The sequence below is a fragment of the Leptosomus discolor genome, chromosome 12 (genome assembly GCF_034619465.1).
Source record: "Leptosomus discolor isolate bLepDis1 chromosome 12, bLepDis1.hap2, whole genome shotgun sequence".
Taxonomy (NCBI): Eukaryota; Metazoa; Chordata; class Aves; order Leptosomiformes; family Leptosomidae; genus Leptosomus; species Leptosomus discolor.
In genome coordinates this window covers 9,298,529-9,442,707 of record NC_141402.1, presented here as the reverse complement: position 1 = coordinate 9,442,707, position 144,179 = coordinate 9,298,529, and the positions used below count along the sequence as shown (strand labels likewise).

At 41.4% G+C, this 144,179-nt stretch overlaps 2 protein-coding genes across 4 annotated transcripts; one reads left to right on the top strand and one right to left on the bottom strand.

Moving 5' to 3' along the window:
- The first annotated feature begins 55,296 nt into the window (after nt 1-55,296).
- Nucleotides 55,297-77,173, top strand: BTBD10 (BTB domain containing 10). 2 transcript variants are annotated; one of them, XM_009949213.2, is made up of 8 exons: nt 55,297-55,397; nt 67,776-67,969; nt 68,630-68,915; nt 71,176-71,278; nt 72,020-72,140; nt 73,257-73,454; nt 74,849-74,959; nt 76,439-77,173. In XM_009949213.2, the coding sequence occupies exons 1-8, from the start codon at nt 55,297-55,299 to the stop codon at nt 76,747-76,749; spliced, it is 1,425 nt and encodes a 474-aa protein (XP_009947515.1). In that variant the 3' UTR covers nt 76,750-77,173. The 2 variants fall into 2 exon arrangements, with proteins under 2 accessions (XP_009947515.1, XP_009947514.1); XM_009949212.2 differs by lacking the exon at nt 55,297-55,397 and adding an exon at nt 61,978-62,102.
- An 834-nt stretch (nt 77,174-78,007) lies between these two features.
- BMAL1 (basic helix-loop-helix ARNT like 1) lies at nt 78,008-104,288 on the bottom strand. Of its 2 annotated transcripts, XM_009949209.2 has the most exons (18): nt 104,259-104,288; nt 103,391-103,538; nt 100,345-100,365; nt 99,292-99,330; nt 98,912-98,953; nt 97,807-97,964; nt 96,315-96,394; nt 95,036-95,128; nt 94,132-94,249; nt 91,843-91,992; nt 90,245-90,491; nt 85,953-86,059; nt 85,448-85,598; nt 84,755-84,843; nt 82,782-82,890; nt 80,897-80,990; nt 79,153-79,255; nt 78,008-78,561 (listed from the first exon to the last, which is right to left on the bottom strand). In XM_009949209.2, the coding sequence occupies exons 2-18, from the start codon at nt 103,528-103,530 to the stop codon at nt 78,401-78,403; spliced, it is 1,902 nt and encodes a 633-aa protein (XP_009947511.1). In that variant the 5' UTR covers nt 103,531-103,538; nt 104,259-104,288; the 3' UTR covers nt 78,008-78,400. The 2 variants fall into 2 exon arrangements, with proteins under 2 accessions (XP_009947511.1, XP_086328272.1); XM_086472146.1 differs by lacking the exons at nt 97,807-97,964; nt 98,912-98,953; nt 99,292-99,330; ... (1 more) ...; nt 103,391-103,538; nt 104,259-104,288 and having other exon boundaries at nt 95,041-95,128; nt 96,315-96,348.
- Nucleotides 104,289-144,179: the final 39,891 nt, after the last annotated feature.

The following is a 144,179-nucleotide window of genomic DNA, read 5'->3' as shown; positions in this document are numbered from 1 at the left end:
CTTCGCTTGGGCTTTCTATCGCTTGGGCTTTACCTCGAGATGTTGGTCTTTCCATCGCTTGGGCTTTTCCTCTAGATGTTGGGCTTTCCCGTCTAGATGTTGGAGTTTCCATCGCTTGGGCTTTTCCTCTAGATGTTGGGCTTTATTTCTATGGAATGTGCTTTACCTCGCTTGGTCTTTACTTCACTTGGGCTTTATATCGCTAGAACTTTACCTATGGATTTTGGGCTTTCCATCGCTTGGGTTTTTAACTCTGGATGTTGGGTTTTACCTCTTGATCTTGGGCTTTACCTCTGGATGTTGGGCTTTACCTCTAGATGTTGGTTATATCACTAGATGTTTGTCTTCAGATCTTGATATTGGGCTTTACGTCTACAAGTTGGGCTTTACCTAGAGATATAGCCCAATATCTAGAAGTAAAGCCCAACGTCTAGAGGCAAAACGAAATCAATGGAAAGCGCAGCATCTAGAGGTAAACCCCAAGCGATGTAATGCCTAACACCTAGAGGAAAAGCCCAAGTGATGTATGCCCAACATCTATATGTAAAGGGCAATATTTTGAGCTAAATCCCAAACGATGTAAAGTCCTTCATCTAGAGGTAAAGCTCCGTAGAAGTAAAGCCCAATATCGAGAGGTAAAGTCCAAGCGATATAAAGCCAAAGCAATGTAAAGCCCAAGCAATGCAAAGCACAACATCTGGAGGTAAAGCCAACATGCAAATGTAAATCCCAACACCTAGTGGTAAAGCCCAAGCAATCTATGCCCAACATCTAGAGGTAAAGCCCACTATTTAGAGGTAAATCCCAAGCGATGGAAAGCCCAAGATCTAGAGGTAAAGCCCAACAGCTTGAGGTGAAGCCCAAGCGCTGTGTGCCCTACAGCTATATGAAAAGCCTAATATTTAGCGGTAAATACCAAAAAATGTAAAGCCCGACATCTAGAGGTAAAGCTCAAGCGATATAAAGGCAAAGCAATGTTAAGAACAAGCGATGTAAAGCACCACACCTAGAAATAAAGCCCAACATCTGGAGGTAAAGCCAGACATCCCAATGAAAGCTTAACTCCTAGACCTAAATCCCAACATCTAGAGGTAAAGCCAAAGAGCTAGAGGTAAAGCTCAAGGTCTAGAAGGAAAGCCCAAACGATATCTAGGCCAACATCTAGAGGTAAAGTCCAAAAGATGGAAAGCCCAACATCTCGAGGTAATGCATAAGCGATGCAAACACCGACACCTGCGTTTAGTTGGGTTTTACCTCTACATGTTCGGCTTTAACTCTACGTGTTGGGCTGTACATCGCATTGGCTTTACGTCTAGATGTGGGCTTTACCTCTAGATCTTGGGCTTTCTCTCTAGATCTTGGACTTTACCTCTAGCTGTTGCTCTATATCGCTTGGGCTTTATCTCGAGATGTTTTTCTTTAGCTCTAGATCTTGGGCTTTACGTCTACAAGTCGGGCTTTACCTAGAGATATAGCCCAAGATCTAGAGGTAAAGGCCAAGCGATGGAAAGGCCAACATCCAGAGGTAAAGCCCAACATCTAGAGATAAAGCCCAACATCATCTGGAGGTAAAGCCCACGCGATGTAAAGCCCAATATCTAGAGGTAAAGCCCAAGGGATGTAAGGACCAACATGTAGAGGTAAAGCCCAAAATCGAAATGTCAAGCCCAACAGCTAGACCTAAATTCCAACATCTAGAGGTAAAGCCCAAGCGATATATAGGCTAACATCTACAGATAAAGCCCAAGCGATGTAAAGCTCAACGTCTAGAGGTAAAGACCAAGCGATGGAAAGACCAACATCTAGGGGTAAAGCCCAACATCTCGAGGTAAAACCAAATCAATGGAAAGCCCAGCATCTAGAGGTAAAGTCCAAAAGATGTGAAGCCCAACATCTCGAGGTAATGCATAAGCGATGCAAACACCGACACCTGCAGTTGGGTTTTTACCTCTACATGTTGGCTTGTACATCGCATTGGCTTTAGCTCTAGATGTTGGGCTTATCATCGCTTGGGCTTTACCTCTGGATGTTGGGCTTTACCTCTAAATGTTGGGATATAGCTCTAGCTGTTGGGCTTTACATTTGGATGTTGGGCTTTCCTCTAGGTTTTGGGCTTTCCCTAGAGATGTTGGACTTAACATCAGTTGGGATTTCCCTCTAGATGGTGGTCTTTATTTCAAGGTGATGTGCTTTACTTCGCTTGGGCTTTCTATCGCTTGGGCTTTACCTCGAGATGTTTGTCTTTCCATCGCTTGGGCTTTTCCTCTAGATGTTGGGCTTTCCCGTCTAGATGTTGGAGTTTCCATCGCTTGGGCTTTTCCTCTAGATGTTGGGCTTTATTTCTATGGAATGTGCTTTACCTCGTTTGGTCTTTACTTCACTTGGGCTTTATATCGCTAGAACTTTACCTATGGATTTTGGGCTTTCCATCGCTTGGGTTTTTAACTCTGGATGTTGGGTTTTACCTCTTGATCTTGGGCTTTACCTCTGGATGTTGGGCTTTACCTCTAGATGTTGGTTATATCACTAGATGTTTGTCTTCAGATCTTGATATTGGGCTTTACGTCTACAAGTTGGGCTTTACCTAGAGATATAGCCCAATATCTAGAAGTAAAGCCCAACGTCTAGAGGCAAAACGAAATCAATGGAAAGCGCAGCATCTAGAGGTAAACCCCAAGCGATGTAATGCCTAACACCTAGAGGAAAAGCCCAAGTGATGTATGCCCAACATCTATATGTAAAGGTCAATATTTTGAGCTAAATCCCAAACGATGTAAAGTCCTTCATCTAGAGGTAAAGCTCCGTAGAAGTAAAGCCCAATATCGAGAGGTAAAGTCCAAGCGATATAAAGCCAAAGCAATGTAAAGCCCAAGCAATGCAAAGCACAACATCTGGAAGTAAAGCCAACATGCAAATGTAAATCCCAACACCTAGTGGTAAAGCCCAAGCAATCTATGCCCAACATCTAGAGGTAAAGCCCACTATTTAGAGGTAAATCCCAAGCGATGGAAAGCCCAAGATCTAGAGGTAAAGCCCAACAGCTTGAGGTGAAGCCCAAGCGCTGTGTGCCCTACAGCTATATGAAAAGCCTAATATTTAGCGGTAAATACCAAAAAATGTAAAGCCCGACATCTAGAGGTAAAGCTCAAGCGATATAAAGGCAAAGCAATGTTAAGAACAAGCGATGTAAAGCACCACACCTAGAAATAAAGCCCAACATCTGGAGGTAAAGCCAGACATCCCAATGAAAGCTTAACTCCTAGACCTAAATCCCAACATCTAGAGGTAAAGCCAAAGAGCTAGAGGTAAAGCTCAAGGTCTAGAAGGAAAGCCCAAACGATATCTAGGCCAACATCTAGAGGTAAAGTCCAAAAGATGGAAAGCCCAACATCTCGAGGTAATGCATAAGCGATGCAAACACCGACACCTGCGTTTAGTTGGGTTTTACCTCTACATGTTCGGCTTTAACTCTACGTGTTGGGCTGTACATCGCATTGGCTTTACGTCTAGATGTGGGCTTTACCTCTAGATCTTGGGCTTTCTCTCTAGATCTTGGACTTTACCTCTAGCTGTTGCTCTATATCGCTTGGGCTTTATCTCGAGATGTTTTTCTTTAGCTCTAGATCTTGGGCTTTACGTCTACAAGTCGGGCTTTACCTAGAGATATAGCCCAAGATCTAGAGGTAAAGGCCAAGCGATGGAAAGGCCAACATCCAGAGGTAAAGCCCAACATCTAGAGATAAAGCCCAACATCATCTGGAGGTAAAGCCCACGCGATGTAAAGCCCAATATCTAGAGGTAAAGCCCAAGGGATGTAAGGACCAACATGTAGAGGTAAAGCCCAAAATCGAAATGTCAAGCCCAACAGCTAGACCTAAATTCCAACATCTAGAGGTAAAGCCCAAGCGATATATAGGCTAACATCTACAGATAAAGCCCAAGCGATGTAAAGCTCAACGTCTAGAGGTAAAGACCAAGCGATGGAAAGACCAACATCTAGGGGTAAAGCCCAACATCTCGAGGTAAAACCAAATCAATGGAAAGCCCAGCATCTAGAGGTAAAGTCCAAAAGATGTGAAGCCCAACATCTCGAGGTAATGCATAAGCGATGCAAACACCGACACCTGCAGTTGGGTTTTTACCTCTACATGTTGGCTTGTACATCGCATTGGCTTTAGCTCTAGATGTTGGGCTTATCATCGCTTGGGCTTTACCTCTGGATGTTGGGCTTTACCTCTAAATGTTGGGATATAGCTCCAGCTGTTGGGCTTTACATTTGGATGTTGGGCTTTCCTCTAGGTTTTGGGCTTTCCCTAGAGATGTTGGACTTAACATCAGTTGGGATTTCCCTCTAGATGGTGGTCTTTATTTCAAGGTGATGTGCTTTACTTCGCTTGGGCTTTCTATCGCTTGGGCTTTACCTCGAGATGTTGGTCTTTCCATCGCTTGGGCTTTTCCTCTAGATGTTGGGCTTTCCCGTCTAGATGTTGGAGTTTCCATCGCTTGGGCTTTTCCTCTAGATGTTGGGCTTTATTTCTATGGAATGTGCTTTACCTCGCTTGGTCTTTACTTCACTTGGGCTTTATATCGCTAGAACTTTACCTATGGATTTTGGGCTTTCCATCGCTTGGGTTTTTAACTCTGGATGTTGGGTTTTACCTCTTGATCTTGGGCTTTACCTCTGGATGTTGGGCTTTACCTCTAGATGTTGGTTATATCACTAGATGTTTGTCTTCAGATCTTGATATTGGGCTTTACGTCTACAAGTTGGGCTTTACCTAGAGATATAGCCCAATATCTAGAAGTAAAGCCCAACGTCTAGAGGCAAAACGAAATCAATGGAAAGCGCAGCATCTAGAGGTAAACCCCAAGCGATGTAATGCCTAACACCTAGAGGAAAAGCCCAAGTGATGTATGCCCAACATCTATATGTAAAGGCCAATATTTTGAGCTAAATCCCAAACGATGTAAAGTCCTTCATCTAGAGGTAAAGCTCCGTAGAAGTAAAGCCCAATATCGAGAGGTAAAGTCCAAGCGATATAAAGCCAAAGCAATGTAAAGCCCAAGTGATGTATGCCCAACATCTATATGTAAAGGCCAATATTTTGAGCTAAATCCCAAACGATGTAAAGTCCTTCATCTAGAGGTAAAGCTCCGTAGAAGTTAAGCCCAATATCGAGAGGTAAAGTCCAAGCGATATAAAGCCAAAGCAATGTAAAGCCCAAGCAATGCAAAGCACAACATCTGGAGGTAAAGCCAACATGCAAATGTAAATCCCAACACCTAGTGGTAAAGCCCAAGCAATCTATGCCCAACATCTAGAGGTAAAGCCCACTATTTAGAGGTAAAACCCAAGCGATGGAAAGCCCAAGATCTAGATGTAAAGCCCAACAGCTTGAGGTGAAGCCCAAGCGCTGTGTGCCCTACAGCTATATGAAAAGCCTAATATTTAGCGGTAAATACCAAAAAATGTAAAGCCCGACATCTAGAGGTAAAGCTCAAGCGCAGTAAAGCCCGACATCTAGAGGTAAAGCCCAAGCGATATAAAGGCAAAGCAATGTTAAGAACAAGCGATGTAAAGCACCACACCTAGAAATAAAGCCCAACATCTGGAGGTAAAGCCAGCCATCCCAATGAAAGCTTAACTCCTAGACCTAAATCCCAACATCTAGAGGTAAAGCCAAAGAGCTAGAGGTAAAGCTCAAGGTCTAGAAGGAAAGCCCAAACGATATCTAGGCCAACATCGAGAGGTAAAGTCCAAAAGATGGAAAGCCCAACATCTCGAGGTAATGCATAAGCGATGCAAACACCGACACCTGCATTTAGTTGGGTTTTACCTCTACATGTTCGGCTTTAACTCTACGTGTTGGGCTGTACATCGCATTGGCTTTACGTCTAGATGTGGGCTTTACCTCTAGATCTTGGGCTTTATCTCTAGATCTTGGACTTTACCTCTAGCTGTTGCTCTATATCGCTTGGGCTTTATCTCGAGATGTTTTTCTTTAGCTCTAGATCTTGGGCTTTACGTCTACAAGTCGGGCTTTACCTAGAGATATAGCCCAAGATCTAGAGGTAAAGGCCAAGCGATGGAAAAGCCAACATCCAGAGGTAAAGCCCAACATCTAGAGATAAAGCCCAACATCATCTGGAGGTAAAGCCCACGCGATGTAAAGCCCAATATCTAGAGGTAAAGCCCAAGGGATGTAAGGACCAACATGTAGAGGTAAAGCCCAAAATCGAAATGTCAAGCCCAACAGCTAGACCTAAATTCCAACATCTAGAGGTAAAGCCCAAGCGATATATAGGCTAACATCTACAGATAAAGCCCAAGCGATGTAAAGCTCAACGTCTAGAGGTAAAGACCAAGCGATGGAAAGACCAACATCTAGGGGTAAAGCCCAACATCTCGAGGTAAAACCAAATCAATGGAAAGCCCAGCATCTAGAGGTAAAGTCCAAAAGATGTGAAGCCCAACAACTCGAGGTAATGCATAAGCGATGCAAAGACTAACATCTGCAGTTGGGTTTTTACCTCTACATGTTGGCTTGTACATCGCATCGGCTTTAGCTCTAGATGTTGGGCTTATCATCGCTTGGGCTTTACCTCTGGATGTTGGGCTTTACCTCTAAATGTTGGGATATAGCTCTAGCTGTTGGGCTTTACATTTGGATGTTGGGCTTTCCTCTAGGTTTTGGGCTTTCCCTAGAGATGTTGGACTTAACATCAGTTGGGATTTCCCTCTAGATGGTGGTCTTTATTTCAAGGTGATGTGCTTTACTTCGCTTGGGCTTTCTATCGCTTGGGCTTTACCTCGAGATGTTGGTCTTTCCATCGCTTGGGCTTTTCCTCTAGATGTTGGGCTTTCCCGTCTAGATGTTGGAGTTTCCATCGCTTGGGCTTTTCCTCTAGATGTTGGGCTTTATTTCTATGGAATGTGCTTTACCTCGCTTGGTCTTTACTTCACTTGGGCTTTATATCGCTAGAACTTTACCTATGGATTTTGGGCTTTCCATCGCTTGGGTTTTTAACTCTGGATGTTGGGTTTTACCTCTTGATCTTGGGCTTTACCTCTGGATGTTGGGCTTTACCACTAGATGTTGGTTATATCACTAGATGTTTGTCTTCAGATCTTGATATTGGGCTTTACGTCTACAAGTTGGGCTTTACCTAGAGATATAGCCCAATATCTAGAAGTAAAGCCCAACGTCTAGAGGCAAAACGAAATCAATGGAAAGCGCAGCATCTAGAGGTAAACCCCAAGCGATGTAATGCCTAACACCTAGAGGAAAAGCCCAAGTGATGTATGCCCAACATCTATATGTAAAGGCCAGTATTTTGAGCTAAATCCCAAACGATGTAAAGTCCTTCATCTAGAGGTAAAGCTCCGTAGAAGTAAAGCCCAATATCGAGAGGTAAAGTCCAAGCGATATAAAGCCAAAGCAATGTAAAGCCCAAGCAATGCAAAGCACAACATCTGGAGGTAAAGCCAACATGCAAATGTAAATCCCAACACCTAGTGGTAAAGCCCAAGCAATCTATGCCCAACATCTAGAGGTAAAGCCCACTATTTAGAGGTAAATCCCAAGCGATGGAAAGCCCAAGATCTAGAGGTAAAGCCCAGCAGCTTGAGGTGAAGCCCAAGCGCTGTGTGCTCTACAGCTATATGAAAAGCCTAATATTTAGCGGTAAATACCAAAAAATGTAAAGCCCGACATCTAGAGGTAAAGCTCAAGCGCAGTAAAGCCCGACATCTAGAGGTAAAGCCCAAGCGATATAAAGGCAAAGCAATGTTAAGAACAAGCCATGTAAAGCACCACACCTAGAAATAAAGCCCAACATCTGGAGGTAAAGCCAGACATCCCAATGAAAGCTTAACTCCTAGACCTAAATCCCAACATCTAGAGGTAAAGCCAAAGAGCTAGAGGTAAAGCTCAAGGTCTAGAAGGAAAGCCCAAACGATATCTAGGCCAACATCTAGAGGTAAAGTCCAAAAGATGGAAAGCCCAACATCTCGAGGTAATGCATAAGCGATGCAAACACCGACACCTGCATTTAGTTGGGTTTTACCTCTACATGTTCGGCTTTAACTCTACGTGTTGGGCTGTACATCGCATTGGCTTTACGTCTAGATGTGGGCTTTACCTCTAGATCTTGGGCTTTATCTCTAGATCTTGGACTTTACCTCTAGCTGTTGCTCTATATCGCTTGGGCTTTATCTTGAGATGTTTTTCTTTAGCTCTAGATCTTGGGCTTTACGTCTACAAGTCGGGCTTTACCTAGAGATATAGCCCAAGATCTAGAGGTAAAGGCCAAGCGATGGAAAGGCCAACATCCAGAGGTAAAGCCCAACATCTAGAGATAAAGCCCAACATCATCTGGAGGTAAAGCCCACGCGATGTAAAGCCCAATATCTAGAGGTAAAGCCCAAGGGATGTAAGGACCAACATGTAGAGGTAAAGCCCAAAATCGAAATGTCAAGCCCAACAGCTAGACCTAAATTCCAACATCTAGAGGTAAAGCCCAAGCGATATATAGGCTAACATCTACAGATAAAGCCCAAGCGATGTAAAGCTCAACGTCTAGAGGTAAAGACCAAGCGACGGAAAGACCAACATCTAGGGGTAAAGCCCAACATCTCGAGGTAAAACCAAATCAATGGAAAGCCCAGCATCTAGAGGTAAAGTCCAAAAGATGTGAAGCCCAACATCTCGAGGTAATGCATAAGCGATGCAAAGACTAACATCTGCAGTTGGGTTTTTACCTCTACATGTTGGCTTGTACATCGCATTGGCTTTAGCTCTAGATGTTGGGCTTATCATCGCTTGGGCTTTACCTCTAAATGTTGGGATATAGCTCTAGCTGTTGGGCTTTACATTTGGATGTTGGGCTTTCCTCTAGGTTTTGGGCTTTCCCTAGAGATGTTGGACTTAACATCAGTTGGGATTTCCCTCTAGATGGTGGTCTTTATTTCAAGGTGATGTGCTTTACTTCGCTTGGGCTTTCTATCGCTTGGGCTTTACCTCGAGATGTTGGTCTTTCCATCGCTTGGGCTTTTCCTCTAGATGTTGGGCTTTCCCGTCTAGATGTTGGAGTTTCCATCGCTTGGGCTTTTCCTCTAGATGTTGGGCTTTATTTCTATGGAATGTGCTTTACCTCGCTTGGTCTTTACTTCACTTGGGCTTTATATCGCTAGGACTTTACCTATGGATTTTGGGCTTTCCATCGCTTGGGTTTTTAACTCTGGATGTTGGGTTTTACCTCTTGATCTTGGGCTTTACCTCTGGATGTTGGGCTTTACCTCTAGATGTTGGTTATATCACTAGATGTTTGTCTTCAGATCTTGATATTGGGCTTTACGTCTACAAGTTGGGCTTTACCTAGAGATATAGCCCAATATCTAGAAGTAAAGCCCAACGTCTAGAGGCAAAACGAAATCAATGGAAAGCGCAGCATCTAGAGGTAAACCCCAAGCGATGTAATGCCTAACACCTAGAGGAAAAGCCCAAGTGATGTATGCCCAACATCTATATGTAAAGGCCAGTATTTTGAGCTAAATCCCAAACGATGTAAAGTCCTTCATCTAGAGGTAAAGCTCCGTAGAAGTAAAGCCCAATATCGAGAGGTAAAGTCCAAGCGATATAAAGCCAAAGCAATGTAAAGCCCAAGCAATGCAAAGCACAACATCTGGAGGTAAAGCCAACATGCAAATGTAAATCCCAACACCTAGTGGTAAAGCCCAAGCAATCTATGCCCAACATCTAGAGGTAAAGCCCACTATTTAGAGGTAAATCCCAAGCGATGGAAAGCCCAAGATCTAGAGGTAAAGCCCAGCAGCTTGAGGTGAAGCCCAAGCGCTGTGTGCCCTACAGCTATATGAAAAGCCTAATATTTAGCGGTAAATACCAAAAAATGTAAAGCCCGACATCTAGAGGTAAAGCTCAAGCGCAGTAAAGCCCGACATCTAGAGGTAAAGCCCAAGCGATATAAAGGCAAAGCAATGTTAAGAACAAGCCATGTAAAGCACCACACCTAGAAATAAAGCCCAACATCTGGAGGTAAAGCCAGCCATCCCAATGAAAGCTTAACTCCTAGACCTAAATCCCAACATCTAGAGGTAAAGCCAAAGAGCTAGAGGTAAAGCTCAAGGTCTAGAAGGAAAGCCCAAACGATATCTAGGCCAACATCTAGAGGTAAAGTCCAAAAGATGGAAAGCCCAACATCTCGAGGTAATGCATAAGCGATGCAAACACCGACACCTGCGTTTAGTTGGGTTTTACCTCTACATGTTCGGCTTTAACTCTACGTGTTGGGCTGTACATCGCATTGGCTTTACGTCTAGATGTGGGCTTTACCTCTAGATCTTGGGCTTTCTCTCTAGATCTTGGACTTTACCTCTAGCTGTTGCTCTATATCGCTTGGGCTTTATCTCGAGATGTTTTTCTTTAGCTCTAGATCTTGGGCTTTACGTCTACAAGTCGGGCTTTACCTAGAGATATAGCCCAAGATCTAGAGGTAAAGGCCAAGCGATGGAAAGGCCAACATCCAGAGGTAAAGCCCAACATCTAGAGATAAAGCCCAACATCATCTGGAGGTAAAGCCCACGCGATGTAAAGCCCAAGATCTAGAGGTAAAGCCCAAGGGATGTAAGGACCAACATGTAGAGGTAAAGCCCAAAATCGAAATGTCAAGCCCAACAGCTAGACCTAAATTCCAACATCTAGAGGTAAAGCCCAAGCGATATATAGGCTAACATCTACAGATAAAGCCCAAGCGATGTAAAGCTCAACGTCTAGAGGTAAAGACCAAGCGATGGAAAGACCAACATCTAGGGGTAAAGCCCAACATCTCGAGGTAAAACCAAATCAATGGAAAGCCCAGCATCTAGAGGTAAAGTCCAAAAGATGTGAAGCCCAACATCTCGAGGTAATGCATAAGCGATGCAAACACCGACACCTGCAGTTGGGTTTTTACCTCTACATGTTGGCTTGTACATCGCATTGGCTTTAGCTCTAGATGTTGGGCTTATCATCGCTTGGGCTTTACCTCTGGATGTTGGGCTTTACCTCTAAATGTTGGGATATAGCTCTAGCTGTTGGGCTTTACATTTGGATGTTGGGCTTTCCTCTAGGTTTTGGGCTTTCCCTAGAGATGTTGGACTTAACATCAGTTGGGATTTCCCTCTAGATGGTGGTCTTTATTTCAAGGTGATGTGCTTTACTTCGCTTGGGCTTTCTATCGCTTGGGCTTTACCTCGAGATGTTGGTCTTTCCATCGCTTGGGCTTTTCCTCTAGATGTTGGGCTTTCCCGTCTAGATGTTGGAGTTTCCATCGCTTGGGCTTTTCCTCTAGATGTTGGGCTTTATTTCTATGGAATGTGCTTTACCTCGTTTGGTCTTTACTTCACTTGGGCTTTATATCGCTAGAACTTTACCTATGGATTTTGGGCTTTCCATCGCTTGGGTTTTTAACTCTGGATGTTGGGTTTTACCTCTTGATCTTGGGCTTTACCTCTGGATGTTGGGCTTTACCTCTAGATGTTGGTTATATCACTAGATGTTTGTCTTCAGATCTTGATATTGGGCTTTACGTCTACAAGTTGGGCTTTACCTAGAGATATAGCCCAATATCTAGAAGTAAAGCCCAACGTCTAGAGGCAAAACGAAATCAATGGAAAGCGCAGCATCTAGAGGTAAACCCCAAGCGATGTAATGCCTAACACCTAGAGGAAAAGCCCAAGTGATGTATGCCCAACATCTATATGTAAAGGTCAATATTTTGAGCTAAATCCCAAACGATGTAAAGTCCTTCATCTAGAGGTAAAGCTCCGTAGAAGTAAAGCCCAATATCGAGAGGTAAAGTCCAAGCGATATAAAGCCAAAGCAATGTAAAGCCCAAGCAATGCAAAGCACAACATCTGGAAGTAAAGCCAACATGCAAATGTAAATCCCAACACCTAGTGGTAAAGCCCAAGCAATCTATGCCCAACATCTAGAGGTAAAGCCCATTATTTAGAGGTAAATCCCAAGCGATGGAAAGCCCAAGATCTAGAGGTAAAGCCCAACAGCTTGAGGTGAAGCCCAAGCGCTGTGTGCCCTACAGCTATATGAAAAGCCTAATATTTAGCGGTAAATACCAAAAAATGTAAAGCCCGACATCTAGAGGTAAAGCTCAAGCGATATAAAGGCAAAGCAATGTTAAGAACAAGCGATGTAAAGCACCACACCTAGAAATAAAGCCCAACATCTGGAGGTAAAGCCAGACATCCCAATGAAAGCTTAACTCCTAGACCTAAATCCCAACATCTAGAGGTAAAGCCAAAGAGCTAGAGGTAAAGCTCAAGGTCTAGAAGGAAAGCCCAAACGATATCTAGGCCAACATCTAGAGGTAAAGTCCAAAAGATGGAAAGCCCAACATCTCGAGGTAATGCATAAGCGATGCAAACACCGACACCTGCGTTTAGTTGGGTTTTACCTCTACATGTTCGGCTTTAACTCTACGTGTTGGGCTGTACATCGCATTGGCTTTACGTCTAGATGTGGGCTTTACCTCTAGATCTTGGGCTTTATCTCTAGATCTTGGACTTTACCTCTAGCTGTTGCTCTATATCGCTTGGGCTTTATCTCGAGATGTTTTTCTTTAGCTCTAGATCTTGGGCTTTACGTCTACAAGTCGGGCTTTACCTAGAGATATAGCCCAAGATCTAGAGGTAAAGGCCAAGCGATGGAAAGGCCAACATCCAGAGGTAAAGCCCAACATCTAGAGATAAAGCCCAACATCATCTGGAGGTAAAGCCCACGCGATGTAAAGCCCAATATCTAGAGGTAAAGCCCAAGGGATGTAAGGACCAACATGTAGAGGTAAAGCCCAAAATCGAAATGTCAAGCCCAACAGCTAGACCTAAATTCCAACATCTAGAGGTAAAGCCCAAGCGATATATAGGCTAACATCTACAGATAAAGCCCAAGCGATGTAAAGCTCAACGTCTAGAGGTAAAGACCAAGCGATGGAAAGACCAACATCTAGGGGTAAAGCCCAACATCTCGAGGTAAAACCAAATCAATGGAAAGCCCAGCATCTAGAGGTAAAGTCCAAAAGATGTGAAGCCCAACATCTCGAGGTAATGCATAAGCGATGCAAACACCGACACCTGCAGTTGGGTTTTTACCTCTACATGTTGGCTTGTACATCGCATTGGCTTTAGCTCTAGATGTTGGGCTTATCATCGCTTGGGCTTTACCTCTGGATGTTGGGCTTTACCTCTAAATGTTGGGATATAGCTCCAGCTGTTGGGCTTTACATTTGGATGTTGGGCTTTCCTCTAGGTTTTGGGCTTTCCCTAGAGATGTTGGACTTAACATCAGTTGGGATTTCCCTCTAGATGGTGGTCTTTATTTCAAGGTGATGTGCTTTACTTCGCTTGGGCTTTCTATCGCTTGGGCTTTACCTCGAGATGTTGGTCTTTCCATCGCTTGGGCTTTTCCTCTAGATGTTGGGCTTTCCCGTCTAGATGTTGGAGTTTCCATCGCTTGGGCTTTTCCTCTAGATGTTGGGCTTTATTTCTATGGAATGTGCTTTACCTCGCTTGGTCTTTACTTCACTTGGGCTTTATATCGCTAGAACTTTACCTATGGATTTTGGGCTTTCCATCGCTTGGGTTTTTAACTCTGGATGTTGGGTTTTACCTCTTGATCTTGGGCTTTACCTCTGGATGTTGGGCTTTACCTCTAGATGTTGGTTATATCACTAGATGTTTGTCTTCAGATCTTGATATTGGGCTTTACGTCTACAAGTTGGGCTTTACCTAGAGATATAGCCCAATATCTAGAAGTAAAGCCCAACGTCTAGAGGCAAAACGAAATCAATGGAAAGCGCAGCATCTAGAGGTAAACCCCAAGCGATGTAATGCCTAACACCTAGAGGAAAAGCCCAAGTGATGTATGCCCAACATCTATATGTAAAGGCCAATATTTTGAGCTAAATCCCAAACGATGTAAAGTCCTTCATCTAGAGGTAAAGCTCCGTAGAAGTAAAGCCCAATATCGAGAGGTAAAGTCCAAGCGATATAAAGCCAAAGCAATGTAAAGCCCAAGTGATGTATGCCCAACATCTATATGTAAAGGCCAATATTTTGAGCTAAATCCCAAACGATGTAAAGTCCTTCATCTAGAGGTAAAGCTCCGTAGAAGTTAAGCCCAATATCGAGAGGTAAAGTCCAAGCGATATAAAGCCAAAGCAATGTAAAGCCCAAGCAATGCAAAGCACAACATCTGGAGGTAAAGCCAACATGCAAATGTAAATCCCAACACCTAGTGGTAAAGCCCAAGCAATCTATGCCCAACATCTAGAGGTAAAGCCCACTATTTAGAGGTAAAACCCAAGCGATGGAAAGCCCAAGATCTAGATGTAAAGCCCAACAGCTTGAGGTGAAGCCCAAGCGCTGTGTGCCCTACAGCTATATGAAAAGCCTAATATTTAGCGGTAAATACCAAAAAATGTAAAGCCCGACATCTAGAGGTAAAGCTCAAGCGCAGTAAAGCCCGACATCTAGAGGTAAAGCCCAAGCGATATAAAGGCAAAGCAATGTTAAGAACAAGCGATGTAAAGCACCACACCTAGAAATAAAGCCCAACATCTGGAGGTAAAGCCAGCCATCCCAATGAAAGCTTAACTCCTAGACCTAAATCCCAACATCTAGAGGTAAAGCCAAAGAGCTAGAGGTAAAGCTCAAGGTCTAGAAGGAAAGCCCAAACGATATCTAGGCCAACATCGAGAGGTAAAGTCCAAAAGATGGAAAGCCCAACATCTCGAGGTAATGCATAAGCGATGCAAACACCGACACCTGCATTTAGTTGGGTTTTACCTCTACATGTTCGGCTTTAACTCTACGTGTTGGGCTGTACATCGCATTGGCTTTACGTCTAGATGTGGGCTTTACCTCTAGATCTTGGGCTTTATCTCTAGATCTTGGACTTTACCTCTAGCTGTTGCTCTATATCGCTTGGGCTTTATCTCGAGATGTTTTTCTTTAGCTCTAGATCTTGGGCTTTACGTCTACAAGTCGGGCTTTACCTAGAGATATAGCCCAAGATCTAGAGGTAAAGGCCAAGCGATGGAAAAGCCAACATCCAGAGGTAAAGCCCAACATCTAGAGATAAAGCCCAACATCATCTGGAGGTAAAGCCCACGCGATGTAAAGCCCAATATCTAGAGGTAAAGCCCAAGGGATGTAAGGACCAACATGTAGAGGTAAAGCCCAAAATCGAAATGTCAAGCCCAACAGCTAGACCTAAATTCCAACATCTAGAGGTAAAGCCCAAGCGATATATAGGCTAACATCTACAGATAAAGCCCAAGCGATGTAAAGCTCAACGTCTAGAGGTAAAGACCAAGCGATGGAAAGACCAACATCTAGGGGTAAAGCCCAACATCTCGAGGTAAAACCAAATCAATGGAAAGCCCAGCATCTAGAGGTAAAGTCCAAAAGATGTGAAGCCCAACAACTCGAGGTAATGCATAAGCGATGCAAAGACTAACATCTGCAGTTGGGTTTTTACCTCTACATGTTGGCTTGTACATCGCATCGGCTTTAGCTCTAGATGTTGGGCTTATCATCGCTTGGGCTTTACCTCTGGATGTTGGGCTTTACCTCTAAATGTTGGGATATAGCTCTAGCTGTTGGGCTTTACATTTGGATGTTGGGCTTTCCTCTAGGTTTTGGGCTTTCCCTAGAGATGTTGGACTTAACATCAGTTGGGATTTCCCTCTAGATGGTGGTCTTTATTTCAAGGTGATGTGCTTTACTTCGCTTGGGCTTTCTATCGCTTGGGCTTTACCTCGAGATGTTGGTCTTTCCATCGCTTGGGCTTTTCCTCTAGATGTTGGGCTTTCCCGTCTAGATGTTGGAGTTTCCATCGCTTGGGCTTTTCCTCTAGATGTTGGGCTTTATTTCTATGGAATGTGCTTTACCTCGCTTGGTCTTTACTTCACTTGGGCTTTATATCGCTAGAACTTTACCTATGGATTTTGGGCTTTCCATCGCTTGGGTTTTTAACTCTGGATGTTGGGTTTTACCTCTTGATCTTGGGCTTTACCTCTGGATGTTGGGCTTTACCACTAGATGTTGGTTATATCACTAGATGTTTGTCTTCAGATCTTGATATTGGGCTTTACGTCTACAAGTTGGGCTTTACCTAGAGATATAGCCCAATATCTAGAAGTAAAGCCCAACGTCTAGAGGCAAAACGAAATCAATGGAAAGCGCAGCATCTAGAGGTAAACCCCAAGCGATGTAATGCCTAACACCTAGAGGAAAAGCCCAAGTGATGTATGCCCAACATCTATATGTAAAGGCCAGTATTTTGAGCTAAATCCCAAACGATGTAAAGTCCTTCATCTAGAGGTAAAGCTCCGTAGAAGTAAAGCCCAATATCGAGAGGTAAAGTCCAAGCGATATAAAGCCAAAGCAATGTAAAGCCCAAGCAATGCAAAGCACAACATCTGGAGGTAAAGCCAACATGCAAATGTAAATCCCAACACCTAGTGGTAAAGCCCAAGCAATCTATGCCCAACATCTAGAGGTAAAGCCCACTATTTAGAGGTAAATCCCAAGCGATGGAAAGCCCAAGATCTAGAGGTAAAGCCCAGCAGCTTGAGGTGAAGCCCAAGCGCTGTGTGCTCTACAGCTATATGAAAAGCCTAATATTTAGCGGTAAATACCAAAAAATGTAAAGCCCGACATCTAGAGGTAAAGCTCAAGCGCAGTAAAGCCCGACATCTAGAGGTAAAGCCCAAGCGATATAAAGGCAAAGCAATGTTAAGAACAAGCCATGTAAAGCACCACACCTAGAAATAAAGCCCAACATCTGGAGGTAAAGCCAGACATCCCAATGAAAGCTTAACTCCTAGACCTAAATCCCAACATCTAGAGGTAAAGCCAAAGAGCTAGAGGTAAAGCTCAAGGTCTAGAAGGAAAGCCCAAACGATATCTAGGTCAACATCTAGAGGTAAAGTCCAAAAGATGGAAAGCCCAACATCTCGAGGTAATGCATAAGCGATGCAAACACCGACACCTGCATTTAGTTGGGTTTTACCTCTACATGTTCGGCTTTAACTCTACGTGTTGGGCTGTACATCGCATTGGCTTTACGTCTAGATGTGGGCTTTACCTCTAGATCTTGGGCTTTCTCTCTAGATCTTGGACTTTACCTCTAGCTGTTGCTCTATATCGCTTGGGCTTTATCTCGAGATGTTTTTCTTTAGCTCTAGATCTTGGGCTTTACGTCTACAAGTCGGGCTTTACCTAGAGATATAGCCCAAGATCTAGAGGTAAAGGCCAAGCGATGGAAAGGCCAACATCCAGAGGTAAAGCCCAACATCTAGAGATAAAGCCCAACATCATCTGGAGGTAAAGCCCACGCGATGTAAAGCCCAAGATCTAGAGGTAAAGCCCAAGGGATGTAAGGACCAACATGTAGAGGTAAAGCCCAAAATCGAAATGTCAAGCCCAACAGCTAGACCTAAATTCCAACATCTAGAGGTAAAGCCCAAGCGATATATAGGCTAACATCTACAGATAAAGCCCAAGCGATGTAAAGCTCAACGTCTAGAGGTAAAGACCAAGCGATGGAAAGACCAACATCTAGGGGTAAAGCCCAACATCTCGAGGTAAAACCAAATCAATGGAAAGCCCAGCATCTAGAGGTAAAGTCCAAAAGATGTGAAGCCCAACATCTCGAGGTAATGCATAAGCGATGCAAAGACTAACATCTGCAGTTGGGATTTTACCTCTACATGTTGGGCTGTACATCGCATTGGCTTTAGCTCTAGATGTTGGGCTTATCATCGCTTGGGCTTTACCTCTGGATGTTGGGCTTTACCTCTAAATGTTGGGATATAGCTCTAGCTGTTGGGCTTTACATTTGGATGTTGGGCTTTCCTCTAGGTTTTGGGCTTTCCCTAGAGATGTTGGACTTAACATCAGTTGGGATTTCCCTCTAGATGGTGGTCTTTATTTCAAGGTGATGTGCTTTACTTCGCTTGGGCTTTCTATCGCTTGGGCTTTACCTCGAGATGTTGGTCTTTCCATCGCTTGGGCTTTTCCTCTAGATGTTGGGCTTTCCCGTCTAGATGTTGGAGTTTCCATCGCTTGGGCTTTTCCTCTAGATGTTGGGCTTTATTTCTATGGAATGTGCTTTACCTCGCTTGGTCTTTACTTCACTTGGGCTTTATATCGCTAGGACTTTACCTATGGATTTTGGGCTTTCCATCGCTTGGGTTTTTAACTCTGGATGTTGGGTTTTACCTCTTGATCTTGGGCTTTACCTCTGGATGTTGGGCTTTACCTCTAGATGTTGGTTATATCACTAGATGTTTGTCTTCAGATCTTGATATTGGGCTTTACGTCTACAAGTTGGGCTTTACCTAGAGATATAGCCCAATATCTAGAAGTAAAGCCCAACGTCTAGAGGCAAAACGAAATCAATGGAAAGCGCAGCATCTAGAGGTAAACCCCAAGCGATGTAATGCCTAACACCTAGAGGAAAAGCCCAAGTGATGTATGCCCAACATCTATATGTAAAGGCCAATATTTTGAGCTAAATCCCAAACGATGTAAAGTCCTTCATCTAGAGGTAAAGCTCTGTAGAAGTAAAGCCCAATATCGAGAGGTAAAGTCCAAGCGATATAAAGCCAAAGCAATGTAAAGCCCAAGTGATGTATGCCCAACATCTATATGTAAAGGCCAATATTTTGAGCTAAATCCCAAACGATGTAAAGTCCTTCATCTAGAGGTAAAGCTCCGTAGAAGTAAAGCCCAATATCGAGAGGTAAAGCCCAAGTGATATAAAGCCAAAGCAACGTAAAGCCCAAGCAATGCAAAGCACAACATCTGGAGGTAAAGCCAACATGCAAATGTAAATCCCAACACCTAGTGGTAAAGCCCAAGCAATCTATGCCCAACATCTAGAGGTAAAGCCCACTATTTAGAGGTAAATCCCAAGCGATGGAAAGCCCAAGATCTAGAGGTAAAGCCCAACAGCTTGAGGTGAAGCCCAAGCGCTGTGTGCCCTACAGCTATATGAAAAGCCTAATATTTAGCGGTAAATACCAAAAAATGTAAAGCCCGACATCTAGAGGTAAAGCTCAAGCGCAGTAAAGCCCGACATCTAGAGGTAAAGCCCAGCGATATAAAGGCAAAGCAATGTTAAGAACAAGCCATGTAAAGCACCACACCTAGAAATAAAGCCCAACATCTGGAGGTAAAGCCAGACATCCCAATGAAAGCTTAACTCCTAGACCTAAATCCCAACATCTAGAGGTAAAGCCAAAGAGCTAGAGGTAAAGCTCAAGGTCTAGAAGGAAAGCCCAAACGATATCTAGGCCAACATCTAGCGGTAAAGTCCAAAAGATGGAAAGCCCAACATCTCGAGGTAATGCATAAGCGATGCAAACACCGACACCTGCATTTAGTTGGGTTTTACCTCTACATGTTCGGCTTTAACTCTACGTGTTGGGCTGTACATCGCATTGGCTTTACGTCTAGATGTGGGCTTTACCTCTAGATCTTGGGCTTTATCTCTAGATCTTGGACTTTACCTCTAGCTGTTGCTCTATATCGCTTGGGCTTTATCTCGAGATGTTTTTCTTTAGCTCTAGATCTTGGGCTTTACGTCTACAAGTCGGGCTTTACCTAGAGATATAGCCCAAGATCTAGAGGTAAAGGCCAAGCGATGGAAAGGCCAACATCCAGAGGTAAAGCCCAACATCTAGAGATAAAGCCCAACATCATCTGGAGGTAAAGCCCACGCGATGTAAAGCCCAATATCTAGAGGTAATGCCCAAGGGATGTAAGGACCAACATGTAGAGGTAAAGCCCAAAATCGAAATGTCAAGCCCAACAGCTAGACCTAAATTCCAACATCTAGAGGTAAAGCCCAAGCGATATATAGGCTAACATCTACAGATAAAGCCCAAGCGATGTAAAGCTCAACGTCTAGAGGTAAAGACCAAGCGATGGAAAGACCAACATCTAGGGGTAAAGCCCAACATCTCGAGGTAAAACCAAATCAATGGAAAGCCCAGCATCTAGAGGTAAAGTCCAAAAGATGTGAAGCCCAACATCTCGAGGTAATGCATAAGCGATGCAAAGACTAACATCTGCAGTTGGGTTTTTACCTCTACATGTTGGCTTGTACATCGCATTGGCTTTAGCTCTAGATGTTGGGCTTATCATCGCTTGGGCTTTACCTCTGGATGTTGGGCTTTACCTCTAAATGTTGGGATATAGCTCTAGCTGTTGGGCTTTACATTTGGATGTTGGGCTTTCCTCTAGGTTTTGGGCTTTCCCTAGAGATGTTGGACTTAACATCAGTTGGGATTTCCCTCTAGATGGTGGTCTTTATTTCAAGGTGATGTGCTTTACTTTGCTTGGGCTTTCTATCACTTGGGCTTTACCTCGAGATGTTGGTCTTTCCATCGCTTGGGCTTTTCCTCTAGATGTTGGGCTTTCCCGTCTAGATGTTGGAGTTTCCATCGCTTGGGCTTTTCCTCTAGATGTTGGGCTTTATTTCTATGGAATGTGCTTTACCTCGCTTGGTCTTTACTTCACTTGGGCTTTATATCGCTAGGACTTTACCTATGGATTTTGGGCTTTCCATCGCTTGGGTTTTTAACTCTGGATGTTGGGTTTTACCTCTTGATCTTGGGCTTTACCTCTGGATGTTGGGCTTTACCTCTAGATGTTGGTTATATCACTAGATGTTTGTCTTCAGATCTTGATATTGGGCTTTACGTCTACAAGTTGGGCTTTACCTAGAGATATAGCCCAATATCTAGAAGTAAAGCCCAACGTCTAGAGGCAAAACGAAATCAATGGAAAGCGCAGCATCTAGAGGTAAACCCCAAGCGATGTAATGCCTAACACCTAGAGGAAAAGCCCAAGTGATGTATGCCCAACATCTATATGTAAAGGCCAATATTTTGAGCTAAATCCCAAACGATGTAAAGTCCTTCATCTAGAGGTAAAGCTCCGTAGAAGTAAAGCCCAATATCGAGAGGTAAAGTCCAAGCGATATAAAGCCAAAGCAATGTAAAGCCCAAGTGATGTATGCCCAACATCTATATGTAAAGGCCAATATTTTGAGCTAAATCCCAAACGATGTAAAGTCCTTCATCTAGAGGTAAAGCTCCGTAGAAGTAAAGCCCAATATCGAGAGGTAAAGCCCAAGTGATATAAAGCCAAAGCAATGTAAAGCCCAAGCAATGCAAAGCACAACATCTGGAGGTAAACCCAACATGCAAATGTAAATCCCAACACCTAGTGGTAAAGCCCAAGCAATCTATGCCCAACATCTAGAGGTAAAGCCCACTATTTAGAGGTAAATCCCAAGCGATGGAAAGCCCAAGATCTAGAGGTAAAGCCCAACAGCTTGAGGTGAAGCCCAAGCGATGTGTGCCCTACAGCTATATGAAAAGCCTAATATTTAGCGGTAAATACCAAAAAATATAAAGCCCGACATCTCGAGGTAAAGCCCAAGCGATATAAAGGCAAAGCAATGTTAAGAACAAGCGATGTAAAGCACCACACCTAGAAATAAAGCCCAGCATCTGGAGGTAAAGCCAGACATCCCAATGAAAGCTTGACTCCTAGACCTAAATCCCAACATCTAGAGGTAAAGCCAAAGAGCTAGAGGTAAAGCTCAAGGTCTAGAAGGAAAGCCCAAATGATATCTAGGCCAACATCCAGAGGTAAAGTCCAAAAGATGGAAAGCCCAACATCTCGAGGTAATGCATAAGCGATGCAAAGACTAACATCTGCAGTTAGTTGGGTTTTACCTCTACATGTTCGGCTTTAACTCTACGTGTTGGGCTGTACATCGCATTGGCTTTACGTCTAGATGTTGGGCTTTACCTCTAGATCTTGGGCTTTATCTCTAGATCTTGGGCTTTACCTCTAGCGGTTGCTCTCTATCGCTTGGGCGTTATCTCGAGATGTTGGGCTTTAGCTCTAGATCTTGGGCTTTACGTCTACAAGTCGGGCTTTACCTAGAGATATAGCCCAAGATCTAGAGGTAAAGGCCAAGCGATGGAAAGGCCAACATCCAGAGGTAAAGCCCAACATCTGGAGGTAAAGCCCACGCGATGTAAAGCCCAATATCTAGAGGTAAAGCCCAACATCCAGAGGTAAAGCCCAACAAGGGATGTAAGGACCAACATGTAGAGGTAAAGCCCAAAATCGAAATGTCAAGCCCAACAGCTAGACCTAAATTCCAACATCTAGAGGTAAAGCCCAAGCGATATATAGGCTAACATCTACAGATAAAGCCCAAGCGATGTAAAGCTCAACGTCTAGAGGTAAAGACCAAGCGACGGAAAGACCAACATCTAGGGGTAAAGCCCAACATCTCGAGGTAAAACCAAATCAATGGAAAGCCCAGCATCTAGAGGTAAACCCCACGCGATGTAATGCCCATCATCTCTATGTAAAGCCCAATGTTTTGACCTAAATCCCAAACGACGTAAAGTCCTTCATCTAGAGGGAAAACTCAAGCGAAGGAAAGCCCGACAGCTAGAGGTAAAGCCAAACATCCGAATGTAAAGCCCAACACCTAGACCTAAATCCCAACATCTATAGGTAAAGCCAAAGATCTAGAGGTAAAGCTCAAGGTCTAGAAGGAAAGCCCAAACGATATCTAGGCCAACATCTAGAGGTAAAGTCCAAAAGATGGAAAGCCCAACATCTCGAGGTAATGCATAAGCGATTGAAAGACTAACATCTGCAGTTAGTTGGGTTTTACCTTTACATGTTGGGCTGTACATCGCATTGGCTTTAGCTCTAGATGTTGGGCTTATCATCGCTTGGGCTTTACCCCTGGATGTTGGGATATAGCTCTAGCTGTTGGGCTTTACATTTGGATGTTGGGCTTTCCTCTAGGTTTTGGGCTTTCCCTAGAGATGTTGGACTTAACATCAGTTGGGATTTCCCTCTAGATGGTGGTCTTTATTTCAAGGTGATGTGCTTTACTTCGCTTGGGCTTTACCTCGAGATGTTGGTCTTTCCATCGCTTGGGCTTTTCCTCTAGATGTTGGGTTTTCCCGTCTACATGTTGGAGTTTCCATCGCTTGGGCTTTTCCTCTAGATGTTGGGCTTTATTTCTATGGAATGTGCTTTACCTCGCTTGGTCTTTACTTCACTTGGGCTTTATATCGCTAGGACTTTACCTATGGATTTTGGGCTTTACATCGCTTGGGTTTTTAACTCTGGATGTTGGGTTTTACCTTTGATCTTGGGCATTACCTCTGGATGTTGGGCTTTACCACTAGATGTTGGTCTATATCACTTGGGCTTTATCACTAGATGTTTGGCTTCAGATCTTGATATTGGGCTTTACATCTACAAGTTGGGCTTTACCTAGAGATATAGCCCAACATCTAGAGGTAAAGCCCACTATTTAGAGGTAAATCCCAAGCGATGGAAAGCCCAACATCTAGAGGTAAAGCCCAACAGCTTGAGGTGAAGCCCAAGCGATGTGTGCCCTACAGCGATATGAAAAGCCTAATATTTAGCGGTAAATACCAAAAAATATAAAGCCCGACATCTCGAGGTAAAGCCCAAGCGATATAAAGGCAAAGCAATGTTAAGAACAAGCGATGTAAAGCACCACACCTAGAAATAAAGCCCAGCATCTGGAGGTAAAGCCAGACATCCAAATGAAAGCTTGACTCCTAGACCTAAATCCCAACATCTAGAGGTAAAGCCAAAGATCTAGAGGTAAAGCTCAAGGTCTAGAAGGAAAGCCCAAACGATATCTAGGCCAACATCTAGCGGTAAAGTCCAAAAGATGTAAAGCCCAGCATCTCGAGGTAATGCATAAGGGATGCAAACACCAACATCTGCATTTAGTTGGGTTTTACCTCTACATGTTCGGCTTTAACTCTACATGTTGGGCTGTACATCGCATTGGCTTTACGTGTAGATGTTGGGCTTTACCTCTAGATCTTGGGCTTTATCTCTAGATCTTGGGCTTTATCTCTAGCGGTTGCTCTCTATCGCTTGGGCGTTATCTCGAGATGTTGGGCTTTAGCTCTAGATCTTGGGCTTTACGTCTACAAGTCCGGCTTTACCTAGAGATATAGCCCAAGATCTAGAGGTAAAGGCCAAGCGATGGAAAGGCCAACATCCAGAGGTAAAGCCCAACATCTGGAGGTAAAGCCCACGCGATGTAAAGCCCAATATCTAGAGGTAAAGCCCAACATCCAGAGGTAAAGCCCAACAAGGGATGTAAGGACCAACATGTAGAGGTAAAGCCCAAAATCGAAATGTCAAGCCCAACAGCTAGACCTAAATTCCAACATCTAGAGGTAAAGCCCAAGCGATATATAGGCTAACATCTACAGATAAAGCCCAAGCGATGTAAAGCTCAACGTCTAGAGGTAAAGACCAAGCGACGGAAAGACCAACATCTAGGGGTAAAGCCCAACATCTCGAGGTAAAACCAAATCAATGGAAAGCCCAGCATCTAGAGGTAAACCCCACGCGATGTAATGCCCATCATCTCTATGTAAAGCCCAATGTTTTGACCTAAATCCCAAACGACGTAAAGTCCTTCATCTAGAGGGAAAACTCAAGCGAAGGAAAGCCCGACACTAGAGGTAAAGCCAAACATCCGAATGTAAAGCCCAACACCTAGACCTAAATCCCAACATCTGTAGGTAAAGCCAAAGATCTAGAGGTAAAGCTCAAGGTCTAGAAGGAAAGCCCAAACGATATCTAGGCCAACATCCAGAGGTAAAGTCCAAAAGATGGAAAGCCCAACATCTCGAGGTAATGCATAAGCGATGCAAAGACTAACATCTGCAGTTAGTTGGGTTTTACCTCTACATGTTGGGCTGTACATCGCGTTGGCTTTAGCTCTAGATGTTGGGCTTATCATCGCTTGGGCTTTACCTCTGGATGTTGGGCTTTACCTCTAAATGTTGGGATATAGCTCTAGCTGTTGGGCTTTACATTGGATGTTGGGCTTTCCTCTAGGTTTTGGGCTTTCCCTAGAGATGTTGGACTTAACATCAGTTGGGATTTCCCTCTAGATGGTGGTCTTTATTTCAAGGTGATGTGCTTTACTTCGCTTGGGCTTTCTATCGCTTGGGCTTTACCTCGAGATGTTGCTCTTTCCATCGCTTGGGCTTTTCCTCTAGATGTTGGGTTTTCCCGTCTACATGTTGGAGTTTCCATCGCTTGGGCTTTTCCTCTAGATGTTGGGCTTTATTTCTATGGAATGTGCTTTACCTCGCTTGGTCTTTACTTCACTTGGGCTTTATATCGCTAGGACTTTACCTATGGATTTTGGGCTTTACATCGCTTGGGTTTTTAACTCTGGATGTTGGGTTTTACCTTTGATCTTGGGCATTACCTCTGGATGTTGGGCTTTACCACTAGATGTTGGTCTATATCACTTGGGCTTTATCACTAGATGTTTGGCTTCAGATCTTGATATTGGGCTTTACATCTACAAGTTGGGCTTTACCTAGAGATATAGCCCAACATCTAGAGGTAAAGCCCACTATTTAGAGGTAAATCCCAAGCGATGGAAAGCCCAACATCTAGAGGTAAAGCCCAACAGCTTGAGGTGAAGCCCAAGCGATGTGTGCCCTACAGCGATATGAAAAGCCTAATATTTAGCGGTAAATACCAAAAAATATAAAGCCCGACATCTCGAGGTAAAGCCCAAGCGATATAAAGGCAAAGCAATGTTAAGAACAAGCGATGTAAAGCACCACACCTAGAAATAAAGCCCAGCATCTGGAGGTAAAGCCAGACATCCAAATGAAAGCTTGACTCCTAGACCTAAATCCCAACATCTAGAGGTAAAGCCAAAGATCTAGAGGTAAAGCTCAAGGTCTAGAAGGAAAGCCCAAACGATATCTAGGCCAACATCTAGCGGTAAAGTCCAAAAGATGTAAAGCCCAGCATCTCGAGGTAATGCATAAGGGATGCAAACACCAACATCTGCATTTAGTTGGGTTTTACCTCTACATGTTCGGCTTTAACTCTACATGTTGGGCTGTACATCGCATTGGCTTTACGTGTAGATGTTGGGCTTTACCTCTAGATCTTGGGCTTTATCTCTAGATCTTGGGCTTTATCTCTAGCGGTTGCTCTCTATCGCTTGGGCGTTATCTCGAGATGTTGGGCTTTAGCTCTAGATCTTGGGCTTTACGTCTACAAGTCCGGCTTTACCTAGAGATATAGCCCAAGATCTAGAGGTAAAGGCCAAGCGATGGAAAGGCCAACATCCAGAGGTAAAGCCCAACATCTGGAGGTAAAGCCCACGCGATGTAAAGCCCAATATCTAGAGGTAAAGCCCAACATCCAGAGGTAAAGCCCAACAAGGGATGTAAGGACCAACATGTAGAGGTAAAGCCCAAAATCGAAATGTCAAGCCCAACAGCTAGACCTAAATTCCAACATCTAGAGGTAAAGCCCAAGCGATATATAGGCTAACATCTACAGATAAAGCCCAAGCGATGTAAAGCTCAACGTCTAGAGGTAAAGACCAAGCGACGGAAAGACCAACATCTAGGGGTAAAGCCCAACATCTCGAGGTAAAACCAAATCAATGGAAAGCCCAGCATCTAGAGGTAAACCCCACGCGATGTAATGCCCATCATCTCTATGTAAAGCCCAATGTTTTGACCTAAATCCCAAACGACGTAAAGTCCTTCATCTAGAGGGAAAACTCAAGCGAAGGAAAGCCCGACACTAGAGGTAAAGCCAAACATCCGAATGTAAAGCCCAACACCTAGACCTAAATCCCAACATCTATAGGTAAAGCCAAAGATCTAGAGGTAAAGCTCAAGGTCTAGAAGGAAAGCCCAAACGATATCTAGGCCAACATCTAGAGGTAAAGTCCAAAAGATGGAAAGCCCAACATCTCGAGGTAATGCATAAGCGATTGAAAGACTAACATCTGCAGTTAGTTGGGTTTTACCTTTACATGTTGGGCTGTACATCGCATTGGCTTTAGCTCTAGATGTTGGGCTTATCATCGCTTGGGCTTTACCCCTGGATGTTGGGATATAGCTCTAGCTGTTGGGCTTTACATTTGGATGTTGGGCTTTCCTCTAGGTTTTGGGCTTTCCCTAGAGATGTTGGACTTAACATCAGTTGGGATTTCCCTCTAGATGGTGGTCTTTATTTCAAGGTGATGTGCTTTACTTCGCTTGGGCTTTCTATCGCTTGGGCTTTACCTCGAGATGTTGGTCTTTCCATCGCTTGGGCTTTTCCTCTAGATGTTGGGTTTTCCCGTCTACATGTTGGAGTTTCCATCGCTTGGGCTTTTCCTCTAGATGTTGGGCTTTATTTCTATGGAATGTGCTTTACCTCGCTTGGTCTTTACTTCACTTGGGCTTTATATCGCTAGGACTTTACCTATGGATTTTGGGCTTTACATCGCTTGGGTTTTTAACTCTGGATGTTGGGTTTTACCTTTGATCTTGGGCATTACCTCTGGATGTTGGGCTTTACCACTAGATGTTGGTCTATATCACTTGGGCTTTATCACTAGATGTTTGGCTTCAGATCTTGATATTGGGCTTTACATCTACAAGTTGGGCTTTACCTAGAGATATAGCCCAACATCTAGAGGTAAAGCCCACTATTTAGAGGTAAATCCCAAGCGATGGAAAGCCCAACATCTAGAGGTAAAGCCCAACAGCTTGAGGTGAAGCCCAAGCGATGTGTGCCCTACAGCGATATGAAAAGCCTAATATTTAGCGGTAAATACCAAAAAATATAAAGCCCGACATCTCGAGGTAAAGCCCAAGCGATATAAAGGCAAAGCAATGTTAAGAACAAGCGATGTAAAGCACCACACCTAGAAATAAAGCCCAGCATCTGGAGGTAAAGCCAGACATCCAAATGAAAGCTTGACTCCTAGACCTAAATCCCAACATCTAGAGGTAAAGCCAAAGATCTAGAGGTAAAGCTCAAGGTCTAGAAGGAAAGCCCAAACGATATCTAGGCCAACATCTAGCGGTAAAGTCCAAAAGATGTAAAGCCCAGCATCTCGAGGTAATGCATAAGGGATGCAAACACCAACATCTGCATTTAGTTGGGTTTTACCTCTACATGTTCGGCTTTAACTCTACATGTTGGGCTGTACATCGCATTGGCTTTACGTGTAGATGTTGGGCTTTACCTCTAGATCTTGGGCTTTATCTCTAGATCTTGGGCTTTATCTCTAGCGGTTGCTCTCTATCGCTTGGGCGTTATCTCGAGATGTTGGGCTTTAGCTCTAGATCTTGGGCTTTACGTCTACAAGTCCGGCTTTACCTAGAGATATAGCCCAAGATCTAGAGGTAAAGGCCAAGCGATGGAAAGGCCAACATCCAGAGGTAAAGCCCAACATCTGGAGGTAAAGCCCACGCGATGTAAAGCCCAATATCTAGAGGTAAAGCCCAACATCCAGAGGTAAAGCCCAACAAGGGATGTAAGGACCAACATGTAGAGGTAAAGCCCAAAATCGAAATGTCAAGCCCAACAGCTAGACCTAAATTCCAACATCTAGAGGTAAAGCCCAAGCGATATATAGGCTAACATCTACAGATAAAGCCCAAGCGATGTAAAGCTCAACGTCTAGAGGTAAAGACCAAGCGACGGAAAGACCAACATCTAGGGGTAAAGCCCAACATCTCGAGGTAAAACCAAATCAATGGAAAGCCCAGCATCTAGAGGTAAACCCCACGCGATGTAATGCCCATCATCTCTATGTAAAGCCCAATGTTTTGACCTAAATCCCAAACGACGTAAAGTCCTTCATCTAGAGGGAAAACTCAAGCGAAGGAAAGCCCGACACTAGAGGTAAAGCCAAACATCCGAATGTAAAGCCCAACACCTAGACCTAAATCCCAACATCTGTAGGTAAAGCCAAAGATCTAGAGGTAAAGCTCAAGGTCTAGAAGGAAAGCCCAAACGATATCTAGGCCAACATCCAGAGGTAAAGTCCAAAAGATGGAAAGCCCAACATCTCGAGGTAATGCATAAGCGATGCAAAGACTAACATCTGCAGTTAGTTGGGTTTTACCTCTACATGTTGGGCTGTACATCGCGTTGGCTTTAGCTCTAGATGTTGGGCTTATCATCGCTTGGGCTTTACCTCTGGATGTTGGGCTTTACCTCTAAATGTTGGGATATAGCTCTAGCTGTTGGGCTTTACATTGGATGTTGGGCTTTCCTCTAGGTTTTGGGCTTTCCCTAGAGATGTTGGACTTAACATCAGTTGGGATTTCCCTCTAGATGGTGGTCTTTATTTCAAGGTGATGTGCTTTACTTCGCTTGGGCTTTCTATCGCTTGGGCTTTACCTCGAGATGTTGGTCTTTCCATCGCTTGGGCTTTTCCTCTAGATGTTGGGTTTTCCCGTCTACATGTTGGAGTTTCCATCGCTTGGGCTTTTCCTCTAGATGTTGGGCTTTATTTCTATGGAATGTGCTTTACCTCGCTTGGTCTTTACTTCACTTGGGCTTTATATCGCTAGGACTTTACCTATGGATTTTGGGCTTTACATCGCTTGGGTTTTTAACTCTGGATGTTGGGTTTTACCTTTGATCTTGGGCATTACCTCTGGATGTTGGGCTTTACCACTAGATGTTGGTCTATATCACTTGGGCTTTATCACTAGATGTTTGGCTTCAGATCTTGATATTGGGCTTTACATCTACAAGTTGGGCTTTACCTAGAGATATAGCCCAACATCTAGAGGTAAAGCCCACTATTTAGAGGTAAATCCCAAGCGATGGAAAGCCCAACATCTAGAGGTAAAGCCCAACAGCTTGAGGTGAAGCCCAAGCGATGTGTGCCCTACAGCGATATGAAAAGCCTAATATTTAGCGGTAAATACCAAAAAATATAAAGCCCGACATCTCGAGGTAAAGCCCAAGCGATATAAAGGCAAAGCAATGTTAAGAACAAGCGATGTAAAGCACCACACCTAGAAATAAAGCCCAGCATCTGGAGGTAAAGCCAGACATCCAAATGAAAGCTTGACTCCTAGACCTAAATCCCAACATCTAGAGGTAAAGCCAAAGATCTAGAGGTAAAGCTCAAGGTCTAGAAGGAAAGCCCAAACGATATCTAGGCCAACATCTAGCGGTAAAGTCCAAAAGATGTAAAGCCCAGCATCTCGAGGTAATGCATAAGGGATGCAAACACCAACATCTGCATTTAGTTGGGTTTTACCTCTACATGTTCGGCTTTAACTCTACATGTTGGGCTGTACATCGCATTGGCTTTACGTGTAGATGTTGGGCTTTACCTCTAGATCTTGGGCTTTATCTCTAGATCTTGGGCTTTATCTCTAGCGGTTGCTCTCTATCGCTTGGGCGTTATCTCGAGATGTTGGGCTTTAGCTCTAGATCTTGGGCTTTACGTCTACAAGTCCGGCTTTACCTAGAGATATAGCCCAAGATCTAGAGGTAAAGGCCAAGCGATGGAAAGGCCAACATCCAGAGGTAAAGCCCAACATCTGGAGGTAAAGCCCACGCGATGTAAAGCCCAATATCTAGAGGTAAAGCCCAACATCCAGAGGTAAAGCCCAACAAGGGATGTAAGGACCAACATGTAGAGGTAAAGCCCAAAATCGAAATGTCAAGCCCAACAGCTAGACCTAAATTCCAACATCTAGAGGTAAAGCCCAAGCGATATATAGGCTAACATCTACAGATAAAGCCCAAGCGATGTAAAGCTCAACGTCTAGAGGTAAAGACCAAGCGACGGAAAGACCAACATCTAGGGGTAAAGCCCAACATCTCGAGGTAAAACCAAATCAATGGAAAGCCCAGCATCTAGAGGTAAACCCCACGCGATGTAATGCCCATCATCTCTATGTAAAGCCCAATGTTTTGACCTAAATCCCAAACGACGTAAAGTCCTTCATCTAGAGGGAAAACTCAAGCGAAGGAAAGCCCGACAGCTAGAGGTAAAGCCAAACATCTGAATGTAAAGCCCAACACCTAGACCTAAATCCCAACATCTATAGGTAAAGCCAAAGATCTAGAGGTAAAGCTCAAGGTCTAGAAGGAAAGCCCAAACGATATCTAGGCCAACATCTAGAGGTAAAGTCCAAAAGATGGAAAGCCCAACATCTCGAGGTAATGCATAAGCGATTGAAAGACTAACATCTGCAGTTAGTTGGGTTTTACCTTTACATGTTGGGCTGTACATCGCATTGGCTTTAGCTCTAGATGTTGGGCTTATCATCGCTTGGGCTTTACCCCTGGATGTTGGGATATAGCTCTAGCTGTTGGGCTTTACATTTGGATGTTGGGCTTTCCTCTAGGTTTTGGGCTTTCCCTAGAGATGTTGGACTTAACATCAGTTGGGATTTCCCTCTAGATGGTGGTCTTTATTTCAAGGTGATGTGCTTTACTTCGCTTGGGCTTTCTATCGCTTGGGCTTTACCTCGAGATGTTGGTCTTTCCATCGCTTGGGCTTTTCCTCTAGATGTTGGGTTTTCCCGTCTACATGTTGGAGTTTCCATCGCTTGGGCTTTTCCTCTAGATGTTGGGCTTTATTTCTATGGAATGTGCTTTACCTCGCTTGGTCTTTACTTCACTTGGGCTTTATATCGCTAGGACTTTACCTATGGATTTTGGGCTTTCCATCGCTTGGGTTTTTAACTCTGGATGTTGGGTTTTACCTCTTGATCTTGGGCATTACCTCTGGATGTTGGGCTTTACCACTAGATGTTGGTCTATATCACTTGGGCTTTTATCACTAGATGTTTGGCTTCAGATCTTGATATTGGGCTTTACGTCTACAAGTTGGGCTTTACCTAGAGATATAGCCCAACATCTAGAGGTAAAGCCCACTATTTAGAGGTAAATCCCAAGCGATGGAAAGCCCAACATCTAGAGGTAAAGCCCAACAGCTTGAGGTGAAGCCCAAGCGATGTGTGCCGTACAGCTATATGAAAAGCCTAATATTTAGCGGTAAATACCAAAAAATATAAAGCCCGACATCTCGAGGTAAAGCCCAAGCGATATAAAGGCAAAGCAATGTTAAGAACAAGCGATGTAAAGCACCACACCTAGAAATAAAGCCCAGCATCTGGAGGTAAAGCCAGACATCCCAATGAAAGCTTGACTCCTAGACCTAAATCCCAACATCTAGAGGTAAAGCCAAAGATCTAGAGGTAAAGCTCAAGGTCTAGAAGGAAAGCCCAAACGATATCTAGGCCAACATCTAGCGGTAAAGTCCAGAAGATGTAAAGCACAACATCTCGAGGTAATGCATAAGCGATGCAAACACCAACATCTGCATTTAGTTGGGTTTTACCTCTACATGTTTGGCTTTAACTCTACATGTTGGGCTGTACATCGCATTGGCTTTATGTCTAGATCTTGGGCTTTATCTCTAGATATTTGGGCTTTATCTCTAGCGGTTGCTCTCTATCGCTTGGGCGTTATCTCGAGATGTTGGGCTTTAGCTCTAGATCTTGGGCTTTACGTCTACAAGTCGGGCTTTACCTAGAGATATAGCCCAAGATCTAGAGGTAAAGGCCAAGCGATGGAAAGGCCAACATCCAGAGGTAAAGCCCAACATCTGGAGGTAAAGCCCACGCGATGTAAAGCCCAATATCTAGAGGTAAAGCCCAACATCCAGAGGTAAAGCCCAAGGGATGTAAGGACCAACATGTAGAGGTAAAGCCCAAAATCGAAATGTCAAGCCCAACAGCTAGACCTAAATTCCAACATCTAGAGGTAAAGCCCAAGCGATATATAGGCTAACATCTACAGATAAAGCCCAAGCGATGTAAAGCTCAACGTCTAGAGGTAAAGACCAAGCGACAGAAAGACCAACATCTAGGGGTAAAGCCCAACATCTCGAGGTAAAACCAAATCAATGGAAAGCCCAGCATCTAGAGGTAAACCCCACGCGATGTAATGCCCATCATCTCTATGTAAAGCCCAATGTTTTGACCTAAATCCCAAACGACGTAAAGTCCTTCATCTAGAGGGAAAACTCAAGCGAAGGAAAGCCCGACACTAGAGGTAAAGCCAAACATCCGAATGTAAAGCCCAACACCTAGACCTAAATCCCAACATCTGTAGGTAAAGCCAAAGATCTAGAGGTAAAGCTCAAGGTCTAGAAGGAAAGCCCAAACGATATCTAGGCCAACATCTAGAGGTAATGTCCAAAAGATGGAAAGCCCAAAATCTCGAGGTAATGCATAAGCGATGCAAAGACTAACATCTGCAGTTAGTTGGGTTTTACCTCTACATGTTGGGCTGTACATCGCATTGGCTTTAGCTCTAGATGTTGGGCTTATAATCGCTTGGGCTTTACCCCTGGATGTTGGGATATAGCTCTAGCTGTTGGGCTTTACATTTGGATGTTGGGCTTTCCTCTAGGTTTTGGGCTTTCCCTAGAGATGTTGGACTTAACATCAGTTGGGATTTCCCTCTAGATGGTGGTCTTTATTTCAAGGTGATGTGCTTTACTTCGCTTGGGCTTTCTATCGCTTGGGCTTTACCTCGAGATGTTGGTCTTTCCATCGCTTGGGCTTTTCCTCTAGATGTTGGTCTTTCCCGTCTAGATTTTGGTGTTTCCATCGCTTGGGCTTTTCCTCTAGATGTTGGGCTTTATTTCTATGGAATGTGCTTTAGCTCGCTTGGTCTTTACTTCACTTGGGCTTTATATCGCTAGGAATTTACCTATGGATTTTGGGCTTTACATCGCTTGGGTTTTTAACTCTGGATGTTGGGTTTTACCTCTTGATCTTGGGCTTTACCTCTGGATGATGGGCTTTACCTCTAGATGTTGGTCTATATCACTTGGGCTTTATCACTAGATCTTTGGCTTCAGATTTTGATATTGGGCTTTACGTCTACAAGTTGGGCTTTACCTAGAGATATAGCCCAACATCTAGAGGTAAAGCCCACGCGATGTAAAGCCCAATATCTAGAGGTAAAGCCCAACGTCTAGAGGCAAAACGAAATCAATGGAAAGCGCAGCATCTAGAGGTAAACCCCAAGCGATGTAATGCCTAACACCTAGAGGAAAAGCCCAAGTGATGTATGCCCAACATCTATATGTAAAGGCCAATATTTTGAGCTAAATCCCGAACGATGTAAAGTCCTTCATCTAGAGGTAAAGCTCCGTAGAAGTAAAGACCAATATCGAGAGGTAAAGCCCAAGCGATATAAAGCCAAAGCAATGTAAAGCCCAAGCAATGTAAAGCACAACATCTGGAGGTAAAGCAAATATGCAAATGTAAATCCCAACACCTGGTGGTGAAGCCCAAGCAATCTATGCCCAACATCTAGAGGTAAAGCCCACTATTTAGAGGTAAATCCCAAGCGATGGAAAGCCCAACGTCGAGAGGTAAAGCCCAACAGCTTGAGGTGAAGCCCAAGCGATGTGTGCCCTACATCTATATGAAAAGCCTAATATTTAGCGGTAAATACCAAAAAATGTAAAGCCCGACATCTAGAGGTAAAGCTCAAGCGCAGTAACGCCCGACATCTAGAGGTAAAGCCCAAGCGATATAAAGGCAAAGCAATGTTAAGAACAAGCGATGTAAAGCACCACACCTAGAAATAAAGCCCAACATCTGGAGGTAAAGCCAGACATCCCAATGAAAGCTTAACTCCTAGACCTAAATCTCAACATCTAGAGGTAAAGCCAAAGACCTAGAGGTAAAGCTCGACGTCTAGAAGGAAAGCCCAAACGATATCTAGGCCAACATCTAGAGGTAAAGTCCAAAAGACGGAAAGCCCAACATCTCGAGGTAATGCATAAGCGATGCAAACACCAACACCTGCATTTAGTTGGGTTTTACCTCTACATGTTCATCTTTAACTCTACATGTTGGGCTGTACATCGCATTGGCTTTACGTCCAATTACCTATTCAGAGGTAAAGCCCAACATCCAGAGGTAAAGCCCACGTGATGTAAAGCCCAATATCTAGAGGTAAAGCCCAACATCCAGAGATAAAGCCCAAGGGATGTAAGGACCAACATGTAGAGGTAAAGCCCAAAATCGAAATGTCAAGCCCAACAGCTAGACCTAAATTCCAACATCTAGAGGTAAAGCCCAAGTGATATATAGGCTAACATCTACAGATAAAGCCCAAGCGATGTAAAGCTCAACGTCTAGAGGTAAAGACCAAGCGACGGAAAGACCAACATCTAGGGGTAAAGCCCAACATCTCGAGGTAAAACCAAATCAATGGAAAGCCCAGCATCTAGAGGTAAACCCCACGCGATGTAATGCCCATCATCTCTATGTAAAGCCCAATGTTTTGACCTAAATCCCAAACGACGTAAAGTCCTTCATCTAGAGGGAAAACTCAAGCGAAGGAAAGCCCGACACTAGAGGTAAAGCCAAACATCCGAATGTAAAGCCCAACACCTAGACCTAAATCCCAACATCTGTAGGTAAAGCCAAAGATCTAGAGGTAAAGCTCAAGGTCTAGAAGGAAAGCCCAAACGATATCTAGGCCAACATCCAGAGGTAAAGTCTAAACGATGCAAAGCTCAACATCTAGACGTAAAGCCCAACATCTTGAGGTAATAATGCCCAAGCAATGCAAAGAGCAACATCTGCAGTTAGTTGGGTTTTACCTCTACATGTTGGGCTGTACATCGCATTGGCTTTAGCTCTAGATGTTGGGCTTATCATCGCTTGGGCTTTACCTCTGGATGTTGGGCTTTACCTCTAAATGTTGGGATATAGCTCTAGCTGTTGGGCTTTACATTTGGATGTTGGGCTTTCCTCTAGGTTTTGGGCTTTCCCTAGAGATGTTGGACTTAACATCAGTTGGGATTTCCCTCTAGATGGTGGTCTTTATTTCAAGGTGATGTCCTTTACTTCGCTTGGGCTTTCTATCGCTTGGGCTTTACCTCGAGATGTTGGTCTTTCCATCGCTTGGGCTTTTCCTCTAGATGTTGGGCTTTCCCGTCTAGATGTTGGAGTTTCCATCGCTTGGGCTTTTCCTCTAGATGTTGGGCTTTATTTCTATGGAATGTGCTTTACCTCGCTTGGTCTTTACTTCACTTGGGCTTTATATTGCTAGGACTTTACCTATAGATTTCAGGCTTTACATCGCTTGGGTTTTTAACTCTGGATGTTGTGTTTTACCTCTTGATCTTGGGCTTTACCTCTGGATGTTGGGCTTTACCTCTAGATGTTGGTCTATATCACTTGGGCTTTATCACTAGATGTTTGGCTTCAGATCTTGATATTGGGCTTTACGTCTACAAGTTGGGCTTTACCTAGTGATATAGCCCAACATCTAGAGGTAAAGCCCACGCGATGTAACCCCCAATATCTAGAGGTAAAACCCACGCTATGTAAAGCCCAATATCTAGAGGTAAAGCCCAACGTCTAGAGGCAAAACGAAATCAATGGAAAGCGCAGCATCTAGAGGTAAACCCCAAGCGATGTAATGCCTAACACCTAGACGAAAAGCCCAAGTGATGTATGCCCAACATCTTGAGGTAAAGCCCACTATTTAGAGGTAAATCCCAAGCGATGGAAAGCCCAAGATCTAGAGGTAAAGCCCAACAGCTTGAGGTGAAGCCCAAGCGATGTGTGCCCTACAGCTATATGAAAAGCCTAATATTTAGCGGTAAATACCAAAAAATGTAAAGCCCGACATCTAGAGGTAAAGCTCAAGCGCAGTAAAGCCCGACATCTAGAGGTAAAGCCCAAGCGATATAAAGGCAAAGCAATGTTAAGAACAAGCGATGTAAAGCAACACACCTAGAAATAAAGCCCAACATCTGGAGGTAAAGCCAGACATCCCAATGAAAGCTTAACTCCTAGACCTAAATCCCAACATCTAGAGGTAAAGCCAAAGATCTAGAGGTAAAGCTCGACGTCTAGAAGTAAAGCCCAACTGATATATAGGCCAACATCTAGAGGTAAAGTCTAAACGATGCAAAGCTCAACATCTAGACGTAAAGCCCAACATCTTGAGGTAATAATGCTCAAGCGATGCAAAGACCAACATCTGCAGTTAGTTGGGTTTTACCTCTACATGTTGGGCTGTACATCGCCTTGGCTTTACGTCTAGATGGTGGCCTTTACCTCTAGATTTTGTGTTTTACATCGCTTGGGGTTTACTTCTAGATGTTGGGCTTTTCCTCTAGATATTAGGCTTTATCTTTAGATGTTGGGCTTTATATCGCTTGGGCTTTACCTCTGGATTATGGGCTTTACATCTAGATGTTGGTCTTTACTTCGATTGGTTTTTAACTCTAGATTTTGGGCTTTACATTGCTTGATATTTATCTCTAGATGTTCGGATTTACCTCTTGATGTTGAGCTTTACCTCTAGTTGTTTTGCTTTACATCGCTTCGGATTTACCACTAGATGTTGAGCTTTACCTCTAGATGTTTATATTTTCATCGCTTGGGCTTTACTCAGGATGTTTAGTTTTACTTCTAGATGTTGGTGTTTACCTCTAAATCTTGACATTTACATCGCTTGGTCTTTACCTCTAGATGTTCAGCTTTACCTCTAGCTGTTGCGCTATTCCTCTAGATGTTGGGCTTTACCTCTAGTTATTAGGCTTTACATTGCTTGGGCTTTACATCTAGATGTTGGGCTTTACCTCTAGATGTTGGGCTTTACCTCTAATTATTAGGCTTTACATCGCTTGGGCTTTACATCTAGATTTTGGGCTTTACCTCGAGATGTTGGGCTTTACCTCTAGATTTTCTGCTTTACATCACTTGGGATTTACTTCTAGATGTTGGGCTTTACCTCTAGGTGTTGGGCTTTATCTTTAGATATTAGGCTTTACATCACTTGGGCTTTAAATCTACATGTTGGGCTTTACATACAAATGTTGGCCTTTTCATATAGTTGTAGGGCACACATCGCTTGGGCTTTACCTCTAGATGTTGGGCTTTACCTCTAAATGTTGGGCTTTACCTCTAGATGTTCGGCTGTACATCGCTTGGGCTTTACCTCCTGATGTTGGCTTTATATTGCTTCCGCTTTACCTCTAGATGCTGGGTTTTACCTCTAGATGTTTGGCTTTACCTCTAGATGCTGGGTATTACCTCTAGATGTTGGGCTTTACCTCTAGAAGTTTGGCTTTACATCGCTTGGGCTTTACCTCTAGATGGTGGACTATACCTCTAGATGTTGGGTTTTACATCTCTTGGGCTTTAAACCTAGATTTTGGGCTTCACCTCTTGATGTTGGGCTTTTCCTCTAGATGTTGTGCTTTACCTCTAGATGTTCTGCTTTACCTCTATATTTTGGGCTTTACCTCTAGATCTTGGGCTTCACCTTTAGATTTTGGGCTTTACCTCCAGATGCTGGGCTTTACCTCTAGATGTTCGGCTTTACATCGCTTGAGCTTTTGTCCTAGGTTACAGTGTAAAATGTGCCAAAAGGAAAAAAAATTATTCTATTACCATCTTCAGGAGCTGTTGAGACCAGGTGGGGCGGTGCTCCCTACCTCCCCCCTTTGGACTATCTTCCTTTAATGGGCACAACATTGCCTTATAGCCTGACCCATGGATAACTCGCTCCTGGACTATCTCCTGTTAATGGCCCATAAGGAACTGCCTCGCGACTCCTCATCCCATTGTGAGATGCTCCGTTCAGGGGGAAGGAGCCAAGCAGTCCATGCCAAATAAAAACTGAGATTACAAACACCCTAGCAGCCTTCTTCCACTGGATTCCCAGAGGAGTTTTTCCCCCCACTGGAGTTCCAGAGGACAAGAGCTACCTACCTACCACTGGACCTTCGGAGGAAGACCAGACTCTTTTACCTGATTGCTGCTTCAACAGAACTACATCCATCGCTTCAGGAGGACTGCAGCCACCATCTTATCGGACTGCTACTGCCACCCTAACAGGGTGTCAGGTTGTATTTCTGACTCTGTCAGTGTAAACCAGTGGGTTGTTTGTTTTTCCCTGCCTTGTGTTATATATATATATTAGTAAAGAACTGTTATTCCTATTCCCCATATCTTTGCCTGAAGGCCCGTTAATTTCAAAATTATAATAATTTGGAGGGAAGGGGGTTGCACTTTCCATTTTAAGGAAGGCTCCTGCCTTCCTCCACAGACACCTGTCTTTTCAAACCAAGACAGATTTTGGCGGCCAACGTGGGGCCCGAGGGCATCCAGAGGAAAAGGAATAACGGTTCTTGTGCATTGGATATAGATTCCTTGTTAGGTGGCATCATGTGGGCTAGCTTATCCTGGTTTGTGTGGCATGTGGTGGTGGCTGTATTTCTCCCATTTGCAGGCCGTTATCTAAACATGGGTCCTATAACTAAGGCTACTGAGACTGTTATCCATCTTGTTTTATGGATTAATAAGGTGAGGAATTCATGGCTTATTAACTTCCTCAGGAAGGCGGGCACATGGATTCAGAGCTATCACACACTAACTGTATGCTTTTGGGGTTACTTTAATAATGGTACCTACTGTAAGGAAATGGCACCGGGAGAAACTTTCTCCCAACCCCTAACCCAGCTCTTTGGGTCTATTCCACCAGTTTTCGAAGGATTCAGATCTTCCCTAAGTGCTAATGATATCATACAGTGGCTAGTGTTGCTGATAGTCCTATTTTATTCAGTATTCAGAGATCAGGGGAGATTGACTTGGATAACCACCCTGACTAGGAATGCTGCTCCAGAACCTGACCCTGCCCCACAGCTCACATCAGAAATGAACCACCCGGATTGGGTGAAGGAGATACGTGAGATGGGCCAGATGCTGAAGGAGTGCATTCTCTCAGCTGCTGGGAAACCCTCCTCCTGCCTCGAAGAGGGAGAGTCTAATGGTGCAGCAGTAGAACCCACAGACGTTACAACCATCCAGGTTCCAGCTGAACCGCAAGGGCTGTCACAGCCAGCAGCAGTCGCCCCTGTGGAAACGAGGAAATCTAAGATGAAATCAGAGCACCCAGTTAAGAAAGGAGGGCCCTCAGAACCTGCAGGCGAGCCAGTGGTTGAGATAATCACCGAGTCCCTGACGTACGACAGTCTCCGTAATCTGCACAAAGACATCGTACGGCGGGGGCGTGAGGCTTTTACAACCTGGTTACTTCGCGTCTGGGACCTTATGGGTACAGGTGTGCAACTGGACGGCAGTGAGGCAAGGAATTTGGAACCCTTGACTCAGGACTCAGGTGTCAATCTGGTATTTGTAAGGGAGCCAGGGACCCTTTCCCTCTGGGAGCAGCTTTTAATGAGTGAGAGGTTTGTCCACAGAGAGAGAATGCAGGAGCACCATCACAGAATGCGCTGGAAGACCCTTGAGGAAGGGATCCAGCAGCTGAGAGAAGTGGCAGTATTGGAGGTACTCTTTGGGAGGGATGGACAGCATGGTAACGACCCTGACAAAGTCAGGTGCACAGGGCAAATGTTGTGGAATCTGGCAAATCTAGGGCCATCTCAATACTCCACCTTCATTGCAATGATTAATGCAGATAACGACCGAGAGACAGTGGGTTCTGTCACGAGCAAGCTTAGAAATTTTGAAAGCATGATCAATGGCCCAATGCAGGCTAACGTCTCTGCTGTGATTAAGAGCCTACAAGAGGAGATGAGGGAAATAAAGGAGGAGGTGAGGAGGAGCAGTTCCCATTTGGCACCGGTACAAGTCACAGGCCCCAAAGTCGGAGCCCAACGTCCCCCAGCTAGAGGGAGAGGGTACACCCCACAAGCTGAGCTATGGTACTTCCTGTGCGACCATGGGGAAGACATGGGAAGGTGGGATGGGAAACCCACTTTTGTCCTGGCAGCATGGGTGCATCAACTCAAGGAGGGAAACACTAACCGGGGGAGTAACACTAAAGTGAAGGTAGCCTCAACCTCCCAGGACCGAGCTGCCAGATATTACAGAAGGGAGGATGATCTGACAGATCCCCTTGAAGGAACCTCTAGTATGTATGTCCAGGAAGGAAATGATAACCAGTGCTAGAGGGGCCCTGCCTCTAGCCAGGGAGAGGCATGGGAAAACCGGATAGTTTGGACGATGTGGATCCGATGGCCTGGCACGTCAGAGCCACAAAAATACAAAGCGTTAGTTGATACTGGTGCGCAGTGTACCCTAATGCTATCGGGACATGTGGGGGCAGAACTTATTTCCATTGCCGGGGTAACGGGGGGATCGCAGCAATTGACTCTGTTGGAAGCCGAGGTGAGCCTTACTGGGAAGGAGCGGCAGAAACATCCGATTGTGACTGGCCCAGAGGCCCCGTGTATTCTGGGCATAGACTTCCTCCGGAATGGCTATTACAAGGACCCAAAAGGTCTCAGGTGGGCATTTGGGATAGCTGCTGTGGAGGCAGAGGGCATTAGGCAATTGAACACCTTGCCCGGACTATCAGAAAACCCATCTGCAGTAGGACTCTTGAAGGTGGAAGAGCAACAAGTGCCAATTGCCACCTGAACAGTGCACCGCCGGCAGTATCGGACGAATCGAGATGCCATGATCCCCATCCACAAAATGATCCGCGAGCTGGAGAGTCAAGGGGTGGTCAGCAAGACCCACTCACCCTTCAACAGCCCCATTTGGCCTGTGCGCAAGTCTGACGGAGAATGGAGATTGACTGTGGACTATCGTGGCTTGAATGAAGTGACTCCACCGTTGAGTGCCGCCGTGCCGGACATGCTGGAACTCCAGTACGAGCTGAAGTCCAAGGCAGCAAAGTGGTATGCCACTATTGACATTGCCAATGCTTTTTTCTCCATTCCTCTGGCAGCAGAATGTAGGCCTCAGTTTGCCTTCACCTGGAGGGGTGTACAGTACACCTGGAACTGATTGTGCCAGGGGTGGAAGCAGAGTCCCACCATCTGCCATGGACTGATCCAGACTGCACTGGAAAAGGATGAAGCTCCGGAACATCTGCAGTACATCGATGACATCATTGTGTGGGGGAACATGGCAATGGAAGTATTTGGGAAAGGAGAGAAGATCATCCAGATTCTCCTGGAAGCTGGTTTTGCCATCAAGAAGAGCAAAGTCAAGGGACCTGCCCGAGAGATCCAGTTCCTGGGGGTAAAGTGGCAAGACGGACGGCGTCAGATCCCCACCAAGGTCATCAATAAGATCACTGCGATATCTCCACCAACCAGCAAGAAGGAAACACAGGCTTTCCTAGGCGCCATAGGTTTTTGGAGAATGCACATTCCTGAGTACAGCCAGATTGTGAGCCCTCTGTACCTAGTTAACCGCAAGAAGAACAATTTCCATTGGGGCCCTGAACAGCAACAAGCCTTTGCCCAAATCAAGCAGGAGATCGCTCGTGCGCTAGCCCTTGGCCCAGTCAGGACGGGACCAGAGGTGACGAATGCGCTCTACTCTGCGGCTGGGAACAATGGTTTGTCCTGGAGCCTTTGGCAGAAGGTGCCTGGAGAGACTCGTGGCCGACCACTGGGATTCTGGAGTCGAAGTTATAGAGGGTCTGAGGCCAACTACACTCCCCCAGAGAAGGAAATCCTAGCAGCCTATGAAGGAGTCCAAGCCGCCTCAGAAGTGATTGGCACCGAAGCACAACTCCTCCTGGCACCCCGACTACCAGTGCTGGGGTGGATGTTTAAAGGAAAGGTTCCCTCTACCCACCACGCCACCAACGCCACATGGAGCAAATGGATTGCCCTGATCACACAGCGCGCCCGTATTGGAAACCCAAATCGCCCTGGGATTTTGGAGATAATTATGAACTGGCCGGAAGGTGAAGACTTTGGCCTCACTGACGAAGAGGAGCAGGAACAAGTGACGCAGGCTGAAGAAGCTCCACCGTACAACCAACTACCAGCAGAGGAAACACGATATGCTCTTTTCACTGATGGTTCCTGTCGCATCGTAGGGATGAACCGGAAGTGGAAAGCAGCCGTATGGAGCCCCACACGACAGGTCGCACAAGCTACTGAAGGAGAAGGTGGATCAACTCAACGTGCTGAACTCAAAGCCGTTCAACTGGCCCTGGACATTGCTGAAAGAGAGAAATGGCCAAAGCTCTACCTTTATACTGATTCGTGGATGGTAGCCAATGCTCTGTGTGGGCTTTACCTCTAGATGTTGGGCTTTACCTCTAGTTGTTGGTCTTTACCTCTAGATGTTCGGTTTTACATCTAGATATTTGGCTTTACCTCTACACGTTGGGCTTTACCTCTATATGTTGGGCTTTACCTCTATTTGTTGGGATTTACCTCTAGATGTTGGGCTTTACATCACTTCGGCTTTACCTCTAGATGTTGGGCTTTACCTCTAGATGTTGGGTTTTACTTCTAGATGTTTTAATTTACCTCTAGATGTTGGGCTTTACCTCTAGATGTTGGGCTTTACCTCTAGATGTTGGGTTTTCCCTGTAGATGTTGGGCTTTACCTCTAGATGTTCAGGTTTACATCGCTTGGGCTTTAACTCTAGATGTCAGGCTTTACCTCTAGATGTTGGGCTTTACCTCTAGATGTTGGGCTTTACATCGTTTGGGGTTTAACCCAAGATGTTGGGCTTTACCTCTAGATGTTGAGCATTACCTCTAGATGTTGGGCTTTATCTCTAGACATTGAGCTTTACATCGCTTCGGCTTTACATCTAGATGTTGGGCTTTACCTCTAGATGTTCGGCTTTACCTCCAGATGGTGGGCTTTACATAACTTGGGTTTTACCTCTACATGTTGAGCTTTACCTCTAGATATTGGGGTTTACATCTGGATGTTTGGCTTTACCTCTAGATATTGGGTTTACCTCTAGGTTTTGGGCTTCAGATCACTTGAGCTTTACCTCTAGATGTTGAGCTTTATCACTCGATCTTGGGCTTTACCTCTAGATGTTGGGCTTTACATTGCTTGGGCTTTACCTCTATATGTTGGGCTTTACCTCTAGATGTCGGGCTTTCCCTCTAGATGTTGGGCATTACCTCTAGATGTTGAGCTTTATCACTCGATCTTGGGCTTTACCTCTAGATGTTGGGCTTTACATTGCTTGGGCTTTACCTCTATATGTTGGGCTTTACCTCTAGATGTCGGGCTTTCCCTCTAGATGTTGGGCTTTAACTCTAAATGTTGGCCTTTACCTCTAGATATTGGGCTTTAAATCGCTTGGGCTTTACCTCCAGATGTTGGGCTTTACCTCTAGATTTTGGGCTTTACCTCCAGATGTTCGGATTTACCTCAAGATATTGGGCTTTTCATCACTTCAGCTTTACCTCTAGAAGTTGGGTTTTACTTCTAGAGGTTGGGCTTTACCTCTAGATGTTAGGCTTTACATCGCTTGGGCTTTAACTCTAGATGTCAGGATTTACCTCTAGATGTTGGGCTTTACATCGCTTGGGGTTTAACCCAAGATGTTGGGCTTCACCTCTAGATGTTGGGCATTCCGTCTAGATGTTGGGTTTTATCTCTAGATATTGAGATTTACATTGCTTCGGCTTTACCTGTAGATATTGGGCTTTACCTCTAGATGTTGAGCTTTACCTCTCGATGTTGGGCTTTACATTGCTTGGGCTTTACCCCTAGATGTTGGGCTTTACCTATGTTTGTTGGTCTTTACCTCTAGATCTTGGGCTTTATCTCTAGATGTTGGGCTTTATGTCGCTTGGGCTTTACCTCTAGTTGTTGGCCTTTACTTTGCTTCGGCTTTACATCTAGATGTTGGGCTTTACATCGCTTGGACATTACCTCTAGATTTTGGGCTTTACATCGCTTCGGCTTTACCTCTAGATTTTGGGCTTTACCTCTAGATGTTTGGCTTTATCTCTAGATGTTGTGTTTTCCCTCTAGATGTTGGGCTTTACCTCTAGTTGTTGTGCTTTACCGCAAGATTTTGGGCTTTACATCGCTTTGGCTTTCCCTTCAACATGTTGCTGTTTACCTCTTGATGTTTTCCTTTACCTCCAGATGTTGGGCTTTACTTCTAGATGTTGGGCTTTACATCGCTTGGTCTTTACCTCTAGATGGTGGTCTTTACCTCTAGATGTTGGGGTTTACTTCACTTGGGCTTTACCTCTAGATGTAGGGCTTTACATCGCTTTGGATTTACATCTAGATTTTGGGCTTTACCTCTAGATGTTCGGCTTTACCTCTCGATGTTGGGCTTTACATCGCTTGGGCTTTACCTCTAGATGTTGGGCTGTACCTATGTTTGTTGGTCTTTACCTCTGGATGTTGGGCTTTACCACTAGCTGTTGGGCTTTACATCGCTACGGGTTTGCCTCTAGATTTTGGGCTTTACCTCTATATGTTGGGCTTTAACTCTAGAGGTTGGCTTTTAAATTGCTTGGGCTTTACCTCTAGATGTTGGGCTTTACATCGCTTGGGATTTAGATCTATATGTTGGGCTTTACCTCTAGATGTTATGCTTTACCTCTAGATGTTGGCTTTACCTCCAGATATTGGTCTTTACATCGGTTTAGATTTACCTCTAGATGTTGGGCTTTCACTCTACATGTTGGGCTTTACCTCTCGATGTTGGATCTACATCGCTTAGGTTTTACCTCCAGATGTTTGGCTTTAACTCTGTTTGTTGGGCTTTACCTCTAGAGGTTGGGCTTTGCCTCTAGATGTTGGGCTTTACCTAGCTAGGGGTTTACCTCTAGATTTTGGGCTTTACCTCTAGATGTTTGGCTTCACATCGCTTCAGCTTTAACTCTAGATGTCGGGCTTTACCTCTAGATGTTATGCATTACCTCTAGATGTTGGGCTTTATCTCTAGATATTGGGTTTTACATTGCTTGGTATTTACCTCTAGATGTTGGGCTTTTCCTCTAGATGTTGGCCTTTACCTCCAGATGTTGGGCTTTAGCTCTGTATTTTGGGCTTTACCTCTAGATCTTGGGCTTTACCTCTAGATGTTGGGCTTTACATCGCTTGGGCATTACCCCTAGATGTTGGGCTTTACCTATGTTTGTTGGTCTTTACCTCTAGATCTCGGGCTTTACCTCTAGATGTTGGGCTTTATGTCGCTTGGGCTTTACCTCTAGTTGTTGGCCTTTACTTTGCTTCGGCTTTACATCTAGGTGTTGGGCTTTACATCGCTTGGACATTACCTCTAGATTTTGGGCTTTACATCGCTTCGGCTTTACCTCTAGATTTTGGGCTTTACCTCTAGATGTTTGGCTTTATCTCTAGATGTTGTGTTTTACCTCTAGATGTTGGGCTTTACCTCTAGTTGTTGTGCTTTACCTCAAGATTCTGGGCTTTACATCGCTTGGGCTTTCCCTTCAACATGTTGCTGTTTACCTCTTGATGTTTTGCTTTACCTCTATACGTTGGTCTTTACATTGCTTAGGTTTTACCTCTAGATGGTGGGCTTTATTTCTAGATGTTGGTCTTTACCTCTAGATCCCTTAAACCTATCTATACACGCCAGATAGACATCAAGGAGATCTCTAGATACAAGGAGACATTAAGGAGACATCAAGGAGACAAAGCTATCTACACATGCCAGATGTTAAGGAGACACTTAGCAGACATCTACAGGACTGATTGTTACAAGAGGTTGTATCAGAAAAGGGGCCCTGGCTTGTGCTCAAGAAGGAGGATTCAACTAGTGGACATCATAAGAAAGACTACGGACAACCACTAGAGACCCTCAAAAGACCACCGACCCATTTAGTTCTGCTTGATAGAGCATGCAAAAGGGGGAAGGAACTTATGTTAAACATTTCTGGGAAATCATTAGAATAACACCGCCTTTTCGGGGAGAGATAATGAATGTATAGGGAAAAGTCTGTAAAGGCTGTAACCATGTGACCAAAAGGCATGCTCACCTTTGTGAAATGATTCGCGTGTGCACCCAGCGCTGTAATAAAAGAATGCCTTGCTTTCTGACGCCTACAGATTGGTCTTAGCTACTGATCCAGTATTTTGGTAACACTTCAATATACTTACTGTCTAGAGTTCTACAGTCTTTTCACCTAATAAGGAAGTGAAGCTCTGCCTGTATTTAATAATGATGCTATAGAGAATATCTTAGAAAAGAGACAAATGTCGCCTTTAGATCTGAATACAGTTGGAGTTTGGCACCATTTTATTCTCCCCCCACAAGGAGTGCGAAGAGCTTAAGTGTCACCTCAACAACTGTGACACTTCAGTACGCTGAAGCTGCCAACAACATGGGACACGGTAGTTCTGCTGGGGTATTATGGAATGAAAGCTACATCCGCTAGTTATATTCCTAAATAGACTAAATATAACCTATAGGGCTGTACAAACCTAAAATTTAAATCGGGAGTCAGTTTTAGGATGAAGGGTGAGATAGCAGAGATGTCAGGTCATCTGGCTAAACTGTATTATTATCGTTCTTTGGGTTTTTCTCCCGTGCCAGGCAGGGGCAGCTGGATGACGGTGCCAAGGCGCCAGACTAGGGGCCTGGCTGCGGGGTATAAAACTGCCAGCGGGCTTCCTCAGAACACCCGTGGGTGAACACCGACAGGGCTCCAGCGGAAGGGCAGCTGCCCGGTTACCATCCCCTCAGCGCAGCTCGGCAGGGGAAAGTTTGGCTTGTCTGCCTCACCTTTCCCAACTACCTTCCCGCGGCGGCGGGCGGGAGGCGACGAGCAGCTCTTCCCGCCGGCGGGCGGCGCTCGCTCTCCAGCACCGCCTGCCAGGCCCTCAGACCAGCAGCCTCCACCCTCGGCGGAGGCTCCGCCTGGTTGGCCGCACCCCGTGCGGCGGCGCCCGGCGGGATCGCGATCTGGCCCCCGCCCGCTGCCCGCGGTGCGGTGCGGCGCGGCCCCCCCGCAGCGGCAGCGGCCCTCAGGGGGCCCCGGGCCAGGCCCGCCGCCAGCCGGGCGCTCCGTAGCAAGCGCGCCCTCACCGCGACGGCCCGCCCCTAGCAACGGCGTCGCCTCCGCCCCGCCTCGCCTCGCCCCCTGCTCCGCAAGTCTCGTGAGATCTCGGCGCCACCGTCTCCTCCGGCTCTGCTCGCTGGGCGGCTCTCGCGAGAGCTGGTGGTGGTAGCGGTTGCCGGGCCTGGGTGCAGCGGCCGGTGGCGGCGGGAGACGGCGGCTGGGCCGCGGCGCCGCGCGGGTGAGTGGCGGGCGGAGGGGCGCGGAGCGGGGACCGAGGCCCGGTCGGTCGGCCGGTCGGCTGGGCTGCGCGGAACGCCGCTCCGCGGAGGCTGCGGACTGGGGCTGCTGAGTGGCTGCGGCCGAGCCGGCGGAGGGCGCGGGCGGCGTCGCGCCTCTCCGGCCCGGCTTTCGGCCGTGGCTCCTGGGCTGTCTCCCCCTGGGGCGGCGGCGGCGGCCGCTGCCACCGTGAGCGGCCGGAGCGGTACTGTAGTCGCCCGCAGGCGTTTCAGCGTTCTCCAGCCAGGCTCTTGAGGCGCGGCATCGCTCCGCGGGCCTCGCCTCGGGTTTCCTCGCCGCCTGAGGCAGGTGGTGTGCTGATGCTTTCGCACTTGAAAAGCATCGTAGGAGGAGTGCCTTCGTCCGGGAGCTGTGCCTCGATCGCTCTGTCGCGTATGGTGTCATGAGCAGGCTGAACGCTGCTTAAGTTACTGGGTTTAGTCATATGATGTTTGTTGGTAAAACCTGTAATTGCTGGGAGGGCTGTACAGAAACAGTGTTATTGCTGGGGACTGCCTGGCACCAGTCAGAAAATCCCTGAGCATACTTATTTTACATAATCCCTGAGTGTTGATTTACCTACTCAAATGATTTCATAATCAGTTCAATATCTTTATAAAACCTTTTTCCATGTAACCATATTTTATTTGCAGAAAATATCAATTGTGTGTATGGTAAAGCTGTCATAGCACGATTACGTGTTGCACTTCCTGTCATTACTTTTTTTTTTTCTTTAATATCACTTTTGTTTCTAGCCATTGTTTTTTTTTGTCTTTTTCCTTTTTATTTCTGATCCCATTAAATGTGTCACTTTAGAACTCTTTTTGTTTCGCAATTTGAATCCAGCTCCATCATAGACCTTTTCCAGGTTTGTTTCTGTTACTTGTCTGACTTCTTTGTCTAAAGTAGTAGTTGAACATTGTATCTTTTTGGTCTTTACTGTTGGCTGCCTCTTACAAACTCAAGTACATGCTTAAAACTGGCATCTCGGTAGCCTTTTGGCTGTTCTTATTTTTTTGCCTTTTTTCTTCATGAGTCATCTTCAGTGATTCATTTAAAGAGTGCTTATCTCAGTTGTTGCTTCAGCTCTGGTGATCCTTTCCCTGGAAGACCCTTTATTTCTGTCTTCAATTTGTGATTGAATTAGGTGATCCAGAAATACAATTCAAAGTATCAGTTTCACACTATTCACTGTTGGTAACCTGGTAGTTCACACTTGTTTTCTTTTATCTGAACTAAAAATCTGTCTCTGCATCATTCAGTGTAGGTTACCTTGAATTCCTATAGCTTGAACTCAAGAGTCGAAAGGAACTGGCTTTATTTTTCTTCTTTTTTTAACCATTCCTCTGTAGTTAAGGAAGACTGTTCCACTCTATTTGTTTTGCAGGTCTCAGTGTGGATTTATATCTGACTAGGTCTCTTTCTTGCAAAACATCACAGAGAGGTTTTTTTCTATTGAGATAGACAAATCTCCTTCCGAAAGCCTTTGCATATTCTCTCTAGATTTGTAGCATTTCTGCTTCAAAAGCTGATTGTAGTCTATTACATCCTACCTGTGGTCATCATTGCTGTCTACCAATGATGCTGTTTGAGACTGTTCTTACGAGTTTTTTCCCAGCACGTTTGTATTTGTGCTTTTGCCCAGAGTGTTAATGCCAGGGAGACTGGAGGTTAAGACAGACAAGTTAAAGCAGCTGTTGTATCACACGTTGAGTTCCTTCATGAAGCCCAGTTTTCTTTTCAGGTGCCATTGCGTTTGGAAGTGGTAAACAGCAGATGTGTGGATGACACCGCATATCAAATTAGTCACAGATGTCATCACTGTTGGTTTTTCTGTCACTTTGTTACAAACTGTATGTGCTCATAGATTGTACACTTGAGGCTGGGCCTGTTTTGTCCTATATGCATACACAGAAATCAAAATCTCATTATGTGCTCATTTCTTTCAGCACAGCTTTCCTTTAGCAGTGTTGCTTAAATCTTGGCCTGGTGCTGTTGCTTGTCAATAGAACTATGTATCTTAAAAATGTCTAAAATCAAAAGCTAATTTAATTTCATTTAAAATGTGAAAAATTATTTGGGATTTTCTTGCTCACTGAGATGTATTTTTACCACTGGGTACAACCATGGGTATAGGCCTTGCTTGTTTCTTCAAGAAATCTACTTGATGCTCTGTTTCGTGCTATTTGTCTTGTCACTGATGCTGAGTGTTACGAAGCTCTGTGTCTGTCTGCTTTCTGTTTTATATTAGTGGGCCACAGGGGATGGGGCTAGTAGTAGTGGCAAGAAGTTAGATTCTGCTCCTCTTTCCTGCAGGGATAACCATGATTCTGCTTTTTTGTGTGCAAGAAGTTGCTCAGTCCACTGAGCTTTTTACAGGTAGACCTAAGCTGATTTTACACAATGAATCCTCATACAGAGAGGGACTTGGGAATCATCTGCCCTTTTTTTTTTGAAGGCTTTGGATATCAGATAGGTGTTTGATCGTCATGTTCGTTTTAGGAATATCATCAGCTTCCCATGACTGCTTGGTTTTTGTTGTTTTTTTTTTTTAAACTTTCTTGTTAAGAGAAGCTTCAATCCTGACCTACTGTGTTAATGGTGAGACTGTATTGTAAAGGACGTTTCTTAGCTGTGCTTTAATCAGTGTCAGTTTGATAACACTTCAGTGATGGTAATTTATAAAGCTACTTTGTGTGGCTGAATTGTGGCTGATGTCTGCACTAGTTTGTAAGAAACTCACTTGGCAGGTATGGATTTCCGTGATAGATGGCGTTTGCATTATGAGCATGTGCGCTTTGATCTGTATTTCTTAATTAGGATGTAATGTCACTGTGCTTGCATTCCCAGTAAATCTTACTTGTAATTTAGTTTTTGTTGTTGTTGCTTCTGTGCTTTGGTGACTAGAGGCAGCGAACAGCAGACTGTCACCCCTTACAGAAGGGCTAAATAATTTGAATCTTGGAATTTCTCTATCACAACTAATGCCAGGTTTTGTCCTAGCTGGTTACTTGTCTATTGGATCTTTCCGATTATCCTGGTTCACCTTTGCAGTGTATTTCACTGATGGAGCAGGTTAAAGCAGATGAGCTTCTAAAACCTGTCCTACGTTAGGAGACGCTTCTGACCAAGGCTTAAAGCTGAGTAGCTGCCTGAAGTGTTAGGTGTTAGTTATCTGAATGTTGTCTTCTGTACTGACAGCTGTAGCAATTGGTTCTTTGTTCCACCTTATGAGCTGGTGTCCAGAGGATGATATCTTAGAACTCTGCCTCAAAACTTCAGGATATTTTAATAATCTTTTTTAGTAAGATTCCAGAGCTTTGCAGCCTTACAAGTATTCTCAATAAATATAATGTGGCTGGCTGGCTTGAAACGTACTGACATTGATTGAGATTAGCTTTACTTCTTTCCTCAAACATTTCCAAATAACTTTTTTTTTTTTTTTCCCCCCACACCTGCAGTACCTTGAAGAGTGCAAGTCCTGCATCTCACAAAAATATATATCCACTTCTGTCCAGCATCTGGTGTTATCTAAATCTTGCTTAATGTGCTGTGCATCTGTGCATTGTATTTTGTCATGGCACAGAACTGAATATGCTTTAAGTATTATTTAACATGATCTATTCTACAGCTATCACAAGTTAGTGTGTGATACGTCCTTTCAAGAGCTCTGCAAGTAGTGGTGTAAACATATTAATTACTGTGTTTTGCAATGCCTGGGGTGGCTCTACCACATTGACTATTAGCTTCCCAAACCCACTGGGTGTCTGTCTTGACAATTCCCTTGTATTTCAGTAGTCTACAACTTTCAAAAATTAGTGATGATTCTGGCTTCAAATTGATGTTAGCAAATCTGAAGTCTTCTGGCTGTCTGTGTTGAAAACTTCGAAAATTAAAGTCTGCTTCCTGATTTCCTATTTTACACAATTATTCTGTGATAATTCTCTGGAGTATTATCTCTCTGCAGAGGGCTAAGAAGTCATTCTTTACACCTGGAGAATTGCTTATTAGCTAATTAGAATGGCAATCAGTTTGGCCAGTATGACAGTGTTTTGTGATCTACAAAGAATATTTGGATTTGATGTTTTTTCTGTATTTTGTGAGCTCCCAGTGCCTTTTTGCATTTACCAACATTTCAGATGCAGTTCTCTGTCTTTTTGGGAGGCATTGTGTAGTATTTGGGGCCATGCACTCTTGTAGTTTTTTGTTTTATGGACAAGGCCAGAATGGTCTGAAAAAAAATGCCTTCTTTACTGCCCACAGTGTGAACCCATTTAAAAAAGAAAAAAAAAAAAAAGAAAAAATTAATTTACACCACAGTTGAAACATATTCTTTTTCTAGTGCAGAAAAAGTGGATTTGCAGAAGTGTTTAAAAATTAATCAGGGGGACTACTTAGTTACTTTATACAATTTATACAGTATTTGCTAATTGAAAAATTTCTGTTTTCAGTAGAGAAAAGCTTTAAATATTCCTTATTTATAGTCATACAGGTTTGTTAAAACCTGAAATAAAATTGAAAAATACATTTGTTTCTACTCTGCACAAAAGCACTATTAACAATGGTCAAGAAGAAAAAGAATTGGCTGAATTACAGCAAATTGTTTCTTAGGGAGTTGTTATTAAGGTCCTGTGGAGTGGAGAATGGAGGGAAGACTGTGTGACGTGCTTGGAGAACTGTATTAGAAGTCTCACAAGATGTGGCTTTGGACACCTTCAGATTGTTTATCTTCTTTTCATAACTGTGTGCTAGTTTCGAGTTGCGTGCCAGTCTGGTACTTCATTGGTGACACTGCTGGGGTTCCTCATGCTTTAAGCTGGGAAAAGGGAATGCTGTTGTTCATGAGGAGCAGTCCCATTGGTTTGTTTCTGTCCTTCTGTGTCATCTATTGTTTGTAACGGCTTAAGTGTGTAGCTGCGTAGAAAAGCAGATTGAGGAACTGATCCTACTTAAAACTGCCTTTTCCTTTGAAGTCTGTGTGAACCTATGCTCTCCTGTTCAATCTGCCACTTTCATTAAATGAAAGGTGGGGAGAGGGAGAAGGTGCGAGACAGTTTAAGAAAGTGACTTTAAATTGACAATTCGGCTGCAGTTTCATAAAACCCACCACTTTTACCCGTCTTTCCAGTGTGAACGCTAAATTCCAATACTGATGTCAATGAAATGAGTAAGAACTAGCTACTAGATGACGACCTGTTTCTGATAAGGCACCTGCTTGGGTGCATACCTGAGAGGGTGAGGTGTTCATAAGTCTTTTAGATGGTTTTAAAGGGAAGAGACAGTTTGTGGAAACAAAGAAAAGTTCGAAAAGAAACCTATGGTGCTAATGAGCCTCACTGGTGCTTCAGCAAATACGGTAGTTGAAGCAGGACCCTGCGGTAGTCAGTAGCTGGGAGTGACTGTGGAATGGAAGCTGCAGTGTTCTGCTGAGAGGTTGCTGGTCTTGGCTTTTTGTTCTAAACAGTGTTGTTGCCACGAGTAGTAAGACTCGCTGTGTGTCTTGCTCGAGTGACTCGATCTAATGAACACAATTTGTTTCAATTAAAGATGAAGGACTTCTTTATTTTTGTATTGCTTGCATATGAAAATGGTATGTCATGTTGCACCTAAGTTCTAAGTGACTGCTGCTGAAGTAACTCACGACTGGATTTATAAACCAGCCTTCCTTCCCCTTGTCTCTTTAATAATACTTTTTCTGTTCTGAAATAGGTTGTAGGTTTCTCCTTGTTAAGCGTCTAAACACACCCAATAAATGTGTGTAAATCCTATAACCTTCTATGTTTGTGTAGTATCATCACACATTGGCTGTGCTTTGATAACCTGAATTCCAGGTAATAGGCAATGAAATGCTCATCGGGTCTTTTAGCTTTTTTTTTTTTTTTGCGTGAGAAAGTTGATTATTTCCTGTAATTTTAAATAAAATGTTTTTTCTGTTCCTGACTCTATATGGACACCTGACCATACGAGTCTTCCAATCAAAGTGGGTTTAATTATAGAAACAGTAACAGGAAAAAAACCCAACCCTGTGGTGGAGATTGTATACTTGGTATAAAATCTATTTCCTTTGTTAGAACTGAACGTGAAGGAAAAACTCACATGCAGCTAACATTTTTAAGAAGTTTGTTCTCTACCACTCCTCTATAATAAAAATTCTTGGGCCTAGATTTAGCTAAGAGAATCTAAATTTGTCAGAAGAGCTTTTCTATCTTCCATGACTAGAGGGACATTTTATTTGAGAAGCTACCTTGTTTTAAAGAAGTCTCAGTTCCTTTAGGACTCACTTCCAAAAAGGATTAAGTTTCATTTAATGTAATAGATATATAGTAACGGGGGTTGGGGTGAAGATAAAATGTTTCTAAAATATTTAGCTTAAAATTCTAGGGAAATATAGTAGGCTTATCTGTCTGTAATTCATTTTTTTTTCCAGATACTGTACAATTGTCAGCTGTTTATTTGTGGCTGCTTTTTTGTTTTTGTAACCAGGTCATTCTGAACTGTACAACTCTTTTGACACAAGTGTCACTTATGGGTATGGCTTGAACACCAGCCGTTTAAGATTGGCTGTCTTTATTGACAGCCACAAGGTTGTTTTATCTATGAATGAATTTTAGTGGGAGTTGAACATAATATTGTCAAGAAAAGATAGGTTATAATGTCTTTTTCTATTAAATTTTTGTGACTTTTCTGCAAAAGTCAGTGAAATTGGACTACGTTGAGTGTTTCTAAGGATTGCTGTTGATTCCATTTTGGAGTAAGGACTTCGGTATAACTTAATTCTGTTTTCCTTTTGGGCAGCCATTCAAATTGTAAAACTGTTGGTCTCGCTTCTACAGTTGGCATCTTTCTTTGAATTAATTTTGTACATTTGAAAGAAAATTGTTCTATTTGCCTTGTGTTTTATAACCTGTGACTTTTCTGTTTGGACGCAGTGAAAATATTTGTGGCAAAATTGAAATTGCCTGCCAACATTTATAGAACTATATTTCTTGTAACAAAATAATCTTTTTAGCACAGGTATCAGCAAAATGTATAAATATTATTGTCATGCAATACTGAAGCACAAATATCGTATTTTCTGTAATCTTTATTTTAAAAAAACCCAAAACCTAACAACACTAAATTCTGCATGTCTTAATTTTTTTTTTTTTTTCTGTGTGGCATTATTTAAAGGTAAACACTGCTCTCTTAATGTAGGTTGTGAGTGCTGCATGTGTGCTTTTCAGAGCAGTAGTGTGAGGAAGCTGGCAGTGGAATGGCAGGACGGCCTCATCCTTATGACAGTAACTCCAGTGATCCAGAGAATTGGGATCGGAAATTGCATAATAGACCTCGTAAACTTTGTAAACATTCAAGGTAGGTGATACGTACCATCTATTGCATCTCAAAAACTACAATAAAAGCCCATTCTAAAGGCTACTGTATCTGGTTGTGGCAAGTCCTGTCATAAATTTTGTAGTTCTTAAAAGGAACGCTTCTTAATTCTTTTGAAAGATCTTTTCTAACTGAACTGATTTGTCAGCTTCCCTAATCTGTGCTAAGATTTGTTTTGCTGTGGGTGGGATTTTAGTCTTTTTTTTAAAAAAAAACTAAATGCCTCGTGTGCATATCAAGACACCAGTTGACTGACTAAAGATATGTATTTTTTTGGGGTGCTTACTAGGAGTTATTTCCTGTTCATCACTCTTTAGTTGTTGGTACTGTCTGTTAAGTAGCATGCTTAATACATGCAACTTGTTCAGGGTGATAACTAATAGTTGCTTGCATGCAAGTATCACGCTCTATAGCACTTCCATTGTAAAGCTGTGTCAGATCTTGCTTTTGCCTGCATCCCTCACTGTGAGAATTTTTTTTACATGCTTCTTGATTTGAAGGCATTATGAAGTTAATTATTGTTTTTCCAGCATATAGGGTTCAAAAATGAACTAAACAAAGCAGTTAGTCACCTAGCAAATGTACGTGAAGAAGCATGTTGCTGGAAATATATATAAGCATCCAAATAAGTGTGTATTTTGCAAGTACTTTGCCCTTTTAGAAATGCTAAATATAACTGAAACATCTCTGTTCGCTAGCTAAAATTGTTGATGATTTAAGCTTTCCCACTTGCAAGATGATAGAAAAAGAGCTGAGGAGCACATTCAGTAACAGCAACTTAATTCACATTTTTATTGCATAGATTGAGATAAACTGGGCTCTAGTGTTGCCCAAAGTATTCTATAGGCAGTTAATATCATGGGTTATTTTCCTGTCATTAAATCTTGTGAGACATCCAAGAGGGCAGGAAAAAAGAACGCACCAGTAATTCAAAGGCTCACGGGGAGACCCATGTAATTATAGGCCTGTCTGTGATATGAATAATGGAACAGTTAGCCCAGAACCGAAGAGGGTGGCTGGTGTTACTGGTCAGTACAGGCTTATGGAATATAGCTTTTTACAGTTGATATTTTTAAGATGATGGTGAGTGGGTGATCCGTCCTTCTTATTTAGGATCAAAATGTGGCATAGTATCAGCAAATGAAGAATATAGATATAAAAGGGCACTGTATGTGAGTTCACTGCCAGGTCTTGGAGTGTGACTGTAAGTGGGTGATTCGTGGCCGAGTCTAATTCATGTAGTTCATCTCTGATCCCGTGCTGCCTCCCATGACTGGTGATCTGGAATAAAACCTAAAACTGACATTGATGCAGATGACCCATAATGGGGAGTGTTAAATAATGAAAAGGACTTATTAATAGTGGGTGATCTGAGTGGTTTGATAAACTGGGTGCAGGTAACCATGAATTCTTCATATGACTAAATACAAAGTTAAACATTTAGGAACAAATAATGTAGGCCGTTTTTGTAGACTACATCAACTCGCGATCATTGGTAGTATTGGCACTATAAGGAATGCTGTCTTGGTGGGTAGTCAATTAAGATAAGTCTCCAGTAACATATAGTCAAAAGGGCTAATGGAGCTGTTGCATGTACAGTGTAGTTACTGGAAGTCTGGTATCAGCAGTTCAGGGTAGATTTTAATTAGAGGGGCTTTTGAAGACATAGAAGTTACTAAGTATCTTTTGAGACGGGAAAAACTCAAAGGTTAAATAATGACATTTTGATCAGTCTCTAAAGATCCTTGCAGGAACAGCATTATGATGATGAGCTCTAGTCAGTAGGCAAATTTGTAATAAAGTGTAGTAGCCTTACCATGTGTGGTCTGCTGTGGATTATCTATTTTGGGGAAATGTTTAAGTAAAAAGCTGTGCAGTTTTCTGAAAAGATTGTTTGATTGGTAGCCATATAGTATTCAAGTTAACTTCTGATTTTTTTTTTCCCCAAAAATATAGACTCATTTTGGAGATCTTTGAGAATCCAACTAATAGTTTGAGGTCATAATAGAACAAGGAGTAAATTAAGGAGAAGTATTCTGTTACCTTGTTCCTTTGGGATACTTGATTACTTCAGCGAATCCAATTATTGGAAAATAGTATACTTTATTCAAAAGCCTAAACAAAATAATTGGATTTTGAGTGGCTGAATATAGACATATTACTATCATTTCTGACTTAATTGACACTTTTTCTCTAGACAAGTGAAAAATGCAGGGGAGGGGGGAATGCTTTTGGAGATGTAAGTTTTATTGATATAACTTGAACAAAATTGCTTTGTTAAAAGGTTTGAGTACTGCATTTTTGTCTTGCACACTTTCAAATATGCCTTACTGTCATAAGGGAAAAAAGCCCTTCAGGTTTGAAAAGTGTAATGGTGAACTAAGAACTCTATAATAAATCTCAACAAGGGAATAATATTTAAGATAGGTGCTTAGCTTGTCAGTTCTTGCTGCTTTGGAGTGTTTAATCCTCCAGCCTTAACATTCTTAAAATAGCTTAGATAATTTTATACACTCATAGAAAACAATCTAGGACTGCAAGCCGTCCTTCTGTGTGTAAGGCTTATGTGGCAGCAAGGATAGCCGCAGGACTCTGCTCCCTTCACTGTTTGAGACAAAGGATTGTCTAAGGGGGTGTATGTATTAAAACAATTACACAGGTTAGCATGATACCTTTTTCTAGTTTGGCAAGTGTCCAGTTTTTGAAATCATGTTGTACTGTTGTTTTCTCTCCTTTATCTTACTTGTCCTGAGATGGGTAATGTAACAGGAAGCTCAGAAGGGAGTGAGATTTAGAGAATAAGCACCAAAAATATAATGCAAATGACCCCTGGTATAAATCTAAAGAGCCTGACAGCATTGAAGTATATAGTGTTGAAGCTGACTGTAGCTAATGATACAAGCAATCTTGTTTGTCCAAGCCGTTACAAAAATCTTTGCGATGCTTTTAAGTACCCAAATAAGATGAAGAAAACTTTCAGGAACCGTATATTGACTAAACAGTGGCTAAGGTTCAGGTAAATGATTGCTGAATTCATATTTTCATTATTAGGTATTGCTGTTCTGTGTTTTCTATCTAACATAGCCTTCCCACATGTCATTTCTGTGTAGTGCTGTAGTTTTTGTTGTTGGAAGACCTGAATTCAAATTCTGTGGTAGTAAGTGCTTTCTCTGGAGTTGTGGTGAAAAGTCTGTGGCTTAAATTTGCCTCTTCCTTAAGATTTTGTCCTGGATTTAATTTTCTAAATGCACTTTTGTTTTCAACCCATTTGATAGTTCCTTGTTTGTTCATTCTATTTAGATAGTAATAGATTCAAAGTCCTGCCTGCCCTACTGCATTAATGAACAAAATGTGGCTATGTTGAGATTGTTGTCATGACTCATTAACCTCCTGAAATCTTTCAAAATCTTTAACTTCTTTGAAAAATTTTCTGTAGATGACAAGTTATTGTGCAGATGCTGAATGCTGAGAATTTTTTTTCCTAATGATTTTTGCATGCTGAGGGGATGCATTCATGGGTTGTGAATGGAAGTGCCACTTACCTCAGCATTTTGTAAGCACATGAAGCATCCCCAGAAGGGTCCTTTTCTCATCTCTGGAGTGATATCAGAATGTATAATCTGTTTTCCACTGCAGGACAGGTTTTATTTCTGTTCATGTAAATTGGATTTCTGCAGTTGAGCATTTTATAGCATGGTGCAGGCCTACACAATGCATGACATGAAAATAATTAGGCCTACTTTCACCATGGGCTCGAGTCATAATCGATGAATTACCGTGCATCATCTGCTTTAAGTTAACGGCAAACATGCCCGCTTGAAATTGCAGCCTGGTATTGGCAGATCTCTTCATCTAGATTTTATTGGCACCAGCATGTAAAACTCTCAGAAGAAACTGAGATAGGCTAGGAAGCGATGTTCTTGGAATCTAGAAAAATGGGCTGTAGTCAGTGGTGGCTTTCAAAAACAATGGTCTTACCAGCCTTGTCTAAGGTATCGTGAGTGGTCTTAAATAGTTGTGCATTGTTTTTTCTTTTTTTCCCTTCCTTTTTGACATCCTTCATTTCTGAAATGGCTACTTGTGAACACTGCTGAGACAGAAAACTTTTTGACTTTCTGTGCAAAAGCACACGCTAAATCCTCTTGAACGTCTCCAGCACATAAATAACCTTTTCCAAAGACCATCAGGTATTATTTGTGGTGGACTTTGGCATCATGCAAAACTTGATCAGACCCTGACTAATTAGGACACAAAGCACTTTAGAGGTGAAGCAATTATGCTCAGAATTATTATGCCATAAAATTTTTATGGACAACTTTTTTCTGCATTGCTGTCTGCTCCTTTCTGCTCTGAGAGTAGAAACTGTAATGGCTAGATACAGGTTCGGTAAGTGTTTGGACCCAGTTGTTTTGAATTTGAACTTCTGAAGCTGTTTTTTAATAGATAGAGGTATTCCCAGTTCAAAGGAGAATATGTGTCTGAGTTTCTTTTTAATTTTTACCTAACATCCCGTTTTGAAAATGGAGTAGGAATTGGTATATAAATAAAGGCAACCAGTATCCTTTTATGGAGGTCGTGTATTTGGGTAGCTTGACAGAAGTCATAAGGTGTGAATGTATACCTACCTAAAGGTTAATTCCTTGCAGCTTGGAAAATCCCTATGGCAACTGAACACTCATGAGATTTTGTTTATTTGTTTTCCTCCTGAAATGGAACTGAATTACTAAGAAATATATTACTCATGGTTGAGAGAGCCCACTGAAGATGAAAATTATGTGAATATTTAAGAATTTTAAAGCAGGAAAGTGTGCACAGATGCTGTGTTGAGCTGAAGGAAGATCCTGTAGCACCGCTTGAGTTAAGCAGAGTGAATTCTTTCCAAGGGCTTCCTTACAGGAGATGGTTAAGCATGACTGCTGGCCTGTGCTTCCACAAGGTTTTGATGGACATATGTCCTGGCCTGAGCGGTAGATTTGTGGGAATCGGGAGCTAATCCAGCCATGGCATGTTCTTTCTGCCTGAAATAGGAGTAAAAGAGAAGAAAACATACTAATTCTGCTATGGAGAAAAGACCCGATATAGAGAACCAGTGCTGAAAGAACCTGGGGGCACTTGCACTTTTTCTTGCTGCTGGGGGGCAAAAAAAATGCCTGACGAAGAAGGTTTTTCTAGCATGCTTTCTGTGTAGATTATTATAGCCATGTCTTCTGTGGCTTATTTTGAAGGGGAGAAAAGGCTTACAACTGTGATGGTTATTCTACCCCTGGGACATGGGGAGGGTGGTTGTGTGAACCCTCACGAGACCCTACAAACAGGAGAAAATTCACTGGCTCAGGTAAATGAAATTGTGAAAGCAGGAATTTTCCTCCAGTGTCGAAAGAGCTGACTCCTCAGTCTAGAATGCCGATGCTCTCCTGCCTTTCTAATCACAAGTCTCTTGTTTTTCTTACTGACTTCCTCTTTATAACAGCAGTCTTTTGCTGAACAATCCCCTTTATTCCTTCAGCTTTTATCGTATTTTATTTTCCACTCTACTGCTTACGACATCTTGATTTTTATTTATTGTAAGACTTGCTTTTAAACTATTCCTCCAGTGTATTGTGGCTCCTTAAAACAGCCTATAGACATTCTAAAAAGAACCATTTTAAAAAAGCTGTAGGGTAATGCTTGCTTATCCTCCCCAAAGAAAAAAACTTTAGAAAATTTTATCCTGATGTGTTATTAACTTTCTTTGTTGCTTTTTGTGCTCGGCAGGCTTGACCTGTTGTCAAGCATTTGATGACCTATGGATGTGAAGAAGCACTTCATCAGGACTTGGTGAACTGATTAGTAATTATATACTAGTAAATTGTATACTAATATTTAGATTGTCACCAACTGTAGTACATTTTTCTTGGCTTAGACTTGCTGGAAAAGGGATGTTTGTAGTTTAAAAATGGAGGTTGTGCTGCCTTGTTCTCAAAAGGCTATTGCTGTACCTGCTTATGAACTCAGTGTAAGGTGAATTCATTTGAAATACTAATCCAGGCAGACTTCACAGGAACAAATTAACTGTCCCCCAAAACTTGCATAATTTGTCTACCCTGAATGATCACAAACACGAATGAGACATGTGACAGGAGAAAGTTAGCAATAACCTTTTCAGATGTGGTGTTTGTGTGCTGAAACCCGACAAGCTGGCAGGACTAGAAATAGCTCCGCAGATGGTACTTGGCACGGTACCGAGCAGCTCTCCTCTTGCACGCTCCCCGCCCTGCCTGTCATTTGCCATACCCAATGGCTGCTTAGAGATGGGGAAATGGCAAGTATGAATTCAGCTCACAGGAGGCTGCGAGGTCGGACGTCAGTATTGCACTACGCATGGCTGAGTCAGTGACTGTGAGAAATTGAATTGAATTAATATCTAGAGGGGTTTGCGTCTTTGAACACTTAATGGACTGTATAGCTACTAATCTCTTATCCTTGAGGGGAAGATGATGGAGGAAAAAGTAAGGCTTGCTGATGGTGCAGTGAACTACTGAAGAAAGGATGGAAATATCAAATATGCTGAACTTGTCAAGTAATGCCAAAGGATGCTGATCTGGCTTTCAAAGCTGCCTTCTTGGAAGGAACAGAATTCCTTTGTGCTCTGATTTCAAAATTATTTCCATGCTTTTGTGTTTCCTCCCTGATAGATACAAGAGGAAGGTGCGTATCCTTTAACAGGAATAATCTGTGGGCATTATTCAGGAGAAGCATGAGGAAAAGGAAAAGTACTGTCCTTTGTGTGCACTGGTCAATTGAAATGTCTGCTGACAAAGAACAGACTTCAGGGGGAGGAAGAGGGGCATAAGCATTGTCATTGTGTAAGTCCTAGCAATGTGAGCAGAATGGATTTCTTCTAAAGCCTTATAGCATTGTATCTGTAACTTAGTGGATAGATAAAGCTCTATATCTCTATTCTACAAGTGTTGATTGTGTGAATCATCCTAGGAAAGGATTGGAACTAAGTTTATATTTTAAGAAGAGTTAGTTAATATAAGTTATAGAAGACAAAGGGAGAAAAAAAGGGTAAAAGTCTTGGTTAATATTCCACTGCTGCATCCTTTTAATTTAGATAAGGTTTTGGGGTAGTTTGAGGAGTAATAAGTATATTGGTTTAGCATCATGATTCTGTGTAGACAAGAGCTGGTTTTATAAAACAAGTACATTTATTGGCAGTATTTAGTAGGATGCACATGAAGTTTTTGTATTGGAATACACGCTAATTGTTTTGGCAGTAGAATTAATTAAGTTTAATGACTTCTTTTAATCATTAGTAATATATTCAGAGCAATATGTTGTTATGTATTAAGACAAACTGAAGCTCTTCTTCCACAGATGACTCCAAAGCATCATTAAATTGGAGAGCATTTTTAAAAACAGCTCTTTCCTTCCTGCAAAAAATAGGAAGCATACCAGTATGACAAGTGTGCCATTTTGATGGTACTCTTTTTTTCTTCCTTGACATCATATTAAATAGGTTTGCTTAAATAAAGCCTAGAGCTTATTTGGCTTTCTCTGAGGCAGCTGCTTTTAAAGAAAATGCCTCTTCCCTTTACAAAGGCAGTTTCCTTGATCCCTGACTGAGGGGGGAAGTAAATTCTGTCACTGACTTAAAGTTCTTGAAGGGGTGCTAGTGTCCCAATGTTCCTTTGGAGATAGGAAAAACTGTATGTTGGATTTGTGAAGACTGTCTAAATATACCAATATTCATTGGGTTGGTGGGCTCCCCCCCCGCCTCCATAGGAAAGTAATTGATAAAGCAAGACTCTCTTACCTTTCCTTTATAAACTTTTGGGTACTAGATGGTCTACATATATGGGGCTTTTACCAGTTTTGGTGAGTGAGGAAATGAGGCTGTAGGTTTAAAACGTTGGGGTTGTGGGGTTTTTTTCCTCTCTGAGTTTTAAATTAAATGCAATATGTTACTAAGCACGGAGAAGGACATTTTGTTTATAGGCTGGTTTTGTGCCTCAGACATTGCCCATGGCTTCCGCAACACAGTGTGCAGCTGTGCAGCTGGAGGTCATTGGCTTGGAAATTAATTGAAAATTGACATTGCAAATACTTCTTTCCAGAGTGAGATAAAGATCTGAAACTATGACTTTCTTGGAGGCTCAAACTAATGCACCGTGCGCAGCACCATTGGCTGTCGTAGGCTGAAATTAGATTAATACAGTATGGCAGCCAGGTGCCATGTGAGACCAATGGCTTCTTGGCACTTTTAGTTACCAGGGGTTCACTGCTGTTTGAGAAGGATTGGTGTCTCATCCGGTCTGCATAATGCTTCTGTGAACCACAATACTTCTAACCCTTTGCCTGTTCCTGCAAATGGGTCAGCTCTGCTTTTGTCAGTCACTCTTCTATCGCTGTAGGTAGGTAGCAGTGTCAACACAACCGTGGAACTCCCCAGTGAATGCCACTTCGCCTGGGTCAGGTCTGTAGTTAAGTTCCACATGTTGCTGGTACGGAGCGACAGATTTTTGCATTTCCCTGCAGAAACAACCTTCTGTCCCCAATGGCTTTGTTAGAGGGGGGAAAAATTATATATTAATAAGTCTTTCTATCACAAAAAATCAAAATTATTTGGTAGTTCTGATGTCTTAGGTTTTTTGAACACTTGCAACTTCTAAAGACTCTTTACAGGAAAATATAAGCCATGGGTTGTCTTTCATGTGTACTGGCCACAAATGTTGCTCCTTTTTCAGACTGACTGATGGAGTAGCTCAGTGACACAGTTTTCCTAGTCAAATACTGCAGGGTAAAGCCAGTAGTCTCTTCTGACATGCTAGATTCCACCTCTTTATTTTCTCTTTGTTGGGATTTAAACTCATTTTATTTGTCTTGTTTATTGTAGAGCAAAGTTGTATTTCAGTGGTGGTATTTATCTGAGTATACATGCTGTCAAACAAATGGAACTTCAGATTTTTCAGGTATATATCCAAAAATCAAAGAATTTTTTTTTTGTGTGTGTATAGTGTGACTCAAGAGTGATGAGATTTAAGATTGACATTTTAGATGGCTATTATTAAGATGAGTGAGGATTCATGACTCATATGGTGCTGTCTCAAGCCAAACTGGTGAATTCTCAGAAATCTTGCAATTTTGGCTTGTGTCTTCTGGCTAATAGATAATGTGCCAGTCTCACAGTTAGCATTAATATGTACATTAAAGGGAGGAAATTACAACATAGAAGCAAGCAAATGAATGGTGTGGCCAGCTGCAATTTCAACAGCTCTTTGAAATTATTTGCTAATCTATCTGTTTGAGAAGCAATTGCTTTAATATTTAAGGAACCTGTCCTCCTCCAGCTGGCGGCTTCTGCCTCTTTCATAGTGTGGTGTGCTGAATTGAAGGCTGATGTGTCCATGCTCCGAAGGGATGGATGTGGCTGGCAGCAGGAGGCACGTTAATCTGCGCACGCTGCCCTCTCTTCCCGGGCTTTCTGGCTGTACATACCAAGGCAGAAGCAGCCCAGTTCCAATACTGGGAAGGTCGTGCTGAAACAGTCGTGCCTGGCATGCTTCGTCCTTTACTCAGACGTGACGAAGGAGGAAGTACGATGCCAGCTCAGTCAGGGTTACTTCCTGTAGCACCTGTTTTTCTCAACTCCTGTAAAGAGATTATTAACTAGGGTTCGCCCTACTTTAGTGTGAACTCTGAATCACTGCTTAGAGGGTGATGTGGCTTGAGATGGTTTTCTGGATTAAGAATCGCATTTTAATTGCCTTCTCTGTTAAAGGGTCTGCTCTGCCAAAATGCCTGATAAGCCTGCATATCCTTACAGTGGTTCAGTTTCATTTCCTAGTGTGTTTCTCTTATTTAAATCAACTAGAGCACTTTAGCTGTTTGAGAAATAATGAGTCATACATTTTGATACTGTAAAATGTGGCACCTGCAAAACTCTGGTTTCTCACAGCATGGTTAGAAATATTATCAGGGCTAGGATCAAAGCGCTGCTTTAACAGAGGCCTGATCACATGGGGCTTTATTATGATTTGCTGAGATTTTGTCACAGGACTGCTATGTATGTGTTTGAGTGCTCTATGCAGATATGCACCCCCCTCACCCCCTTTGTGGATAGTTGGTTATACCATGGTGCACAAATATAAGTGCGCAGATGAGATACAGAGGTTCTCTCTCTTTTTTTTTTTTTTTTTTTTTTTTAATTTTGATCATTTCTTGGGAAGTTTGACTAAAGAATAACATTCTGTATAAACAGGGATCAGACTTTGGTTTCAAGATAGATTTTAATTATAGGCTGTAATCTGCATTACTGATAATTTCTGGGCATATTTTGTACATATTAAAATAGTTATGTTTTGTATGCACATATATATATATTAGGGAAGAAAAGGTGCAAAGGTTTTTCTAAATTGTTGATGTTCTTGAAAGGGAGGTTTGCAAATCTCACTCTTGCGAACTTTTGCACATTTCACTTTCATAATACAGAATTTACCTTTCTCTGTTAGAGAAGTAAAGCGAGGAAGGTGACACGTTAGCTGTGCTGAAATGCTATATCTCTTAATACATTCAGAATCACGTTGGAAATTCTGAGGAAAGTTCTGCTTCCTTTTAATGAAAGTGGTTGGATCATCTTTATTCTTGGACTGAGCGTTTCCAGCCGTAAGCAAGGCTTGCAGTTCCTTTACCTTATTCAATAGACCTTTGGCTGACTTCACATCCTAAAGATGCATGTCTTATTGCAGCATATTTTAAGCTTGGCAGGAAACAGTATTGCAGTAGATTCTCTCTGCACCAAACTTCTGCTTTATCGGATGTGAGATCCTTCCCTCATTCAAATGGGGTGGGGAGAAGGTTATGTTCCTCAGCTGAGAGGTGTATTTCTTATTCTTTGCATTGCGCTAATACTTATTTTGTGCCAGTGTATGCTGCACACGCTCTGTCATAGCCTTTTTGTTCTGATTTAAGCTCCTCTTCTTACCAGTCACTGAAACCTGAAGCCGAAACATGTCATGCTAGATACTCACTTTTTTGAATAGTCTTGATTTTTTTGTTTGTTTGTTTTGTTGTTACTACTAAGCAACTTAAAAAGGGGGCATTCTGCTCAACTTGCTTGTACAGTTCATGCTTTTAAAATGTGTTGTGCTTTTCTTAGCTAGGTCATTATTCTTACCTCATTGTGTTCTTGAATCCTACAGCATTCCTAGCAGTCATATTTAAGGTCGCTTAGTAAAAGTTGTGTGATTCGCAGGCTGCAAGCAAGTGGGGCATTGAGGTTCCTGTGGGAAATTATGACCCTTCTTTGTCTGTCAGACCTTGTAGCTGTGCAGACACTTGTCTCTGTCTAGTACCTGAGGGTTTTGGAAAGTTCTTCAGTTAAACCCATAAATAAAGACTGTTGTCATGCCCACACTTAAAAGGCAAATAGCAAAGGAACTGATTTAGAAATTGCAGTGAGGTGCAAGGACACAAATATCTGTGTTGTCCCAATATAAAAATTTGTTTAAAGAATACAAATAAAAGGCATATGTATTTTTGGTAAAATTCAACAATAGCTGTAGCAAGTTGATACTTAATTTTTAGGTTGTTTCTGAGAGTACCAGATCTTGAAATGGACTGGCTTTGTTGGTAGGTTTAATAATTAATTGCGAAATGTAATCATAAACTTAATCACAGTCTAAAAAAACCTTTAAACTTCTACTTCAAAATTTGCTAGTTTAGAACAAATGTCCTACTTGTTACTGACAGTGCGGTAGGTCTTGGCTTGAATGATATTGTTCAGATGTTTGCTGTCTGGGTTGTGGTGGCTTACTGTTGTTCCTTCTAAGAGTAACTGAAAATTTAAAAAAGAATGCACAGAAACAAACCCTTGGCTGCTGTGTCTTGATGTGTCAACTGGCTTAAGGCTGTGACCACCTTTGTGAAGGGCAAGTTGCAAAAAAAGTGAAATCAGTACTAAAAGCCTGTGCTACAAGTAGGGTTTTCCAAAACACGTTCCACTGGAAAAAATGACCCCTAACCGTTTCATAGTTTGATTACAATGTATCATTTAGCAGTAAGAATGAAAATAAATGTTCAGTTGTCTTTGACTTACCTGTTCTGGAAGGAATTTCTGTGAATACAGATTCACAAGCAGGCTCAATTCATTAGGCAGTGCCTCGGTAGATCACACAGCAATAAACAGCTAACTTTTGCTGTCTACTTAATGTTCCAAATCATTGCTCATGCCCATAAACATGAGTACAGCAAAGGAAATAAAGGTGGATAATATATGTCTTCAAAACATGTACGTGGAGTGTGAATGCCTTTAAAATTTAAATGTATAATGTTTTGAAATTTTGAAATGCTGAACATTTCTCCTATTTCTGTTTTCAGTACCTCATCTCGTATTGCTAAAGGAATAGACTACACAAAAATGAGCCTCCATGGTGCAAGTGGTGGACATGAGAGATCAAGGGACAGACGCAGATCAAGTGACAGATCTCGTGACTCGTCCCATGAAAGAGCAGAATCTCAGCTCACTCCATGCATCAGGAATGTTACTTCACCAACAAGACAGTATCATTCTGGTGTGTTCAGATCTATAGCATTTCAGGATTAAAATTCTTAAACTTAATTACTATTTTATTAAAATAATACAATAAAAAGCATTATTTGTTGATGACACAACATGCAGATTTCTTTCATGTGCCCTGGGCTGGGAGTACCCTTTTTTGGTAGGTTATTACTTCTTCAGTCTACATGATGCTCTTACTTACTTCAAATTACAAGGACTGTCTAATTTTTCAAAGATGATAATTGATTAAACGCATCCCCTTTACTTGGCAGGGGGTATTCAGAAATATAGGAAACACTTCTCTCAGTTTTTTTTTTTGAAGTGACAAAACTTGGTTTGTTTCTCTGAACTACAGCACTAAGCACCAACTGTGGTGCATAGCTTCTGTGTTATGCTGAGTTGCTTTTTCAGTACTAGAATGCTAAATTTTTCTTGTAAAGGCTTTGGGGAGGCGAGGTAGCTTTGTCTTAAGTGGTAGAAACTTCAGGATCTCATATATGGACAGTTATTTTTGAAGGCTTTTTAAACTAGAATAGATTTAATTGAAAGAATTTGTACTTAATTTATCAAGTTGACATATTTTGTGCCTGGAAAGACATAAATTGCATAAAGCTCGTATAAATCTGTAATTTAATTTCCTGTTTTTTCTCTTTCCACCTTGTCCCCACTTAAGATCGAGAAAAAGATCACAGTTCATCTCGACCAAGCAGCCCTCGTCCTCAGAAGACTTCCCCTAATGGTTCTGTTGTTAGCATGGGGAACAGCAGCAGAAACAGTAGCCAGTCAAGTTCAGATGGGAGCTGCAAGGCTGGTGGGGAAATGGTATTTGTGTATGAAAACGGAAAAGAGGGAGCTCGGAGTGTAAGAACTTCTGAACGAGTAACACTTATAGTGGATAACACCAGATTTGTTGTAGATCCTTCTATCTTTACTGCACAACCTAATACAATGTTGGGCAGGTTTGTATCTTTTTTTTTTTCTTTGCTGTCTGACTGTAGAAGATACTAAAACTGTTTAAATAGCTGTTGAACTCTTATTGCTACAGCTAATCTGCTAATTTAATATTACCAGTTTGCAAAGGTCTTTTAAGTAAAAATCAGATGTAAGGTCTCCTCTGTATTTGGCAGAGATGCCAATAGAAGTCTCTTACCTAGAGACAAAAGAGTTCGTAAGTAAATTAATGTTTCATGATGTACTTCCTTCCTTCCATCTTTCTGAGCATTGTTTCTGTATTCAGTCTGCCTCATTCCACCTCTTTTTTTTTTTAAATCTAGTTGCTCCATGAAACAAAGTAATGACTATAGGTGGTCACTTTCGAAATAGCAAGGAGGAAGACCTTGAAGGAATTTATTTTGCTTAATGGGCCTACCCTGACCACACTCAGGCTCAGCCCATTTATGTTCCAAAATGCTTTTTGGACAGGGGAATGTTGAATAGTCAGTATAACAGATCAGAGCCTCTCAGCAGAGACCTAACACTCGAAATGGTCCATAGCTGAATGAAGGTCCACAGTATGTGTGTAATGTCTTCTGTAGAAACTGTAGTGAGCGACATGTTTAACACGCTTACTTGGTTGGAAAAGATTCTATACTTTACTTCCTCAAATGCTGGGTTTGCGTTGTCCAGATAACAGACACGGCCACTTACAAACCTGCAGCAAGAACGCAATGAAGGTTTATGTCTGTGTCACTTTGGATTTGGCTTTTTTATTAGCATGTGGCTGTTTCTCAGCCGATGATAAGGATATAATAGTATTTAAAATACATGTATATAAAACTATTTGCCAAGGTAATAAATATGATTAAATGACTCATGCTTTGTATAAATCACCACTGTGTGGGATAGATAGTACCTTGGTTCCCTAATTTGTGAAGTGAGGGAAGAGTTACAGGGAAAGCAAAAATGCTTCTCTGTGTAAACTGTAAAGGGAAATAAAAGGAAGTAATAATTAATATAATCAAATCGTTAACATAAGGCATTTGTATGTTTATAATACATGCATACACGTAAATATCCAGACTAACAAACTGGGAGTGTATCAGGGTCAAGTTATGTGGTGATACAGTTTCCGTTTCCATGCCCAGCCTCAGAATAAGTGGTGCTGGCTAATGCACTGGATTTTTTTTGTCTATATGCGTTGCTGAGTTATTCTCCCTTTGGGATTGGTTCAAGGAACAAGCTTATTTTTATCTTCTGCTAGTTCAAAAGTAGGTTAATAAAGATACGGAAATACTGCTCTAAAACGCAAGTTATTTATAAAGCCACTTCCCCCAATGTCAGTTCACAGGATGCTAAACAGGAACAGTTTAGCTAGTATGTCCTGGGAGGTAAAAGTAACTGTAATAAAAATGTATTATTTGCCTTAAGCCTATATCCGGTTACACTGTCTTTTTCCTAAATGTCATTTCTTATCTTGGAAGAGTGGTCAGAAAACACATATCATTAAATCATTAACAGTTACTTCGTTCTCTGTTATGAATGCACGCAGTACACAGCTCTGTTTGTTTGGGTCGTGTGTATGAAAGCAAAGCTTTGACATTGGGGTATATTTGTAAATAAAACGAGTAGATGCAATTCTTTTTGTAAGCATAGGGTGTAATTCTGCATCAGAGGTGTGTTTAAAAAGTCAGGTACTGTTTGGGACTTGTAATTTTCTCCTTAGTCTAACTTTCCTTGTGTCCTAGCGGGGAGAAACATGCTGTACGTGCTACCCTTAAGTATGCGTATCTTCTATCAGAATGTTAACTTCTGAATTAACTAAGTCTTTTAAATGAAATTGATGTGAGTTGCATGTGCTTGAACGCCAAGTTCTGTTTCTTAAACTACCTCAAATGTCTTTAAGTAATGAGAATTTCACAACAAAACTTCTTCTGCTACATTACCCCACAAATGCCAAAGATGACTTATTTCAGGTTCCCCCCCACCCTTGGCATTGGCAGGAAATGGCCTGATCTAACTTTTATTTTGATCAGAGGGTATTGGCAAGTTAAGATTGAAGAGTAAAACTAGACTTTCTTGAGTTACACCAGCCAGCTTTCTACTTTCTAATAGCCTTGCTAAACATAAACCAAACTGAACAGTGTACGTGCATATGAGATAGGATAGAGTGTGTTTCTCCCTGCCATTTCAGTACCATTTGTGGATTTTACTTCTCAGATTTACAAAAAAAAAAAAATCATAGTAAGGCATTCTAACCAAATTAATTTTATTCTTGAGCAGAATGTTTGGATCAGGCAGAGAACATAACTTTACACGTCCTAATGAAAAAGGAGAGTACGAAGTTGCTGAAGGAATTGGTTCTACTGTGTTTCGTGCTATTCTGGTAAGTTTTCAGGGGCAAGTACTGTTAGGACAAGATGAGTATTAAGAGGCATAACTTCTTGATTTAGTCTTACTTGCATATCTGGACTTTGTGGATGGAATAAATACTGTTATTCTGTATTGTTTTCTAGAGGGGGAAAAATGCTTGATATGAAAACACCTCTAGGTTTTCTAGACATGTGCACGTGATAGCCAGGGAGAGAGAAAGCATGCATGAAATGAATCAAAAAACTACTGCCTGCCAGAAATTTGTTCACCTTCTCCTATGCATCTAGTTCACCTAGTTTAGATATATTCAGCCTTTCTTGTGCTGAAATTAAATGAAACGGAATACTGGAAGTTAACTTACTGCAGGTAACAGGAGAAAAGCAAGCTTCAGTCTGAGAAGAAAATGGCCCCTTTTGTATTTTATGTCTACACAAAGAAGCAGAGCTGCCGTACTGCTTTGTCAGCAGAATCAGAATAGCAAAAGCTGAGTGAAGTGTACATAAAAGACAGTATACACGCAGCCAAGTGATCAGTATTAATAGCTGACACATAAATAACAATTTTAACCAGAGCTCACTGCTCTGAAAGCAGCTCAGAAAATTGTTAAGTTTGAGGACAACAAAATTCTCAGTTTAACATGGGTTGCTCTGTTACGTTTTAGGGGATTTGCTTGTGGAGAAAGCATCATAAATGAAATGTTTCTGTCGGTGAATGTTGAAGTGCGTTGTGGTTTTTGTTTGCTGCATTACTGTAGGATTACTACAAGACTGGAGTGATACGCTGTCCTGATGGGATATCTATTCCTGAACTGAGAGAAGCGTGTGACTATCTCTGTATCTCTTTTGAATATAGTACTATTAAATGCAGAGATCTCAGTAAGTACAGAATTTATTAAAATAATTTGAATTATACAGACTAACTTAAGCAAATATATAGGGGGGGTTAATTTTAAATTGTATCCTTCATTGAGGTAAGGAACATGGCTGACACTACATGAGCAAAATCCATCCTTTTTAATCTCATACATAATAAAGCCCCAAAGACAATGGATATACACCTTTTGAAAAATGCCGTTTCTTCTATTCTAGTATCTGATATTCAGGTGTTTTTCTGCTGTGGTCAGCTCTGTGCAATACTTAAACTCTTATCGATGGCATTTGCAGGACAGGTACAGTAACGTTAAGTGGTATCACTTCTGCAGAGGACAAGGAGGATAATTTATTCTCCTCCTTGCTTAAGAGAATTAAGCTGTGTTGCTAGCAAAAGTAGCACAGCTTTGCTGGTGGTGTAGGGTGCATCATGGTTCCAAGTGTGGAGTGTCTTCTTCAGCTCGTTCCTTCCCTGACCACAACCGAAGTTTTGGCCAATGTTGAAGTGACCTGGCCTGTGTCTGTGGTTCCTGTGGTCGCACAGTGTCTGTGCAGTGCAGGGCCAAGCTGTGGCATTCTGGCTGTGAGATCTGCGTGGGGCACCTGTACGTTCACCCACAGCGCCGCGACCTCGCAGCGTGTTGCCTGCTGAGTCACCTTCTCAGTGCCCTTTGTCCTTAGCAGGAGGATTTGGCAGCTCATGCTGTGAGGGTTTTGAGAGGCTTTGTTTTTAAGCTACCGCTTATGAAAAGTGGGTTGCATGCTCTACTCTTTCAGCAACTGGCTTAAATAATGTCTCTTTTAGGAAGCCTGAGAGGAGTCTTACACACAATTACCAACTGTTTAGCAGTAGTGAGACATGGAGGAGGTCTCCTCAAAGTCACTCCTCTGCCTAACATTATGTTAATACCTGCAGGATGGTCCTATTAGTCTGAACTTCTGGTGTGGCTTCTGGTAAACGTTTGAAAAAGTTCTGATATTACACAAACTAATAGAGTGAGTGTCTTTAAACCTGTCTGCAGTAAATACTACAAAATAAACAGAACTGCTGTGTTTCTTATTCCTGCCTTTCATTTTTTTACCAAGCTTTTAAATGTGCCTGTGTTTAAAATTTTGTTCCAGGTGCTCTCATGCATGAATTGTCAAATGATGGTGCTCGCAAACAATTTGAGTTTTATCTAGAAGAAATGATTCTCCCATTAATGGTAGCCAGTGCCCAAAGTGGTGAGAGGGAGTGCCACATTGTTGTGCTGACAGATGATGATGTTGTTGACTGGGATGAAGAGTATCCTCCACAAATGGGAGAGGAGTATTCACAAAGTAAGTTTATTTTCATTGTTTCCACCAAGCCATGCTGTGGTAGAGGGAGCAGTAAATGTGCTGATGTGACTCTTTTTGTACATAAGTGCTGTTGGCAAAGTCTTTACAACATCCCCAATGCCTCACCAAAAAAAAAAAAAAAAAAATTAAAAAAAATCTTAGTTTTGGTAGTCCTGCTTAATATTTTGCTTCACAGAAGCATATGTTGCATGTAATGTTCAAATCTAATTAAAAAGAAAAGTTTTTATTTTTAAGGTATTGTCCGTCAGTGAGGGGGAAGGAAATACTTTTCCTCAGAAGAAGCTTGATGAGAAAAATGGATAGGAGTCATGTTTACTGTGGGAGAACAGCTAGAGTTTTTTGGGTGTGTCTGTTAGTATTTTGGAAGTGAAACAGTTTGGTGTACAGAGGAGTTAAAGCACCTGTGAATGGAGTGCCCTTCCCTGCATCAGCTGTCCTTGTAGCTGAAAATGTTCCTTCAGTGTGAAATTCAGGGTTTTGTGGGGCCGTGTAGGAGCTTGAGGTACTCCTTTGTACTCCAGTGGTATAAAATCTCCTTAGAGTCTCCTCAAAAAGCGATACCTATGAAAGCATTAGTGTTGTTTTGTTTACTTTTAAATAAAAAAGAAAATACCAACAAAAACCCCAACCTTAATTTTTGGAGGATGCAAACCTGCAGCTCTTTCTGAAGAAGAGAGGCTCAATGTGAATGTAGATCAAGTGTAGCTCTTCTAATGTAGTAGTAACAATATTGGCTCAGATTTCTAGGACCTTTATGTCCCAAAGATGTCAACTGAAAATACCTGCAAGCCTAAGCAATTAGTTGGGCACACACTTACCCCCATTTGTACTGTTCATGAACAGTAGATTTGGATCTCTGCAGCAGTATGGGATTGATGTCCCCAGTCCCTTCTAAAGTGCTGTAATCTAAACTGCAAAGGTGTCCTTCTTGTTCTGCTTCACAGTTGTGGGTTTTCTGAAACTGCTTTGCAGATCTCTCTCCTATAATGGCAAGGAGAATGGAAAGATTTTTTTTATTTTAACGTCTGCAGGAATTCCATCAAAAAGGGAAAAAAAATTGAGATGTCTTTTGTGGAGGTTGGGTTGGGAGTATATAATGTGGTTTGCTCTTTGAATTGTCCTGTTGCATTTCTAAATGCAACAAAAGCCCCATAAGTGTATAAAACAGACTAAATTGATAGGGAGAAAGACATGTGCAGCCAACCCATTTCACAGTGCCTTCAGCCATTTCTCTGAAGAGCTCTTGAGTCTCTCCCACTATTCTGAGTAGAGATACTAGAGCAAAGCAAAACAGTGAAAAAGATAAATCTTTGTGTTTGGAGACTAGGTTTAATCTTTGAATGCAGTTTTTCCTCATTAAAATGTATTTTTAGTTATTTACAGCACGAAGTTGTATAGATTCTTCAAATACATTGAAAATCGAGATGTGGCCAAATCCGTTCTGAAGGAAAGGGGGCTCAAGAAGATCCGACTGGGTATTGAAGGTAAGAGAAGCATTGCTTGCACCCTAACTCTTTGGGGAAGGTGGTTTGCTGCACTTCTCTGCTTTATGATCATCTCTGCAGTGGAAAAAACCAAGGGTTGGTATTGTCTTTTGTATTAAGGTTAGATGACAAAATGGCCAGAGGGGGAGTGGTACCCAATAAGCCACCGGTCCAGCTAGAAAACACAATTACAGGCTCATGACTGGTCTACGAGATGTATCTAACTGCTAGACTGTTTGCAGAGTAACTTAGGTGGTTTCTGCTGACTTAGGACTTGCATCTCATGCCATTTGCCCTTCAGTTCTCACACAAAATCTTCTCTGTACTTTACTTGAAGTAATGATGCATTTTTTACAGCTTTGTATATTCTGTTCTTGGTCTGGTGTACTTTTCAGGGCTTGGAATTAAAAATTTTGTGTTAAATGGCAGGTAAATATTTTCTTTCAGGAAATAAACCTATCAAATGGATCACTGGAGTGCATAGAAATATAAATCTGAAATACACACCTTGTAAGTTAGGAGGCTGCTCTGTAACATTCAGTTCTGGCTTTGCAAAAGACAACTACATTAAGTGATCTTAGATTTTTATCATGAATGTTACAACTGGGTTTCTTTGCATTTCATTTTCCTTCTGATTGTTGACCCCAATATTTACAAATCCAGCCTTTATAACTTGCAGGATTTCTATCATTCACTCACCAAGTTGACACTTATGTTTGTAATTTGCCAACCAAAAGCAAATGCTTTTAACTGCTTGTGATCTCTAAAATAAGTTCAGCTGAACAAGGTGTGAGCCTTCAGCCTTCAGACTGACATGCCGTTCAGCTAAACAAGAACTGGTTTTGTGTGTAAGGCTGGCTTCTACCAGAGTATTTCTGCTGGCATTTGTTTTGGACAAAGAAGTACTGTTTGACCAAACCTGAATGCTAGTGCCCCGTAATGATATGTAACTTTCTTGTAATGAAAATTATTGCTTAGGCAGAGGGGAGAGATCACTTGAGCACAGCAGAACCAGAACTGATAATTGGTCTAAAACGATGCATTTTCCTCATTGTGGGGAGCTGGGAGGAATGTGCTAGGACTCCACTTGGGAACTTAAAGCGCAGATCAGAGTAATGCTGTTCTCTGCTTTTGAGATGCTGGTTCCTGCTTTCCAGGTTGTAGTGTTGTAGAAACAGCTGGCTGCTTCTGGCTCAAGGAAGGAGCAACCAGCTTGGCCTGTCAAGTCTGGAAGAGTTGCCTGGTGGCAATGTATTCATTGACAGCACCGTAACCTCTTCCCTTACAATCTAGTTGGCAGTTCAGCTGTGGCCAGTGTGTTCTCCTTGCAGAGATAACACTAACAACAACATGATGGCACTTGTTTCCATGCAGGATGTTGATGGTGACAATGCTCTTCCCTACGCTTCCCCATGCTGCCTTTTTTGTAAAAGCAAGGAGTCCAGGAAAAGGCAACTTGTGCTGTGCTCTGTTCCTTAGGTTACCCTACATACAAAGAGAAGGTGAAAAAGCGACCAGGCGGAAGGCCAGAGGTGATTTACAACTACGTCCAAAGACCGTTTATTCGGATGTCGTGGGAGAAGGAGGAAGGAAAGAGCCGGCATGTTGACTTCCAGTGTGTGAAAAGCAAATCTATTACAAATCTAGCGGCGGCAGCAGCAGATATACCCCAGGACCAGCTCGTGGTAATGCATCCTACCCCCCAAGTAGATGAGCTGGATATTCTGCCTATTCATCCTCTACCTAGTAACAGTGAGATGGATACTGAGGGCCAAAACCCACCACTCTGATCTAAACTCTTAATAAAACAAAAGCATGCTACTTTAAAGTGACTCTGTACTCAGCTCATACTACACTGCACTTCCAGTCTTTTCCATTGTGTAACACTGTTTAGGATATTGCAGTACAGACCTTTGAGAAGACCCAAGGGAGTACCTGATTGTTTTTGAAAGTATACAGATCAAGTATCCTGGGGTTACAGTTACGTACATGTCTGTGTTTACCAGTAGGTTTGTGACATTGGTGATTTGTATGCTGGGCTGTCTTCACTCATAAGGCCATCAAAACCAGTGGGAGGCTGGTGGCTAGTGTGCATCAGTATTGTTACACAGGGGTTCGAATGTGGAGTTGGAATTGATAGTAGCACTTTATAAATGGTTGATAAATGGAATTTGAAGCCATTTTTTATAAATGTATTGCACAATACTAACAAAGTGCTTCTATCAAAAGTATTAACTGTAAATAGTTTTGCTCTGAATAGATTGACCCTTTTATTGTATATGGTTGAGCACAAAACTACTTACTACTGGGTTTTTGGATTGAGGATGTGATTCAATTACCCATATAACATCTTGTAAACTCAAGTTCTTAGTGAATTTTTTCACTTGTTTGCAGCGTGAGCCATGTTCAAAAATTGTGAACAATGAATAGGGGCTTTATCTTAAATTTTGCCTTACCTTAATCTGTTCACAAATATTTATTTAATACATTTTTCATAAGTGTCATGAAATAGGAAAATGCAATGGTTCATTCTTCGTTTATTAATGATTGTAAACAAGTTTTTCATGCAAATAAAGTTTCCATTATTTTAATGGGTTTGAATTATCTGTGAATGAGACTAAGTGTACAGATGAATTTTGAAAGTAGTTGCTTTTGTTTCCTCAGTAAAGGGTAGTTAATACTAAGCAGGAAAACTAGTATTTTTTAAAGAGAAAGGGGGTAGTGTCAGACTAGCTTAACCTTACCTTACTGTTGTGCTTGAATTGAGCTGTAAGAAAGAGTACCTTCTCTAGAAATTCATTGTAGTGACAAAATCTTGTAAGTGGAGGTAAGGCATTTGTTTTTCCTCCCTTTTCCCCCCAAGGCTAAAGAAATGATAAATACCAACTGCTTCTAGCATGCACTTCAGCAGGGGTTTATCAAATTTATTTATCAAAGTAAATGCTCCATCTTAGAACAAGGGAAACATTTATTTTAAAAATATTTAACTGTCTAATACATTACACTTTAACAATATTTATAGTAAAGGATTCTTACAAGAAAGAATAAACAGCTTTATGGTACAATTAGTATAAGAAATATCCACATGGGGACTGTTTTGCAGTGTAAAAACACACCATACATCTGAAATGGTCATTTGCATATAAAAGCTACCACTGATGCCAGTGAGTTGCACAGTGATTTTAAAAAAAAATTTCAAACAACAGAATCCAAAATATACAAGTATTGCAAGCTATACACAGCTAACCAAATCAACACAGAACACTGTAGCAGGTTATTCCACTTTGTCTGAAGTTACACATGGTAGGATGAGTTGCATTCTGATAACAGCTTTTATGAAATTTGTACATAAAAGCTTCTCTGTCCAATAAGTTTCACAGACTGTAGAACTCCACCAGTAAAAGCACTTTGATATTTGGATGTCGAAGCCAGGTGCATCATTTACAAGGGCCATGGCAAATCACTGAAGTCTACAGGGCCACCGAGACCTGCATCTGCTTCAAGAAGGCTCATTATTACTGCCATTGCTGCTTCGTCATTGCTAGGGCTGCTTGATCCTTGATCATTGTCAATCATGTCAATGCCTATGTGAGAGTTCTCCCCTGGAAACGTGAATACAGTGAGTTAGCAGAAGTTCAGTTTTATTTTGTTGACTTGCTGTAGGCACTTGCCCTGTGACTTGGGGTAGAATATCTGAACAGGCTGAACTATTTTGGGAGTATTAATCTGTTTGATACCCTGTTGCCACAGTTTCAGGGATACCACCGATAACCTGGGTGTCAGAGGACAAAGGTTAGGTCACTCAGAAATGACCAGTTTGCCTAATAAGGACAACCTTACATGCTATACTTCAAAAAATAAGCCTAAATCCAACATCTAGGAGCGAGCCTAGCCTTTCTTCTTGTCTGCAGTTGTTTAAAAGCATTCACAAAAACCAGGGGAGGAGTTTAGCTAATTCACACTGATTTGGCAAGAGAAGAGAAGCTTCCAAGTACTGTCTAAAAAAAATCACAATAGGAAGTAAGCTAGCAAAAGAGACTGCCAGGCTACTCTTTCAGCAACAGAGTGGTAGGTTACAGGCTTTATGCCTCAGCTGTAGCCTGCAGATGGTGATTGCCAAACCACCCTGCTGTTACTGTTGTCTGTATGTATTTAGTTGGTGCTGAGGCATGTTAGTGTGTGACTTCACTTACCAAGAATAGAGGAGTTGTCAGAATATGGGTAACCAGAGTTGTCTTGGATTTGGCCAGACAGTAACCCAGCTGAAGAAATGTCTGGAGTGCCACCGTTCAAGATCTTGAAAGAAAAAAACAGAAGCTATAAAACAGCATGAAATGTTGCATTAAGTCTTAAATTGTCTTATATTGGGATTTTTAATATAGGGAAGATGGGCTTCCTGAAAAACAGACACCTAAAGGCTAGCCAGTCAGGCTAGTTGTAAACTAGGAGCTACTTCCTCTGTGTTACACCCATCAAGCAGCTGTCAGACGGGTACTGTGTCACCAGCAGAAAGGATGAGACCAAATCAGTACTACAAGCTAAACTTCTGAAAAGGTACTAGAAAAAGTCCTTCAGGGATTTCTGTGGGTCATTTTTGTAAGTATTCCATCTGTGAGTGGTAGTAATTACAGCTAACAGAATGCTTCTGAATTTACAGTGTATGTAAAGTACTGTCAACTAAGATCCTTAGATTTAGGAGTATAATGCTCCCAGGTAGAGTCAGAGAGCACAAGCTGAGCATTGCTCCTGGATGGGAAGTCTAACCATGTTTTGGTACAGAGCAGTGCAGCAGTAACTGTGCACACCAGAGCTCAGCAGAGCCTGAGGAACCTTCTCCAGAATTCTTGACTAGCAAGGGAATAGCTGAACTTGAACCACAGTTTTGAACTGCTCAGAGGTGTGCACACTGGAAGGTAAGTACTTGCTGCCCTCAGAAGGGGGCTCACATCAGCTGGAACTTGTGTTGTTTCTAGCAAACACAGTCTTCCAACTAAGGAGAAATACTGAGGAGGTACCCGGTTAGAGATACCCAGCTCTCCATCTGTATTCCCCTTTACTCCGTTACAGTAGCCCCTACTATAGGTAGGTGTGGATTTATTGTAGGGCAGGAGGAGCAAGAATAACTATTCCCAGAATTATAACTCAGTTTGTTCCAACTTCAAGTTTTATTTCAAGAACAGAATGAGCCAGGAATAGACACAAATATTTACTGTCAGCTATGTGCTCCAGTACAAGTAATTCTTATGTATAGTTGTCATAATTCCTGACAAAAAAAGTCTGAGGCAGTGTTCAAATGCACAGAATAAGGATTTGGAGAAGTGCTCTTCTTGCCTTGAACAGAACTACCCTAGGCAGCAATTTACCAGATGACTTCACCCACTGAACACCATACTGGCTGCCCTTAAGTGTTGGTAACGGCATGTGAGTGCTACTCAAGCAGTCTTAGAACAAGGTGTGGTACATGGTATTGATTTAAAAACAAACTGCCAGTGCACAGTAAAGCATCTAATTGTCATATTTTGTGCTACAGCAGTACAGTAAACCTGTGATTCATTTGAGCCCAGTCGGTGCCCAAACAATAGCACTGCCGCTGTTCACCAGTACGTGGTGGTAAAGAGTTTCTGGAGGATCAAGAGGCACGAGGAGAGCGGTTTCTTGCAGCTCTGTTAAAAAGCCAACACCCAAATCAAGAAAACACACACCGAAAATCTAAGGAGCAGGTGGATTTCAAAAGCTGCCAGTGTTTAAGAACTACTGGTCTCTGCTCTTTAGGGACTACTGTAAGGGGATTTTGGCCACCAGAACACTTTGACTTGCTGTCAAGCTTTTTCATCCAAGCAGCCAGGCGGAGTTCCAACATCACGTGCAGCGGTGTAAGCGTGACCTCACGTTGCTGGCCACTACTGCTACAAGACTGTCTGTAATGCGTGTTCTTACCTTTTTGCCCCCTGGGGAGGATGTGTCAGGTGGTGGTGTGCTGGTAATGTTCAGTGGACTTGAACCACAGCTAGAAGGTGACGATCCTCTTATCCTAAAATATGGACAAAACAGGGAACAAGTTTACCAGCAGCTTTGAGACTCAGGTGTCACAGACTCGGAGTTTCAAATACTGACTTGAGTATCAGGTGGCATAAGGTGCTAAAAACAAACTTCATTTTTGTAATTTCCTCACTTTTTCAGTGTTACTCAGATCAGCAGTAGCAACATTTTTATTTTCAGCTAGATAAACAGTTGTGTGTAAATTATCCAGCTTGCTCAGTCTGCAAACATTACCTCCTCCCCTCCTTTGTTTGTTCCTGTACAGCCTTCACAGACAGTCAGAAGGGAAAGGTCCTGGGTACTGAGGAAAGACTCTCATTTTTTGTATTTTACTTCAATGTAGACCAGCTAAGAATTTGAGCTGCCTCAGTCACAGTAATATGGACTCCTTAAGTGAGCTACTGCTACAGAAGTACACTGGACAGTTGATATAGTCAATATTATTTCTTTTAATCTGTCCAAAGCAGCATTTTTCACTTCAATTTTCCACAGCTTGATCAAATATCATTTTTTTTATTAATGAATAATGTATTAACTGTAGAACCAACAAATCTCTAGACTAAAGGGAGGAGGGGTAGTTACAGAAAAAAGCAATGGAAATGGGAATCTTATCCTTGGCAGAGTTCCCCTGGGAAAGCTGAACAGAAGGCAGCTTTGGAAAATAGTAACAGCTGCTGAAAAAGGACTGAAACTAACCCAGGGTCTTGAAATGAAACGAAAACATGGGTGGTTAAGCTGTACTACTACACCTGCCGAGCCTAATTAAGTGTTTTACAGCTACTAAAAGGGATGGGTAAGTTTCAAAGTATCAGTTCAGCCTTGGTGGGGCATTCCTCCCCCCCCCCTCCCCTTTTCTCCCCTCCTTCTTCCTATTCTTATAGGCAGGAAAGAAGTCTTATGTGACAGGTCTGCTACTCCCTTAAACAGTGATGTAAGCAGTCTCCAGCCTGCAGCAGAAACACAACCAGGGGAAACAGACTGAATGTTTTCCTGGATTGCAGCTCAGTATGGTTAGATTGCTGCCACTAAACACCTGCTGGATGAGACCACTCTTAGAGGAAAGGGAACAATTCCCGAGAGGAAATTCAAGAAGAACGGGGATTATCAGCCAGTAGAAATTAACTGATACCCCCTGAAAGCAGCTGCTCTCAGAGGTGAGAGAGAGGAGATGGCTGTTCTGAGAAACAGCTTTGTATCCCTACAGTCCCTTACTGAAGGGTGCTACAAGGCCTGTTTAAACCAGAGACCTACATCTTGACTTCTAGACAGACTGCCCCTAGGAAGGCAGAGCTAGCTTAATCACAGCATCCCTCCTCAAAGAGCTGGGGGAGAACTGCAGAAGCTGAACTTACATATCTAGCAACTCTAAAAGCATCTGTGCGAGGTGGATCACACGGAAACAAACATTGCTCCTTTAGCACATAGTCAATAGCTTTGGCATCTGGCCACTTACACCCTTAAGTCATTGGAAAAAGACTAGTCTGGAAAGGAATTTGTTTCTAGTTAGCTGTTCTTTTTAACTACTGTTTCTGGTAAACAGGTAATTATCAACATTACAAAAAAGTTCCAACACTAGTGGTTTACAGTAGAAAGCTGGAAGGCTGTAACTTTTTCATTCTTTCACTACGGGTTTTGGTTGCCTCAGGTAGCCTGAATAGGAATAAGCTGTCTACCTATAAAACACGACCACATCATTCCATATTCAGCTTGAAGACAGAATTCCTCAGTTTCCTCTTAAAGAACAATACTAATTTTCTTCTAATTTCATACCATTTTTTCTCACCTGTGAATCTCCATGATTTCTTCAGCAATCATCCTCCCTATTTTACCTGCCCCAGCTCTTGTTCCACCTGGAATTCCAGGCACAGTAGGATGGGTCCTTTTTGGGCCACCTGAAATGAGCAGATAGGTTAAGGTCAGATAAAAGCTTGTAATCTTTCCCAAAAAGTGTCTGTATTTAGGCATGCTTTTACAAGCCGCAGGACCTTCCGAACTGTATTTATTTGCAATTCCACCAACTGGTTGGCGAGTACCTTCAAATGTACAGAAAGCTCTGACTTGCGCCGAGCTACGCTGTGCCTCTTAGACATCCCTCTGTGCCAGCAGGTACACAACATATCCCAACTTCTATCAGAACCTGGCTGTTTCAAGCACCTGGTAGCACCTCTTGTCCAGAGTTGGTACAGAATAGCTTGTCAGACCTGCTTTATTCTGGGCCTGAATAGGCTCATCTCCAAAAAATTTTTGTTCTTTGCTTTGTGTGAGGAACTTGCCAGCACATATTCCATTCAATATGGGATCAGCCTAAGCTATCTGATGGACATAAATAAGCCTCCTGTAGGTAACTGCAAGTATCTAAAAATGGCAAAAAAAGTGAGGTCTGAACAGTCAGAAGCTCACTGTTACTTTAATGTGATTTGACACTTGCACAACACTTGAGAGGTAGTCATGAAGGAGCCCAACATACTCCACAGCATGTACTGAAAGGGCAAGAAAGCCTTTAGCGTTGCTTATCCATAGTGGATAATTGCCTTCTTTAGAAATTCATATTTAACAATAGGAACCCTCAGTATCTATGGCTCAGACCCATCAGGAGGTGAGAAGGTTCACCTAAAAGGTCCTTAGCAGAGCCAGAACTACTTGAAAGTAAACTTCACTCAATTAGCTTTCTTTTCCTGCGACAAGAGTGGTCAGTACATTACACATCTGGTTTCTTTTCAAAGGCTGTGCTGTGGAGAGAATAAGCTTATCATATTATAGAACAGTGTGTTCCATTTTTTTTTTTTCCATTCTCAGAAGGCCCAGACACCACGTTACTTGCCATTACTCTACCTTCAATTACTAACCATCATGCCTACATGGCAGCTCTTCTTCCTACCACTGTCAGCTGTCCCATGCTTTGCCACCTTTCCTCCTCAATAGTTTCACTCACTGAACCTCATTTTCCACAACAGAGATAACCGAAAAGCCCAACTTTGCTGAAGTCTCGTGCTGTTCTGCTAAGTGTATTGTGTACAACGTACAGTAATGCCAGACACGGGCAATATCCTTGCTCTACAGCTATAAAGGCACAGCTAATGAAAGCAGTATCTAGTAAACAGGGTCTCTAAAAGCAATGGTTCCCAGCTCTTTGGAAAGAACCTCAGTATTATCACCATCTTTCTTTCTCCATCCTACATCCATGGGCTGTCACTGCATCCTTCCATTCTACCTCACTTCCGCCCTGCTCCAGTAACCTTTTGTTATTAAATCAAGCTCTGCTGTGCACCATCCATTGTAAAAGATGGTTCAGAGCTCTGCGGCAGATACGAGACCATGGTGATTACCAGAGGTCAGTCTTCATGTCTTGGCATACTCAAACCAAGGGCAGGCGAGGGGTAATAAGCTGAATGGCCAAACTACGTTTATGATCCACTGAGAGGTCGTCTGCACTGACCACAGGACGTGAAGTCACTCTTGGACAACGTACAAATAGCATTATCCATGAAGGCAAACGTTTCTCCTCCGTGTCACTCCTCCAACTCTGTTTATACTTGTTTAACTGGCTTATTCACTTCTCTTTGACCAGCTTATATCCAAAGTTGATATTTAAGTTCAACAGGGCAAGAACTGCATTAGCACTTTTTTCCCCTAAAATTTACTCTTCTTTAGGATATTAACAAATTCTCAATGCAAAAGCGCAGCAAATTTACGCATGCAGGATTAGCTGCTAACAAGGCATGACTGCCAGTAATTTCCTCACAGCACAGCAGTTACCTTCTCCAGCCTGAAGCACACTGTCCATGCTGTGTGGAGAAGCCGCAAGCTGTGGAAAGGCCGTGTCTCCACTGTCAAGTACGTTGGTGCTGTGGATTTCAAGAATTAGAAAAATCAGTGACAGAAAACCCTGCGAAAGAGTCGCTCTGCCAGCGTGTCACAATGGAATGCTTCAGGGTTTAAGTAGTTTGCAAGTCACCATCACTTCTGTGAAAGAAGCACCGTGACTGACACCAGGGCTAGATAAACAACAGAAATAAACCACCATGTTACAACTCAAAGGGTGCAATGCAGAACCCAAACAGCTTCTCTCATAAAAGAATTCCTCTACAGCAGTTATTCTACTGTGAAGTCACTGCACCTGTACAGAACCCTCAAGGAAAAAGAAAAGGGAAGGGGAAGCCCCTACAAAAGCAAAGTGTGCACCTCCCATAAGTCCCTACAAAGACTGGAACCCCAGGTTTTCCCCCAAGAAAGAAAATATTTGTATTTCTGTGGGCTTTAATAAACAGATATTAAACTACTGCAATTATTAAACTAATTCCCCTCTCCCCAGGCATGCAGTTCTGGGTGTTATCTGGAGAAGCCACCTATTGTCATGTAGAAGATGTGCAGTATTTAGGTCAAATCTCATCTGAAAACAGGGCAAAGCAATCAGCATTTACATGCATCTGCTAAGAGAAAAATACTTACGAAACGACCGTATTTGTGGAGACAATGTATTCTACTTCTTTGGTCCAAGGGTTCATGAAACTGAACCAGCGACTCCGCAATGTAATAAAAGAGCCATCTTTTATTTTAAACTTGTAGCAGTTAGTTGTAATTTTTTCTCTTGTCTGCAAAACTAAGGATAGGCAGAAGGCAAGTAACCTTGTGTCAAACAGGCACCACGACTACATAAGCAGAGCCCTTACCAGGGAAAACTCAGTTAATTCCTCCCTTTATCCAACAAAGAAAAATGCTGTTTCTGCAGTCATCCCCCCTCACCCAACCTGAACCTCAAATATTCACTAAAAATCCACAGAAGTCCAAGATAATCATATATTCATCTTGTTTGTCACATGCAGCACAATATTCCCAACTACAGCATTTCAAACAGAGATATCCAAATCTTTTCAAGTTTGTTTGGTTTTCTTAACACACAATTGTTCCCAACATTTTTTACAAAACTTCTTTACTGAATTATTAATAATTGTACCTTGTCTATGACATTCTGCAAGGTGTCCTATATCATCTTGATGGAAATATTCGTAACACGAAGTACCTAGAAGCTCCTGGGGTAAGTATGCCAGAATAGCTGTTGCCCTTGGGGAAGGGAGGTAGAGGAAAAAAGAAAAAAAATTTATTTCAAGTTGAAGTATTAGTAGACAGATTAAAACTTACACTGAAGTTGGGTAAGCCTCAAGTAATGCGGAAAGGTATTTTCAGCTTAGAAGGTAAAAAAAAATTCATTAAGAATACACTTTTTAATTCTCAGGTAATTAAAAAAAGCACATAACATCAGCAGCCCTTGGGTATTATATTTGACTATCACCACTGGAGGGGATACAGGACTTTCTAAATAGCTTTGGAGGTATATTGTGATTTTCAGAACTTAAACTTGAATAAAGCTGCCTTGTAGCAGCCACAAGGTAACATGAAACTTTCTGCATAAAATGCCATTGAAAAACAGACATCAAAGGTTTGAAGAACTGCAGCGTTCTGTTGTGTACCCACAGTGCTGCTGCTGCAGAGGCCAAACCGTGGCACAACAAGCATTTCAGGAGCATTTCCTCCCCTCAAGTCATGAGCCTTAAGAGGGGGACAAAAAACACACCCCACCAAACCCTGCACCCACACCCATAAAAAAGAAAGGTTAAACAGAAATCTCCTGAATAAGCGCTAAGAGACCTGCTATGTGTCTCCGTTTTAAATCAAACCGGAGCATGAAGCAAATAAACCAACTTTTTGTTTCAGCAGCAGCAGCCACAAAGTCAACTCATTTTCTTCCTCATCAGAAAACTTAAAAACAAAATACACCTGTGATCTGCAACATGGGAGAGACATGGATTCTTGATCTGACTCTCAGGTAGTGTTCAAGCAGCTGTTGGCAAGGATGGAGGACATCTCAAGAAACTAGGAAAAAAGACTTTGTGCATCAACTTGTGCATCAACCCAACCTTTAAACTAAGTTCGAGAGGAAAAGGCAAAGCAGGTAAGTGACCATGAGCTATACAACAGCCTACCACGAGGTGAAAGGGTCATTCTTGTCAAAAAAGAAGCTATAGCGGGCCAGTGTGCTGAACACCCTGGAGATCTGTATGTTAATACAAGACGACAAGAATTGTTTCTTGAGTTGTTAATGATTTAGAAGCTGTAACAACTTCATTAAGATAACTCATCTAACCCAGAATACCAACATGAAAAATAACAGATGGGAAGGAGGGGCCAGGACAGAAAATAATTGCTGTCATTAGGGATTTGTACACTTGTGCCCAGCCCCCAGAAGACAGCATAAGACAGACTTTTCATGTTAACTGGGGAGGGGCAGTACAATACTGCTACCATGGTGCACAGAACACAGCCACCCCCAGGGAAATCATTGTAGGACTTCCCAGTGAAGGAAGAAACAGTTGAGAAAGGAACAAAGCAGGACAAGCCATCCAGGAAGACCCTGGAATGTGCACCATTTAATTCAGAAGATGGAGAACACTGTCAGAATCAAATCTGCAGGAGCCTTAGTAAACCTGCTCAGGAACATTAGACTGACATGGCTGAATGTTTGAGTTTGAGATCCTCACTAGAATAGCAGAGAGCAAACACAACTACTGAACTACAGTGAATTTTAGTTTTGTATGTTTCTTAGATGAAAACTTACTGAAGGAAAAATGATAGTTCTGTGAAGATATCTGAGTAAGAGTCACAACTCCAAACTACTCCAATGCAAATTAAATAGGAAGGGTAATAAGGAACAAACCTAGGTAGATCACCACCTCTTCTGCAGTCTCAAAAAAGCCCAAATTAAATATTATAAAATGTAGAAATTAGTACATGCTAATAACTATGAATAAGAAAAGCAGGAAAAGCACTAAAGCACAAAAAATTATAGTATTTAAATGCAGGGTATTTTTGTATTTTCCCCAGACACACTAAAAGCAATCAGGTGGCTTACACCTGAAGTCCTCATTGACAGGGGCCTCTAAGACCTCAGTCTTGGAGAAGAAAACTACAAGTATCCACTTGCGAGAAATTTTCAGACTGGCTTTTGTCTGGTGAACCTTATCCTAGAACACTTAAACTGCTGACAGCACCACGATTGCTTTGATGAATTATCTCTGATAGCCTGTGGAAAACCACAAAGCTGTAAAATAGAGTCTATCTTTAAAAAGAAAGATCTAGGAACCATGTCAACCTTATTCCAGTATTTTTCCAAGAACAGGCTTTTTGTAAAGGAGAAGATGCACCGAATTTCAGCAGATGTCAAAAGACTGTGAATTCAGTATCTGACATGTTCTACTAAGCAGTAAAGGAAGTTATTCTTGTCTGTCTTGAATTTCATCCTTTATTTACTTTTTTTCCTTAGCTTGCTTCTCCAACTTAACAAGGCAGCTTGGAATTCTGAAGCTGTGTATGATGTCATCTGCATATATAAACAAACCAAATTTTACTCTCAAATTCACCATCCAGATTCATTAAAAGTACTGAAGTAGTAAGAGGTGGGATGGTTCTCTTTTAAAACTCTGTTCAGCGTAGCCTGCCATTTTGACAGTGAACTGTTAAGTAGTTCTCTGGCTGTGGTAGCCCGGCTAGTTAGTACCTCATCTACAGCAGTTGTTCTCCAGGGACTGGGCAATCCATAAGGACAAAAAGTTAGGGTCACAGACAGTTTAATGAATCCTTCCTTCCTGGATTCCCATGGACAAATGGCAAAGGAACAGTGCAAGGATGAACAAAGAACCCCAACATAGAAAAATAAATTAATAGTTTTCAACTTTTAGAGGTGCCTGAATGTTCTCCAGTAGAAGCACAGATCACAGCATGCCAAGTTTAAACCTACAGGCTTTCTTCTAAAAAAATTCCCTTTCAAAGAGCCCTTTGAAGTTGTATACATACTCCAAGGACTGTAAACAACAGCTGAAAAACAAATAAGAGCATATACGTTTAAATCCAAGGGGTCAACACATTTTCTGAGTCTTACTATTTTAGAAATACTTCAAAATTATCCAGGAAGGGAGTAAGTCTGATCAATTGAAAATAAAACCCGTTCATAAACTCCGATACTTTGGCATGACAGAACGGCACACTTTGAGCAACAGAAAGGCTATGAATCACTCTCAGAGTGATCAGCAGCTCTAAGCACTGCTGCTGAAGAGCTGGTATTTTAAAAAGCTTTCTATCAAATTAAAAACAAAAAACCAAAACAACCCAACCAAAAACCACAAACCCAAAAAACCCAACCACCCCAACCAGCTACATTAAAAAAAAATTCTCCTTACTGCACTTCCTTGCAAGACTATCAGCTCTATTTCCTCTCAAAGTCCACTAAAAATCAGCTGACACACCGGACTCACCCCTGAAACAAATTCCAGCAAGCAGATTCTGTGAAAGTTTGGAGGCTGGGCTTTTCTACATTGTAAGCAAGTGAGCCTAAGCCACAGGCAACCTGCAACAAGGCATCTGGGCAGTCTCAAACCATCTTGAGAAGGAAGGGAACCAAACAAGCCCTCTCCAACCAACCCAGCATAACCCCTCCATTAAGATCCTTCAACCACCTTTTTTCCCCCCTTGACAATGCCAGTTGTTTTGAAGACAGACCCAGGTCATGCATGTCTGCTACTTCAGAAAATTCAAGCAGTTTCTTTTGGTAAAGATAAGAATTAGCCTTTTAGATAATAAATAAAATGGATGTTTGAAAGAAGATCCCGCACTGGTACAAGTTCTCAAACCTTTTCCAAGAATTAAAGCTTATAAAAAGCTTGCTTTCTTATAAATACAAAAGATCACATACAGAAGTATTAATTCAGCAGAATGTGTCCAAGTATATTGTTAAATAAATGTATATGCTACCAGAGCCTAAGGCAGCCTGTGCAATAACTTAACTATGTAGTGTTTGCAAAACTTTTCAAACAAATAAGTAGCAATTACAAAGTCCAGTTTCAAAACAGGACAGCATATTCTTTTGAGGATTACATATATACATTCCCTTAACAAATGGGTAGAAATGATCCATCCCTAGCAAGCCATATTTTTGGGAGGGTTTTTTTTTTTTTTTTTTTTTTTTGGTTGTTTTGTTTGTTTGTTGTTTTTTAATTTAATCAGTAATACTAAATAAACACACAGTAATAACTTTGAGCTCAGTCTCAAAAACCAAAATAACTTGCAGTCAGGATTTAGTAAAAAGCTGAGAAGAACGGTCATTTCTTTTTTCAATATGTAAACAGCTTTACTTAAAGCTGTCAGTAAAGCAGCGTTGGACAGTGACTACTGTGAAGTTATTACAAGTATTCTTACCTCTGATCTACAAAAACAAATTTCCCATCTATTGCATGTCGAGAAACATATTCTGTAGGTTTCACCCTGATCTCACCGTTGATGGGCTGTGGTACTACATGAGGATGCAGCCGTCCAATTGCAACAAGACAGCTTAAATTACAGCCCTCGTTATCTGGTTCATTATCTTCATCTAGTCCCATTTTTGTTGGCGGCCAGCTTTTTAAATATCCTGTACTATGAATAGTGCAAAAGCTTTTGCGGTCTGCTGTAAGAAGAAAAACAACAACAAAAACCAGAAAAGCAGTTAAGTCATGGATATTGCTTTGGAGAACTTCATCTCAGTTTGGCTAATAATGCACCTCCTCTCTTATCCAGGAAATTTGGGATGCTGTTCACTAAGGGATTTTCCAGCACTCCTGCTTCAAGGCAGCTAATCCGAGACAATTCAGTAAATAATTTATCGCTGCAAAACCATTTTTTATATTGAAACACCACATAATTCAGACCAAGGTCACTTTTGATAATCCTTAAGAAAAAATTGCATCACATTTTATTATTTCAGCAAAGGATTGTTTGAGGAAATTAGTATATTAATAAGATGCCTTTTCCAAGTTAACACGGGGCTCCTACAAAAACCATGAACAATTTGTTTGGCGGAATACACACTGTTTGGGGTGTACAGAGGATAGCTGTACATTGGGGTGAGGGTGAAGATTCACAATGACAAGCAATGCAGTCAGTATTGAAAAGGAGAACGCTTATTCCTCAGCACTGAGCAGGCCTTAAAAGCAAGGAAGACGACTTTCACAGGCATAAGCCTTTTACTCTGCCTCTGACTGCACAAGCTGGTTTCCTCAGGGATGAGTGCTAAAGCATGATCCAATGTTGAAGCTGTGTCTGAACCCAGCAGGAAGTACTTGGGGCAGCTGCCACATCCAGAGACAAAACACTGGAATTGCCTTCTGTTCTCTAGTTGACACTTAACACTTTAATATCAAGTGTTTTATCCAAAGTACTCAAAGAAGAAAATTTCAAATTTAGACTAAATACATATTCCAACATGTCTAGAATAATACCTTGCAGACGAAAAGAAGTATTACCAACTTCAATAACATTATGACCAAATACTTCTGGTGTAGCAATCCTATGTTTCCAGTACTCAGAATGTACCCAAACCACAGATGAACTCAGAATAATTTTTTTTTTAAGTTGGATATCCATTCAATATCACTGGTCAAATATGGAACAGAAAAACAGAATGGGTAACAGCTCCTGTTTGCTGGAGACACTGGCTAGAAGGTCAAGACTGAATGTGGTATGATCAATGTCTGAAGAAGATGCAATAGCCACACCAGAACTGTCACAGCACAAACTTCCTGCAAAAATCTGAACAAAGGAGAGAGGAGAATTTGGCTTTGTATTCTAATACAGTGTCTAACTGCTGCTGGCAGGGGGCAGGAAGTATGAAGTAGAAACAGATCTAGATGTAGTTCAGTATCTTAGTAAGAAATATTCACAGTGTCAATAAATGTAAAAAAATTAACCCCTGCAAATGAGCAACTGTATAAAAAAGCCTGACAGACATTATGTTTGGTAATAAAATACGTAATTGTTACCTTTCTTCTTTGAACAGGTTGAAGGAAAATCCTTGTCTTCTACTTTCACTGAAGGTCTATTGCACTTCATCCTACAAAAGAAGGACCGTCTTGCTCCAGAACATAGTCGCGATGGCCCCGGTGTTATATCAGTTTTAACTGGGAGTCCAGCTGCAGCAGACAGAGGAAGTGAGGAAGCCTTCTTTGTCAGGTAAAAAGTTAGCCATGCAAATGATTACATCATACGAGCTAACTGTACAACATTTCAACTTTGCTGGGACTTGCACAGAAGTCCTTTTGTGTCCTTCTTCAGAAGCAGAAGTCCTGGTTTAGGATTTTCATGTAAGTGAGCATGTGCAGGACTCAACTAACCATATCAGCATTAAAATTTCTGATTACACTTTCTAGCATGAAAACACTGACGCAATCTTGAGAACACAGGGTTCTAAACGCAAAGATTAGCAAAAGATTGTACAAATCCACACAAGTTTTACAATAAAAGTTGTGATTTCTTTGAACGCTAAGCAATTGATTAAAACCAGAGAGAGTATTTACCCATAACCAGAGCAGCACTTCATACATAGTCACTCAATAGGCCCACAACCCTTCAGACTGGAAGACTTCTCCGTCACATCACCCACCCAGAGAGTACATATGCATGCATAGAGCAGGAGAGGTCCAGTGCCGTTCCAGGTCCATCTCAACTGGTGAGTTTCTAGACTTCAGATTTTTTTCTGATGGTAGCAGTGACCTACACAGGGACTGCAAATCCCCAAGACCTCCAGTTATGTGTAAGAAATCTTCCTAGCCTTACAGAAATAAGGGCATATGAACATGCCCTGACAAGAAGTCCTGACCTTTATCATATTCTTGCAGGAGACTTTTCTGTGAAAAGTAGCCAGAGAAACACAGTGCCAACACACACATCAACTGTGGGAGCCAACAGCAGAGTGCTGGTACAAACAGAACTCTGGGAAGACGCCTTGCACGCACCAGGAGCACAGGTATCAGCAATGCCAATGATGCAGCTGGAGCTCAAGGGGACAGTGCTCCACAAGCTGATGGAAGATTTCTGTCACATAGCAACTTTTCCACACCTTGCTATGCACTTCAGCCACTTCTGCATGGGGGTATGTATAAACATGTACAAAAACTTCTAGGGCCCTGCAGGCTTTTAACGTAAGCAGGAAAACAACAATGCCCGTGTTTTAGCATAAAATGTGCCTCCCTTAAAATTAGAATTGAGTGAGGTCATCTCAAAGAGGTCAGACTGTCCTACATCACATGCACTCTAAACTGCTGCTCAGTGCTGAGAGTACAGGCTGTGCCTGAGTCACTCATGCCAACATAAAAATATATACATACATACTAGTACCCTTTGAGTTCATGAAATTCTACCAATCAGTCTATCATAGCAGATGGGAAGACTGTAATTCATAGTATTTATTTTTGCCCTAACTTTGTCAGCGGCATACAAAAAAAGGAGCTAGCAGTGGATACACATGCTTGACAACCAGACAAAACCAGAAGCCAGAAAAACTTCAGCTGATCCAGCTGGAGCCTCTAGGCTCACTGCCCTGGAACAATCTCTCTCAGCTTCAGTTTCTGAAGTCGAGCTGGTGGCTTCTTCAAGATGACATCCTAGAGATTTCTGTTCCTGACAGGCACTAGACTTAATGACCTGGAAATCTGCAGTTGTAAGATACCACCTTCTACTTAAGCAATGCAAACTCCTGTTCTGAGAGTGAATTAAACACGCACTCACCTCAAAGGCAGTAGAATTACAGAACTATTTTAAAATACCAGAGTGGAATAGAGCTAAGAGACATAGTAGGAAATTATTCCAAGGATCAGGTTAAAAACCTTTCAAGAGAAACGTTAGGTCATTGATGGAAGTGGCACTACATAATAAACAAATAAATAAAAAAATCCTCTACCTTGATTGACAGCTAAGGATTACCAAAATAATACTGAGTGCATTCTGACCATTGAGAATGACAGATTAGAATAAACGCTTCATACATTTTAATGGGAAAAATTAAAGCCTGGAAAAGAGAGGATGCCTCACAGGTGAAGCCAGTTAAGTTGTACTTCAGTGCATGATAAACCTACTAGCTTCTACATTCAGGTATCTGTTTCATACTTCCATTTTGGGGTGGTTTTGTTTGGTTGGGTTTTTTTTCCCCATCTTTAAGCTAAAACTTCCTTGGTATGACACACAATCCAAACTCACACTTTTGACATTAGGCTAATATTCAGAAGCAGTAAATCTGGCTACGTGACACTATTTCAAAAGGTAGTAATACTTACTTTTTGCATCTATAAGCCTTTCTCGTGGCGCTGTGTCAGAAGAAGAGAGCTGCTCCTTCACTTTGGCAATGTCTTTAGGATGAAGGTAATCAAATAAACTTTGACCAATCAAATCATTCTGCAGAGAATGAGTATTCGTTCAAAAATTAAAATAATTGTTCAGCATATTTTTGCAATTTTAGCGTCCATTATAAAGAGTCCATCTACATATAGGTCTAACCAAGGAACATCAACCATCTGAGATCCAGGATTTAACGGAAGGTATGTTTTCTCTGTATGTTTAAGTTATGACTACATTACATAGTAATTTATTTAATTACTTTTAGTAAGAGTTTTGCAGAAACCACATGCCCAATCCACCACCACCAAATATTCTGGTTTCTTTTCAGTCTCACTTCATATGCTACACATTTGAAGGAAAGAGTCATAATTGCAAATGTTCTCTTTCAATATTTACATGATGAATAGGTATTTAGTATATACATAACTAAAGAGTGGCCAAGGAAAGCTTTTGAAGCCAATACAGTTTTTATACTTGGTAAGGAGGTCAGACGACAAAGAATGAAGAATATTATTTACACAATATATGGTGCAAGTTAAGCCTCACATTATGCATATATTAAAAACCTGGCTTTGGTAAAATTGCTTCCCAGTTTCCATCAGTAAGTACGCTAGAAAAACCAGAAGAGACAAAGAAAACTAAGTAAAAAAAAAATTAATATGAAGCTATTGGACGAACCTCAGACTGATTTTTCAGTATTTGCTACTCTCCCAATTAGGTAACACTCTTGCAATCCTGAAGGCAAATCCTTGATCAGAATGCACCAACCAGTGAAATAAATTTAGTTAAATTTAGCTTTCAAATCTTTTAAGGCCTAACATTACTTAAAATGGAAAGGAATACCTGACTGTAGTTGAGGATCTTGAAGACAGATTCTGAAACAAACAGTATCTTCCCTCTGTCACAGCCCACAACAAAGAGGAATCCATCTGCTGCCTAATTAGGCAAAAAAAGTGTACATTACTAAGTTATACATCCTCATTGCATCGTTATAACCTTTAAAAACACTTTGCATACAGTAGAATTTCTACACTAGCAGAGCTGTCTTAACATTTAGAGATAACTGAGTCAACAGACAAATATGAAATTACAATAAAGTTGGGGGGTTTTGCATCTACAAACATTTTTGGCATCATTCTGGGCATCATGCCCAGAATGTAAAATCACTTTTATGGGAAGAAAGAATCCAAATCATGATTATGATTAATAATGCCTTCAAATTAAAATATTATTTTAACTGTATTTTTTCCATAGTTCCTCTTTTAGAAACCAAAACATAACCTGGGTGTTTATTTATGTGCCTGTAGACAAGTAGTTACCATTTCAATAGTACTCTTTTTGAGTTACATACAAGCATGCAGGATTAGGCCCTAAATTTATAGCTTCAGAGTCACAGAAATTAAATTCTGCATATACTGCATGTGGATACTGCAGTCCTTCACAAATTACACCAGCTACTAGAAGAGCTTAACTATTGAGAAATTATATGTACTCCACTCTATAAAAGAAGTATACAACAAGCAGCCAAACATACTAAGTTGTGTTACATCAGTGACCTCAAAAAAAGGTGTTTGTTATATCATTGTACGCTGAACATCTTGTCAAGGTAGCCCAAGACAGAAAGTCTGCAAGAAAACAATTTACGTAATTTTGGTTCACGCCATGAAATAATTGAACATTCCATTGGTTACCATCAAAATATCAGAGTTTCCTCAGATCTCTCCCTCTTAAACCTCAAGTGGTGAAACACTGGCACAGGCTGCCCAGAGAGGTGGTAGAAGCCCCATCCCTGAAAACATCCAAGGTCAGGTTGGACGGGGCTGTGAGCCACCTGATCTAGTTGAAGATTTCCCTGCAGGCGGGCTGGACTAGATGACCTTTAAAGGTGCCTTCCAACCCAAACTATTCTATGATTCTATGAAATCTTTCTGCTTAATTTAAGAGACACTAGTCATCGCTAAAACCCACTGACTTTCTGCAATACTCTTGCAGATTTCTTCATTAGCCTCCATAATCAGAACATTCTTAAGCTGAGATACAAGGCAGAAAAATACCAGTGTTTTGCTTTGGGAGAATTATATCCACAGCCATTAATATCCCTTAATTAAAAGTTGAAACATACCCTGAGAATAAGATGTTTTAATTCGTCATCTGATAGAAAAGCAGGCTTATAGTTTGCTTCTGTATATGGGTTTGTAGCACCTAAATAGAAGAAACAAACAATCTCCATATCACAAACTTAACAATACACACTTAAATGAGCAATTCTTTCCTGGCTCCTTCTTCTACTGTTGCTGATTGCAGGTGTTCTTTAAAATAGAAGTTGCTTTTTCGTTTTGTCTTACTATCAACACGAGCTCTGTTGGTATATTAAAAAAGGATGAAGATTTTGCTAAAACACAAATACTGCATTATGTAGTAATGTAAATTAAATGCATTCTGAGATATGAAAGTGTTCCTTAACACTTTTTTTAACCCAAATACTGCCCTTGATTTATGGTCTGGTCTCAGAATTAGAAATGAAAAATAAGAGATTAAAGAATAAAAACCTTCAAACTATTTCTTCTCTTTGTAACTTAGTAAAAGATGACAAGGTCATGTAAACAGATTGTCACTTAGGAACTTACAAATCAGTTCTCTCATTCCATGCCAAAGACAAAAACCAGCATTACAATGACATCACCTCACAAAGCCAAAACCCCCAAATTAGCAACAAATGAGGCAGCTATTTATTAAAGAGTAATTTTTCTCATTCTATTCCCTCCATAAACAAAGAGTCAAATTAGTAACCACTGAAGTGCTACGAAGTACTAACCCAGTCAAATGACAGTGGCAGAAAAAGTTAAACCTTCCAAAAACGCTAGGATTGGAAGGCACCATGTCTCCTAGAAACTAGCAGTGACTCTTTCTCTGAATTAGCTGCACACAATCTTTTCTCAGGGGTGTATTTCTTGAAGGCTCAAGCTTTCACAATCATCACCAATTGTACCCAAGCACTGATTCACTCTTATATGAAGCTTTAGGACAGAGAGAAATTTGCAACATGAACTTTTCCAAATCTACATGTTTCCCTTTCAGGTGCTTGTAGCAAATTGGTTAAAAAGACTAAAATTGAATTTTCAAAGTACTCTCCATTCTTTCACAAAAAGCTAAAACACAAAACCTCAGAAGTCCTGTAGGAACATTCCTTACACCTAAAATCTAACCTCTATCCAACCAGTCTTGCTCATTGCCTGCTTAAGAGCACTGCTCAGTGCTACACAAGGTTCAACTGTGCACTGCCACTTCAGCCCTTTGTTCCCTCCCCCCACCTGCCTCAGCTGCCTTGCTTTTATTGAGTCTAGCGATGGTGACCAATCAGGTCAGATAATGAAAAATTATTCTTTACTCTTCCACAGCTTTCCCAGTCAGAGCAGGAACCAGCAGGCTATAAATGAACGAGCAGCATCAAACGCTAAGAAAAGGGGAAAAGTCCTCCCAAAATGTATTAACTTACTCCTTTTTGTCAAAAAGGCAAGAAAGGGAAAGAAAAAGTATGGCTTTGGGGAAATCCCATTTTGCCATCCTCCTCCAGTCCTGTCCTGTCCCCCCTTCCCCAACCCCAATCAACTTACCACGTAATGTTTTCATATGCTGGACAGCCATTCTCAACACTGTGAGTTTATCTAGCTTTCGAGACATAGCGTTGCACGTTGGAACCAAAGATGCCAGTTCATCTATAAAACTGTTCATTTTATCTCTACGCCTTTTTTCAATTTGACTATGAGCCTCCCTAAACAAGTAAGGTGGTGAGGAAAAACAGAAAAGCATGAGGAAATAAATCGTGTTATAAAATCCCCAAATCCATATAACAAAACCACAAAAATAACCTCTGCCTGATAATTGAGTTACCCTCTTATCCTAACAAAAAGGACACCCATATACAGAATTCTTCAGACATTGTATTTGGGTGAGTAACAGTTAAGCAATAGGCAAGGCTGCAGCACATGGTTCTAATTTACCAGAAAACACACATAGTGTTGGCCATACAGTACACCGAATCCTCATTTCTGAAACAACCCACTAAACAGTACAAAATTATCCAGAGATTTCTACTGCTATACACTGCTTTTGTTGTTACCACGTACCCTGAAAGATAACCTGAATCATAAAGGACACAGATGTGTGAATTCCAGTGTATATAAATATTGAATAAAGCATTCAGTTAAGAATTTGTAATCAGTATACTGTAAGAATGTACTAAGTATTTAAAACTACCTTTTACTGTGGCAATATCAGTCTTCTACTCATCCTATAGCTTTCCACTTGAATTATTTGAGATACCTTTGAACTAAACTCTTCCTAATCAGGAAAAATTATAAACACAAAGTAATTTAATTTTTGTTTTATATTTTCCCATATTAGTGAGTCACGGTTAACACTTTTACAACCCACTATTGAGTTTGAAAAAACCCAAGAATGTAACATTATCAGAAACATACAGACTTCAATTTCAACGTTAATGAAGCGACTAAAACCAAGTTACCCACCAAATTAGTATTTTTGCAAAACCATATGCAGTTTAGACATGAAAAATGTTAATAGTGCAATGATATGGAAAAATAAGAGAAGGTCTAAATTAGAAAAAATTGTTTTCAGAGTGAGAAACACATGCAAATATTTCATATACGGCACAAGGCAAGACACAATTCTTGTCAAAATACTTGTTTAGAGTATTACCTTGCGTTTTTTATTCTGCCTTGTTGGTCTGTATACTCCAATCTGTCGAGAAATGATATCACAAAGTTACAGTGTTGAAAACACTAAAACCAATTATTTCAATGCATCTTACATACCCTACTGATCCTCATTAAAATCATGAGTTTTTTGAAATTTGAGTATTTAACCTTTCTTTAGAAGAGATTATTTATAATATTGTGGCTCAAAGCGTCGGGTTTTCCTGTTTGTCTGTTTGATTTGTTCAACAGTCTTAAGCCTTTGTCCCAGCAAAGAAACAATTTGGGACACACGACCACAGTGGCACTGAAAACAGGTATCTACACACAGGATCCTATGTCAGTACTGTGGAACTAACATTTTAGTGACTGTATAAATAGTACCTTCCATGCTGGTCATCTTTATCTGTATCCATACCTTCCCTGCAGAAACAGAATAAAGCAATATATCACAAATTATGCAGGATTAGCAAAACTGTTATCAAACTACCATAAATTTAGAGTAAAGTATTCCAATCATCTTTAAATCATAAACACAAAAATAAGAATATAAAAGTGAGAACCTGGAAGGACTAAAGAAGTTGTTTGGGTTTTGTAATATTAAAAGATTTTCTTAAATTAGTTGTGTCTCCTTCAGAGCTAAAAAAAAAAAAAGCAGTTTGATGTGTTTGACAGTAAAACATGCTGCAGTTCAAAGATATCATCTGTTATAAAAATGTTTTTCAGTTAACTAGAGGGGGAAAAAAGGACATATTAAAGCAGACATTTTTCATGCCTTCATCAGAAACAGTGCTCCTAACTAGCATTCACTACAGTTCAAAGTTCAAGCAGAAGCAGTAATCCAGGTACCTAGTGCAAAATTCACAAATTGCCCTGAATGGCTTTGTGCAGGTGCCTGTGTGTTCTACACTTCAGTTTGCCTTTTGGTACTTGACTCTGCGGTAGGAGATGGCAGTAGGCTGAATCAACAAACCACTGGAGATGGCCAAACGCATGGACAGAATGAGAGACTGTATGAAACCAACCACGCACGTTTTAAATCAGTACACCTGTCAGGGTCGATACATGGCTTACTTTTATTTCAACATGAACAAAAAAAACAGGAAGGAGGCATGAAGAATAAAAAAGGATCCCCCTTATTACATATTAGTATTGTAACCAGATGTACAGAAACAAGGAGAGGAGCAAGTTTTCATAGCTGTACCTGGTAAAAAAAAGTTGAATGCCTAAGACTGTAGCACTGTTAGACAAAAGAAGTAGGAAGATAATGTTTTGATATATACAAATCTGTACAACTGTGTTCAAATAGACTCCAAAGCCTGGCTTATTCTGTTTTGATTTTTACCTGCAAATTTTAATTAAATGAGAAGGAAAGACAAGGAAAAACACCGAGCAGCTTTTTCAAGTGAAACCAATTATTAAAATATTTATACTTACTCAAAAGGAAAGCCATCAAGTCTGAAAAGAAAGAAAAATGAAAGTACATCATATATAGGAAATAAGAATAATGTCTTACATTCTCAAGATAATTTATATTCTATTTGAAATAAAAAGCACAATGAAAACAAGACAATAGCAGTGAATGTATTCTAAGGAAACAAGTTTGTTCAAATTAATCTATTTTCTGAAAGAATAATTCTGCTTTAAGAAAAGATTGCATATTTCATTACACTTAATGTGGAAAAACTAGTAAAACAACTAACCTAAATTATGTTACACAAATCATTGAGATATTGTTTCATTTTAAGAAAGGAAAGATCTGTGCTTTATGCGTGTTGCCCTTGTGGTTAGATAAATGGGATATCAGAGGACTAAGGGCAGAAATAGAATTTAAAAAAATAAATGGATCCCAAGTTTCTCAGTTTTTGATTCTGCCCAGCAGGACAGATGAACATTTTTCTTTTAGTCAGTACTAAAGTCCTAATTCTGAATTTTATACAGACTTTATCTTATCACAAGGAAATTAAACAGAATTTCTACATGCAAGCTAACTGCTGGCATCACTTCAAGACTGTAAAGTGATCTGAAATACCACAGAGCTTTAACATGTTAAGAGGCTATGTTTTATAAAAGCCTTATGAAAAATCTTCTCATATTGCCATTAACATACTAGCTATTCCTGTTCCAACACTGGCCATTAACATACTAGCTATTCCTGTTCCAACACTGGCCATTAGCCACCTTAAAAATAAACATGGTAGTCTTTCATTTATTATTCATTGCACTTTTAAATCAATTATCTCTGTGATTAGTTTTTAAAAGAAGTTTGGATAAAGCTAAAGGTTTTCTTCATCCCTCAATTTGCACATGTGAGTTACTGTCTTAGTCAACAGCTCAAACCACTTCTGATGCTCACAAAGAAATGCCATGTAGGTCTAGAATAGGACTTAGAAACAGGAACTAGGCATCAGTTTTCCACTTGTGATGCCACCTTTAGCTACAAGATGTTTATTGTGACAATACTAAAATGGCCTTAGAAAAACCTCAGAAAGAAAAATCTAAGAGAGGTACAAGGTAAGTTACAAGTGCTTCAGGATAGTTTGTTTTCTTACCAAACTTTACTTCAACTGAAAACACTACCCCCAAGAAAAGAAATTAAACTGTTCTAGACCTGTGCATGAAGTCTTGGATCCCAGCATTTGACTAAAACAGACCGTAGTGGAGAACAGACAACCTTTACTGAAGTGACAGCAATAGGTTGGACACGAATTTTCCTGGAGGAGTGGCAGGAGAAGAATTGAAAAGAAGCTGGTATGGAGAGCTGAAGGCACAGCCAATCAGTGTGGTTGCTTGTACTTGAGACATGAACAAAGAACCACACTAAAACAGTCAGGTTCTGCCTTCCTTATTCCCTGACTTCACTGGTAAATGAAGTACAAAACTAGCCACTTGGACAATTTATGTAAAAACCAATTAACAGGCAGCAAAAGCTGAACAGTAGCAGTTCTGAACATTTACCGATACATACATATAGGAGGAGGAATCAAGGAAGTCTACCTTAAGTTCTATTTTTAAACAGGAATTTTTACTAGCCACCATTTCCTTTGCAACACAACATTAACTGTGGTATGACGACAGTTGTAATTTATTTTACTTAGAAGGCAAGGAAACAGTGTTTGCATGTATTTTTAAAAAACGCACACACAACCTAGAGGGCAGAATTATAACTTACAAGAGCAAGCTGTCTTTTGGAAAAGAGGACTTGAGCAATGCTTCCTACCCAGAAGAATAAAGATGGAGAAATCCTTTCTAGAGAAGAGGAAGTTGGTAAGATCGAGGCTGTTCACTGAATTTTGTAGTAGTCAATTCAACTAGAAGGAGTCATGTACTTTTCAGGAAAACTAAATGCATATTAGAGAAGGCGTATGTTTGTGGTCTTTAAACAGTACTTAGTTTTGTGCTTAAATTCTCCTAAAAAGAAGTCCTATGCACAGGGAATCCAATTCTTAATTGTCATGCTCAGCATGGATTAAAAAGAACTGCCAACAATCCAAAGGCCCACAATGATAAAACTTGCTAAGTTACATGAAAATGGACTACACAGCTTACTAATAATGGATGGGACCCATTCACAGTTACCCTGCAGCTAGGTTTTGTAACGTTACAATATGTTTGAGGTTCACACAGTGACTTTGAGTACGCAGGTTTGTCTTGGTGTATCTAGTGCAGAACACATTACGCATTTGGAAATCGGGCAAACTATACTATGACCATCACTATTCTGAAGGAGAGCTGTTGCGATTTCTTTCCATTTCAAATACCTGCCTCAAGAGAGAAGCTACAGCTTGGACAGTGCTTCTGAGCACTGTTATGAGCAAGCTTCCCCTAAAGAAAAGCAGCTTTCTTGAAAGAAACCACATTCTACCACTGACTCAGAAGAAACCGATTTTTTATTTTATCAGGAATAATAGTCTACAGTTGAGGACCAACACAAGATTAAATCAGTTGATTAAGTGAAAGGCAGATCTACTGCCTCAAACCAGAGGCTATTCAGATTTGTATTTAACTGGGAGACCAAAATAGCTCCATCAGGCAAAGGCTAGCAGCAAACTAGGAAGTGACTAAAAAGGAAAAAAAAAAAAAAGGTGAAGAAAAGGAACTATTCCCAGTTTTGCTTCTGCTTTTTAATGACACATTCTATTTCCTATGTAAATGGTCAATATAAGCAACCTTCACACTGTACATTTCATCAGTATTAGTTTCCTCCACCCCTCTCATCAGCCAAAGGTTTCTTTCCCTCAGCCTTAGCCCATCTGATAGCCCTGAATTCTAGCTGCACCATGATGAAGGCTTTATTTTTATTATTAAATAATGAAGTTTCCTCTTAGTGCATGGTAGCTTTTTTCTTTATTAAAATCTGTACAGCAGGTTGTCAAGAAAAGGTTATTTAAAAATTCCTATAAACATTTCTATTGTCTCCCCACTGTAATGTTGTGTTATAATCTCTTTTTAGCAGTGTTATATCAAGAGAAATCCAACTTACTGGTAATCAGTAGAGCTTCCCTTTCTTTTCCTATTACAGTCCATTCCTGAAGTGCTAAGGGAACTAGAGATCAAATCAGCAGGGTCTGGTGACATAAAGTCACTCATTGTAGAAGATATGTCCATCCTTTGGTCTGCCATTGGATTGTCTAACATTAGGGGGGAAAAAAACAAAACACAATCAAAAACCCACAGTATTAATAGAAGCAGAGACTTACATCTTTTTAACCAATTAAAAAAATCTCAAACAGTACTCTTAAAAACTGCAAAAATCAGAATTCTATTATTTCCTTTTGCCATAAAACAGATAGGCAATTTCTCCTTCTCCAGGTACTGATGCATTGAATATTGCACACAGACCATAACCATTCTCAAAAACTTACTTAACACAATTGTTTTTTAAAGAATTGTTAGCATGATGTTCAACTAAACCAGGTTTACTTTTATGTTAATTGGCCAGCGAACTGCTTCTACCTAACCTAAATAGAGGATAAGTTCTGTCTGACTTCCGTTGACTGGGAACGCTAGTTTTAGTATGTGTCACCATTCGAAGATCATATTATCAATATTCATAACCTTTGAGAGTTCTAATTCCACAGAAGTTCATGGAACAGAATTCAGAAAACATCATAGAAAATCAGGTTAAATAATCACCTCCAGCACAGCAGACCTCACAAATAAAAAGCTAATAACCCAGTGATGGTCTAAGATGACTAATTAAAGGTATAAACTAATCTAATTAGTTTTTTCATCCAAAACATCCACATTCTAATCCTCTAGACTGAAAATAATTGTGTTGTTGGAAGAAACCTTGTGAAAAGTTTATTCATTACTAAATGGCATCAACTGCGAAACAGAAGAGTTTTTACCTGAAAGCCTGTCTTGGAAGCCTAGATCCACCTGGAGAAAGATGATGATGCTCAGCTTGAAACAGCTGATCACCTTAAACCTCTTCCATGCCTCATATTCTGTTAGTCAAGTACTTTCAAAAACCTGAATGGGAAGAAAACCAGCAAGCTTAAAAAACACTTTCAAAACAAGTTTGTTTGGAACAATTGTTTTAGACAGAGTTTACAACAGCAAATAGATGTTTTCTACTCAAGGATTCAGTTTTCATTTCCTTATAAAAGTGTAGGAGCTTTATCCATCATCAAAAGTGTTAGAAGTTGGGGTGTGCATCTCCATCGGACCAAGCTTTGGAACAGAAGGAATCTCTCCAGCATCACTTCTTTTTGGGCCCTGCTTACCATTCATTGGTCTTTGCATAAAATCCCTCCACTCACAATGATCAGATCTGAACACATTCATTGTCAGATGCTACCAGAATGAGTCAAACTGCTGTTCCAGTGCAAAAGACAGACTTACCCTTTGCTCTTGGCTGCTTCACTTTTAATGTGGCCATAGCAGTAAGACAGTGTGGCCTTGATTTACGATTTTATTTTCCTTTGTATCACCAGTTGGCATTTTCAAAGGAAAGGGGGTTAAACATTTTTCTATTCTGTATGCTTCAAGTTTTAAATAGAACCCACACCCATAGTGTAACTCAGGTCCTCAACTGTGTCTCTCAACTACACTCAACTGTAGTTGAGTAACAACTGTGTCACTCAACTACGCTCTCAATTACTTAGTGGCTGGTCTGCGGATGGATGTCCTTCCCTTCCAGATTTCTGTCACACAAGTTTTTCAGCAAAACTTACTATGCAAGACTTTAAAACTGTTCTAAGTCTGCCACTTGCAAAAAACTGAAAGTCTTTCAGACACACTGTTTTCTGGTTAATGCATGTGAGAACATCGCGACTACCTTTCCAACCTGTGACGACGGCAAAACTTTCCAACATAGATCAGCAAGCTTCCATGACACACTCAGAAGTTCACCAGTCAAACAACCAGTGTTCTGTCAACATGACCACATTATAACCAACTATACTGAATACATACAGATATGTTAAGAGTTACAAGCCAACAGAACCCTCAAAAAATCCATAGTCAATGGTATCGTCTTCTTCAGCTCTGCCAGAATAGCAAATTCAGAGTTTATTTCAGAAGTTTAAATTATATAAACCACTGGTCCTGTTACAGTAATAAGTCAGAATCACAGCTCTTAAATCTAAGGTCAGGAAAATCATTGCCTTAATACCACCAACTTTTGAACAGAGGATCATTGTTCTAGAAACAGAGCTTCCAAACTGCTGCTGAGGGCTCACTGTCCATCTCACCCAACAACTTCTCTGTGGCCCTTTCTCAAAGACAAAAAAGGAGTCTGGTATTTGTGAATGTGTGGACATAGTTGTACAGGCAAGTTTAGAGGCCAGCTGACACCAAAAGGTCACTGACAGAAGCTAATCAGTACAAATTTAAGTCAAATTATACATTGCCATTGAATCCATAACCACAGTTTATTTTACAAGATTCTCATTCACACTAATACAGTTACTGGTAGATCAGGCCTTACTTTCTTCATGTATCAGCCTTTTCCTAGTTGTCTGCTTTGTCTCTTACTCAAAGTAGTCCAACAACTATAAACTGTTATGTTACTGTGGTTTATGAGATTACGGCAGTTTAATTTACAAGCCACCAGTTAAACTGCAGTCACTGACCATTTCTTTGTGCTTGGTTCAGATCCAAAAACATTATCGTCAACCTCAGCTGATGTGCAGAAGTTATAGCTAAACTTACTGTGGCCTGTGGCTAAGCCCTACGATTCAAGTGATAAAAGTAGTCACATCAAACTACCTACAATGCTTCTTTTTTACGCCATCCAATTACTGTGCATCCATGATTCAGTCTTAGAACCTAATATAAAACCCAAACACTGTATAATGCACATACTAGAAACGAGTATTTTCTAAAATTTCTCTCCCAGCCACCCAGAATCAACTTTCAAAAGTTCCTGAACACCTCTATATGCGAGTGTACTTGAACTCACATTTTACCATTCAATATAATTTCATGGACCACTTATGATGACCTCAGACAGAAGGCTTCGATGAGCTGGAATTAAAAAGGAAAAAAAAAGGGGAAAAAGGGGTTTGTAAGTTTAACACAGTCCTTGCCCTTTAACAATATCTGCAACAGTCACCATTTTAGCTTAATAATCAGAACACTTCTCAGGTCACTGCCGTGCTTCAATGCAAAAAAAAAATACTTTAAACTGCTTTGTTGTCCACCTCAAAACAAAAATTTCAAAGCAGTTTATTAGAAAAAAAAAGTCTTGAAATTAAGTATCGATTCAACTGTGCTGCTATTTTAAACTATAACCAAGTGTCTATACTTGGTAGTTTCAAAGCAACTATTTTGTCTTGACCATTTAAGCAGATAAAATCACATAAAAACCAGAATTCTCCATTTCTTTTCAAGTCAGGCCTTTCTCTATTATGTCCCAAATGTTCATTCCAGTTTTAACAACCACAGTCCTACAGCACTACGGGAGTTGGGAATCATGCACGTCTTTTGAAATGAGGTTTAAAGTTAAGAAAATGTCAACTCAATGATCAGAGCAAAAATCAGCATGCCCCACTATAGGAGTGAACGGTTCAGAGAAATGTTTTGTGGCAAGGCTTTCTTAAAATTCTGAAAAACTGATTATTTTACTACCTTTTCAGCCTCCAGCTGCTAGTTGTTCAATGGCTCAAAAAAAATTCTCTGAGAAGGAACACAAAAGTTACTTATATATATAAGCAAAGTTCAAATCTTTCATTTATAATGCCCAGCCCGTTGCCAAAGTACTCCAAGGACCTACTTGAAAAAATGCCATGTAGTCCACTTCCTGATTAAACTCTCCTGTAGATAAGAATCAAATGATATTTTGTCATTGTATCACATAACAGTATCTCTCCTCAGCCTTCTTGGCACTACTTCCTTCAGCATTCCCCTCCCTTGCATTCAATTCTTCTCCAACCCCCTTGTAACAAGGCTGAGACAGTAAAAACAAATCTTACTGTTCATCCCTTAAAAAAAGTTTGATGACACGTGACTAGCTTAATCATGCAGCAAAGCTGATCATGAGTACATAAACACCTCTGAGCAAATCAAGGTCAGAGCTAAAGTAGGTCAACTATGTCTGCCAAGCACCCATCCAGGAGTCAAGACCTCTTTACACAAGCACCACCAGTTTGTTACCCCTAGGCAAGAGTTAGCCATCTCCAACTTACATATGTATTTATTCTATAAGAATGCAATTAATAACTTTATGAATCAGAAGTGTCTCATATCTTAAAAGCATTATTTCACAATGACAGAGGAAGACTGTAGTGTGGTTTCCTTAAGAAGTAATTGAAAAGATACCCATTGTCCCTATGTGTAACGACTGAACCAAAAACAGCTACAAAAAGGAAATCATCTACTTCCCTTCACAGAAGTATTTCATCTCTAAAGTTAACTGTCACAGTATAAACTAGTAAGAAACAAGAATAATAGAATTATTTCTCTTCATTATCTGTATTTCTTCAAGAGGTGTTGTAGATGTACGCATACTCCAGACATGCTTGAACTCAGCAATGGTGGGAGGTTTCTGTTTAGCAGCACAAGGACTGCAAGTGTCCCTATGACGATTTCATGATGCATACCAACGCACAATGGAAGATCTTTGAACTAAAGCTGTCAGAATACTTCATATTTGCCCAACATAGAATAATTAAGGTTGGAAAAGGTCTCTAAGCTCATCAAGTCCAACCCTCAACCCAACACTACCAGGCCCACTAAACCATTTTCTTTTAATGGCACATTTGTGTTCCCTGAACTCCCTAATATTATTTGCAAGAACACTGCACTCCCAGAAGATTAAAAAGCCCTGTGGCTTCCTCTCACATGCAGATGCACCTCATCACACCCTCTGCAGCAAAGTAGTGATTTTACCCTGGTTTGCTTGTTGAGGTCATCCTTTTGCCACTCACTCATCAGCATGTTCACCAACCCCTGGCAGCCTATGGTCCACATCTGAGTTTTGGAACTCTGCCTGACCCAAGCTCCTAGCGACATTGCTAGCTCATGTTTCGACCCCATCCTTATCCAGACACAGAGCAGCAGTGATCCAACAGCCTTCTGCATCTCTTATGTTAGCAGCTGCTGCTACCCAGCCCCTCACAAGAGGGCACAAGTACCTCCTGCTCTGCAGAAGGCAGAGGTACAGCCTTCATCTGCTCAAGTGACACTGTTCCAACAGCTGCTCCCCATCTTTCCTAAGGAAAAAGTAGTAGGCTGGAGGGAAGCACTCCATGAATTTAAACCAGCCACAAAGCTACAAGACGAATCATTTTGACATAGGGGGAAAAAAGTCTCCAATAAACAGGAGAAAAACTCCTCATGCACAAAGAACGTCTTTCAGCTCTAGGAAGCTAACGTAAAGGCAATTTCTCAATAGGTCAATATACTGTCCACATGCACTCCCCTACCAAAACCAAGTCTGTTTATCACCAGTGTCTCTGAGAAAAGGCAGAACAAGTCATATCATGGCATCACCTCACAGTTTTCCAGACTGTCATAGTGGTAATGGAGCCACAGGACAATATTCTGAATTTTATCTTGTTCATAGAGTACTTAAGACTTCCAGTTCAAGAGGGATCTCAGATCCCATCTCTCCTTACTTAAAAGGGGAAGTACTTAAAACTTTTACTTCCAGCTATTTTAACAAAGGACTTCTCTGTTGCTCCAAACCCAAGAATAAGTGGTAACTAAAGTAACTTTCTCTTCCACTGGGGAGCTCAGAACTAGACCCAGGGACACAGAAGTGTCTCACCAATGCTCAGTAAACAGGAAGGATCACTTCCCTCAGCCTGCTGGCAACACTCCTAATGTAATCCAGGAGGCTGTTTGGCTTCTTTGCTGCACAGGCACCATTGCTGGCTCATGGACCCCCAACATCTTTCCTGTCAAGCAGTTCTCCAGCTGGTCAGCCCCTAGTCTGTACTGGGGCATGGGGTTTTTCCTCTCCAGGTGCAGGACCTGGCATTTCCCTTTGCTGAACTTCATAAGGTTCTTTATAAGGTTCTCATCAACCCTTTTCACTGGTCTGTAGAGATCCCTCTGATTGGTAGCACACCCATGCGGTGTATCGGTCACTCCTCACTGTTTTGTATTGTCTGCATTTCTAAATATGAAGCTTCAGACAGCATGGGAAGAAAGGAAAAGAGGCTGGTTCTTGAAAGAGAACCAAACAGATTTAACAACCCTCAAAAGTCCTAGTTCTTGTTGTTCTTCTCAGTGAACCAGATAAATGTTTGCTTCAAGGCTGGTGCGGTCCCATGGGAAGGCCTTATGGATGGAGATAGGGACCACCTTCACAGCGGAAAACTGAAACAGTAACAAAACCAAAGCCAACCCACACCACTTCCAGGAATCAAACCTGTTTAGGTTGAAAGGGGTCATCTGTGCTACAGATGAGGCATTTCCCTCTAGTAGGGGACTGGTACACACCTCTAGTGATATAGCTAAAACTCTGGCACACAATTCCACAGAACAGCCACTGGGTCTGGAGACTGTATCATCATTCGAAGCAGCATCCTGACTAACCAGCTCACCCTCAGACACAGATTTAATTTCCTCTCATGTCTCAAGACCATTTGCCTCTCTACCTATTCAGTGAATCCCAGCTAAAAGAGCTTGCTAGTTTGCACTCATCATTGAAAGCTTGATCTAGTATAAGCTTCTCGTCAGCCAAGATTAGACTCTTTGAGCTCTTACTCTTTGAAGTAAGCTTATGTCGGCCTGTTCAGATATTTCATTTTGGGCAGCCATCAAAAGGAAATATCACAAGGGAACTAATCAAGCCCTTGTGAAAAGGTGGCGATGCACACTCTTGGAAATCAGTACTAACACGCTGCTGTTACCAAAGGAACTTGGCCTGCTTCAATTATCAATCCTCCAGTACATGTACTCCCTAGGTTTCCAGAAACTGCTTTCACAGGGAAAACAAAATGGACCTGCCTTTCTTGGAAGACCAGGTTTCAAGGGATTTCCACAGCACACCTACCAAACACACCTACCTACACATGAAGCAAACTATAACCTCCCTACAGGCTTCTCAAAGCAACAAGTACAGGTCCTCACATCACCAGATACTGAATATAATTATATCAGTAGTGAAGCAATACCTGAGCTCAGCCACAGTGGCCAGAATGAGAGTAACCAGTTCAGATGTCATAAGGCACCCAGTAAAAAGTCTGCACAGCTCTGAGGTAGAATTCACTAGTCTCTGCACTAAGTAGGGACATTTTATAGACAGTGTACACTGAAATCCCCTAGGTATTCTAGGAACGTATTTTCAGATTTCATCTCAAATGTCAAGAAGATGGATATTTTAAGAAGGCTTTTACAAAAAAGTATAGCTGGCATACAAAATCTGTAACATAACAGTCTATCTCCTACAAAGAATAAGAAAAATTACACTAACAATTACACCCAAGTATCAATGCAAGATCCACTCTCAATTAGCACACACCTCCATGCCTTTGTATGCCTTATTTCAACAGGTCATGCTGATCAAAAACATACAGTTTGATTTCACTGGAAATGGATACAATCAAAATGGAATAAAAATCAGTTATTCTGAGAACAGATGCTTGTAGGAAAAGGACTGCGCTCAATATCATACGTGTTTTAATTATTTAAGAAAAACCAAAACTAAAACCAACTCAATTTAAGACAATGTTCAGCATAGCACCACAGAATTTCTGTGGTTTAAATTATAGAAGAAAATAATTATATTTTCCATTTAAAAACACGGTCCACCAATGTTCAATGCTGGTAAAGTAAGTTCAAAAAAATCTATGTTAAGATGTAGTATTTAAATACTCATTTATTCAAACCCTTCAGGAGACTTTGTGCATGTGTGGGAAGGAACAAAGTATTACATTTTTGACATTGGGATAGGGGGAAAGACTTAATAGACAAACACACACTTTAAGCCCTTTGGGCCAGACATCTAATTTACTCATTTAACAGCAAAATCGATTATTCTTTTAGTAATGACAGACCCATACAGAGTTAAAGTTAAAAATAACAACATCAAAAAAAAAATCTGCTCCCTCAATTACTGAAATATAAACTCGTTCAAGTTCCCAAACTGAATTTCCAAGCCAGGTCCAGCCTCCAATGTGTAAGGGATATACTGTTTCACAACCACTGAATGCAATCCTTGTTCATCAACCCTAAGCCACCCAAAGGATTTGAGGGGCGGAGGGGGGCGGTGAGGGGGTAAGTGAAAGACAGAGGAAAATCCATCCTACCATGTGGCTAAATCAATTATCCAGCATTAATAAGCTTTAAGTAAAAACCTAATCAGAGTTATTGTTGACTTCTTTAGTAGCTTACATACTTCCAGTGTGCTTTGATCAGAAATCTTAAAAAAAAGCCCCCAAACCCCCACCACAAAACAACATAAGCCCTCTCAATTGAGGAGGCAGTGGTTCTGTGAAGCGTCTCAAGTTGTACACATTGCTTCTGATCTGTCAACAAAAGATGTCTTATCTTGTGCTGCACTGTAGAGTCAACTTCAAAGCAAAAATTTTTAGAAAATCAGAAATGTATCCTTAAGAGGACTCTACACAACCTAGATTGACATTTCCAGAGCAGGAGAAGCATACAAGATAGCAAGTAGGTAAACCACTTAACTCACTCCTCATGTTTACAGAAACAGTAAGAATTTACAAATCTTTAACTCACAACTGGGAATGCCTACCTTCTGCACTTGCAGTCCAAAAGATGCAGCTTTCTGGCTCAAGATTTCATCTACTAAATATGAGTAATAGTTTATAGCAGACAGATGCTTTAGATACAAGTTTCATGGAAATCTTAACCCTTCAGTTACCCAAACTGAACAGGCTAGGTTTCATGCAGTTAAATATATATCTTCTAATTTAGAGCTTATGAATAATGTCCCAAAGTCTATTTGTTCATTGTAAGTATTATTACGACTGCAATATGCTCCTAGCAAGTTTAATTTCCTTACTTTAGCTAAGTGAAGCTCCTGTATCCTTACAATTTGGCAAATACTCTTCCTGTAGTTCACACTCTCCAAAGTTAGCAAGAAGGCAAAATCCTCTCACAAGTTGTTCTAAGAAACGCGTCTTCTAAAAGGTACTTGTATGAAATATCTGTCTAGCAAAACACTTCCTCAGTTACTTCAAAGGAAAAAGCTGTAGGTCAGATCCCACTCTAATACTTATCCAGTCCACTTGGTGATTTGGCACACCATGGAACCCATTCCAGGATTTCTTCCTTAAGCTTGTAACTACTGCTTGTACTTTAAGGTAACTGGTAATAGGATGTCTTGGTTTAAAGATTTCAAGTGAGAATAAGCCTTAACTCAATCCACTGTTCTCACTAGCAAAGCACTATTTTAGTACTTCATTAGTTACTCTAACTTCCAGTCACCAAATCTTTCTGTGCTTTTGTTAGGTTTTCATTTTCTTCTCCCCCCTCACACTGGAGCATTTTAGGCACCAAGACTAGCCAACACATTCGAGCTCTGGCATGACCACTACCACCCAAGTAATATTTCTTCACTTGACTATTAAAGGTTATGCATTCAGGGATGTTAGCCCCTTTTCAGTTTAATAGGTTGAACCACCGCACACTTTTAGTCTCTAAAGCGCATTTGAGATGATAAATCTAGTTTCCTGCATTTTCCTTTGGGTTGAATCACCTAGTCCAAATACTGTTAGACATACTGCATACAGTTGATTCTGTTTTCCAGTCACATTATTACTACAACAAACCCAAACACATTTGGCACGTGTGAGACCTTCCATTCAGAGATCTATTGCCAAACAAACAACAACTAGAGACTTTATCTCTTCAGGGAACAAAGCATAGAAACAGAAGGGTAAAAATATCACAGAAAGGAGTGTAGATACAGGTGGTTATATTTATACATCATACATTGATTTCCAGTTTTTGCACACTCCCTCTGGTCCTGCTAAATATCATCTACGGCTGGAAGAAGCCATCCCTACTCCCAGCACTCTGCCAGCCTGACAAAGAAAGTCGACAGGCTGTGAGTTTCCCTCCAATCCTGAAGTAAGCCTTGGGTAAAGGAAGATATTCTCAGCCTCCCTGGAACCAAGCTGAGGTGTTCCCCATTCCGCTGCCTCTCTACTGTTTCCTCTAGCACACATATCCCTGACAGGTTCATCTTCCCCCACTGGTTTCTTAAAAGCTCTTTTTGACTTCACACAAGATCAGTTGTCAAACACATATGCATCACATCCATATGAACATCAGTATTTCTTCCTTCAGACTATCTCAGTACTATATTAGAGGCTCAACTTAGTTTTTGTTCTCCCACTATACCACTGGTTTTTGGATAAGAAGGCATCACAGCTTTTTGTTAAGTATATGAGTAGGTATTTCTGCTAAAAAAAGAAAAGCTGCAGAAGAACATACAATGATGACGTAGCTACTCTATGTGATAAAGCTCACGTGCAGAAATGGAGAAATTTACAACTTCCAATTATTTACAAACTTCCAGTTTTAATAAAACAACCCCTCCCCACACATACTCATGCAAATAACCTCAGCTATCTGTCTCTGCACCTGGAGTCCCTTTGTTATATGTGGAACAACAATGAACACTAACATAAATAAGCTCAGCAGTTTGGTTTCCTGAAGTCACACTATTTGCCAGTTAAATCTAAACCAAACTAGTGAAAACTGAAACACTGCAACAATTTAGCATGCATGTTTTCCATAAAACATGCAAAGACCACAAACATCAAAAAAAGATTCACATGCTATTTTCAGTCTTGTCCAATGCTTCAGAAATAACAACCTTCCCCATTCCTGCAATCCTGTTTTTTAAATGAGCGATCTGCTACTAACACTAAGAAAGGCAGCATTTCAGAGTTATGACAGCTCATACTGTAGCATTATCCGATACTCTGCTCTCCAGAGAGATTCACATAAAGCACTTCAAAACCATAGCAATAGTGAACACTGAGAAGTAGGACAAGTTCCCAACACCCCCCTAGGGCCAGCACTAATATTGATACAGTGCATTATGAGCAGAATTGCTATAGCTGAAGACTACCCATTCAGCGCCCAATGAACAGCAATACTTAGTACTGCTACAGGACAAGGCAAGCACGACTGCAGGACAGCTTCTTCCAGTCTCACAACATAGTTTCACCACTTTCCAAGTGACTGTGAAACCAAAATTACAACTAATAAGTCCTTTAACACAACATTAAAAGTAAAGTTAGAAGTGTCATCACACCACATGTTGAACGCCTAAGTGACATACTCTTGACTTCTGCCACAGCACTACCTACTTTTTATGCTTCCTTCCCTCTTGGATAAACTGGAATTTCTGTGCAATGCAAACGTGCTGGTTTTGGCTAGGCTAGAGTTAATTTTTTTTCACAGCAGCTACTATGGAGCTATGTTTTGGATTTGTGCTGGAAACGGTGTTGATAACTCAGGGATGTTTTAGTTACTGCTGAGCAGTGCTTAGCATCATAGAAGAGATTTTGCTTGGAAGAGACCTTCAAGATCATCAAGTCCAACCTTTGTTCTAGCTCCACCAACACCACTAAACCATGTCCCTAAGTACAGCAGCTAACCATCTCTTAAACCCCTCCAGGGATGGTGACTCCACCACCCCCCTGGGCACCCTGTTCCAATGCCTTACAAGCCTTTCAGTAAAGAAATTCTTCCTCATATCCAGCCTGAACCTCCCCTGGTGCAGCTTAAGGCCATTTCTCCTGGTTCTGTCACTTGTTACGAGAGAGAAGAGACCAACCCCCACCTCACTACAGCTTCCTTTCAGGTAGCTGTAGAGAGCGATAAAGGTCTCCCCTCAGCCTTCTGTTCTCCAGGCTAAACAGCCCCAGATCCCTCGGCCGTTCCTCATACGAGACATGCTCCAACTCCTTCACTAGCTTGGCAGCCTGCCTCTGTACCCTCTCCAGCACCTCGGTGTCCTTCTTGTAGAGAAGGGCCCAAAACTGGACATAGATCTCGAGGTGCAGCCTCATCAAAGCCAAGTACAGGAGAATGATCACCTCCCTGCTCCTGCTGACAACACTATTCCTGATACAGGCCAGGATGCCACTGGCCTTCTTGGCCACCTGAGCAGACTGATGGCTCATGTTAAGCTGGCTGTCAATCAACACTCCCAGATCCCTCTCTGCCTGACAGCTCTCCGGCCACTCCTCCCAGAGCCTGTAGTGCTGCTGGGGGTTGTTGTGGCTGAAGTGCAGGACTCAGCACTTGGCCTTACTGAAACTCATCGAATGTGCCTTGGTCCAGCAATCCAGCCTATCCAGATCCCTCTGTAGAGCTTCCCTACCCTCAAGCAGATCGACACTTCCACCCAGCTTGGAGTTGTCTGCAAACTTACTAAGGGTGCACTCCATCCCCTCGTCCAAATCATTGATAAATATGTCAAACAGGAGTGGCCCCAGTACTGAGCCCTGGGGGACACTTGGCTTGCACAAAGCCAAGGCCTTTTCTGCTGCTCACCCCACCCCACCAGTGAGCAGACCGGGCGTGCACAAGAAGCTGGGAGGCGACACAGCTGGGACAACTGACCAAAGGGATATTCCATACCATGTGACATCATGCTCAGCATGTAAAGCTGGGGGAGAAGTAGGAAGGGGTGACATTCACAGTGATGGTGTTTGTCTTCCCAAGTAACCGTTACACATGATGGAGCCCTGCTTTCCTGGACATGTCCGCATACCTGCCTGCCGATGGGAAGCAGTGAACAAATTCCTGGCTTTGTTTTGCTTGTGCACACGGCTTTTACTTTATCTATAAAAACTGTCTTTATCTCAATGCACAAGTTTTCTCACTCTTACCTTTCTGATTCTCTCCCCCATTCCACCAGGGGGCAGACAGCGAGCGGCTATGAGGGGCTTAGCTGCTGGCTGGGCTTAAACCACAATAGTCCTTTTTGGCATCCAATGTGGGGCTTGAAGGGTTCGAGATAACAGGTTTGATTGGAATGTGCTGGATCAAATTTATACCTGTTACTGCTGTTTAGCCATTAATTGACAGGCTCCTGTGCTTGCCATAGGGCTCGATTGCCTTACTCTATATTAGAGTCTGGTGACCATCAGAGGCTGCTTTTTGCTTTCACTGCTTGCTTTTGTTGCTGTACTGCTGATCACCTTACTCAGCTGTGCCTGGGAACATTTTGATAACAGCAATGGCCATGCGCCTGGGCTGGCAGATAGCCAGGGCATCGCTTCTGTTTCTGTGCTGCTGTACTGGACAGGCTGGAACACCAGTGTGAACTTGGGTTGAAGGGACTGTGACCTGTGGATAAGTCCATGCAGGAGCAGGACACCCTGAAGCATCTGTGGCCATGGATAAGTCCACGCGCAAGCGGGTACATCTTGAAGCATCTGTGGCCGTCTGTGCCACACCAGGTATAGCCCTGAATGGACTGTGGACCAAGGATAAGGTCACGCTGGAGAAGTTACACCTCGAAGCATGTGTGGCTGTGGATAGGTCCATGCTGCAGAAGGTGCACATTGAAGCATCAGTGGCTGTGCATGAGGTCACGCTGGAGCACCTCAAAGCGTGTGGCCATGGATAAGTCCACGACAGAGCAGGTAACATCCCTGGCAAGACTGCAGCCATAGGCAAGGCCATGTTGGAGCAGGTTCACGCCTGAAGGGACTGTGGCTGTGGGTAAGGCCATGCTGGAACAGGTGTATCTCTGAAGGCATTGTGCCAGCTGGGGGTAAACCACAACAGTGACACATCTCCAAGGTAAGCCCCAAATACACTATAATGTGCACTTCACTAAAGATACCATCTAGGAAATTTTGGCTTCTGAGGCTTTGTAAATCACAGTATTCAAAGACTTGGTGGAGCAAGTCAAGTGATAATTTAGGGAGAAATCATGCAGAATCTTTCCTGTCTTTCATGTCCAGAGAGATAAGTACCTCAGTAACAGCTATATGGATTGAAAAAAGTTGTATTTGCTATCTCAGGATAAGCATGAGATACTGTTGAATATCTCACAGCAAAGTTCCACAGAACAACTGGTAGAATATCTTAGCACCAAAGGGATGGCTTCACTCCCTTTTTTCTTCTCTTCCTTGTCACCCTTCCCCCAGATTTCCCTTCCACTACTCCAGCACATGCTTTATACAGTCCCCATAGCCTGTCTGTACAGTGTGTCAAGTCAATCTGCTCATCAGGCTGCATAACTTGACAGAAAGCACAGTCTTGTGCGCGGTTCGCAAACTCAACCATCTTACTGCAAGGTCAGATGATACCCAGAACCAGCACAAAGCAAGGGGGCAAGACATGCCAGAAGAGGGGAAGGGGTAGAACTGTCGCTTTCAACAGCAGTAAGTGGTTAAACTATCCCTGTTACATCCTTTAACTGCACTTTCAGCTTATACACATCACTTCAGCAGGATCTCTTTTCTACGTGCAAGTCCCTGCATGGTCTGAGCAAGGCAAGGTGTGCTGAAACTTTTCTACTGATCCACACCTGCACTGTGACATTTTCTCTGCTCTGGAGTTTGTTCTTTTGTGAATGACAAGTTATGAATACATAGCCATCGTGGAGGAGCATTCCTGTCCACTCTGTATTCATTGCTTCACTGGGAATATAATCTTTATTTTCTTGAGAAAGGCTTACAGTGTCTATACACTAATGCTGATGTTGAGAACCACCTAATTTCCAAACCTGTGACATTCAGCTGCCAGAGATACACCTGGATGCAAGCCTCAGACTTGCATTCTTCCAGACAGGCTTTTAAATCTACGATTTCTAATTTAAAACAACAGCCAAGTTTGAACGTGCACTTTTACATTACAACTGAAACAAGAAAAAAAATGGTTCAAAATTGCTGTTGTATTTAAAGCCAAGACTCACATCACCAAATCATGACAGCCCTTAATAAAGGCAGAGGAATGATCAGCAACACCAGCAATTCACTTAATATGGTCCTTATGCTATGCAAGCATCTCTACTGTTACCAAAAAAAAATTTTTAAAAAAAAAAGAAAATGCAGCAAACGGGGAAGAACAGTGTGTCATCCACACAAAAAAACAACCAGATAAAAAAATCCTGGCAATACCAAACATGAGCAAAAGAGAAAGAAAACTTGTTCAGAAAAAAACCCACAAAACACAGCCACAGACACCACAAAAGGACTCTTGGTAAAACTGAAGGCTGCCTTTTTTTTTTTTTTTAATTTAAATGATTGCTTTTGCTTGGATCAAAGATCCACCCACACAACAACACTGTCCCCCTCCAAATGAACAGGGGATACAATACAGAGCAAAGGGACATTTGACTAACAGTTGCGAGCAGAAGTTTTTCCAACCCATTGTTTTATTCCAAAAGAGAACATTCCACAACCTACGCAGTTCAATCCCAAAGGGCCTAGGAAGGATCACCAGACAGTTCAGATTCCTCCACAAGAAGTTTAAGTAGGTTTAGACGATCTTATTTCCACAAGTAGCAGACTTGTGCCAAATATTAATAATGCAGTCCCTTAGTTACCACTTACAAAAGCTCATAATTATTTACAGCTCCTGAACAGTACGTAGGACAACTTGGATATCATCCAACAAATCCACAGCAATTAAATTTATTAGAAAAATAGAAAACTTCCTGGTTCCACTCAGTGGAACAAGACAGGCAATGAGTTCTGCGTAAGTAACAACGAAGCAACCTATACTCTTCAGCTCAGAAAACTGACAGGACCAAGGTCTACAAAATCAGCAAGTGTCATGGGACATCAAACAAAACTCGGCTGAAAGGCTGAAAACAACACAGCTCTTCACACATGAGGTGGTAGCCCATGGAAACTCTCTGCCAAACAACAGGAAGGCTAGAAGTTCAGGTGGTTTCCAGAGAGGTAGGACCAGTTCATGGAAAGGAATTCTGCTGAAGGTTACCACCATATTTGGCTTGTGAAGTCCCTGAGCTGAAAATAACTGTGGTCCAGTATCACAGAACACATGCTTGCCTTAATCTTACTCTTCATCAGGCAGCCGCTCACAGCCATTGCTCGAGACAGGACTCTACAGGAACTGGGTCTTCATTATGGCATGCAATGGTCACTCTTGCCTTGTTTCAGTATTAGCAAAAGAACATTATCCCAGTTTCTAACTATTTAGAGAAAACTTCTACTTACAGCTATGACATACACGGAATACCCATAATGCAAGTATAAAGTATACAATCCCCTCAAAAAACCTGTCTAGGTTACCTCTGGTTCAAGTCAACTAACCTGCAGTTATCACCATAACATCACTTAACACCAGGTGGAAAATTTAAATTCAGTCAGTACACATTAAACAGAGTCTAGCAAGGCAAAGAAAAAAACAGTCTAATATAGGAAACAATATTTATATGTTAGGTAGCTGCTTTCCTAAGTAGAATTCCCAACCCAGTTTAAACCACAGGACAGAGCAGGGAACCATGGAAAACTCAGTAGACATAAACCACCCAAAATAAACACTCAGAATGGCAGTCCTAAGCTTCCCCTTGCTAAGCACTTCAGTTAATACACACAGTTCTCCATTCACCTGAAGTCTTGCCTACAGTACGAAATTTCAAACCATCAAGTAGAGCTCACAATTCTCTTTTAAAGAGGCCAACAGAGCCAGCAAAGTAAGAAAACTGTTACTGATAACACATGGGGAAAGTCCCAACCAGACAAACATGCTTAGAATAGAAAAGAATCACATATTTCAGGGGATCATATACTAATCACTAGAGACAATATTTCTGGCTTTTTTCAGAGTCCTACTTTTCTGCAGTGTTCACTTCAGAACATGATCTAGAGTTTCATGCACTATCTTGCTCTGATTTTTAATAGAGAAATACATACCCTTTTTGTATGTGTGTTTGCCTCAGTCGCTCATCTGGTGCTCAACAGAAATGTTTTTTAAGGATATCTGCTAAAGCCCTTTCAGCTGTCTTCAAGGGATCTGTTTCCTTTTCCATGTGTTGAATTTGTTCTGTCTCTACAGGTAGGGGCTTAAGTTTATATTCAGTAAATTCTAAGTAACTGACTAAACAGAAAATATTTACCTTGAGTAACTTAACTGACAAATGTAAGTGTTCTTTCATTATCTTCATGTTAAATCACTACATCTTTGTTTTCCTCAATATGAGTATCAGCTTCTCAGGTTTCTCTCCCCCTCCATCAAGTATCAGTGCTTGAAATTTTGTTCTTATACAAATCATTGGTATTAAAACTTGGTATTCTTATTTCAAAACAGAGAAGAGTTGTATTTTGCTCCCTTTAATTAGTAAGATTACAGACCAAAGGCGAGGTTTGCTTTGCTTTGCTCTTTAGTATTGCTGAAAACACTCTCAGGTACTACTATGCCTTACAGAATACCACTATGAGAATCCCCAGCAGTATTTTTAACTTAAGTTGTTTTGAAGAAAGGCTGCAAGAGTCTTTATTGATGGTCCTCTCTTCTCTGCTGAAAGTCTTTCTGGCCCTCCCTCACCTTCACACACTGGTTAAAGCTATATGTCCTTCAGCTTCCTTCTACTCAAGCACATAGTAACATAGAGGTAAGTAAGTAAGTTTTATCTTAATACTGATACCAAATTCATTCAGATTTGTTCCCTTGTATGATCATGTATTCTGATCTCCTCTGCAATAGGAGGCAACCTCATCTACTATTTTATACAACAAACTGATATGCTGTAATTCAGGCCAAAGTTTATTTTAGAAAGATATCCTGGATGAACTGGTATGTTGCAAGAATCTATTACCCTCCTCCTATCTTTTCTGTTCCAAAGCTTAGTTCCTCCTTTTCAAAACTTCCAACTTTTCTAGTCTGAATTTGAGTAGGTCACATATCAGCTACTAAACCTAATTTCATCTTCTCCTACCAAGTAATCTTACCAGGTCATTAACTGAAGGATGAATCCAGTGAATGTTTTTCCTCCTTTAACTAAGTTCAGCTGCATTTGTTTGATCTCGCACTGTAAGGTTATCTTTGCAAAATCATTCTTGGAACTCTTTTCAATTTTCTATAACCAGTTCATGAAGTCCGGGAAAGTATTAAAGTTATGACATAACTAATATCATACATAGATCAAACTACCTTTAAACCCAGCTTGATATCCTCATTTACCAAGCCAAAAATTCATTTGTCCACCTCTCTGTGAGGTAGAACTGGGAACTGCTAGTCAATAAAGTCCTCCCACCCTCAGTCACTTCAAACCTTCACAGACACACAACTGTTTGACAGCTAGTTAGAAATGTCACATGTATTTCTTAAGATCTTATTAAGCAACACAGACTGCTGAAGTGATAACTAAACAGACCAACCTGCACCACTTGGCTCTCTCACCATTAAGAGTCTCTTCTGCCATCATATAATTGATACAAATCCTAACTAGTGTAACATCAGGGCCAAAGCCAAGCGGAAATTGCCAGAAACAATGCTACTGACTAATCCTTGCTTAGATCACAAACAGTAACTGTTTGAATCAGTTAGATAATTAATTTAATATAGGTCTACGTGGATTTCTACAGTGCAGCATAGATATCTCTTTGGGAAATTCATGCAACAGAATTCTTACTCTTTTTTTAATTAGATGAGAAGTTGCAAATCTAAACATTTAGCCCTTTCTAACTGAAGTGTGACTTCAAGATTTGTTAACCTCCTAGTTTCATCTTTCAGTTGTGTACTGCCATATAACACTGGCACCTACCTAATCCCCCAGTGAGCTGTTCAGAGATCCAAAAAAGATTAAAACTAATCCTGCCAAAACCATTTTTTTTTAAAAAAAGCTACAAGTCTGACCAGATCACAGTCAGGTGATTCAGAGAGTCAAACAAGTACCAGCATCGTACAAAGGAGGGGGAGAGATGAGCAGCTCAACAGTAAGAGTATATATAACTTGCCCAGCAAACACACACCTGAACACGAGAACACACAGTGTAACAGAAGTATCCAAGAAACAGTCTGAAAACTGGTATTTATTTTACAAGCTGCAGCTTTCAATAAATTTACTCTTTTCATAGAAGGCTCTTATCAACACCCAAGTTAAATCAAGCTCCAATGCACAGGAGCACAATCAAGAAAGAACATGTATGAATGCTATTCAACATGCAGATAAATTAGGTTTAAGAAACATCGTTCCATATTAGAACGGCACATAAAAACATCAAAATATAATTGTACTGAGATGACTGATGTCTGCAGACTGAAGAGTAGGAATGTGAAAACTATAAAGATAACCAGAACACAACAATACAGGAAGCCAGCAGGAACTAACTGACCCCTTTTAAGAGTGGAAGGCAATGGTTAGCTCTCATGTGGAAATGATTCTGATGAGTACACTTTTGGAAGGACACGCGGAAAATACAGAACTACACCATAAAGAATGATTGAAGAGAAGCTTACATGCCGTTGCCAAAAAGACTTGGCCAAATTACATCACAGGGAGGAGTTAAAGGGGATATGCTGTGTAGCATTTGAAGGTGGAAAACTGGTACTTCACTACAACATGCAATTAGGTTTGCTAGAAAGGGCAATTAAAGTTAACTATTTATCCCTAACATTTCTTCTTTAAGTAGAAATCTGCTAGTCCATCAAGATTCTCCCAGGTGTTGGAAGGCCACGAAAGTTCCTTTTTCTGCTTCCTGAAAGTCTCTGAAATCCACTTGTCAGCTGCTCCAACAGACAAACCTGAGAACCTGCACTTATATTATTCTCTGACCTGGTCGTCACACAGCATCATTCCAAAACACCACCATCACCACAGAAAACACACATACCAAAAAAGCAAACAAAATGCTCATAGAACCAAGACAAAAGGATAACAAAAGGTCATACACAGGCAACTTCAAGGGGAAAAAAAAATTTTGTGTGTGTGTGTGTAAATAAAGTCAGAGACCAGTTAGGAGAACAGCTACCAGGTTTTCTAAAGTCACCAAACAAAATTCAGCAGAAAAATGGAAAAGTAGGTCTCATTGACAAATAACAGAAACCAGTACTTTCCCAGGTTTGTAAAGGGACACCATCATTCCAATATGACTAGGGCTACAGGGAACTAGCAAGCCATAGAAATATCCTAAAACTAGAGGACAAGTCAGATGACTGACCAAATATTTGTTGTTTTTTTTTTTAAAAAAAAAAAAAGTATGCATCTGAAAGCCGTGCCAAAGGAAGTAGATTACACAAGTTTTACAGCACACCATGGATGAATCCATGGAGGCTTAACTACTTGCCTGAGCAAATCCTGTTCTAAAAGGCATCTGGAACTCTCTCAGACTAACTTAAGCATTTAAAGGAACCTCAAAAGTCTTGTAAGGCTGAATGACAATCAGCTCACCTAGAGACAAAAAGATCATCAGTATGCTACAATGCTATCAAGGTCTCTAACAAGACACCAATGGGCACTTTTTCCTCACTTTTTTTGGTTACATGGAGAATTTTTTTTTTTTATCCTGCTTCATTCTAAGATGTGCAACTATTTGGTCCTTACTAGTTTTCATACGATCTAGGAAAAAATGTCATTAACTCATTATGAGTAGAAGGCACAGATTCTCCTGTTATCTGCTGAGTTAAACCTTTTCTTACTTTCCATTTATATTCCAAATTAAGTCCAACAGTTTTAGTAAATCTTTTTAAAAAGTGTACATCACAGCCATACAGAAAACACATTTTCATGTCACTAAACACAAGGAAAATTCTCCTGAATGGCTATTTGACAAAACATCAAGAACAAACTAAGGTGCCAATGTTTCTCTAAAGGGAAGCCAGAGTAGGTTTTAGAGAGTTTTGCTTCCAGAAAACATAGAATGTAGACAAACTGACAGCAAGATGAGATCTACACCAAGTTAGAGAATCATTCTTAAACAGCAATTCAAGATTTATTTCTTTTTTTTAAACAGACAGTTCACCTCCTCAAAAGGGAGCAGAGGCATGTGCAATTAGTGGACTGAAGTCCAAATCATGCATTGTCCTGGTGGAAAATAAAATCTTCTTCCTTTCAATTTCCTTCCTATATTCCATTTCCACCAGATTTCCTGGCAAGCTCAACTGGAGACATTGCTGGGTCTCTGCCATTTTTAGGCAAATTATCAGTTTGACAACAACTTGGATGTGTAAGTCTTCAGCTCCGGCAGTCAGGTGATTGTGGTGAATGAGCTCCTGAGAGATTTGCATATCTGAAACACTTCTATATTTGTTCATCTGGAAACCCAGAAGCACATAGGCCAGTAAGGGGAAAGGGAAAAAAAGAGTGAGAGGTCTAACTGACTTGTTATGAAGAATTTTTTTTAAAATGGCAAATAAGTAGTGAAAAGCTCCATTGTATAGCTCCAGGGATGAAAGTAAAAAGTTGCTTATTTTTCTGGCTTCTGGGTATCAGTATCACATCCAGATTTTTTTTATCAAATTTTTATGCAGATTTATGAAAGAAATGACCCAACACAACTTAATCCCAAAATATTCTGCCATAAATCCTCTTCTTCCATGGTCAACGTTGCAGTGTAACATGTTCAAAACAGCACTCTTCACACTTACTGCCTCTCCCACCTCTCCTTCAGAACTACTCATTTCGTAGGTTAGGAAACAGCACAGCTCACAAAAGCATGAATGTTTACAAAGCCACAAGTTGCATGGTATCAGTAAACTGAGAAATCAGTCTCTGGAAGAAAAAAAAGCTATCCTCAAGCCACAGCAGATCCCCAGTCCAGTACCTTTGCCCAAACACATATGCCACCATGACGCAGAGAGACAGGATACACAGATGGAAATGACTAGCCAGGAAGTAGTTGGGAGTGTTGATGTGGACTACATTGTCCATAGCAATCCAGTTCAAATGATCATCAAAACTACATCCAAATTAATCCAACTGTCAATGGATGTTGCAAAGGATTCATGTGTTAAAAAATGCTGGGCACCAGGAACAAAGAATTCTTTTTGGTCATGGGTTTTTGCTTTTTGTCCTGCTCAAATACCTGAGCATAGCCCTGGTGATACTGTTCTGAACAGTGGCATTTCCCCCACAGGCCCTTGAAAGTCTGCAGTAATTCATCAGTCAGACTGGAATTCTTGGGAGGAACATATATATAAAGGACACAGTCAGAAGTCTTGCACAGTGGCATCAGCCATACACAATTGTTAAAACCTGCTCTGAGCTCCTTAGTTGATAATCTTCTACTGGGAACGGAAATGCAGAAACATCAGTTTCTACTACAGCCAACTGCTGTAATGTTCTCCTCTATTCCCCCTCCCCCAGCATCTTATTTCTGATGATGACAAAAGTGTTGGAGTAAGATGAATAAAGAGCTAGTCCAGCTAAGAAAATAAACCAGGCATTTGCTGTAGAAGAGTCTCATGGTCAAGTCAGATAAATTAGAACAGGAATTACTTCATCCAACAAATAATGCCAAGTACAGTAACTGAGAACCCTTTATTGCCAGCTGGGATATCTTAGACCAAAGTAGATTTTTAAATGCTGTAATAGAGAAATACCCATCTTCCTTCAGACTGTTCCCCAGCCAGACAAACTGACCAAGTTGCACATGTCTCAGACATGGAAAAAAAAATATTTATATAAAAGCCCTAGAATTTCTAATAGAGGTAAACAGAAAATTCTAGCATAAACCCAAACTAGCATAAACTCATTGCTCTTATTCCTCTCTTCCTTTTCAAAATAGGAATATCCAATTGCTGGCCTTGTACTTCTAAAATACAAATAACCTCTAGAACTTCTAGAATTTGGACCCAAACTTCATAGCAAGCATTTTGACCACATTTAACTATTAGAGAGCACTTCCAGCAGCTCTAACATTTTTAGGTGACAAGTCCCTCTAAGAAATCATTGAACTGACTTGACAGGTTTCTAAAATAAACTGTAAAATTCAGAGGCTGGTTTGGTCATTGCAGCGAAAGAGTATTTTCAAATAAGAGAAAGAGAGGAAACTAAAAAATAGGAAGGAAACAACGTTATCTGTAACAAAAAACTTCCAAGCTATTGTACACCTTCTGGCATACATACTTCACACATGATTTTTCACTAAAAATTGCACTGTGAGAATGAAGGGCTGTAACATAGATAATTTAAAATTTCCTAATTTCACATAAGATCACTAGAAATTAAATACTATGAAAAACTGTTAATTGAAATAAAAGTTCTGTAAATGTAAATTTTTGACAGCATCTAACATCATAAAACGTCACAGATTTTAAAAATAAAGGTGATGAAGACTTCAGAAAACTCAAAGCCATAGTAAACTGGGTATAGAATAAAACTACAGTATAATGCTACTCTAGGACAGCAAGTTCGCCTAATGTTCTAATGCTTTATCAGATCATTAAGAAAAAAAATAATCTAAATACCAGAGCCTTCCAACATCAAACGTCAGTAAATTTCTGGATTTATGAATTTGAGCCACATCACAAGTATAAACACAAAAATATTCTTAAGTATGTCGACAGCACAGCATTAATACTGACTTTTTCATTAACTCATTGAATTGATTTCATCTATAACAAACCAATTTGTAAATGCAAATGCGAAGATTACATGAAATGGCTTGGCCACTAAACACAAGGGGAAGAGAGGAATAAATAGGCATCCTGTTTCTCAGTCAACAATTTTAGTCAAGAACTGAAAACTGGTAAACCCAACACGGTCAAGACAAAGTGAGAAAACGCATTCTAACATAAACCTCAAAGACTAACACCTGATTTTTTTTTTTCCAGTATATTCTGGACCCCAGAATTTACCCCTGAAAAATTACTAGACCATTCAAGCCTATGGGCAACACAAACACATTTAAAGGGTTACACTAAAATTAGTATGCTGGTAGCCAAACTGCAGCATAAAGCCCAAATCTCAGGGGAATTTAAAATACAACTATCAGAGGTCCTTGAGTGAAGTACAAAAATAAAAGTAGAACTCGAACCAAAGCCATTTTGCCGTCACTGTCAACACAACTACAACGCATACATACAACATAAAGGGTAGAAGTTTTATTACTTTTTAATTCACAGTTCTGCTTCAAACTGGAACAGAAGTCCTAAATTTCTTGACACTAAGAAAAATCCATAGACAAAGAGAAATCCATTTATAAAATGAAAAAAGAAACAAACAACAAAAAACACTCCAAGGAAACTGTAAAACTAACAGTTTTAAAGACAGAAAAAAAAAATTCTTCAAAAAAGTTAAAATAATTAGTTTTCTCCCGTTTTTTCTAGGAAATAACTTTTTTTTCCCCTCACTTCACTCCATTAATATTCTGCAGTACAGCATTATTTAGCAATTTCTACCAAAGTATTTGTGATCTTGTCCTTTTTCGTTAGGCAAACCAGAAAAGGCAAAGCCATTTTAAAGAAGCTTCCAAGATAAAAACAGCATGAGTCAAGAATAATACTCATTCCTGAGTTCTCTGATAGTCTGTATTTCATTCTTCCTCCAAAATCTACATCAATCACAAACAGGTAAGACTTAACTTTAGTGTTTTCCAAGTAGGCATGTATCAAGACCACATCCAATCTTTAAAATACACTGATTCCATTAACTTATTTTTAGCTGACAAAGGAATTACAGCAAATCGCTGCTATTGAATAAGCATATATCATTTACTATAAAATGTCTTCCTATCAAAGTGATTGCAGAAACATGACACCAGTACACACGGCTTAGGAACTGCCAAACATATCCTTCCCAGCATTACAGCAGCCGCACATTGGAAGATATATTTCCATCATAGCCACACCAAGAAAGGACTGGTAAGGATTTAGCAATGTGTTTGCTGCTTCCTTTACACAAGGTGCCACTAAATTGTCTTGTACCTGTGGAAAACAGAGCCTACTAACATTTGCAAGGAAAATACTGTCAAAACAATAGGAAAACTACAACCGTCTTCCTCAACTCCTTATACTCATATGAATGGGTTTCTTTAAAGTCAGTAGAAAACATTGACACCTTAGACCACAAGAAATGTGGCCTGTTATTTCACCATTCTAAAATCCTGCCAACGATATTTCTTGCTCTATAAGTAGCCTATTGGCACCATTCCTGCAGAAGACCAACCTACTAAACTACAGCATGGCTTCAGCTCAGGGTCACAAGTTGTTCTGACACCAGCAGCTGACCTAGAAGTGTGTCTGACATCAGAGACATTGAATAACAGCTTCTCAAGTGGCAGGAGTCTGAAAAGGTTACAAATTCTGCATGTGTTGGCTAAGAAATCTCTTTTTGCAGCTGCAAAGGAGAAAAGACGACCTGAACATAAAGAAGAAAGATGAATCCTTGCAGGCAGGGAACACAAACAGTCCTGCACTGTACACATGAAAAAGTCATTACCAGCCAGTTCTTGAATTGAATTAAACTATACAACCAGCACAGGAATTTTCGCAACAGCTAAAATAAATCTGAAATAGTATCAAATGCAACAGAAGCTATCGATCTTCTTTGGGACAAAGACTGAAATGTCAGACTATTTTTTTAGTTAATGAATATTCCAGACTAACAAAGCCTGAAGATGCTGTTTTGATCTGCGTTCTCCTGCAGAATGGATTAAAAAAGAAATTACATTTCTCAACATCTGGTGAAAGATCAGGTTTCCAAGGAGATGAAGTCTGGGCCTTAGATTAGTAGCCTTACTGCATTTTTCCAACAAATTGACGTAAAAGGCAGGTGCTATACGCAGTTCATGCCTGTGAGCTATTCACCTCGATATCCACCTCATTCAATGTAAAGTTCAATTAAATATAGACCACAGGTTATCTGACAATATCCATGGTGATTAAATACAGATAAAACTGGGATCTCTTCCTCCCATCAAAAAAAACCCACCACAAACAAAACTTAAATAGGCTTTCTAAATAGCTCAATACACTAACCCTTAAAAATAAAAGCATTCTCATTTTGTAAGAGTATCATTTTCTGTTCTGTTTCAGAGTCCTGAATTTCACCTACATAACACCACAGGAGTATGCAAAAGTCACCAGGCTGTATTTGATCTAACTAAACCTGGAACATATTTACTACTGCAATACAAGATTATCACATACATACCTATGTACATACACAAACACAACAGGCAGAGTATACCTCTGCTTCACTTTAGTCCATTATCTAAAATCTATCTACAGCAACTCTTAAAGAGACTGAAAGACCCAGACTGAAAGCTCTTTCACAGCTTTTGAAAGTGCCATAAAACACCTTATTTGCATCTTCGAGCACCTCCAAAGCATAGACTCTAATTTCTACGGGCTGATCAAGCAGGGCTTTCAGCTAAGTGCAAAAGTTGATGATGAGTTCCAGTCAGTATGATCTCAGCTACTACATTTATCAAAACCAATTATTTTAGCCTGAAGTTTAAGTATGGTAACAGCCAAAAAATGAAAGCTTCAAAGCATGTGTAATGTACTAAAAGTAAATAGAGAAACCTAAAGTACTCTTTGTGTTCTGTAAACTTACTGAGAACAAGGAATCTACACAAGCTTAAAAATACGTATTTATTTTGGGCTTCTCCTTGCAGTCATTTGCATATTATATACCTTTACACATCTTTTCTTGAAGAAAACTAACTTCAGAGAACTTTCTAATACTTGGGGATACAGGCAGTGGCTTTTTACTACTTTTCTCCCCTCTTCCAAAACCAGAACTATGGACAAAACTGATGATAAAGGTTAAAAATGAAAAGCATATAAGTTAGTGACTTTCTTTTTTAGTTCTGTAAGGGATGCACTAAATTCATTTTGTTTTACCTAACAACAATGTATTCCTTCAAGTTTTCTTGTACCTCCTATTAAAGCGTAACCACACAGACAATTGGCTCTGTGCTGAAGATATCTTAAAATTCTGAATTTGAGCATGAAAACAGCGCTTCTGTTCTCATCCAAACTAATTAACCTACACGTCTCTCAGTATTTCCAGCATGCTTGATAACAATTTACTTTGAAAAACACTCTTACACATCTGCAGCACACAGGTTGCAGCTATTGCATGGGGTCTCAGCTTTGCCATCATAGTCTTGTATAGTCTTAAAAAACTGTGTGTAACTTTAAGCTCTGCCAAATAAACCAAACAAATGTTCACTTGTTTCTATTCCTGGTTTCCCAAAAGAATCTTTGGGAGCAGGTATTTGAAGAAAAAAAAAAATTCTCCAAGAAACTCCCCCTACAAACATCACCTTCCTAAGGCATCCTTGGCAATGGTCCCCAAACACAGCAGGTCTCTTGGTAACAAGCCCTAAATTCAGCTCTGGCTTTGTGGAATCCCAACTACAGCTAAGTTAGTAAACTAACACCCCTGTGTCCCCCCAAAGGGCCTTGCAAGGAAGAAAAAGACAAAACAGTTGTCCTTCGGTTCTCTGTGGTACTTCTTTCTTGTCTAGACAGTCACCCAACATACTACTTTTACAGACCTTGAGTCTACACAGCACCATACACCAGAACTGTCACGCAGACAGACACTGGAAATGCACATTGCAGAAGAGAATACGGGATAAAACAGCATATTAATCTATAACCACAATATTTTATTGGGTTATTTTACATACTCCTATTTGTTCAAGTAGGCATAAAAACCCCCATGAATGGCCACGAGAAATACAAACCCACAAAACTCAGAAGTAGTAAAGACTTTCCTCTTAATAGGCAACTGTGGTTTAGAATATTCAGATGAGAGGGCTACAGTTCTGACACTTCAAATAGCTATTTACATTTGCATATTCCTAGAGCATATGAAACATACATTCCTCCAATGGCAGAGTTTAACCTCAGCCTTCTGCAAGACCATGTACAGTGACAGTTAGCCAGTATTAAGAGTTAATTAAAACAAATAACTCCTTTTTTCCCCTACAAACTTATCTGCAGCCTGTGTATTATCAGTCACTCGCATTTAAAAAGCCTTTTGATAAAAGAAAAGATACACTAAACAAGCAGGACAGGTACTTTGATACTAACCTATTAAAAAAAAAAAGAAAATATGGTTTTATTTTGAATGTTCAAAGACCAGCATTTTGAAAAAATTCTACTTAAAGACTGAATGAATTTTGTAAAAATATTAGATTCAGAATTATTTAAATAGATGATTGTTCTCTGCAGTTGACCCTTTCTACGTCAGATATTACAAAAATACTTTAAAATTGCTGTAAGCATATTTGCTTCAAAAGCCAGAAAACACACCCACTTGTTCCTTCACCGTTATTTTTTAGTACAAAAATCTTTCCAAAACTGTTATAATTGAGATACTGGAGTAACAGAAACCTCAGCAATTAAAAAGCAAACCAATTCCCCTGCTTCCCCAAGCATAAAATCCTGATCCTGCAGAGATGCACACAGAGCTGTGAAAAACAGCCCAGCGAGGGCGGCCTCAGGACCCCGGAGCTCACCACGGGACGCGGGGGCAACCGGGTAGCGCTGCTCGGATGCGAAGGGCCCCATGGCTGTGGGACTGGCTCTGGCTGCCTACAGGTACGACCAGTCACCGTGCGACACTCACAACCCACAGACATTTCCAACCGCTACCATCATTTTGGGGTTTAACACACCCACTCCTCGGGCCTCACCTAAAGCAGACTTTATCACAAGGCACCTGATCTACTGTAAAAGATTCAAGGGATCAGCTACGGGTCAGAGGTCGAAGGGACCCACTCCCGCTGCAGGGGACAGGGCACCTGCATCTCTGCTCGGTGACCTACCTCAGCCTCCATAGCCCTGGGGAGGCTAACTCAAACCCGGGAGAAGGAACAAGCCTGCCACTGCCTCCACCGAGCTCTTGGATCCCCGGTTTCGCCCCTTTCCTCCCCCTCCACCGAGCCGAGGACGCACCGACAGCCGGACCCCCGGCCGCAGCTCTGCCCCCGGGGTCCGGACGAGCCGCCGCGCCGGCAGCGGGCCCGGGGCCGGCTGCAAACGGCCGCGACTCGCGTCCGCCCCGTCACCTCCGGGTCCTGTCACACCGCCGACACAGTCCGCACCGGGGCCGCTCCGTTCGCGGCCCCCCGCCCCGGTTCCAGCTCCAAGGGACAGAGCCCAGCACTGCCGCCGGGGGGTCCCGCCGTGCCCCCTCCTCCCAGTCCGACCCCCTCCCACCGGGGAAGCCGCAGCCCCCAACCCTTCCCGGGGCAGGTAGCTCCCCACGGCCTGCCGGAGGAGGCAGCTCCAGCGAGGTGGCGGCCCCGGGCGGCCACTCACTGACCTCCCCCCACCCTCCACGGTGGCGCCGTCTCCTCAGCCGGGGGCGCCGACCGCCCTCACCCAGCAGCCGTTAGCGCCCCCCCAACACCCACCCCCCCCCACCCCCGGTCGCCCACTGCCCGTTACCGGCTCACCGCGAGCTCCGCGCGCCCCCTCGCCGCGCCGCGCCCCGGCTGGGAGGGGGTCGCCGTCCCCCGGCAACCCGCTGCACGCCCGGAGCGGCGCCCGGCGCAGGCAGCCCCCGTCCCTGACCTACTTTCCGCCTGGCTTGCCACCCAACGGCGCACCACTAACCTACTTTCCAGCCAATGGCACCCTCCTCCGGCCCCAGACCGGACGCGCCCGCCCGCCAACAGGCGAGCGGCTCTCCGGCAATTTTGCCCAATGGCCGACCAGCAAGCTGGCAATGCCCGCCCTCCTGAACGGCAGCTAATCCCCGGGCGCCCCTGGAGTGCTAGCCAATCAGAAAGGCGGCTGGGAGTTTTGATCCCGCCCCCAGTCGAGGGCGGAGCTGAGAGGAGGAGGGAGGGGCGCGTGCGCGGTGGGGGGGGGGGGGTGGTGCCGTTAGTCGCCACCCGGGACCCGGATGTGGCGGGGTTGCCGGTGGTTTGCCCGTGGCTTTCTTCGGCTTCCTTCGGCGGCGCGGCGCCCCGCCGTCAGCAGCTGCCTCTCGCTCCCTTCCCTGCCTCAGTGCCGCCGCTGGGGCTCGCCCGTGCTTTTGCGTCATTCGTGTGACGTCGGCCTGGGCCGTGACGTCACCTCTTGAGGCGTCGCTACCTAGGCCTCGCCTCAGCTTCCCCTCCCTCAGTGGCAAAGACATGGCGCCTGGCCCCAAGCCGTGTGGACCTCCCTGCTCGCCTCAGGAAGGCAGGGGCTGCTCTCTTGGCATGGCCTCTGTGCCCTCACTCTTCCTGGCCATGGGGGCCACAGTCATCGCCTTTTGAGGGCATGTGTCTTCCAGCCCACAACCGCCTCAGCTGCACACAGGAGCTGCAGTGTCGTTCCCCCTGTTGGCAGGCAGCCTGGGCAAATCCCAGCCTTGTGCCTGCCTCATGTAATGCACGTGTGCGTGCCTGTACGCAATGCCGTGTCAGTAGATGTTGCATCGCACACCGCATGTTGTGAGTCCTCACACAATAGCCTCGCAGCACCCTTCAGAATGTCTTAGAAGCACGTGTGTGATGCTGCTGTTGGTTTCACTGCCATAAATGCTCCATGTCTCCCAACGTGATCATGTAGTGCCGATGCTGTACGCAGCAGTAATTTTATTCAGCATATGAGAGAGGCCGGTGATGGAACATGGTAAACCCATCTACTGCAGCATGTTATAGTCTAAATTTAGATAATCCACACAACAGTGCTGGCAGGCAAAGGGGATGTGTTGCAAGAACATAATCACAGCATAGCTGCTTTCAAATGCAAACATTTGCTGAATGTGATTGTATTATTGCTACATCAGATTATCATTGCAACATTATAATTGCCTTAACATTTCCTGTCCTGTGATGCCACATCACAAATATTTGGTTTACATTTACTAGTATGACATCATTGGAGAAGCTTGCGTTGCAGCATTATCACATCACATCGCAGCGTGGTTGTGGTTATTCCAATCCACTATCACAAAACGTGAACTCATCCTATGACATTAAGGTTTGGTTTCCACCTCATTGGATTGGGACTAAACACAGGCAACAAGTGGCCCCTGCTGGATGCAAACTTCCTGTTCACATCAGGATGTTCCTACTCAAGAAAAAACCCTCCACTAGAACAAGTTAAATGAAATACTATACACTAGCAAGATGGAAATGTATAGCGTGAAGAAAAAGGAGAAAATGCGTCCTTTTTTTAGCAACTGTTTTAGTGGTTCTGCTTGATTTGTTTTAGTGCACAGAAGTTATGGAGGTGGAGAAGTCTGCTTGACTACTTCTTTCTTAAAAGTCTCTGTAGTTTTCATCATTGTTTCTACCCACCTGTAGAAATAATGCTCCTTATGGACTCAATCACTGTCTGTTTTAATGAGCCCAGTGACTGTTGTAGGGAGTGATGCCAAGAGTAATGATCTTTAGCTATTTCTGTAGGAAAGCAGCTTAGCAGGCCATATGTCATATTTCCCAGTAAATGATTGTTTTGAATTGTTTTTATACTGTAGTTTCTATTCATGACTTATTAAAGAAAATACAGCATCTGGTTAATCAAATTCTGATTTTCAGCATATGATGGTATATATCATATTCTGCAACTTTTCTTACAATAGATTTTCTCTTTAAGTTCAGTGCAAGGAACTTCTCTCTGTAGGTTAGTAAGACATCTTATAGGTGACTGTTACACCTTAAAATTTTAGGGTTGCAAAGTTTATCACTGAAGAGCTAAGAAATGAGAGTTGGAAGTTTAACAAGACCTGAGTTCAGCAACTGTTGCCAGAAAAGACTTTGCATCACACTTTACCATGGATTTCTAAACACAAAAAGCAAATAGAAGAGGTAAGGCTTGAGCAAAGGTAGAATACTTTCTCCTTGAAGGGTAATACTTGAAGGAGCACTTGAAACAGATCACACCACAAATTGTGGAACCTGCTAGAAAGGCCATCTCGGTTGTGTGCTCTGGTCAGGGCAGTGTGCACAGGTGTGTCTGATACAACAGCAAAAGCATTTCCTCATCCAATCAACTCTGACCTGATTAATTTTCAGATTTTATGCTTTTTTAAAAGAAAATTAGGTCTGAAGCAGAAATTTAGCTACCTCCTTGACTAGGTTAACATGGTTGCGCCATATCTAAACACCAGAATAATTTCTGGCTTCAAATTATGATTTAAAAGTGGGAAGAGAGTGCTATATGATTTATTAATAGAATATTGGAGCAACTAGCTTATGTTCCAACCCATTGATTTTCTTTACTGTATTCACATTTGAATGCTGCAGTAACCACTTTCCTGATCTTAGGGGTTTGACTTTGTGAAAAGTAGTGGGTATGGTCTTCATTAAATGAAGCTTACATAAGGTATGATGGGGCTATGTGTCAGTGGTTTCACTTTAGAATCTGCATTTTTTTGGGTATTTTTTTAAATCAATATACCTAGTTACATGCACAAAAAGAAATCTAATTTCTCAAACAATAACCCAAAAACTGATAGGGTTTTTTGGTTGGTTTTTTTGGGGGGTGAGGGTTCAAACAGTCCTTGATACATCTCTGGAACAACGGATGTTCAGAAGTAACCTGAAAATTTAGTCCTTTGATGTATTAGTTGTGTTTTCTCTGAAACACGGTTCATGTTAGAGACAGAGGGACACAAATGTGCAAGTCTTTGCAGCATGAGGTTTTGTAAAATAGTTTGGAGATAGTATTTTGCGTGTTTATTGTTCAATGCCTTCCAAAATATGTCCAAGATGTGCTATAGATTTTAGCACCTAACTGTGGCTCCAGCTGCTTTACAGCATTTTAAACAGCTGCTTTTTGTTTATAGGTTTTCAGACAGGCAGTATTATTTTGCCTGTCTTACCCTTTTATCCAGTCTCTTCCTCCATTTGACTGTTGACGTGCAAGCTGTGATCTCATCTGCGGCAGGAGAAGTTACAGCTCATAGAAAATTAACAAGACTTAATAGCTTGAATACCCGGATTTCTTATTCTGTCTATGCTTTAAAAAACCCAGAGACATACCGAGCCATATTTCTTACCCTGTTACACAACGCTGGTGCCATGCTTCAACCCAGTTACGAGGGCAGTAGAAACTGGAAACTGTGGCTTGGACTGTTTGCGGACTGATGCAAAAAACCTCATAGTGGTGGTCTGTTTACTCTAGTCAGTTATGGCTCGTGTGTGGCTGGCTTAAACCTCTTCAAACTGAAGTCTTGTCTTAATGTGCTATTGCTTACTTATTCTTTTCATGGTTCTTCAAATTCTTGAGGTATTACAACAACTAAGCCAGGGGAATATCAGATTTTTCTGCTTTTGTTTGTATAAACACTTATTACTTTAAAGAGTGTACCTTCTACCACAATATTTCCAAATTTGAGCATTAAAAATCATAAATATAAAGCAGTAAATGTTGACTTTTTCATGTGCCGGCTTCCTTCTGAGCTTTTTAAAATCCATTCTTCATCCTCCCAACCTGTGTCATAATTTCAAGGGCTGGAAGCTTGTTTCAGACAAAGAGAGAAGATTCTCATACAATTCATTGATTTCAGCTCTGTGGTCTCTGAGAACACCAATTAATATTCTCAGACTCAATAGTAACTCACAAGAGTTGGCAATCCGATATCTGGCAACATAACAAAAACAGGAAGAAGAATCTAATGAGGAAAATGAGGCCAAATCCAGGGAGTTAAGAAATTCTAAATACTTCTCTGCATTATTTATCAATCTTTATGGAAGGCTCAGGACAAAGAATTTCTATCTTTATCTGGATTCAAACTTTTCGGAGGTTGAAGCACTTTCAGCCTTTTTATTTCATTAATATATGGAATTTAATTTTTCAGAGACTGGAAGTCTGAACTTGAAGGAGAGATGGTACATTTTAAATATGTTAATAAAATTTTAGTGAATAAAATACTTTCAATTAAAAATCTTGCAGGCTACAGCCTTTTCAAATAACAACATTTTTCCCTTGGGGCTTCCTACTTTTTTGCATTTTTCTAAAATTTAAAAAAAAATATTTACTAAAGTTTAATTTACCACTTTGTTGATAAAAAAAGTCTGTATCGATTCCTGGAGTAATTTTGATTTAACACCACATTACTTCCATTTCTTTTACTCATTGTGTATAAACCTGGAGTTAGCTGGTGTGAGATTTTTGCCTCCCCCCACAAAAAAATAATAAAAGAATCTAGAAGCCCTTTTGTTAAAAGAGAATTAGACCAAGGACAGACACTCTTGAAGTTGCTGGCTGCATTTCTTCAAGATTTGCTGAGGACACTAAGATTCAGGGTGGGGTTTTACTGCCTTTTCTTGGTAGGTGGTGTTACGATTTTGTATGGTCCATTAGCAGCTTCATCTTTGAATAGGACTAAGCTGTTTCTTACGAGCAAGGGAGGCTATAGCTTTGTCTTGGTTTGAAAGACAGGTGTCTGCGGAGGAAGGCAGGAGCCTCCCTTGAAATGGAAAGTGCAACCCCCTTTCCTCCAAATTATTATAATTTTGAAATTAACGGGCCTTCAGGCAAAGATATGGGGAATAGGAATAACAGTTCTTTACTAATATATATATATATATAACACAAGGCAGGGAAAAAACAAAACAACCCACTGGTTTACACTGACAGAGTCAGAAATACAACCTGACACCCTGTTAGGGTGGCAGTAGCAGTCCGATAAGATGGTGGCTGCAGTCCTCCTGAAGCGATGGGTGTAGTTCTGTTGAAGCAGCGATCAGGTAAAAGAGTCTGGTCTTCCTCCGAAGGTCCAGTGGTAGGCCTGTAGCTCTTGTCCTCTGGAACTCCAGTGGGGGGAAAAACTCCTCTGGGAATCCAGTGGAAGAAGGCTGCTAGGGTGTTCGAAATCTCAGTTTTTATTTGGCATGGACTGCTTGGCTCCTTCCCCCCCGGGCGGAGCATCTCACAATGGGATGGGGAGTGGTGAGGCAGTTCCTTGATGGGCCATTAACAGGAGATAGTCCAGGAGCGAGTTATCTATGGGTCAGGCGATAAGGCATTGTTGTGCCCTTTGACAGGAGATAGTCCAGAGGGGGGAGGCAGGGAGCGCCGCCCCACCTGGTCTTAACAGCTCCTGAAGATGGTAATAGATTTTTTTTTTTTTTTTTTTTCCTTTTGACACATTTTACACTGTAACCTAGGACAAGCTTTTATAGATTTTCTTTTTCCTGTCTGTCATCCATCCTCGTAAGAGTGGTGGCAGCTTCCCTTGAACAGCGGTATGAGAAAGATAATCTTTCTCTTAAAACAGTGGAAAAAAGATTCTTTAGGCATTAGCTGCTGCATTTCAGGAGAGTGACAACTCTCCGCTATGGCAGGGTAAAGCTTTATTTATTATTGGAATAAAGCTTCCTTTAAGAATAGCAAAATCGATCAGATCTGTAAGCTGAATTTCACAGAATAGCAGGGCAAGGCAGAACATACGCATCTTCAACTTGAAATGAGGATAAGAATCAGTGAGGAAAAAAAAGAACAAGACAGCTTTTCCTTTTGGTAGTGAAGTGAACAGAGAGAAAGCTTTTCAGCCAGCCTTGGTTTGCACGTTTTAAGAGTAAATAGGAAGCAGAATCAGTTGAACAGAAAGGGATGGCTGGAATTGTGAATGTTATTTAAATATTTGAAGATTAATTTTTTTTTTAACTAATTAGCAGCCACAGAGGGTATTAATTAAGTAAGTGTAATATCCCCCTTTTTACAGATTGGAAAAACAGGCCTGGAGATTAAGTGAGTTGGCCAGGGTTACAGCCACATACTAAGTCAGATGCAAAGCCACAGTTAGAACTGGAGTACCTTGCTGGCAGCCTTCTTAAGCGTTTGGTAAGCCACTCAGCTTATTTTTTCATATCAGTTACACAAAACATTTCAGTTGTTTTCCAAATACAAGGAAAACATGAATCTTAGGGGACAAATTCTGAAAAGAAGCTATGAAATATTTAGAAACTAGGGGCTTGATTCCATTTTCAGTTAGTGCTGATAACTCTAACAGAAGTTTAACAGTCTGTGCTTTTATTAGAGGATGGCGTAATTTGAATCCATTCCTTTAGGACTTCCAGAATGACAGGCTGTAATATGACAGTGGGACAGTGGTTTTATATTTTGGCATTTCATCTTGTAAATGCACTAGACCTTATTCTGAAGTTTTTACTTAATTCTTACACAGTCAAAATTTGGCATTGATTTCATACTGATTCCATAAGGCATTTGGTGTAAGGCCTGCAAGGTCAAGCACATGGTGTAAATTGTACTTCCCCTCAATTACATGTTTCTGTACTCCTGACAGTGTTTTGAGGTAACATGCTTTCAAAGTTGGGATTAGATGTAGAGAGGAATCATCTTTTAAAGAGAAACAGCAATGCATCTTTTATGTTCACAGTAAGCTATGATTTCTCCATTGTCCACAGACAATTAGTGAAGTAGTCTATTAATATTGCTTTGATACATAATAACGCTAGACAGACAACAGCTTTGTGGCCAGAGAAAATGCATACTATTTTAAAAACATAGCAAAAGGAGACTATTTCTGAGGCTTATGGGTAGGTATATCAACCAGTAGGTGTGCCTAGCCTGTTGTAAATGGGAAAGGTGGGAGGACTCCATCTTGTTATTAGTACATGTAGAAAGACAGGAAGTACTTAGGGAAGGTTTCCCTCTTGTTCTGAGTTCCAGGAAAGTTATTCAGCCAAACACATGAATCACAAAGCAGACTAGAAGGGAGTTTCTGTGTGGCATGAAAATAACAACTGCATTTTAAAGCCTGAGGAGTCAAATAATTTGGTGCTTATGTTCTGCTGCAGATTTTTCATAGAACATAGCAACCCTAGCAGTATTTGACAATGAAAAGTCTTGGTGCATGAAATGTGAAGTTTATGTAAGAGGTACCATCTTACTCATCAGCTGGTCTATTTTAAGCCCTGCTCAGCATGGGGACTTTCATTTTATGATCTATTTGGACAGCAGCTGGTACATTAGAGTTTTACGATAGCTGACATCTTTACAATCTAAAGGATACTTAGCATAATCCTGTAAAATCTATTCTCATAGTTGTGCTCAGTCACTCATATTCCATCCTAGTGTGTTGTCTTTTCCCATGGACATTTTCTGTCCATTTCATGTTAAAAAAAGGTCAGTGTATCAACAGCATTAAAGTTAGGTCACAGTAATGTTTTGCTGTGATATGATGAAAAAATACAAATATACAGCATATGCCATAAAATGGATGTGCCATTTCAGTGACTGAAAAAGGCAACAAAAAGGAATCCATAGTAACATATGTTGGGGATAAATTCCAGCAACTGGCACAAATAACAGAAAAGACAGTGTATGTTAATTAATTATATACAAAGACAAGCTACATACATGATTTAGATTCACTTAGAAATATTTACATTGCATAAGTATGAAATGGATGCAACCTAATTATCAAATCTAGCAATTAGCAAGTAGTTTGCCTATTGCCATAAAGTCCTAAAACTTCATCTATCTGTTCATGCAAAGAGGAAAATCTCTCTAAACAAATTACAAAATAGTCATGACAGAAGCTAAAGATACCTGTTTCTGAAGATGCTTGGGAAAAAGGTTGAGAACAAAGAACAAAATATGGGCACTGTTAAGGTATGGCAGACATTGGACTCTTGTGCACAATATGTAGTGGAGCTGCTTGTCCAGCCAGCTTGCAATGCTTTTCCCTGTCTTCCCTCATCTTCATAGACCATCCCTGGGTCCCACCAGCCGTTAAGCCCTGATGTGGTTGCCTGACTTGTATGCTCAGGAGCTATGCACTAGAATACGTGAAGAGTGGGAACTGAAGCTGGGAGGTACCAGAATGTCACACTGCTGAGTTCAGGTGCTGTAAGAGTAATTTGACTCTTTTTCTTGGCAGCGAAACTTGGCTAGGAAAGGTAGAAAGCTACTTTTCTTTGCACATTGTATTTCATGCATGAGTGAACTGGCATCCATTGTGTTTAGTATGTTTAGCTGACCTTGGTTGTCGAAATCGTAAGCACCGATGTCATACTAAATGGATTCTCATCAGGACTATTGCTACAATCTCTCGAGTTTTAATGGGAAGGATTTAATGAAAGAAAACAAGGGGACTTTAATCTCTACTTCTTCACCATCAGTGGTAGCCAGGAGGTTCTGCGTCCTATGACTCATAGTGCGTTCACACAGTTGTTCAGTTCCACTTTCATGCTGGACTTGCATCGGCCACTTGCTTCTCCTGTTGCTCAAACCATTGCAGCCCCAGAATGATCTAGGCTGACTGATCTTGAAGAGGGAGCCTCTAGTTCCACTTGCTTTTTATTGTGTGTAGTATGTGCTTCTGAGTCTGCAGTGAAGTTGCTGTGAGTCTTCACCTTACTGCGTTGGAGTAAATTTGTACTTGAAGAAAAGCTACACATCTGATAGTGGTCCCACCCCCTCCACACCCACTTCAGTGATTTGAGAATCTGATTATTAATTATGTGCATGTCACTGGGAGTGGCATAAATTTTAACTATGATTGTATATTGCACTGGATATCCGTCTGATGTTTATACTTCCCTGTGTGGACGCGAACATGAAAATTAGGTCCTTTATAGAATGTTTTCTACTAATATAAATTATTTTTTTATTCTTTGCAAGTAATTATTTTTTCATTTAACTTCTGAAAAAAACACTAGTTCTCAGACAGCATGAAGAGCAAAAAGATATTCTTCAACACTGTGGGATGAGAAAGATCATGAAAGTGAACTGTTATGCTATTCATCTTAGACATAGCATAGAGCTATGCACTCATCCATGAACGTGTGTTTGGAGACAAGCAAAGAAGGGAATGGGAATACTAGTCTGGATAATTCATACTGTTCGTTTGTTGAAGTTTTTTGAACGTGTGGTAATGCATCTTGAGCATGGAGTCTTTCAGAGTGAGAGGAGGGAGCAAGACTAAAATGTTCATTCTTGCCAGGTAAATAAGATACCAGGAGGCTGTCACATGGGCCCAGAGCAATGTGGGTGGTAGAGTCTAAGGATATGGTTATGGCTTGCTCTGAGTGCTACAGATTTCTCGAGGATATGTTAATCAACACATTTTAATAAGCAAACAAAAACCTGACAATTTTTAATCAAAAAATACCAGAGGTCAGTTGCACTTCTTGACCAGTATTTAAATGATATCTCAACTACCTACAACCCTCGTCAGCACAGTCATGCTGACAGAAGTCTGCAATATATTTATGACCTAAGGGTCTGTGCTTTGCTTCCATAGAAAACAAATAGACAAAGAAGATGAGAAAATTATGTTTATCATAAAAGGCTGCAGAATTAGTCTATCATTCTTTTCTTGTCCCTGGGCAACTAAAGCTAATGTATCTTACATGCTATATAGAATCCTATAGACCTACAGAAAAGAAAGGGCAAAGCAGGTTCTCTTAAGGATATTAAGCCTGGTGGATCCGTATGCCTTCATTGCACGATTTTAAAGCTTATATAGAAGTCTGTGCTGAGCTCATTTTAGGAAGCATGGTATTGTCATTTGGATAGTCTGGGCATATAAATTACTGTGCCTGAGAAATACTGCTGGCTTGGAGATGAGCTTGGCCTTCCTGAAGCCAGGAGGGGAACTGGAAGAGAGTTCAGGTGTGACTGGGCTAAAAAAAGAAGAAAGGCAAAGAGGGAGGTCTGATCAGTTTATCTAATAACACTAACGCTGTGAGAGTGAGAGAGTATCTGTTTGATCATGCTGACACATTTTGGCTCTTTTGAGTCATCGCACACCTGTATAATCTAAGTCATGTGCACGTGTGTTATATTGTTTTGCTGTGTGTATTCATCATTTTGTTTTCCAGGTAGATGTAATTTGTTGACATGTATTACTGAAAAGATTTTTCTTCTGCTATTGGTCATAGCTTGCTTATTACAGCAAGGAATATGTTTTCCCTTTTTCCAAAGCTGTCTCTTTTTGAGGATGACTATGTTTAAGGATTGTAATTGTAGTCAGTTAAACAATGTTTTGTGGGTTTGGCCTGTCACAGAGAAGGCAGTTAAATACGCACATGCCCTATTATTATAAGGCAGATAGTTAATGTGGTCAGTAAATCATCAGCTGAGTGATTGCTTGTCTTGTGTATTTCTGTGTCTGTTAAATTTGGGGCTTTCTCCAGATGATGAGAAGACATTCTTGATGATGCTTGGTACAGGCTAACTCGGATGTCACTGGCCATTGCTTGCATAATCTCCATAACTACAATCTTAGTCTAAGAAAACCCTTCTTCAGTGGGGCCTTTTTTAGTCTTTTCATGCATATTGTTACTGCTCCTATGCACACAGTAACCATTTTTACCTCATTTTGTCTCTGTTTTTAAACTAGTTCAGATGCACTTAGTGCTTTAAAAACAAACCTTTAAAGACATTTCCCTTTGTTTTCAGTGACAAGCCATAGTAAATGCTACATGCTTTTAAGCATTCAAAAGGCTTTGTGGAATTTGCTTTCTGTGTCGTCAATGCAGTTGGTGCAGATTCAGCGAGCTTTCATGTGTACAAAATTCATCATATATCTATTTTATGTGTCTCAGCACCTCTGTTAGTTTGATGTTGGGCTCTGACTAGCTCTTTATATTTCCATGGTTACAAGTAGTCACAAAGGTTCTGTTAACCCCCAAAGGCAGAGTGATTATGTATTTTTTTGCTATGAGAAGCATAAAATTAACAGAATATATATATGAAGATTGTTTTTAACATTACAATAAAAACTTCTAAAGTTCATTTTGATGCACTCAAAAAGTATTCGAGTCTTTTGCCACCATTATGACTATGTCACATTTTTTGTGAATATGAGTTTCTAGTCAAAAACATGGAGGATCTTTTTTTCTTCCCCTTTTAATTTTGAATGAATTTGGAGTAGATTTTGAAGGCAGTAGATTTAGAGCAAACAATGCAGGTTCAGACATATTCTATAATTAAATAATCACCGATGAGCATTAATTATTAGCATGTGTACTATTGTTTGGTTTTCTGTCCATTTGAAAAAATGGAGGTAACAAGCACAATAATTT

Coding starts and splice junctions, on each gene's coding strand:
- BTBD10 (XM_009949212.2), top strand. CDS start 61,978: ATGCCAAAGGATGCTGATCTGGCTTTCAAAGCTGCCTTCTTGGAAGGA. Junction 67,970..68,629: donor AACAAGACAGTATCATTCTG/GTGTGTTCAGAT, acceptor TCCCCACTTAAG/ATCGAGAAAAAGATCACAGT. Junction 71,279..72,019: donor CTGTGTTTCGTGCTATTCTG/GTAAGTTTTCAG, acceptor GCATTACTGTAG/GATTACTACAAGACTGGAGT.
- BMAL1 (XM_009949209.2), bottom strand. CDS start 103,530: ATGGCAGACCAAAGGATGGACATATCTTCTACAATGAGTGACTTTATG. Junction 95,129..96,314: donor TAAAACATCTTATTCTCAGG/GTATGTTTCAAC, acceptor TTGCCTAATTAG/GCAGCAGATGGATTCCTCTT. Junction 80,991..82,781: donor GAAATCATGGAGATTCACAG/GTGAGAAAAAAT, acceptor TCCATATTTTAG/GATAAGAGGATCGTCACCTT.